The sequence below is a fragment of the Myotis myotis genome, unplaced genomic scaffold (genome assembly GCF_014108235.1).
Source record: "Myotis myotis isolate mMyoMyo1 unplaced genomic scaffold, mMyoMyo1.p scaffold_m19_p_1, whole genome shotgun sequence".
NCBI lineage: Eukaryota > Metazoa > Chordata > Mammalia > Chiroptera > Vespertilionidae > Myotis > Myotis myotis.
The window spans coordinates 47,710,338-47,829,712 of NW_023416313.1; the positions used below are offsets into that span (position 1 = coordinate 47,710,338).

The 119,375-nt window shown below is 39.2% G+C and overlaps 1 protein-coding gene across 4 annotated transcripts; it reads left to right on the plus strand.

Annotated features, from left to right (window-relative positions):
• The first annotated feature begins 7,632 nt into the window (after nt 1–7,632).
• On the plus strand, nt 7,633–116,321 carry MTHFD2L (methylenetetrahydrofolate dehydrogenase (NADP+ dependent) 2 like). 4 transcript variants are annotated; one of them, XM_036336263.1, is made up of 8 exons: nt 7,634–7,893; nt 22,212–22,396; nt 24,640–24,762; nt 36,994–37,146; nt 38,826–38,933; nt 58,808–58,900; nt 94,862–94,987; nt 114,990–116,321. In XM_036336263.1, the coding sequence occupies exons 1-8, from the start codon at nt 7,784–7,786 to the stop codon at nt 115,100–115,102; spliced, it is 1,011 nt and encodes a 336-aa protein (XP_036192156.1). In that variant the 5' UTR covers nt 7,634–7,783; the 3' UTR covers nt 115,103–116,321. The 4 variants fall into 4 exon arrangements, with proteins under 4 accessions (XP_036192183.1, XP_036192156.1, XP_036192175.1 ...); XM_036336290.1 differs by lacking the exons at nt 94,862–94,987; nt 114,990–116,321 and adding an exon at nt 84,617–85,023 and having other exon boundaries at nt 7,633–7,893; XM_036336282.1 differs by lacking the exon at nt 94,862–94,987.
• The last annotated feature ends 3,054 nt before the right edge of the window (nt 116,322–119,375 follow it).

A 119,375-nucleotide genomic window follows, 5' to 3' on the forward strand; every position in this document is an offset into this window, starting at 1 on the left:
TTCATATAAATATAATTAGGGTGCTTTTAATATTTTGTTTCTTTTGCTCTAATCACTATATCTCATTTCTTTTCCTTGTCTAATTCCATTGTCTAGTACTTCCCCAAACCTGTTATATAATAATAGTGGTTCTGGACATTCTGTCTCAGTTTTAGCTTTTTAAGCCCTTCCTTCTATTTTTCTACCATTAGACACCATGCTGACTTTGGGCTCCTGCTATTCATGTAGGTTTGTTAGTATTCTTATTTTTTAAGATTATATATATATATATATATATTATATATATATATATATATAATATATATATATTGATTTTTTACAGAGAGGAAGGGAGAGGGATAGAGTTAGAAACATCGATGAGAAACATCGATCAGCTGTCTCCTGCACCCCCTAATGAGGATGTGCCCACAACCAAGGTACATGCCCTTGACCGGAATCAAAGGTGGGACCCTTCAGTCTGCAGGGCAATGCTCTATCCACTGAGCCAAACCGGTTAGGGCAGTGTTGTTATTTTTAATAATTTATAAATATCTGTTGGAAGAATACTTTTCCACCACTCATCTTTCTTTTAAAATTGAACTGGTGAAATTAAATAACATTTCTAGTCTTTAATGATTGTCCTTTTAATGGTTCTGATCAGAGGAGAAATAACTTACCTTACTTGGGAAGAATGAATCAGGCATGCTCAATTCAGTACTTCCCTTTTCCCCTTTGGCACCAGGCTCTCCATGTGTGCGAGGCTCCTCTGGTTTAACATTTACCGTGACTTGCTGGCTGTCTGCTTATTTGTGGTATTTAGTGGCAGTCTATTTGACTCACATCTTAAGATATCTTCCAATGTTTATTTTTAGCAATATTAAATTCTGGGTTTAATTTCGTTTGCCACTCATCTGACCATTTTTTTCCTGTATTTGTTTTAGTGCTGAGATATTTTCTTGAGTTCTTTCGACATCCCAACAGTAAGTGTGTAGTCATATTTTATTAAGAGTTTTTAAATCTAGAATGGATGTTTAATGCAGTTAATCCATTACCAGTTTATTAATCTAGGCACATAGTATATGCTGAATAAATAGTTATTAAATTAAAAAATCTCTGTATTTGTAAATTTATAAGTAAATGCAAAACTGCCTTTACTGTTATGTGTTTCCAGGTATGATTCTCAAATTTATTCCTTTTTACACTATATCAGTTAAAAACTTCAGTAAAGCATATTATGGGGATGTTATTTATTCTTTTCTAGTTTTAGAGGCTAAGAAAGGATTTCATTTCCACTCAAATATAGTACCAGAAAGGTGTCTTATAAAACCAATCAATATAATATAATAATCTGTGCACATAAATGTTATAGTTACCAAAATATACTAGCCCCTACCATGGGTGGGCAAACTTTTTGACTCGAGGGCCACAATGGGTTCTTAAACTGGACCGGAGGGCCGGAACAAAAGCATGGATGGAGTGTTTGTGTGAACTAATATACATTCAAAGTAAACATCATTACATAAAAGGGTACGGTCTTTTTTTTTTTTAGTTTTATTCATTTCAAACAGCCGCATACGGCCCGCAGGCTGTAGTTTGCCCACGGCTGCCCTAGACAATGAAGGAAATAAAGTAATCATAAGCCAGCCACTCCCTACATTGTTATTTGATAAAGTAGTAGAATTAAACCAAGAATATCATCTTTGGTTTGGGTTAGAAATGAAATTGCCCTTTGAAGTTCTTTCCTGGGACTGAAGTAATTGTTTCTTTTAAGTTAATTCTTTAGGCTGAAGTTTCTTCAAATACAACATCATGAAGGTGATACATCTTAAAGTGAGATAAAAAGAAGTTCTGCTTTGAAAGGGTTTTACATACACGGAAGTTCCTGGAAATAGAGTATGTAGATTAAAGGTATGGCTGTGATAGCCAGATGGACTTATCTGTGAACCCTAACTTTGGCACATACTAACTGTGTGACTTTGGAAAAGTTATTTAACCTCTTTGAGCCTCAGATTCTATATCTGTAAAATGAGAGTAATTCCCCTTCATCCCTATAAAACTGTTGTAAGGATTAAATAAAGAAAAGGTAATAATGTAACACAATACCTATTCCAGGAATATAATAATGTTTTCCATAAATATTAATAAATACTTATTTAATATTTATTTTTAATATTGTTAATATGTATGTTAACTTTCTTCCCTTTATCCCCTCTATCAGTTAAAATGTACATTTGTGCCAAGTGGACTTTAATAAATGTACAGGTAACTTCCACAAACAAGGCTCAAAACTATTTACTCTTTATTAGCCATTTCATTGTCCTCTCTACTTAAACACGAATATGTTTTTGTTATGTGGCAAGGTACAACTGAGTTAAATGTGTGTAGTTTCTTTTTCCTTGGAAATATATCATAAGCCTAATATGTAAATAATGCAAAACTGTTTTTTTTGTCTGAGATTTTTTTCCTGGTCATAGATTACAATTTCTCCTCTAACAATTTAAGTGGAGATGATTTAGAATAAGAAGAAAAGATTCTGCCATCCACTGCCCACCCCTTTCTAGTTGTAATGACTCAATTAGATTTTCCTGCCTAAGAGTTAGTGCCACCAAAGAAATACAAACAATTTAATGTGGCTATTAAATATTAATAAGCTTTTAGTATAACTTTCTTAGGTGAGTGCTATTAAAAACACTTCAAAGAAGCATAGTTAATATAATTATGAATATTCCACATTATGAACAAATATTAATTTGTACTTTATTTTAGATACCAAATAGTGGTTAAATTCTATCATGGGTTCCCTCTAGTGGCCATGTTATATATGATTACAACCAAGTAAAATTAATGTGTAAATAAAAGCTCTGGGGGCAATACACCTAAATATTGACAGCATTCTTATTTGCGGACTGTGTATCTTATGACAGTGGCTTTTATAATTCTTCTCTTTCTTTTCTTTCATTCAGCTTTTCTACAACTTTCAAATTTTCTATAATGAACACGTATAACTTTTGTAACCAAAAGTATGTCCTTATTTAAAAAATACCCCAAGGTACCCTGGGTGGATAGTTCAGCAGTTGATTAGAGCATCATCTGGATACAGCAAGGCTGCAGGTTCAATCCCCAGTCAGAACACATATAAGAATCAACCAATGAATGCATAGATCAGTGGAACAACAAGTCCCCCCGCCCCCCTCACCTCTCTCTCTCTCTCTCTCTCTCTCTCTCATCAATAAAAATATTCCAAGATTATGTTTAAATGACTCACAACATTTAGATGAAAGTCAAGATTGGGTTCACTATTTCAATAAACTAATGAAAGGAGCTTCATCCCTTCCACAAGTAACACTTTTATTTTCTGTTATTAGGGCCAAAAAGAGTTTTATCAAATTTGTTACTAAATTCTTACAAATCTGTTAATGAAAATTTTCACATGTATTATTCTTTTCTGTGCATGTATATCCAGAGATGACATGATATTCAAATCATTGCAAAGCTTTTGGGTTTATGAAACATGGATTCCCTCTAGTGGCCAAATTAATTATGGGAAATAAAAGTGGTGTAAACACAAGAGGCTTCTGCCCAGAGTGGCTCAGTGGGCATCCATCTATGAACCAGGAAGTCACGGTTCAATTACTGGTCAGGGCACATGCCCGGGTTGCGCCCGCATTGTGGGCTTGATCCCCAGTGTGAGGTGTACAGGAGGTAGCTGATCAATGATACTCTTCATCATTGATGTTTCTAGCTCTCCCTCTTCCTTCCTCTCTGAACTCAATAAAAGTTATTTTTTTAAAAAATAGAAGAGGCTTCTTAGTGAGTGAGGGATGTGGATTACATATGAAGAAAATCAACAATGCTTAACTCTTGTGTTTTATCTATTTTAATTGAGGTATAATTTACATACAATAAAATGTTCTCATTTTAAATGTGTGATTTGATGAGTTTTGACAAATGCATAAATTATGTATCACACCATAATTAAAATCTAGAACATCTTATCACTCCAAAAGTTCTTTTGTACCCTTTTTTAGTCAGCCCCAGATGAACTGTACAATATAAAGTAGAAATGGTGAGAAAATACCATTGTTTTTAATCTTAGGGGTCTTTCACCATGAAGTATGAGTATTTGTGAGTATTCATAGGAGTCATTTTATCAGCTTGATGAATATTTATAGTTTTGTGAAAGTTTTTATTTTTTTTTATCATGGATAAATGTTGAATTCTGTCAAATACTTTTTCTACATCTACTGAGATCAACATTGTTTTTTCTTCTTTAATTTGTTGCTATTGAGAATTACATTAATTTTTGAAGGTTGAACCACATATGTTCCCACTTGTTAATGATATATTACCCTTATAATATATTGCTTTATATTATTTATTATTGTTTTGAAGATTTCTGTTATTATGTTGAGGAATATTGGTCTGTAGTTATTTTTTTCTTGTGATATTTTGATATCAGGACAATGGTGGCCTCATAAAGTGAGTTGGGAAGTGTTCCTTTCCTTCTATTTTCTGAGAAATTTGAATAGGATCCTTATTATTCTTCTCTTAATGTTTGAGAAAAATCACCAGTGAAGCCCACTATGTCTGGAAATCCTTTGTCAGAGATTATTAATTACTAATTCATTTTTTAAAATTTATATAGTTATAATATTTTAAATTTCTTCTTGGGTTAGTTTTTTATGATTTCTATTTTAAGTTTTTATTTTATTTATGTTGTCAAATATATTGCATTATTATCCTATTAACATGTAAGCTTTTTATAGTATCACTTTATCAACATTATAAGGCTTTTAGCATCTATAGTGATATCCCCTCTTTCATTCCTTTTAATTTGGGTCTTTATGATGGAGTTAATTTTGTCCTACTTACAATCTAATAAACTAGCCTTCCACAGTTTCATGAAGACTTACAGAAGACAAGAGACTCCTGGACAGAGACAAAGAAATTCATTACAGCAAAAGTAGTTGCAAAAAATGACCAATTGAGAAAGAATATGAAGAGAATAATTCCATTTACAATAGCATCAAAAAGTATAAAATACTTAGAAAGAAATCTAACCAAGGAGGATTTATACACTGAAAACTACAAAACATCGCTGAAGAAAGTTAAAGAAGACACAAATAAATGGAAAGACATCCTGTATTCATGGGTTGGGAGACTTAATATTGCTAAGATGTTAATGTGACCCAAAGCAATCTACAGATTTAATGAAATCCCTATCAAAGTCTAAATGGCATTTTTTTTTTGCAAAAATAGAAAAATCCATTCTAAAATTCATATAGAATTTCAAGGGACCCTGAGTAGCCAAAACCATCTTGAAAAAGTACAAAGTTGGAGGTCTCACACTTTCTGATTTCAAAACTTATTTCAAAGCCACAGTTATCAAAAGAGTATGGTTCTGGCATAAGGCAGACATATAGAACAATGAAATGAAAAAGAGAGCTCAGAAATAAGCCCTCACATACATGGTCAAATGATATGACCAAAAAAAACAAAAGAAGTAGTTGCCAGAGTATTAGCATCTTATTAGCATTACAGTTTCTTGAACCCCATGTATCACGGAGTGGTGTGGAGGACCAGATAAAGTCCGCATGTATAGTGGGTTGGGCAACAGAAGAGGAACTCTGAGTTTAAGGAATCCATCACTTTTATGGCAAGCAGTAAGGAAGCATTCATTCCCTTTGTACAGAAGGAATCATTACCTCACCTCTCATACAGAATCTCAAGGGACCCTGTCATCTCTCAGGCTTACCAACTTCATGAAGACTCCTGAGAAATGGTTCAGGTCAAAAGGGGTTAAGATAGTGCTAGGAGATGATGTCTTTGGTAAAGGTATTCACATGTCTGCACATTAGCAACATTAAAAACCTCTCCAAATAAAAAAAAAATCATTGAGCACCCTTTTAACCAGAGTTCTGAACTCTCTATCTGATAGAGTGTCCAGAAATCCCTTGTCTGAAGCTCTGTACCTTGCTTGGAAGTAAAGGCTGCTTCTTTGTGTCATCCAGACAAGAGTAGGATGTTTCATTCTTATTGATATGACTTTAAACAGCAAATTTTCTGGCAGTCTATGATTTTAGAGAAGAAGGGTCTAAGTCGGCGGTTCTCAACCTGTGGGTCGCGACCCCTTTGGCGGTCGAATGACCCTTTCACAGGGGTCGCCTAAGACCACCCTGCATATCAGATATTTACATTACGATTCATAACAGTAGCAACATTACAGTTATGAAGTAGCAACGAAAATAATTTTATGGTTGGGTCACAACATGAGGAACTGTATTTAAAGGGCCAGAAGGTTGAGAACCACTGGTCTAAGTAGAAAGCAGCGGTCAAAAGGATTGTGATGACACTTCATACCTACAGTCTGACCTTGGGAGAAATATTGTTTCCTTTAACTTTGCAGCTGGTTTTATCTGTGTCTGTTGTTATAAAACAAGACAACATACCCAAAATGGCTTATGCTAAGCCTCATGTCACCAAATGAAGACTTACTTACATTTCTGCTCTACCAGAATCAGACTCTTAAACCAGCCAATCAGGAATCGCTCAATCATCACTAGTTAGGTAATCTGCCCCACCATCCCCTTAGTAACTGCAATAACCATCCTGCTCTTTTTTTAAAAAAATAATTTGTTAAAAATTGATTTCAGACAGGGAGAGGAAGAGGTAGAAACATCAATGATGAGAGAGAATCATCAATCCGCTTGCCTCTTGCATGCCCCCTATTGGGGACTGAGCCCATAACCCAGGCATATGCCCTGACCAGATATTGAACCCTGACCTCCTGGGTTCATGAGTGGATGCTCAACCACTGAGTACAGCAGCTGGGCCCAACCTGCTTTTTGCCTGTATAATTTCCTAGTTCCTTCTCCCTTCTATATAAAAGACTTTTATTTTGTACAGCTCCTTTTTATCTGCTAGATTGAATGTTGCCTGATTCAAGCCAATTTGTGCTCAACTACACACTTAAAATTTTAAAAAAATATGGCTCAGTTTATCTTTTAACATATCCCAGCGTCATGAATGGGCAGTCTTGATTTTCCAAAGGGAGCTGATAGTTTGCTTTCTCAGTGCAAATGCACCATACACAACAGCGCGTTCCTAGGCTGTGTTAACTTGATCGTAGACTGGAAAACCATACACATTGTTCAGTTTTGTTTTGTTTTTCTCCCAAAAGTGCAAATGATAAGGTGGAGCCACAGAAACCCTAAAATTAAGGCCGTGTTCAGTCAGGTCCCCCTCTTCTCTCCACACACTCACACCTTTGTTTCTGCCTCCAGCTCCCAAGGTGTCCAAAGGTCGCACTACGGAAGTCAGAAACAAAAGAACCAGTGAGCCCCTCCCTGCTTTAAACCGAGTTCCTCGTGGCCTCTGCGAGGCTGTGGGTTGGAGCCCCGGCTTGGAGAGAGGGGGGTGCTGAGGAGCGGATTCGTGTCGCCGCCGTCCCTGTGTCTCCCCCCGCCCCCCCCCGCGGGAAGATCTGAGGCTTGCGGAGTAGGAGAGAAGCCACGTCGCCAAACCACAGGGCCATCCACCGGGCTTCCAGATGCAACCCCCCAGACCACGTCCAGCTCCAGCCTTGGGGCGCGACCCTGCCCCCTGACGCTGGGGAGATCCCTCAGCCCCGCCCCCCATCCCGGCCCGAGCCTGGCTCCTGGCCCCGCCCCTGCACTGCTCCCCGGAACCCGGTGGTGGTGGGAGCTGCTCCCCCGCCGGGCCCGGTGGGGGCGGACCCCATCCAGCAGCTGCGGGACCGGAGCGGCGGGGGTGAACTCCGTCCGGAAGCCGGGGGTTCGCGGTCATGGCTCAGTCCGCCTGCACCCTCTCGCTGCTCCGCGGTCTCCTGGGCCGAATGGGGGCGCCGGGAGCGGCCGGGCGCTCGTTCCGGGCCTTTCGGAGCAGTGGCGCGAGGTACAAGCTCGGCCGGACGCGTGGTGTCCCCGGTGCTGCGCGCTCCGGGTGGGAAGGCGCGGCCGGCGGGAGGGGCCGCTCGGTGCGGGCACTCGTGGCGGGCGGAGCTCCCGCGCTCCGGGCTCGGGGTTTCGGGTGGCAGCGCGGCGCAGTTTAAGGAATCCATCACTTTGATGGCAAGCAGTAGGTTTGCGGAATCCATCACTTTGATGGCAAGCAGTAGGTTTGCGGAATCCATCACTTTGATGGCAAGCAGTAGGTTTGCGGAATCCATCCCTTCAGGGCGGGGCGAGGCCTTTCTGGGCTCCGAACGTGGCCTAGGGACCGCGGGGCCTGTCCGGTTGGCCCGGAGTCGGGCGGCTTGGACGCGTTTGGCTCTGGGCTTCGGCCCCAGATTGTCCCTTCTTCGCAGCTGGCGCCGGCGAGTTATCTGTGCAGGCATTTGAGTCCCTCGGGAAAGCTGCCGTGAAAACGCGTGGTCTGCGCATTTCAAACGTTTCTTTTTGTTGGGGTGATTGTAATTTGTCAACAAAGGAGTGGGCGCTGTCCCACGTGGGTTGTTATGCGTGTTTGGATTTCTGAATTCCTTCGTTGGCAATACGGAGTTAGGTCTTTCCCAGCCCTAACATTCTTAATGACTTTCAAAATCAGACATTCATCTTGAATTCTCCGTCTTTTTCTGCGTGACACTTCCCAAGCCGCGACTGAAGTGATGAGTCCTCTGTTCGCTGCATCTCTTCGGACCTTGCGCTGACTAGTTTGGAAGCACAGAACAGCGGGGTTTTCACTCTGCGCCAGGGGCCGGCAGTCACTGTGGTGGTTGCAAACGCAGACCTCAGGGGTTTAAATTCTATTCTCCTCACCCCAAGCCAGTGAGTTGAGAAGAGATTCCGTTTCCAGGCTTGCAGGGCTTCCAGCGATGCGCCGCTGTCACTGCCGGTTCCGTGGCCAGAGATGGTGTCTCATTAGTCTTTTTGTATCTCCATTGTTCAGCACAATACCTGGGCGACAGCAGTGGTCAGTAATGTGGAAATATAGCTGCTGCTTATTTAGTGTAAGTCCCCATTGCATGCATTTGGACGTAAGTCTTGAGTAGCTGAAACGAAAATGATTTCCTGTAGGGTTTACTTGGGAAGGCAGTTCTCAGCGACAAGGTCTTCCACAAGAATACGTGAGAAAATAACGGGTTCAGAGTTCTGGTTGTGTAAGCCCTGGTAGTGTCTGGAAGAATTTGCCAGGTGTTTGGAATTACTAACTTTATTACCTAGGAAAAGGAGATTCTGGAGAATTCTATTTGCATTACAATATTGAAGGAATTATCTACTATAGTTATCTACTTATTTAGATTTCAAAAAATTTTAGTGTTTCAGGGCTTCTTTCCAGGATGAGGATAACTTTTTTCAAATTGTACAAGTTGATTAATTTCTCGTAGCCAGCTGGATGTAAACAACCCCATTCACCATATCCTCTCCGTGTGCATTTAATGGGAGTCACAACAGTTACAACCCAAGTATTTGGTTGTAGCCACTAGGTTTGTACAGATGCCCCCCCCCCCCCCACACGGATAATTTAGATATTTAAAATTTTTTATTTAATAGTCTCTTTATAATTGAAAACTAAAGGCCCGGTGCACAAGATTTGTGCACTGGGTGGTGGTGGGGGGGTGGTTCCCCTCAGCCTGGCCTGCATCCTCTCACAGTCTGGGAGCCCTGGGGAGGGGCGGGGGGTTATGTCCGACTGGCAGCTTAGGCCCGCTCCTGCAAGCCGTCAGTCAGACATCCTTAGCAGTGCGGCAGAGGAAGGAGAGGCTCCTGCCACGCCATCACCCCTGTGCTCGCCAGCCGTGATCCCAGTTTCTGACAGCACTCCCCCTGTGGGAGCACACTGACCAACAGGGGCAGCTCATGCATTGAGTGTCTGCCCCCTGGTGGTCAGTGCACACCATAGCGACCGGTTGTTCTGCCATTTGGTCGATTTGCATATTAGCCTTTTATAATATAGGATAGGATAATCTAGTGCAATAATTTTAGAAAGCTTTTCTTAATACAGATGAGAACTGTTATTTCAGCCCAGCTGCCTTTAGCCCCATTTGATGCAGATTATAACTGTATAAAAATAAACAATACTTTTGATAGTTTTTATTTTTTTAAGGCAGCGCTAATTAAGTTCGGATAGGGTGGTGTCTTTGATATTCTGTTGGCACTGAATACCACATATAAAGGTGAGGATGGCTGTAAGGTTGAGAAACACCTGTGGACTGGTGGGTCTCTGGTGGGGAGGAATTCGGACAGTGTGTTGATGCTTATTGGTGTCTCTTTTCTCTTCTAGGGCCAGCAGAGAGAAGAGATTCCATCTTCCAGAGGTCGCCACTGTCTGCCTCCCCACTTGTCCCCATCCTCAGTCATCATTTTTTAAATGTATAGTGACACATTAGTTGTCTAGTTCTTTATAGTGAATGTGGTCTAAATCTGACCCCATTCCCATTGACTTAAAATTTGAACTTTAATGTTATTCTTATTGAAAATTGTCTTTGAGTGTGATAAACTCTCCACTGAAAGATATTGACTGTTTGAAATGAACAGATTTTAGTATCAATTTCTGAGTTATATAGAGCCTTAAATGAAGGATGAAAATGTATTTTTTATTATTTTTTATATTTTTGAATAATTAGATACCTGCAATAATGGATATGTAAATACGGTTTTGGAGGGTTTTGTTTGTTTTTTTGACAAGTGAAATTTCAAGTGATATGTTTGACAGAATTTGAAAGTTACAAAATCTTGAAGTATCATTTAACATTTTTCTCTCAATGGTTTTTCCTTTAAGATTTGCAGGGTCCCCCCCCCCCCCCACACACACACCCCATTTATTTGTGAGAAATTACATCTTATTAGTTGGAAGAAAATATATTTAATGTCAAAGAAATAAATTAACTCTTCTATTTGTTGCAGCTTATTGTTTCTAAAATGAATTCCCTAAACAGCCCAAAAGTTAAAAAAAAAAATTGTTGGTGATTAGAGTTTTCCTACTTTGTCTTGCTGTATGAGGAGTTTACAAGTTAAAAATGTCTTTGGGTTGTGAACATCACATAAGTCTGTCTCGGTGCTTTTCAATATATGGAGCCGGGCAGGAACCGATCCCATTTGAGTGGGAGGTCACACACAGACCTTTCTAATTAAAGTCTTGCTCAAAGCAGATTTGCAGGTATCCTGCAACAGGGACTCCCACAAACCCTGCTGTAGATAATCCTACGTGAACTAAGTTCAGTAACTAAATGGATATCCCAAGTTGTTGTTTTGTGTTTATCCTGTTCTATTATTCCTAAAATCATTAATTTGGCAGATTTTTTTTCTTCCCCCTGCTATGATTCCTTTTAGCATTTAAAAAATGTGTGTATTGGCCTATAGCTCTTTATAGAAGCCTCACCTTTCTTTATGTCTCATTGCCAATGGCTTTATAATTTTTGCAGCTAGGCTAACATTAAAAAAAAACACCAAAACCCCTACTTTTTGGACTTAGTAAAAGATACTGGTTTATGTTATTTAAATATTAATGTCTTATAAAGTGGGTAGTTGAATTTAATAATTAAGAATCAAGTTTTATCATGAAGGCTGTTCATTTTTCTTCAGATTCTCCCCTCTGGACTTATTCAATATTTATATCTTTATAGAAGAATTACTTAATTAAAGATCTTTTTATCCTCATGTGAGGCTGAAAGGACGCAGACTTTAAGACCATTACATAAGTTGATTTTCCACAGACTGACTTCAGCCAAGATAGAGTTAGTTCCAATGACTAGCAAAGACAGTTTCTCAAAATCATATTTTGTTTTGGTGGCAAATATGATAGTGTGGTTTTCCCATCTGAATGCTTTACCTAGTCTAATCAAAGTGGGCTATGATAGCTATATGGCTACAGTTTCGATTTCTCAGCAGTTCTTATACCATTTTCAATTTAGAACTTAAATATTTCACCATTTAACATCTTATATCTTAGGTTTATGTCTGTCCCAGTTGTTTGGAGATAATATGTTATAATGTAATGAGTCCAAAATTAAGTTTTCTGATTAAAATGAATTAAATGCAAAACATAGACTAATATTAATCTCAGAATTTGTTGCTCATGGGTTTAATTTCTATTATGTTGTTAGTTCTAATTTAAAATCTCCAAATTGTGCCCTACAATACAAAGCAATTAAACTACCTTAGGACCTGAAGAGAAATTTGACTTGTTAATGATTATATTAGGCTTTTTCATAAAACAGTTCTCATAGAACAATTCCTGCTTTAAAAGCTGGTTTAAAGTGAGATTGAAACCTATGTGCTGAAGCAAGATGCTCAGTATTCAGATTGAAGACACTGTTAATCTTGGGTAGATTTTTGCATGGTGAAGGAATTTTTTATATACAAGAAAAGTCATGATTTTTTCTGTTTTCTATTTTGCTCTAGTTAATTGACACTTCATTTAGTTCTAATAACCAGAGACTAGAATAGTTACAGTTTATTTTCTGGGAAGTATCTACACTAATAAAAAAGAAAGATGCAAATTGACCATACCTTCATGGTGCCCACCAGCCAATTAAAAGTATTATGCAAATTAACCCAACAAAGATGGCAGGTTAATTTGCATATGCAGGCACCGAGCGGCCAGGGGTGGGGTGGGATGCTTGTGTCGTCACCATGGCGAAGAAGCAGGCGTTCAGCACTGCCCCAGCCGCTCCAGGCCTCTGGGCAGCATGGGAAGGCGGAAAAGGCGGCTCCACCTGAAGCGAAGGCGGTGCTGGCAGCCAGGGGAAGGAAGGCCCATTCTTGCACGAATCTTCGAGCATTGGGCCTCTAGTAGGTGAATAAACAAGCTCATAGAAACAATACTAAATGCTGATGGCTTTCTGGTCCCATATTATATTGCTACTGATTATCTGAATATGTCTCCATCTGTTACTTAACCAAGACTAGGAGAGAGAGAGCCATTTTTGCAAATCAGCCAATCATCTCTTAGCCAAATCTCTTTATGTAAGGTCAACAGAGAGCATTCCCATTATACAGTTGAGGAAATTGCATGCCTTTGAGTGCAGTTAAGTCACTTGTTCAAGCTCATAACTGCTCATTAGGGCTGAAACACAGGACTTCTGGCTTAGGGTGAGTAATTAGTACTGCACTGAGCTGTCCTATACTCCTCTCCCCCATCCCCATGATTTATTGCTTCCTAAGGAATCCACATTTAGTGCTAGCCCAGCAATGTGGGGAGAAAAAGGACTGAGAGAGCCCTTGTTCTGCTTTCTTTGTAGGTAACTTGCAATATTTCTGCCTTTTCAGGAAATGTCACCTGAGCAAGTAATGATAGGGCAGTGATGGCGAGCCTATGACACGCGTGTCAGAGGTGACACGCGAACTCATCTTTTTGGTTGATTTTTCTTTGTTAAATGGCATTTAAATATATAAAATAAATATCAAAAATATAAGTCTTTTTTTTACTATGGTTGCAAATATCAAAAAATTTCTATATGTGACACGACACCAGAATTAAGTTAGGGTTTTTCAAAATGCTGACACACCAAGCTCAAAAGGTTCGCCATCACTGTGTTAGGTAAATTGTGTGAAAGATACCTCAAAGGTCAACTTAACTTGATGTCTATTTAATGGCAACATATCTCAAAGGTCAACTTCACTTTTGATGTCTATTTAATGGCAATGTGACTATGACTTTCTGACCAAACCAGCTCATTTTTTTTTTAATACTAAAAAGAGATATCCAAGTAATGAAAATGACATTATTTAGAACTAGAGGCCCGGTGCATGAATTTGTGCACCGGGGAGTCCCCCGGCCTGGCCTGTGGGGATTGGGCAAAACCAGCTCTCCAAAATCCCCCAAGGGGTCCTGGATTGCAAGAGGGCACAGGCCAGGCTAAGGGACCCCACCAGTGCACAAATTTGTGTACTGGGCCTCTACTATGCATGTAAGATCTTTGGTTAATCTCTTCCCACCCCTTCTCCTCCCTTCTTCCCTCTGAGTTTCACCAGTCTCTTCCATGTTTCCATGCCTGTATATTGAGCATCTGCCCCCTGGTGGTCAGTGCACATCATAGCTACCAGTCGAACTGTTGAACAGTTGAATGGTTGCTTAGGCTTTTATCTATATAGATATTTATTTGACTAACAAATATATTAGTGGACCTATAAAAAAGTTCTATTCAAAACTATTTTCTAAATTAACATTTTAAAAGTAATTAATTTATATTCTTATACATTAAAACAATTTAAAATTTTAATCTTAATTTTATATTCATATTAATTTTTTGTTAAGAACTTTTTATTAAAAGTAACCATAAAATAAATCCAAAGGAAGCTACGCACTGGTCATATTTGATACACTGATATAAGATTGGTGTTCATAATATATAAATAATGACTACAGATTAGAATAATAATCTGTTAGAAAAATGGTCAAAAGAGATGAAAAGTTACTCCATGGAAGAGGAGCTCTGCATGGCCAATAAGCCTTTAAATTGTCCAACCACTAGTAATTAAGGAAATGCATGTTAAAACCACAATAAAATGGCATTTAATTAATTGGTTAAGTTAAAAACTTTGACAATATCAAGGAAGTAGAGCAATAAAAACTTATTATACACCACTGATGGACTTGTGAACTACTTTGGAAAACTACTTTGGAAAACAGGTTAGCATACATTGAACACACATATGTATCCTATAATCCAGCAATTCCATTGCTGGGTATATGCCTTAGAGAAATATTATTATGTATGTAGTATATAATGTATGCTACATCTTTAATGTTTAAAATAGAAACAGTAGATTGAATTATAAAGGAAAATAATGGAATTATTAATCAAAATTTCAGGATAGTGTTTAATTATTGGAGAATATAAGGTTATTTGATAGGGGAGAGTTACACAGATGATTTCAGTGATTATAATCTTTTTATTAAACTAAGAGGTAAGGTTAATTGTATTATTTTCCCTTTTCATATGTTTTATAAATATTTTGCATCTACTCATTTTTTTAAAATATATTTTATTGATTTTTTTTACAGAGAGGAAGGGAGAGGGATAGAGAGTTAGAAACATCGATCAGCTGCCTCCTGCACACCCCCTACTGGGGAATGTGCCCGCAACCAAGGTACATGCCCTTGACTGGAATCGAACCTGGGACCCTTCAGTCTGCAGGCCGATGCTCTATCCACTGAGCAAAACCAGTTAGGGCACGTCTACTCATTTTTAATATAATTCAGGAAGACCTATTTTGAAGACATTGAAAAATATTTTAAAATAGATAAATAGATAGGTAGGTCCAGAATACTACCTATCTCACCATTTTAGTTTGCATATTTCTTTTAAATCTTTAGCCAGATGCATGCATATTTTAAGAGTCATGATTATATACCTACAATTTTTCATTTCATACCTTCACTTTATACAATGGATATTTTCCCATTTTACTCTTTTTTATAATTATTTTCAGTGGCTACATAATTTTTAAAAATTATAATACAATAAACATTTTAACTCTGGTAACTTCACAAATATTTAATAAACACATATGATGTGCACATACTCTGCTAAGTGTTAAGGATATCCTAGTAAACATTCACTTGCTGCCCTACCCAGCAATTTTAATAAGGAATTACAATACTACAAAAGAGGGGGAGCTGGGTGCCGTGGGAGCTCATAGAGGTAGTTCCCCAGGGTAAAGGGTCAGAGAACATTTCCCAGAGTACCTAAGCTGAGACTTGAGGTGAAGGAGGAACAGATATGGTAGGGCGATTAGAAAAGTAAGGAAGCGAAGGAAAAGTGTTTCCGGTCAAGGGAACAGGGTATGTGAAGATCCAGAAATAAGAACCTGGCACAGCAGATACATTGAAATACAGCTGTGAGTAGTGTGGGACTTGGTGAGCTCTGTGTTCTTTAGCAGTGATGCTAAAGAAAGCTCATGCATGGGCTTGAAGGTACAGGAAATTTAGATTTTAGTTAACACTTCCTTTTCTCAGTTTTTCAGGTTAAAAATTTTGGCATGTAATCTGATTTTTTTTCTCACACGTAACACCCAATCTAAGTAAATCTCAGTGGCTCTATCCTCAAATTCAGAATCATACTGCTTAGCACCCCCATTGCTACCACCCTTGCCCAAGCCACTGTCATCTTTTGCCTGAGATGCCACCCTAGTGCCCCCACTCCCCTTGCTCCCAGAGACTGTCCTCCACCTTTTAACCAGTTATGATTGAATAATAAAAATTGGGTCATGGCACTCCTCGGAATCTCCAAATGGCTTCCTACCTCACTCACAGTGAAAACCAACATCCTTTCAAAGGCCTGAATGGTCTTATGTAATCAGACATCCCTCCTTGACTTCATGCTCTGTCGTGGTCCACGTATTCTTTCCATGGCAGCCACTGACCTTATTATTCATTGAACATGCCAGGGACGCTCTTGCCTAAAGTTCTTTGTACTTGCTGTACAGTTTCCTTGGCTTGGAATTCTCTTCTCCACACAACATTCCCTCATTTCCTTCATTTATGCTCAGATGTCACCTGGATAATCAGAGAAGTGACACTATCTCACCTATATAAAATGATAACCCTGTCCTCTCGATAGGTCCTTTCCCTCCATTTTTCACACATGATATATTCAATATTTGCTTTTTTCTTTTTTAAATTGCTGTTCTTTTTCAACTACAATATGGTTTCCATGAAATTGGAAAATTTTGTCCACTATTACTTATGTTCCTGGTGCATAGAATAGTGCCTTCTATATAAAAGGTCCTTAATGCATGTTTGTTAATTTAATAAACAGTGGGCATGTAGTGAAGAGTTTTACCAGGAAATCGACATGATTACATTTGGAAAATCACTAGCTGCAGTATAGAAAATGGATTGGCAGAGATCATTACTTTAACCAGGGAGTTAAATTCTTGCTGATATCAACAATGTGCATGTTGAAAAATTCATTTGTTTATGCACTAAGGATTATGTGAGTTAGATAATGTGTGTGTTTACCAGTTCTTTCAGTACATGGACTGATACAGGCATCCTCCCATTGGGTCTCTACTAATTCCAGGTTACTTGATATATTCTTACTAGAGGCCCCGTGCATGAAATTCGTGCATGGGTAGGGTCCCTAGACCTGGCAACGATCAGGGCCGATCTGTGGGGCGACTGGTGGGGCAATTGGGGGGCCCCTGCTGGCACCCGCCTTGGCTGGCCTAGGGCCTGCAGGCTGGGGCAGCTCCTGCGTTGAGCATCTGCCCCCCGGTGGTCAGTGTGTGTCATGGCAACTGGTCATTCCACCAGTTGTTCTGCCGTTCGGTCAATTTGCATATCACACTTTTATTATATAGGAGAGTGTGTCTCCCACAAAGCCAGGCTTATTGAGGCTCTTCAGTAACTGAGGAAATCAAGAGGATGGCTCAGGTGCTACTGAAAATGCTCAAAGTCTGTACTCATAATTGGGTGGCAGTCTTGTGGATATTTACCCATAAACACAAGCTAATTCAGGCTGTATCATCTATATATATATAAAAGCCTAAGTGACCGTTAGGACCAGTCAACCAACTGGCCGACTGGTTGCTATGACACGCACTGACCACAGGGGGAAGACAATGCAGGAGCTGCCCCCTGTGGTCAGTGTGCTCCCACAGCCAACCTCCCGTGGCTGGCCAACGTCCTACGGTCTCTCCCCCAGGGCAGTGGCCCCGATTGGCCCCAGTAGGGACTGGGCAAGATGGCCCCAATTGGCACTGATTGCGGGCCAGGCCGAGGGACCCCATCCTTGCACAAATTCATGCACCGGGCCTCTAATTTTAGCTATAATTAGCGAACTAACTTAGCATCTCAGTGCAATAAAGTAAAGTAGGCACTGTCACTCTCTCAGACCCCAACGTACAAACTGCAGTGAAGTTTAATCTGTATATTGTCTCTTCGGAAGCCAGGAATCAATTTATGCCAATGTTGACTCTGACATTCTCTTTGTAGTTTCTTGACTGTAATTATCCTGAATTATTTTCAGTGATTGTCTGTTTCACAGTAGCCTATGAACAAATTATTCTGTTGAACAGAGAATCAACTATAAGACATATCAACAGCAGCACTGCTATTCATATGCTATAAAATGCAACATGGAGTTTAGGTGGTTTTGTGTTTTAAAATATAAATGTATGTTCTTTACTATAAGAGTGAATTAAAGTTTATTAGCATATAAAACTGTTTCTGCAATCCAGTATTTTACCCTAACTGAATATTGCTGACACAATTTAATTTATGGAAAGTATTTATTGTTTAACTATCTTTTATAAATGAGCCATGCTGGAATTAGTTGCTGTATCTGAAACCTTAGTATTATTTACTAATATAGAGGTCTTTGTTCTCTTAGTATTAAAAGGCCACTAAATTAATTAATAAAAAATGAGCTCTAGAAATTCATAGTAAATGGTGAAAAAAGTTTGTTACTTAACCTTGAAAAATAAAATTTAAACTCAAAAGTAAGTGTATTTTATCTTAACTTGATTTAGTCTATCATTATAATTATGTACTAATTATTAGGATGTACAAAGACATAAACTATAAAAACTCAAGTAAAAATGAATACCCTGAATAGCACTGTATATTAAAAAGTTAAACTTATAGTTTTAAACCTCCCCATAAAGAAACCTCAAAGATCAGATATTTTCACAGGTGAATTCTACCAAATATTTAAGGAATAAATAATACCAATTTTGCAGAAACTCTGAAAGAGGATGGAGTACATCCTAACTCATTCTATGAGGGCATCAATACCCTAGTACAAAAACCATATAAAAACATTACAAGAAATGAAAACTACTGACAAATACCTCTCATGCACATAGATGCAAAACAAGTAACAAAATTTTAGATGGGATCCACAATATCTGGAAAGGATAGTTGCATTATGACCAAGTGAGGTTTATCCCAGGAATGCAGTGTTGGTTTGACATTTAAAAATCAGTCAATGTAATTCACCATATTAACACACTAAAACCAAAAGTCCATGGGATTATATATGATAATCTCAATAAATTCAGAAAAAAATTAGATAATATTCTGATATAAGCTCTCATCTAACTATGAATAGAGCTAAATCATAGAACTAAATGTATAACCTGAACCCATAAAACTTATAGAAGGGAACACTGGAGAAAACCTCTGTGACCCTGAGTGCGGCAAAGATTCATTATACCAATACCAAAGGCATGATCCATAAAAATAAAATTGATTGAAATACATAAAAATTTAGAACTGATATTCCAAAGACACAGTTAAGAGAATGAAAAGGTAAAGCACAGACTAGGAGAGGTTATTTTAAATCACAAACCTGATATAGGACTTGAATCTAGGATATTATGAATAACCCTCACAACTTCAATAATAAGGAAATAATCTATTAAACAATGGGCAAAACATTAAATTACACAGTTCAACAAAGGGGATAGGCAGATGGTAAATAAGCACATGAAAAGATGCTTAACATCAGTATTCACTATAGGGATGCAAATTAAAAGCACAAGGAGATACCAACACACAGTATAGGCACTAGTATGTCTACAATGTAAAAGACTGGCAATACCAAGTGATTGCCATTATGTCGAGCAACTGGAACTCTCATATACTGCTTGTGGAAATGTAAAATGCTACAACTACTTTGGAAAGCAGGTTGACAGTTTCTTAAAAATTTAAACATATACTTACCATATGTTTCAGCCATTCTGCTCAAATTTTGTGCAAGAGAAATGAAAGCATATGTGTATACAATGACTTAAAGATGAATGTTCCAGACAGCTTTATTTATCATGACCACAAACTGGAAACAATCCAAATACCCATCAACAATTGAAAGGATAAACAATTTTCTGTATATCCATACAATGGAAAACTACTCAGCAATAAAAAGAAATGAGCTATCGATACATGCAACAACATTAATGAATCTTAATTATGGTGAGTGAAAGTAGATAGATAAAAAGGAGAGTGTAGTGCATAATTTCATTTTTATAAAATTCATGATGATACAAACTAATATGGAGTGACAGAAAGCAAATTAGTGGTTGCCTGGTGATGGGGGCGCGGGGGGGGGGGGGGCGGCGGTGGAGGTACATGGCAGGGACATGTAGAATGGTGAGATTACAAATGGAGTACCAGGAAATTTTGGGGGGTGATGGCTATATTCATTTTCTTAATTGTAATTGTTTCCCAGGTACATACATATATTAAAACATCAAGTTGTATACTTTAAATGTGTGCAGTTTATTGTATTTCAATTATCCTATATAATCAAAGGCTAATATGCAAATTGTCCCTTTGACCAGGAGTTCAACCAGGGGACAGGGCCGGCCAGCCAACTGACCGTGGCCCCACTTCCTGGCTGGCCTCGCCCTATTGGCCCCGATGGGGCAGGCCTGCCAGACCCCACCCATGCATGAATTTGTGCACCGGGCCTCTAGTACTTCAATAAAACTGCTATAAATTTAGGACAGTGAGCAAATGTGTCACACTGAATTTTCCATGAACTTCCATGTCTTGAAAGCTATTAAATTTTTAGTGAAAAGTCAACAAAGTTAGAATCAAAAGTAGTTTACTTATAATTATAAGGTCTAGTTTTAATTGTATTGTCTAACCAGTTTATTCTCTCAGTCAATTATTTACCCAGGGTTATGATTATTATTAAAATGTACTTTTGTGTTGAACTGCAGAAGTGGCTTTCAAACACTGTCATGCAAAAGAACACTTGTGGGAACTTGTTAGACATGCGGATTCCTAGGCTTTACCCTCTAAGGACTGAATTGTGGATGTGGTCTTGGGGTCTGGGCATCTGCAAGTTTAGCAGGCTTCCCAGGCAATTTTAATGTATCTATTTATAGGCCACATTTTGGATTCACTTCTTCCCAGAACAATGTTTACATCAGAATTGTATGAACTTGGATGAGCACCATGGACCACTGGGGCCAGACTGAAATGGAGTATTCTTGATCTGGTTCTACCTGTATTTATACCACCTGTTAGAGAAGGCAGCTGACTTATTTGGAAGAGGCAGCAAGTTTGCACTTGTGTGTTGGCTGATATTCATTGTGCCCACATTTGTTAGAAAATAAAAAGTGTACAGATATTAGAAAGAATTAAGGTGCTATAAGATTTTTCTTTCCTCCTTTTCTTCTGCTTCCTCCTCTTCCTCTTCTTCACAATATTCATTGGCCTGCATTTGGCATTTTGTGTAATAATAATGGCAGCATGAAGAAGGAACCATCTTATACTTTACTAGAGGCCTGATGCATGAAATTCATGCAAGAGTAGGCCTTCCTTCCCCCAGCTGCTGGTGCTGGCTTCCCTCTGGAACCCGGGACCCAGGCTTCACTCGTAGCTCCGGCTTTATCCGGAAGGCTGTCCGGAAGGACGTCTGGTCTGATTAGCTTATTATGCTTTTATTATTATAGATCAGGTACCTTTAAGAAATAAACACACAGTAAGAGTAACAAGATTTATCACTCTTAAGTTTGGCATCATGGTGAGCTGGCAAGCCTTCCCATAATGCATTTCTTTGTGCCGTTCCAGAGATAGATTTATGCTACCTATCAAAGCATAGCATTTCTTACCTTTTAAAGTACTTATATAAACTGGCAGGAAGTAATGTTCTGTGCAATTTTTTTTTTTCATTAGAAATTATGCCATGATATGGGGAACAATTGGCCATTGTTACTGACCTGGTCCCCAAAGTAATCACTGACAAGCGTGACAAGACTGGCAGCTGTTGTCATGGAGCTGTCCTAAGGCTGTGGAATAAAGTTAAAAGAGTTGTGCAGTACAGAGCTCATGACTTCAGGTCCTGTATAGGGTACAGTAACTAACAGTGAACACACTAGCCTTAGGGTCGCAGTACTGTGGGGTCACATACTACATGGCACAAGGCTTTGAAAATGGGTGTCAGTTTTTAACTAAACTGTGCTGACCTGCTGCTTCTAAATATAATAGAGCTTTCAACAGAGCCAGTATTATAGTCCAGATCTGGAGTATGTGGTTTGATAATTTGAAAAATCCACATGGTAGTTATAAAGAAATGTATACTATAGATATAATGCAGATGTAAAACTAAAAAGCAGAGCTAGAATATTTCACAAAATTATAAATATATTTATGAACCTGAAGAATTGGGTGTCATATATACTTGGAAAATCAAATTTTGGATGCTCACTTGGAGAACCACGAATGTTTTAGTCGTTCTTGTATCTTAAACGTATGTTGTTGAATACGCCTTACTGTCGTCTTCAGTACTACATTTAATCTTTTATTCCCCATAGACACGATGCCATTATTATCTCAGGAACTGAAATGGCCAAACAAATCCAGAAAGAAATACAAGAGGGTGTGGAGTCCTGGATTTCCCTTGGGAATAGAAGACCACACCTCAGTATCATTTTAGTGGGAGATAACCCAGCAAGCCACACCTACGTCAGGAAGAAGATCCAAGCCGCCTCTGCTGTAGGTAGGGATGCTTTAATTGTGCTTGTTATTAAAGAATATTTCTGGTTTTACTTCAAAGTGTAATAATGAATGATCATTGTCAAATAAGTGTTATTTGAATAACATTTATTATTATGATAGATTTTTTTAGTTACCAATGTTTATGTTCATTTCTTACCCCTTTCTTTAAATTTCTTATTGAATCAATTCAATGTGATTTTAGATGCTATGGTGAGATGTGAGAGGAAGACTTTACATTTAAAAGGACCGTTTTTAATACATTTGCTTTAATGAGATAATAAATCTGGCCAGTTCACTCTGTCAAGTTTGACCTGTCAGTGGTGGTGATGCTATTAATGTTTTTACTGTATTCAAATTCACTAATAGTAGCTTATCACAAATAAGGGCAATTTCCACATAGGATCCTGGGCCAAAGAATGCATGTGAATCCTGTTTGAGAAATCTCTTCTGATGATGCTTAGAACACCATTTTTGTAGAAGGGCCTTTCCTTCCTGTGGGACAGGAGCAGAGAAAATCAGTTACACAAAGCATGTCAAACTTGCGGACTGCATGTGGCCCAGCCAATATAATGGTATCTAAGAAACATTTTAATAAAAATTTCATAACTTAACTTTTACAATATCCTGATATACATAATTATTAATAACTAGGGGCCCGGTGCACGAAATTCGTGCACTGGGGGGGGGGGGAGTGTCCCTCAGCCCAGCCTGCCCCCCCTCACATACTGGGAGCCCTCAGGCGTTGACCCCCATCACCCTCCAATCGCAGGATCGGCCCCTTGCCCAGGCATGATTCCTGGGCCAGAGGCCTCAGGCCTGGGCAGGGGACCCCCAGACCCCTCCGATTGCTGGCTCTGCCCCTTGCCCAGGCCTGATGCCTCAGCCAGAGGCGTAGACCCACATCACCCTCCGATCGCCTGATCGGCCCCTTGCCAGGCCTGACGTCTCCGCCAGAGGTGTCAGGCTTGGACAGGGGACCCCCATCTCCCCCCAATCACTGGCTCTGACCCCGGCCCAGGCCTGAGGCCTCTGGCCCAGGAATCATGCCTGGGCAGGGGACCCCCATCTCCCTCTGATCACTTGCTCTACCCCCCGCCCAAGCCTGACGCCTCTGACCCAGGCTTCAGGCCTGGGCAAGGGGACCATCATATCCCCCCAATCCCCGGCTCCGCCCCCCCAGCTCCCCGCGGTTGCAGGCTCCGCCCCTGCCCAGGCCTAACGCCTCTGGCCTGGGCGTCCGCCCGGGCAGCGGGGACCCGCAGCGGCCCCCGATCGTGGGCTTCGCTTTAGGCCCAGGCAAGGGACCCCTAGCTCCTGGGACTGCCAGCTTCCACCGTGCCCAGCTCCCATCGCTGGCTCCACCCCTACTTCCTGCTATCACTGGCCAGGGCGGAAAAGGCACCTGATTCTCCGATCATGGCTGGGGGGCAGGGCAAAGGCGGCCCCAGGAACGCCTTTGCCCTGCCCCCCAGCTCTTAGCTCCCCCCTGGGTTTCCGATCACTGTCAGTGGCAGGGGGCTTCTTCCTGCTTTCCCTTTCGCCTCCCTGCATTGTGCCTACATATGCAAATTAACCGCCATCTTGTTGGCAGTTAACTGCCAATCTTAGTTGGCAGTTAATTTGCATATAGCCCTGATTAGCCAATGAAAACGGTAGCGCTGTACGCCAATTACCATTTTTCTCTTTTATTAGTGTAGATGAACTACAGCGTTTACTAATGACTGATTACTATAATCATGTTGCATTCATTTCCCTTACACGCCTTATGTGCAGGCGCACCATTTCTCTCCACTAATACTAGCAGCGAATATTTTAGCAGCCCATTGCCACTCATTAGCCTTGGACTGACTTGTTTGGTGTGCGCAACAGGAAATATTTCATTTTCAAAGAACAAGAGAAATAGGTTTATTTGCATTACGCTTATTAATTTGTGCAGTTATTCAGTGTCTGGTAAGTTAATGTTCAAGAAAAAATATTAATTTTGATTAAAATGTTCTATTTTATATTAATAATTACTCGTTTATTTCAGCCCTTTGTATTCAGCATTTCTCTATCAAAATAAACCTACGTTTCAATGAAAATTGAAGCTTTTGTTTTTTTGTGGCCCACATAAACTTAAACCTTGTTTATTTGGTCCATGTTAGCCTTTGAGTTTGACATGCTTGAGTTACACATTGTGTAAGACACCACTAATGAAAAGCACACATTGTTGTTAGCCAGGTGACTGTGCTTGTTTTCTTCTAGGTATCTATAGTGAGATCATTCTAAAGCCTAAGGATGTTTCTCAAGAAGAGCTTTTGGATATAACTGATCAATTGAACATGGACCCGAGAGTCAGTGGCATATTAGTTCAGTTGCCACTGCCAGGTATTTAATGCTTTTCTGTATGTCTGCTTTGGTTAGGATAAAGGGCACCTTTCAGCATTATGTCATGATACTGCAAGTAATTTATATAATTTGTTCAGAAGGGATCAAGCTATTATACTATCATGTAATAGTGACAATTTCTGAATGACTTATGCTTACAGTGACTGAAAATTGTGAAAGAACAACTTAGACATTGACAATACATGCAGTCCTTGCTTTGCACGGTATTACAAGACCGTAAAATGACTGTGTAAGCTGAAATCAGGCAAAGTGATCTTAATAATCAAGGGTAAAAATGACAATTGTTCCATGACTCTAAAATGTTTTCTCAAACCATTATAAATTTACTTACTGTGGTTTATAAATGTATAGGGAAATGAAAAATAGTAAAACTAATATTTATTTAGTACACTGTAGTTTAAAACATTAAAACATTGAGAATGAAAGTATTTCATTTCTTTACAAAAAACTTGTCAAGAGTTTGAACAGAACTTACCATCTTCTCATTGTATGACTTACAATATGGAACAAGCATCTTTTCTAAGTCTTGGTGACTTGAACTTTCATATTTCTTTTTAAGTTTCAATCAGCTTTCATTTTTTTCTTTGTACTTTTAAAGTTGTAAATATTTCTGAGTTTCTTCAAAGTGAGGTTTTATGCCAGTGTCACTTCCTCTGGGACATTGTCATTCTTTTTGTCATAACTTTCCTCATTGATGTTGGTAAGTTCACCTTCTCTGAATTCCTGTCACTGCCTAGCTTAGTTGCTCCAAAGGGCGCAGTGTCAACATTCCAGTCACCTATTTCTTGTACAGTTATTTATATTCAATTAGCACCCTGTTGAAGCAACCTGAGCTTGTTTTTTAGGTTATAGGTCTTATGTTCACTTCATGAGGGCCTAGATTTTTCATGTCTTTGCTTGGCTGTCACCATTTTCAGATCTATTCAATCCACTTTCAGTTCTAGCAACATCACATTTTGACTCTGCTGTACTTTTCCTCTTCATAGGCTAATTCCCTCTGTTGATTACTCACTTTGGGGAAATGTCATGTGAATTGTGACATTACACTTGGAGTCAAGGAGGCAACATGCTTTGCTGTCTATGTTTGAACTGAATACAGATGTGCAGTGGGCAATCATCGATGGACTTTGAAAGAAGTGATATGTTGGTCACTGCTCCTGATGCTACATCTATTATTTAAATAGGGATTTACAGACCAAATAGCCAGCAACTCTGACATAATATAGTTAATATACCATGGTCACTGACATGTGAATTGTGTTATTGGAGGGCTGGTGTTATTTAATTAGTTGTGGCTCTAAAATTTGTGCATTTTCAATGAGCAAAGCAAGGACTGCTGATATAGTATAGGTTACATTAGTTTTGTGCAGTTTCGCACCTTCTGTAGGTTTGGACTTGCAGAAAATAAAGATGCATGATGCTTTGCTTCGCATCTTTATATGGTATTAATATTTTAATTTCTCCAACAATATAACCTAATGTCTTAGTATGTTATAACTTATGTGCTGCTCAAATTATACCAAAAATTTATATGTCTAATTACAACATGGCTGCATTTTAAAAAATAATAAAGTTGGAAAGGATCTTGGAAGTTGTCAAGTCATCAAGGTTTCCCTCTGAGAAAGTGCTTCTGATAGGTAATACTATGGATTCATCCTGTTAAAATTAGTATAGTAATCCATCACTTACTTTTAGAACTGGAAAGAAATTCAACATGTACAACACCTTCATTTCATATTATAAGAAACTGAGGTCTAGATATTATCAGGGGTTTGTAAGCATCATAAATCTGTCCAAAAATATTGGCAATGGGTTTAAACCCAATTGTTTGGCTCATGCAAAAAAAAAAAATAAAAAACTTTTTTGTACTGTATTTGCCAAGCAATCTATTTATAGTTTGCAGTTTATGAAATTTCTCTCATTTGCTTGTGTACTTCATCCAAATCCTACATAATAAAACCCTAATATGCAAATTGACAGAACAGCAGAACGACTGTTGCTATGATGCACACTGACCACCAGGGGGCAGACGCTCAATGCAGGAGCTGCCTCCTGGTGGTCAGTGTGCTCCCACAGGGGGAGTGCTGCTCAGCCAGAAGCTGGGCTCATGGCTGGCGAGCAAAGCAGTGGCAGGTGGGTGGACTGAGAGAGAGATGTCTGCCTGCCGGCTTAGGCCCAATTCCCAGGGGGATCGGGCCTAAGCCAGCAGGAAGACATGGGGATTGGGCCTAAGCTGGCAGGCAGACATCCCCCGAGGTGTCCCAGACTGTGAGAGGGCACAGGCCAGGCTGAGGGCCATTACCCCCCCCCCCCCCCCGCCCAGTGCATGAATCTTGTACACTGGGCCTCTAGTAGTTATATAAAATGTTACAAATTTCCAAATAACAACATTCAACTTAGTCTGTCTTAAAAATTAAATTTATATCTGTAGAAATTTTACCCTTTTTTGGGCAATATCACTCATTTGGTGAATTTGTTAGCAATACCACTAGATGGCACTGGTGATCTATCTGTATAGAAATAAATTGAGTCCTGTTTATTTTGGAGGGTGAGAAGCATGGAGCCAAAGGTGGTAACTAACATCTGGATACTCGCAGAAAGAGCAATTTTCAATTAGCTGAAAAGCCAGTAATATACAAAATAGTAGTGGCTAACATTTATTAGATTAAGCAGTTAATCTCAGTCACTACATTTATTAACTTATTGAAATCCTCACAATAATCTTGTGGGATTGGAGCTTTTATTATGCACATTTTACTGATGAGGAATTTGAGGCCCAAAGAAATTAAACTTTCCTTAAGGTTACAGAGCTGGTAAGTAATTGCACTGAGATGTGAATCCTCGTAGACTGGTCACTCATGGCATTACTTCCAGCGGTTCTCAACCTGTGGGTCGTGACCCCTGAAAATACATCCTGCACTTCAGATATTTACATTATGACTCATAACAGTAGCAAAATTACAGTTATGAAGTAACAACAAAAATAATTTTATGGTTGGGGGTCACCACAACATGAGGAACTATATTAAAAGGTCGCGGCATTAGGAAGGTTGAGAACCTTATGCTATCTGGTGAATAATCTGTGCTTACTATGTTGCAGACACTCTTTTATGCAGTTTATTTTATTTAATCTTTAAAACAGCCTTATGCCGAGGAGTTATCGTCTTCATTTCACAGATGAGGAAACAGAGGTTAAATGAATTGTCCAATGTTACTTGATAGTCAAAGGTAGAGCCAGGACCCAAATTCAGGCAGTCTGATTCCAGAGCCTGCTGTTTTCACCTTTATTGACCTACATATGCTGACTCTGAACATTGCAAGCATGTGTTTCAAACATTCACATTCAGGTTCCTAGTGCATGTAACTACCATCTCCTCTAGAATTACCTCAGTGATCTTCCGCCTGTTCTACTTGCTCTCCAGCCCTGTAACCTATATTGTTATGGCTTTATCCTGCTCAGTAATGATATTTCTATCATTATACATAATTTGTTTCTGGTAAGGGTAAAAAATGATAATAGCAAGAGTAAAAACTATAAATATAATTATAAAGACTATAAATATTAAATAGACTATTCATCCTGAAGTGGCCTATGTCTTATGTTAGTAATCGTATACTGAGTGGTATGTTGTTGCCAGCAGAAGATACCATTCAGCTTTGGATATTTGCAGTCTGAGTTTATAATCTGACCTTCTGATTGTTATTTAACTTATGACTCACTTTTTTTCTCTTTGTAAAAAGAGGATTGAAACTATATAACTCATTTAGATCATATACTTTGTTGGTTAATACAGAAAGTTGATTAAAAAGGAAAATCATAAAAACAATGCATATTTGGCTTGAACATTGTATTATAACATAAAACTTTTAAATAACTCATTTACTCATCAATTTTTTGGTGTGGTCCAAGACTCTTTGGAACCTACTGATTAGAATTTTGTATCATCTTATAGCATTAATAATACCTATGATTTATTGGCTATAATTTTCAGTTGGAGGTGAAGGTGAGAGAAATTTTGTCTAGATTTAGAAAATATCTCCCTAATTTCATAGTTGTCTTGTTTTTATCTAAATTATTACTAATTCTTTTTACTTCTTGAGTCTTTCCAGAACATTCAGCTTAATTTTCATAAATATAACTGTTTTCACAGTCCATTATTATTTGGTTATATCATTTTAAAATTAAATTACATAATTTACTGCAAAATAATTGGCAAAACCAGATTGAGGTAAATGCACAATTATTTCTTGATTATCATGAAATTCAACCGGTAGGAGCAGGAATAGTTTATTAACTACTCTCTGATATCCTTTTGGCAAGTCCTGGACATCAGCCTGCATGTTTTACAGAAGCTGTGGAATACATTAGTCATTTTGGTAGGGGGCTATGTGGAAGTGGGTTGAGATAGCCTCTCCTGTACAAGTCTGATAGGATTGTTATAATGAACCAATGAGTAAATGAACAAATGAAACAATTCTATTCAGTTACACCTCCAATCATTTGGTTAATAATCTGAATTCAAATTATTTCATGATTTAGAAATCTGAGATTAATTTTTACAATTGTGGAAATATATTAAGTAAAAAAAAATTCAAATTAGGATTATAATTCTGATGTTGGAAGACAAGTTTGCATAAGGATTAAACAATGTACAAGCAGTTTCCATGGACTCATTTGGATAGAAAGCAAAGAAATGAGGTAGATTTATAGCTACTAAGTCAACAAAGGAGATAGAATGGAATTATTAAAAACATTTAATTATTCTAAAGGGGGAAGAAAAAAAGGAAATGACAATAATGAAAGCATATAACAGTTGATAGATTTGGTTAAATAAAATAAAATGTTGTAAATAACTCAAATATCAGACTTTATCAGATTGAATAAAAAGCAAGACCCAACTATATGCTGCCTATAACACACACACTTCAAGTATAAAGACACAAAGAGGTTAAAAGCAAAATGATGGAAAATACATATTATGCTAACACTAATCAAAAGAAAGTGAAGTGATTATGTTAATACTGGATAAAGTATATTCCAGAGTGATGAATATTACCAGGGAGAAATAAGGTCACTTCAGAGTAATAACGGAATTGTTTATTAAAAAGAAATGGCAATTTAAATTATTTATATATCCAAGAAGAAAGCTTCAAAGTAAATTCAATAAAAATTAATAGAATTAAAAGGAAGACTAACTAAAAATTATAATAATAGATTTCAGTACTTCTCTCTCAATAATTGAAAGAACACGTGTACAAAAAATCAGTAAAGATAGAGATTTGAAGTACAGTTTCATCCAATTTGACCTAATTGACATTTATAGAACAGCCTTCTAATAAAGAACGAAGTACACACTTTTTCTAAGTTCACATAGAACCTTTATCAAGATATAGCATTTTCTAGGTCATAAAGCTTTACATTGTTTAAAAGGTTCATGGTACCTAAAGTATGTTTTCTCAACACAATGGAATTAAATGAAAAATATACAATACACTTTAAATAACCCACATGTTAATATACTATAGTCATGGATTGGAAGACTAAATATTGTTAAGGGGTCAGTTATCCTCAAATTGATTTGTAGATTCAAGAGAGTCCTAATTAAAATTCTAATATACTATTTTTGTAGAAATTGACAAATTATAAAATTTATATGGAAATGTAAAGTACTTAGAATAGTCAAAATAACTTTAAAAATGAGTGACATAGTTGGAATATTAATACTGCCTAATTTTAAGACTGATTATAAAGCTGCGTAATCAAGGCCATGTGGTATTCCAACCAAGTTAGAAAAACAGATCAATGCAACAAGATTGAAAGCCCAGAAATAGAACCACACTTATATCGACAACTGATTTTTGACAAAAGTAGAAAGATAAATAACATGCTTTCAACTTGTGGTGCTGGAACAATTGGATTTTATGTGGATATGAAAGGAAAACTTGATAAATTAGACTTCACTGAAATAGAAAACTATGCTCTTCAAAAGATACTATTAAAAGAATGAAAAGATAAGACACAGACTGGAGGAGTATATTTGCAAAGCATATTTTGATAACATGTACATACAGAATATACAAAGAGCTCTCAAAAATCAGTAATTTAGTGAAAATAAAAACAACCCAATTAAACAAAGACCACTCCTAGCCAGATTAACATAAATCCTCTTGTCCTAACAACAAAGAAAAGTCGATAAAATTAAGAATTAATTTTTTTTCTTGACCCATGAAAGAACTGAGGTTGCAGGGAAAACCACCACTCAAAAATATGGAGAGAGAGAATCAAATTCAGAGTCACAATCAATATCTACTTAGTTGAAAGAGAAATTATGGGAGCCATAGATAGATAAGAACACTTAGATGGTAAATTTGCTGAATTTCTGGAAAACAAATAAATGCAATAAAACTATATGAAAAGGAAGACATGGGAATGCTACACACAGGATTCAGGATACACTTTACATCAGGTTGGAGTAAGAAAGGAGATGGGTTAATGGGCGGATTGTATGGTTAGGTATAGATGACTGTTAAAGCCATAACTTTGTTTGGGGTGGTGGATTTGCATATGCCTACATTATGAAAAATAGCTATTTATATGTTTTGTAATTGGATTGTGCTTAGATCAAAATTGAGATTTTGTCTCAAGCCATAAATTATGATTCAACCATTTTATGCATTTGAAGTTTGTTCAAAGAAAAAGGCCAGATTTTGAAAAGAATATTTTATTCCAAATCCTTTCAGACAAAATTTGAGTATTCACATAGAAACAAAGCCATCCTCACAATACCATTCATTCAGTTAAAAAGAAATTCTTAGGTAACATTTTTATCAAAGAATGTATGGGCAAGGGGACAAAAATGCAAGGTGAATCTCCTGCATGTGGAATAGTTAACCACATGATGGCAATGTTGAGAAAGTAGTGATTTTAAAAAATGTTAATGGTTTATACTAGAAGCTGAGTAAATTACTGAGATATAATTGACATATTAGTGAGATTGGCAGGTCTCTGTACCCACTTATGTCTCTTTCCACTCAGACCCAGGTGAAATCCATCTCAAGAGTGTTTTTAGTCACTCAAATCTATATAATTACATCTTTCTGAGTACTTGCTATCACAAACAGGTTATCCTATATAATAAAAGGCTAATATGCAAATTGACCAAATGGCAGAACGACTGGTTGCTATGATGTGCACTGACCACCAGGTGACACTCAACACAGGAGCTGCCCCCTGGTGGTCAGTGTGTTCCCACAGTGGGAGCACTGCTCAGCCAGAAGCCCTGAGCTGGGCTCATAGCTGGGGAGCGCAGCAGCGGTGGCGGGAGACTCCTGCAGCGGCGGTGGCGGGAGAGCGGGCCTAAGCCATCAGTCGGACATTCGCCGAGGGCTCCAGGCTAGGCTGAGGGACCCCCTGAGTGCATGAATTTTGTGCACCAGGCCTCTAGTATCATAAAACTTGAGATGATATACTTCTCAAAGTATATTTAAAATTTGGAATTCTTGAACTACAGAGGTTACTTCTTTTCTTTTTCACCTTTTTTCTTTTATCATGATATTCTCATATTGTTTCTAGTGTATTCATCTTGGGTCAAGAATTTATCAAAATCAAAAGACCTTTAAACTTCTGGATTTTTTTTTTTTTTGGTAGAAAGTCTTTTAAAATATACATTTATATGATTTCTTTGTGACCCTCTTCATTCATTTACCAATTCAACAACTATTTACTTAGAGTTCAATCTATATACAACTCTGTGCTAAGCACTAGGGGAAAGTGGTAGTTGGAAAAAAATTTGGACTAGCTGTCCTCGAGATGTTTGCAAACAAGATCCCCCAAACACAGCATCTCTTCTTTTTCCTTGTGTGTAAAAGAAGCTCCTTAGAATAGACATACTCACCTACCTATGTGTTTTCTTCTATAGAATATGCACTGCTTCGAGTGCTGTACTATATATTTGATAGGAGTCACTTAGTGTAGTGCCTAGGAAACTGAGGACTTAACAAACCAAGGTGTCTTCAATACTCCTTCTGAAGAATAAGGCTATTTTTGGATCCCTGTGTACTTTTCAGGTCACTTAAGAGATACATGCAGGGCAGAGGTAGTAACTTTTGCATGATATGTAGGTTCCCACTCCATGAATCAGTTTTTATAGCCTGTGAAGTAAGCCTGCCTGGGATGTTGTTGCAGTTTCTATGGCCTTATACGAGAAAGAGGGTAAGGAAGGGTGGAGAGCCATACCTCCCACTCTGCCTCCAGGCTCTACTCTATTCTCGAATTTGGGGATGTAGAAGTACAGTGAGATGGCAGTCACTCCACATTCTTTTTTCATCCCCTCACTCCTTGATGATGAAACAACTCAAATTATATTGTGCAAGTGGTAAGCACCTGGTAAATATTTCCTGTCTTGAACCTTCATGTAGAACCTATAGGGTGTAACTTAAATATTATTTATTTATTATTATTTTTAAAAATATATTTTATTGATTTTTATAGAGAGGAAGGGAGAGGGATAGAGAGTTAGAAACATCGATGAGAGAGAAACATCGAACAGCTGCCTCCTGCACACCCCCTACTGGGGAGCCAGGCTGCAACCCAGGAATGTGTTCTATCAGAATCGAACCAGTGACCTCTTGGTTCATAGGTCAACACTCAAACCATGGGCTCTCCCAGCCGGGCTAGATATTATTCTTTGTGGTAGGAATACACCAGTGACAAAAAAGTTGAAAATGTCTTCCCTTGTGAAGTAGCAGGAGAGACAGCCAATAGAAAATAAACACAGCAAGTAATTATAGTTATTAAAAGTTGATATGCTGTGGGGGAAAAAAGAAATGGAGCATGGTAAAGAAGATCGAGATATTGGGGAACAGGTTGTATTTTTGTTTTCCCCTCAATATTTTATTATGACAAATTTCAAACATTCAGAAAAGTTAAAAGAATGGTACAGTGAACACCACATGCCCCCAACCTATATTCTAATTATTAACACATCACATTTATCCATCTATCAGTCCATCTTATTTTTGAAGCATTTAAAGATAAGAACACTGAATGTACCCCTAAACATAAGTGTGCATATTATTATTTACACTATTTACATTTACATGTGAAATTTACATGCACTAAAATGAATAAATCTTAAATGTACTTACCTGTAAATTTTGAAAAATACAAACTCTCATGTAACTAGATACTTTCAACTGAGAGACTTTCCTAATTTTTGAGATTGCTTTGGATATTTTTAGTTCTTTGCATAGCCATATAAATTTTAGAATCAGTTTGTCAGCTTCTACCAAAAAACCCTCATAGGATTATGATAGAGATTACATTGAATCTAAAGATCAATTTGGGAGAATTGACATCCTGTGATGTTTTGTAGTTTTCATTATAGAAGTTATCTTCCATACTTTAAAATTTACTTCTACATGTTTTATGATTTGAACACTATTATAAATAGAATTTTTAGAATTTAATTTTCTAGTAGTTGCTGTTTGTATAAAAAATACAATTGATTTATTTGTATGTTGACTTTGTATTCTGTGATCTTGTTAAATTCATTTTATTCTTTTATTTTTTATTTGTAAACTAGAGGCCCAGTGTACAAAATTTGTGCACTTGGGGGATCCCTCAGCTCAGCCTGTGCCCTGTTGCAAACTAGGAGCCCTCAGGGGATATTCAACTGATGGCTTAGGCCTGCTCTTCATGGGGAGAGGGCCTAAACCAGCAGTCAAACATTCTTACTGCTGCCGTGGAGGCAGGAGAGTCTCCCTCCATTGCCGCTGTGCTCACCAGCCGTGAGCCTGGCTTCTGGCTGAGTGGCACTTCCCCTGTGGGAGCGCACTGACCACCAGGGGGCAGCTCCTGTTTTGAGCATCTGCCCCCTGGTGGTCAGTGTGTGTCATAGTGACCAGTCATTCCACCGTTTGGTCGATTTGCATATTAGCCTTTCATTATATAGGATATTTAGGATATTGTGCATAAACAACCATGCCATCTGTGACTAGGGTTTTACTTCATTTCTGATCTTTAGGCCTTCCTCCGCCTCCTTATCTAATCACCACCTGGGATCTCCAATAAAACATTGAATAGAAATGGTGGGAGTGGGTACCCTTACTTACTTCCAATCTTAGGGAAGAGATTCAGTATTTTATTAAATATAATGTCCCTGTAAACTTTTTGTAAATGTCTATCATATTGGGGACTTCAAGCTTTTCTTTTCTTTTGGCGGGCCATAACTGCGGTCTGTTTAGTTCTCTTATTCTTAGGTGGGCTTCTTGCAGTTTGCCTCCCAGGCGTGTTGTCCAGGGGTCAGTCAGAGATTCGGGCAGAGTTTGTAGACAATTTGAATCTCTCCTGTGTCACTCTCTTCTTTCCTGGGTGATATCCCTTCAATTTCCAACTGACATAGTAGCCCCAAACTGTGTCCTTGGATTCCTTATGCAAGCAAGACTACACATTTCTATCCAAATTCCAGCTGATCTGGAAAAGCCTCCAAAATGGGAAACTCTTTCAGTACAGTTTTTTTCTTTCAGATGTCCACTCTCTTCCAAATCTGTCTACTTCTAGTGACTCTCCAGTGTTTTCAGATAGTTGCTTTTTAATATAATTTTTCTAATGTTTACAATTATTTCTTTGTGAGAAGTTTGGTCCAGTGTAAATGACTTCAACATTATCAAACATGGAACTTATGTTTTTAAATAATGTGGTCAGAATAGCTTTTATAAGGAATGTGGAATTTAAGCGAAGATTTGAAAGAAGTGAGAAATTAACCAAAGTGACAGTTTTTTATTGTTTTTTTTTAAAGGATTCAGGCAGACAGAGGAGAGCTAATCAAGACAGGAAAAACCTGATATGTTAGATCAGGGGTGGGGAACGTCCAACCTGCGGGCCACAGAAGGCCCTCGAAATCATTTGGTCTGACCCTGCCTAGGCATTGAGGATGAGTTAATTAAATGTTTAACCAAATATAACAGGCTAATTTTTAAGATGATAATTTTGTATGGCCTATGAATGATGTTATAAATATTCAAATGGCCCCTGGCAGAAAAAAGGTTTCCCATCCCTGTTAGAAGAACAGTAAAAAGGGCAGGGTTTTGAGGAGAGTGGTGTGAGCTGACATGCCTTTCAAAACTATAACGTCTGCTATTTTGTGAATAGATTGTATGGATGCAAGAATAGAAACAGGGAATTAATTAGGAGGCTGTTACTAGAATTCACAGGAGAGATAATGGCCTCTCAAACCAAAGCAGTATCAATGGACACAGTGAGAGCAGTGACATGCTCGGTATGTTACGAAGGAAGAGCCAACAGATTTTCCAGTTTATTGGATGTTGTATATGAAAGATAGGGAGGTGTTCAGAATGATGCCAGGTTTTTTCAGCAAGTTGTACAAAAGGTGGGAACTGTCATCAGCTGAGATGGAAAAGGCAATGGGTGGATCAGTTTAATATGACAAGGTTGTGCCCTAAAACACTCACACTCATGAGTGAGAGATACAAATAGCTAATGTGATCAACGAAATGAACTAATGTACTGAGAACTTTTTATAGCAGCTCTGTGGGAGAGCAGAGGAGAAAAACTATTTCCATTTGTGATGAGCGAATAGGTAGCAATATATCAATGAATCGAAGCATTAATTTGACCTCATATCTCATTTGATGAGTTCATCCATTACCCAAGTTATGTTCTTTTCCTTTCACATAGGAAACCATGATATTTTGGATTTCAGTGTGCTAGTGCTTCAGGGAAATGGCATGTGCATGTGTGTTTAATATTTTCTTTTTTATGTCATTTGGGATGAAGCTTGGCACTAATGACTATTTTTAACACTAACCAAGCCCTTTTAATTTGTAATGCTAGAAATATTTAATGAAAGCCTATTTGTGAAAATATAATAAAACATAAATTTAAATATGCAAGCTTATTGAGGCAAAGACTTATCATCTGGGTGTCCCCAGATCTCATTGGTATTGTTTTATTTTATAGACTTTTCCCGTACACCAGGCCAGCCACTTTGGCCCTGTACTTGTCTGTTCTCTTACAGCAGTTAAATGCAGCCATTGGTCAAGAGCATTTTGTCTTACTATTTTTGTGTTAAGAAAAAGAAAAGAATAATGATTTATAAGTGATCTGCTTGTAGGTCCTCACATTTCATGTTCCATACCTCCAAATAAAAAAACAATTGTAAAATTAGACCAATTTTATTTACTTTTCAGATCATGTAGATGAGCGAACAGTATGCAATGGAATTGCCCCTGAAAAAGATGTAGATGGATTTCATATTATCAATATTGGAAGACTGTGCCTTGATCAGCATTCTCTCATACCTGCCACTGCCAGTGCTGTTTGGGAAATAATCAAAAGAACAGGTTGGTAATTTGTGCTTCAGGACGTGGGTGCTAAGAGCCAAACCGAGAACTTGTGCATTGCCTTGATGGAACCCCTTCAATCCCACTGATTCTGTAGAAAGATATAAAGTTCTGTAAGGCAAGGAATAATCCAAAATAAGATATCCTGGGCTTACAGGTAACCGCTCTTGCATCTTGTAGGGAATTTTTTAATAGTAGGCTTGCCTCCCTACTTTTAATCTAAAAACAATGTATTTTGATGTACATTTTCTAAAATGTATTATATTTTTCCCTACCTTTAAAAACAGAATGTGCTGAATATATTTGAATCATCTGTAATGACCTAGGTTTTTATTACAAACATTTACCCTTGAATTGTGCTCTAAATGCCATTTGTAAATTGACCCCTACATCAGTGGTTCTCAACCTTCCTAATGCCGCGACCCTTTAATACAGTTCTTCATGTTGTGGTGACCCCCAACCATAAAATTATTTTCATTGCTACTTCTTAACTGTAATTTTGCTATTGTTATGAATCGTAATGTAAATATCTGATATGCAGGATGTATTTTCATTGTTACTAATTGAACATAATTAAAGCATAGTGATTAATCACAAAAGAAATATGTAATTATATATGTGTTTTTCGATGGTCTTAGGCGACCCCTGTGAAAGGGTCGTTTGACCCCCAAAGGCGTGGCGACTCACAGGTTGAGAACCGCTGCCCTACATTAACTGACCCCTAAGGCCATGGTCGGCAAACTGCGGCTTGCGAGCCACATGCGGCTCTTTGGCCCCTTGAGTGTGGCTCTTCCTAAGCCTTAGGAGTACCCTAATTAAGTTAATAGCAATGTACCTGCCTATATAGTTTAAGTTTAAAAAATTTGGCTCTCAAAAGAAATTTCAATCATTGTACTGTTGATATTTGGCTCTGTTGACTAATGAGCTTGCTGACCACTGCCCTAAGGCAATATGGTGTCAATCAGTGTAGAGGCAAATATCTCTGTACACCTGTGAGAGCTCTGCCACTGTCACTTCTATTTCTGACAGCATCTCCTTTCTAATCTACTGTTTTCCAAACGAAAGAGAAAATTTCCAAAGGAAAGCAAATCCTAGAATTATACTCTGATAATGTTAGTATTTGAGAAAAAACAACACCCTTAATTCTAACTTCTTCATTTTACTTATGAGAAACTATGCCCTAAAGTGGTAAACAGTGTTAAATCTGCAAGTTTTATCTTTCATACCTCTTAAGTCCCTAAGTTTAGTGCTGCTCTCCTGTGAAGTAAAGTGCGTGAGCTTTGTGGAAAATACCGCCCCCACTTTATTTTGTTCCAGTTGTGCTCAAAGTGTTATTGCCAATGAAACTTGACATTGTTGTACTTTACTTTGTAATTAGCAGTTAATATATTTAAGTCTCAGTTCTTCTAACTCTTCATGCAAACCTTAGTATTTAAATAGCAATTTAATGGCAACTTGAAAATATTTGTGATTTTTTTTCATGAGGACATTATCAGAGAGGAAGTGACAAATCCAAGAGGTATAAAATAAATATTTATAAATAATGAATGTGGACACATTATAGACAAGCCATACAATAATCCAAATTCAATTAGAAAATGTTAAAGAATGTTGCAGTTGGCTGTTCAAATGTGTATTTGCTTCTTGTTGATTATTTAAATCAAACTCTGTGTTTTAAGGAATTGAAACATTTGGGAAAAATGTGGTTGTGGCTGGAAGGTCCAAGAATGTAGGGATGCCCATTGCCATGCTTCTACACACTGATGGAGAACATGAACGACCAGGAGGTAGGTGGGACCTTGAGATTCCATACACCTTTACAACATTTTACTTCTTAAATTAATAAAAGCTAGATATTTGAAATTGTGACTTAGTGTATTGTAGGTTTTGCAAATGAAGGTGTCCTTTATTCCTCATCTAATGACATGAGCACATTGAAAGTGAGGAAAGGAATTACTGGAAATATGTGACCTCTTTGTTTCTATTTTTTCTTTTGGCTAGATATACTTTCTTCAGATCATTAACGATGTAGATAGTAAGAAAATTGGGAAGCCAGTAGTTACATAAAATCTCATGATGGACATCTGTATGCTCTCTTTCTCTCTCTCTCTCACACACACATACACACATGCACAACAGCAATGTATAGATATATAGATTTCTTATTATTAACCTTAGATAATTTCAGTTTCCTGATCTCAAATTTTCAAATACTTGTTTTAGGATCTGGTTTGACATAATGCATATGAAATAATTTTTTAAGATACAAAGCCCTATGAAAAAGTAAGCACAATGATAATACATTACTTATCAAAATTGATGAATGATAAAGATTTTAAAATATTGCTTTTTCTTCCTGGTTCTAAGGATTTAAATATTGCCACGAAACAAAATGTGTATGTGGATCACAGTAAATTAGAGCCTGAGAGTGACACCAGGTAACTTTAAAAAGCCTTAGTTTTGAAAAGCAGAAAGCTCTTCAATAAGAAAGGCCAAATCTTGTGGTATGAACAATTTTCATGATAATTGTCTACAAAGTTACATTTTAGTTTTGCTATTCACTTCTAACTTAATCTATTGGGGCTTATCTATCTTTTTCAGTATAATAAAATATTGATTCATAGTTGCCTTTATGTGATAGTTTCTACATTAAGCAAGGTAAAACAACCAGGAAAGTTCACCTAGGTATACTATTATTGTTGGAAAATCCTTCCCAAGAGCTAATAAGCAGTTTTTTCATTTTCAACATTTCATTTGACCTCATCAGTAACTTAACAATTACATAGCTAACATAGCTTAAACTTGCACAGAACCTTCTCATAAACTATCTTATTTAGTTCTCAACAATTCTGGCATCCTATCTAATAAAAGAGTAATATGCAAATTAACCATCACTCCCTCACTCTGGCGCAAAGATGGCGACAGCTACGGAGCTGGAGTGAGCAGAGGCTTGGGTTGCCCCCGGTGATGGAGGAAGCCAAGCTTCCCACCTGCCCTGGCCTGCCCTGAGCTCTGCTCAAGGTTACAGAGTTTCAATTATAGAAGATAAATAAATCCCAGATACCTATTCCAGCTGGTGGTGGCCCCTGCTCAAGGAGGGCCTTGGCAACCCAGGCTTTGAGCCAGACCAAGGCTACAAAGTTTCAATTAAAGAAGTTAAATAAATCCCAGATACTTGCTTCTAGCCCGCGGGCATGGCCAGCCTGAAAACAGCCATCAGCCCCTCACCCAGGCTGGCCAGGCACCCCAACAGGACCCTCCCACCCTGAAGGGGCTGTGGCCAGCCTGAAAATAGCCATCAGCCCCTCACCCAGGCTGGCCACACCACCATGGGGTGAGGGTCCCCACTGGGGGGCTTGACCAGCCTGCAAACAGCCATCAGCCCCTCACCCAGGCTGGCCAGACACCCCAGCAGGACCCCCACCCTGATCCGGGGCACCCTTCAGGGCAAACCAGCTGGCCCCCACCCATGCACCAGGCCTCTATCCTATATAATAAAATAGGATAATTTGCAAATTGACCCTAACAGCAAGAACAACTGGGAATGACTGGTCACTATGACACACACTGACCACCAGGGGGCAGATGCTCAATGCAGGAGATGCCCTCTGGTGGTCAGTGCGCTCCCACAGGGGGAGCTCTGCTCAGCCACAAGCCAGGCTGACTGCTGCCAGCATAGTGGTGGTGGTGGGAGCCTCTGCTGCCTCCTCAGCAGCACTAAGGATGTCTGACTGCAGCTTAGGCCTGCTCCCCGCTGGCAAGTGGACATCCCCCGAGGGCTCCCGGGCTGCCAGAGAGATGTCTGACTGCCAGCTTAGGCCCGATACCCTGGGAAGCGGGCCTAAGCCAGTGGGTGAACATCGCCCGAGGTGTCCCAGACTGTGAGAGGACACAGGCTGGGCTGAGGGACCCCCCCGAGTGCACAAATTTTTGTGCACTGGGTCTCTAGTATATTAATATAATTTGCATTTTGCAGCTACAGGAAATGAGCTTTAGAGACTTCAGGTGACTTACCCAAGGTCACTCTGGTAGGGGAGAGCTGGGAGCTGAGTACTGACTGTGTTTTGGAGGATAGACTTGGAGTCAGACCCTTCTCCTGCCAAGCCCTGTGTCCTTGGACAAGTCATTTAATCTGTGTAAGCCTCTACTTCCTCATCTGTAAAATGTGTATAATATTAATATATCCTTCACTGGATTATTGTGAAAATTAAATAAGATATGAAAGCAAAGCACTAATTACAGTACCTGACACAGTGAGTTAAATAAACCCTTGGTATAAATGAACTGTGGCTATTATGATTATGCCCATTATTATGCTCAGGTTAATAATCTGTGGCCATACTAATCATAAAATTTAGAGTAACATGATCCAAGGTTAATAATGTATTTTTCACCTTCATTTGAAAATGTTTTTTCTCTGTCAAGTTTTATGTTTGCTTTATTTTAGGTCAAATCTAGTCTTTGTTATAATAATTTCATAAATGTAGAATGGGAATTTATAAAGCATATAAAGTATTTTATTAGAAATATGACACGCCGAAACCGGTTTGGCTCAGTGGATAGAGCGTCGGCCTGCGGACTGAAGGGTCCCAGGTTCGATTTCGGTCAAGGGCATGTACCTGGGTTGTGGGCACATCCCCAGTGGGAGATGTGCAGGAGGCAGCTGATCGATGTTTCTCTCTCATCGATGTTTCTAACTCTCTATCTCTCTCCCTTTCTTGCCGGGAGCCGGTCCATGCTTGCTGTTTCAAGGGACCTGGCATATATGGCATACTGTTCTTAATATGTTTGCTCACCTTCTTGGCACTATGTGTTTTAACCAAGGTCTCTGAGAAAGGTTGTTTCCCCAGGTAGGGATTTTCCCCTGAAGTTAGGGAGGGAATAAAACCTCTTAACTAAGTGCCAGGCGGGTAATTAATCACTTTAACTATGAACAATGATGCTTAAGCTACATAATCTTTACTCCCTGGAATGGAGATAAGAAACGCCCTAACCTTTGTAATAGAGATTGGTAGGATTGAATCAACTGGTATAAATACAGATGTAGTAAGACAGCAAGACACAGAACTTAGAACACAGAACTCAGAAGACAGAACCTACACAGAACTAGAGACAGAAGAACTTCGCTGGAGAGAACATGGCAAAAGATCCTGGACTGAACCTGACTACAGAAATTGGCAAGAGAACCTAACTAGAACCTGGTGACTGAACCTGGCTGGAGAACCTGGACAGAACCTGGCTGGAGAACCTAGTGAGGGAACATGGCTACAGAACCTGGCTGGAGATCCAAAGCAGAACCTCTCTGGAGATCCAGACCAGAACTTGGCTGGAGAACCTAGCTGGAGAACCTAGCAAGAGAACATGGACACAGAACCTGGCTGGAGATCCTGGCTAGGCTGCTGATCAACTGAATGCTGCCTCCGTGTCATTCCTTCTTCGCCGACTCCGTCTACACCTTTGGGGACCCCTGGGCCTGCTGGGGTTGGACCCCAGCATATGGCGCCCGAACAGGGACCCCTAGGTAAGCCCCACTCTCGGGATGGATAGGACTCCACCGTAGGAAGAGGGTGGATAGTCTTCGCCGACTCAGTCCACACCTTTGGGAACCCCTGGAACAGGATTCCCCTAGGTAAGCCCCCCCCCCCCCCCCCCCCGTTGAGAACCCCCACACTCGGGACAGATAGGACTCCACCAGGGTACTACAGACCCCCCTATAGAGGATAAGTAGGGTAAGAAGGTGGATAGTACAGAACTTAGATTGAGAAGATGTGCCATACTGAGTCCAAAGAAAGAAGACTCTGATTGATCTTTTAACACATATGCTTGCTAGCAGAGGAATTAAGGTTACTCCCAGTCAGACAGAACGTTTTACACAAGAAGTATGTCCATGCTTTTCTGAGGAAGGAAAGGTAAATGTAAAGGCATGGGAGAAGGTAGGCCCAAGGAGCCTTATCCTTAACCCCACTGCAGCCTTTCCACCCCGGGAAAGTGCAGAATTGGCAAGCTCTCCCTGGGGTGATAGATCAGGACTCAGGTAATAGCGGAAAGCGCCAATCCTACTCTTAAAATGGATACAAGAGAGCATTTCGGGGTTTTCTTTTTAATGCCCGCTTTTAAAAAATAAAAAAGGGGGAATTTGCCGGGAGCCGGTCCATGCTTGCTGTTTCAAGGGACCTGGCATATATGGCATACTGTTCTTAATATGTTTGCTCACCTTCTTGGCACTATGTGTTTTAACCAAGGTCTCTGAGAAAGGTTGTTTCCCCAGGTAGGGATTTTCCCCTGAAGTTAGGGAGGGAATAAAACCTCTTAACTAAGTGCCAGGCGGGTAATTAATCACTTTAACTATGAACAATGATGCTTGAGCTACATAATCTTTACTCCCTGGAATGGAGATAAGAAACGCCCTAACCTTTGAAATAGAGATTGATAGGATTGGAATCAACTGGTATAAATACAGATGTAAGAAGACAGAACGGAGAGAGACGGAACCTAGGCACAGAACCTACACAGAACGTTCTCTAGAGACAGAAGAACTTCGCTGGAGAGAACTTGGCAAAAGATCTTGGACTGAACCTGACTACAGAAATTGGCAAGAGAACCTGACTAGAACCTGGTGACTGAACCTGGCTGGAGAACCTAGCGAGGGAACATGGCTACAGAACCTGGCTGGAGAACCTAGCAAGACAACATGGACACAGAACCTGGCTGGAGATCCGAAGCAGAACTTCGCTGGAGATCCAGACCAGAACTTGGCTGGAGATCCTGGCTGGAGATCCTGGCTAGGCTGCTGATCAACTGAACACTGTCTCCGTGTCCTTCCTTCTTCGCCGACTCCGTCCACACCTTTGGGGACCCCTGGACCTGCTGGGGTTGGACCCCGGCACTTTCTCTCTGTAAAAAATCAATAAAATATATTTTAAAAAAAAGAAATATGACATCATTATACTACAAACCATACTTTGTATACTTTTTCTTATAGATATCAATATATTGTATGCTAATTTCTTTATATATTTTAATTTTTAATTATTTGTCTAAGAAAATCAATTTACCTTTTATTCATTTAATTTTAAATCAGACATTCCTATGTCATAAAACATAGTAAGTTTATAAACATTTTATACTTTGTGTTATGAAATATTCTCACTTGAACGCCTGTTAAAAATTGAATTAAAGTGGAATTAGTTTATAATAGTGGTTACTTACAAACCAGTTGATTGAATTTGCATTTATTATAGTGGCACCTAGGTGCCGTTATAATTACAGTATCTAAAGGCTAATAAATTATATTAAAAATTATGTTGGACAATTTGTAACATGAGTGGTGTTTAAGCGCATGCATATTTGACAGGAGTGTGCTGACATACATGATTAATATACTGAATTTTTGAGAGCTGCTTACTGAAGATTTGGAATCTGTGGGAAAGTTAATATTTCAAATGCCCGTGTCTGTTAGAGCAGTAATTATATGTAATAACTACGTGTGCATTGTTGGCTAATAGCAATAATGCAGAATTAGCTTGGCCAATTCAGATCTATAGAACTTGTTCTCATGACACTCACGATGTTGAGCATTCAGCTCACACTGTACTTATTTGCCAGAAGAAATTCGGGACCCTAATGATTCATTGTATATTAAAGCCATAGATAATTGCACTAGAAAAATGGCCATACTGCAATTTAGCTTGATATAATATGTGTCTACTCGGGGCTAGTTTTTAGTTCTTGATTATTTAGGACATGGGTTCCTGCTGTTTTGTGAGAAATCGCTGCTTTTAATTTATCAAGGGCTTGAAATATTTAGAGGACTAAGCATGTGCTAAAATTGTGAAATAAATGGGTAGTGCTGGTACTCGATGCAGCAGGGTATTACAGGTGAATTCCTTCTGCTGAGCATACATCACCACAGAAGCCTTTGCAGATAATATGGCATTGGAGCCACTATGCAGTTTATAGAGAGTAGATGAGAAATAGTTCCTGTCCTCCAAGAGCTTATAGTCTTGAGGGTAGTGGTGGGCGTGTTATATAAGTATGGATGATTTAAAGTATATTCAGTGGCACAAAATGAAATTTGGCATCCATAAGCGAACATTCCAGTTGCTTAGGGAAGAGTCTGGTTAATTGGGGAACATAAAGAGACTGAGGATGGAGAGTTTCTTCTCATGAGCCCTGTTCCTTATTAGGATGTTTGAGTGCCATTGTGACCACGGTATATATATTCTTTTAACTTCTTTGTATGGAGTAACCTCCTTTCAGAATGAAAACAAAATACCATTGGCTTTAGCATAGTCTTTATTTTTAACTTTACTGTGAGGAAGTGAGAGAGTTCTGCAATTTCTCTAAAACAGTTTTTTTGCCCTTCAGATAACAAAGAGCCATAATGACCCAAACATTATGATTCTGTCACCAAATGGATGCAGAATATGATTTTATTTCAAATTCTTTTAGAGAATTAGCAAGTTTCTTCCTGCATATGTTTATGTTTTTATATAGGACATCTCATCTAAATAGATCCCTAAATGGCATGGCCACAACGAGGGTTATATGTGCGTCCTTTAACTAAAAGGTTGTGGTATCATTTGAGTGGCATTGATGCTGGGACTTTTTAAAGGAGCATTTTAAAAGGGCCAGCAACCAATTGCTGTTGCTTACAGTTCTATGGACCCAGGGGTGTTATTGGTTTCATTCAGGCAGCATGCACTTGGTGCTTATTCTCTGTGATGTTTCCTGGACTTGGTAGACAGCATTTTCAGGGTTCATCTTTGGACACTGTTTTTTCAGACACTGCTTCTGCATTGTTGTTCAGCTTTTGCACTCAAGCTGCCCTTCGGTTGCAACTTTCTGTATATCAGGTACTTTTTATTCAAGGAGCACCCTGTGCCAATGGAAAACCTCAAGATATTTTGCTAGTAGAATGCCTTTTCTTTTTGAAAATTGGCTCCAGATGGGAAAATGAACAGTTTTGCCAGCCAAGAGCATTATCTCCGACCTACAGGAGGTGCCTTCAGGTAGCAAGACAGGGGTGGATGTTCAAGGCAGTGCCACATGCTGTGTGTTGTAAGTGTGATTAAGGTCCGTTCAGTGCCAGGTGAGGCCGGGCACTCTAGGGTTTCAAAGAGAGGAGCCAAATAGGATCACCTAGAAATGCAGAGGTCACGCAGAGCGATCACTACTGAGACTCTTAGCCTTGGCAGTGGAGTGGGATGCTGCCTCTGTGGAATGAACCATTGTCAAACTGGGGCAGGGAGGTTGGCAGGCATTTTTCTCTGCTCCCCCCCATCCCATGATGCTAAGTTAGAAATTCTCATGATGAGAATCTAGGATATTATGTTTTGTGATGCTTCTATGTTGATTAGACTTTACTGAATTGTAGCTTTGAGTTTGCATAGTGGAAAGCAGTAGAAAAATACAAATACTTGTTCAAGTCTCCTTTTCTGAGCTGCACAGTAAGAGTACTGTCCCATTTCAACATCTCCGGAATTCAGCCAGATAGGATGTGAAAAACACGATACTTGGAAAAAATGTATTCTCACATCAAACAATGGAGACTATTACACTGTTGAAACTAGCATTAAACAGTATTTAAAATGTACAGTGAAGTCCAAATCTTTCTCTTTCCCTTTCATTTTCTTTTTTGCCATGGCCTCGGAGGCATTTATTATATTGCCAGCACAAACCATCCTTTTTCTAAAATCTGTATGCCTAATTGTTGGAGGCACCACTTATAAGGCTATTGTGGTCTGCTCCAGCCTACCTTTTCAGCCATTCCTCCTGTTATTTTCTCTCTGGTACCTTATGCAGAAGCCCCAAAGAACTACACATTGTTTCCCAAACACATTATCTCTTCCATGCCTCTTTGCTATCGCACACTCCATTGCATGCCAGTTCCCATTACGCACCAGCTTTCTTCTCACGTCTCACCATCTTTCAACATGTGGCCCAAATCTTCTAAGTTTTGCACATTGTCTATGCTGTAGACACAATACTAGACCTGTTGTATATTAGTTATTTATCTGTTCCCCTTTCTTACACACATGGGAAATGTGAAATTCTCAATTCTTTTTTTGTATCTCTGAAATTTAGCACAGGACTTGGTATGTAATAATATAATAACTAGTCAGTTAATAAAATTTTATTTAGTTCCTCCTATGTGCCAACTACTGTACCAGCATTATAGAAAATATGACCACAGGCAAGGGTTTTAAAATAAAATATTGTCATTTATTGAAAAAAATTCCTGTATAGAAGCAAGGAGGGAGAGAAGCTAGGTACTTACCACACACAAATTTCTTAATATTCTAAAATTATAGGCATTTATGTAGAAGTATTACTTAAAATTCCCTTTCCCCAAGAATCAGCTCACAGGGGCGGAGGGTGCCTCATCACCATCAGGAATGGGAGAGGAGATGTCAGGACACTGGGAAGGGAGGGCAAGTGGTTGCTGACGGCATTCATTGAAAGAGGTCACAGTGTTTTCCAGTAAAACATCTAGAGTCTATCATTTTGTTTATACTAACTTGTTTTTCCTCGAGCTGCTGACATATAATGCTGTATTCTTACAGATGGACTGATTTCTTGGTGACTAAGCACGGGGCATATTATGGTGACTAAGTCAAATATTGCCCTGTCCTCTTAGGCTTATAATCTATTAGGAAAGACAGCCATTAAACAAGTAGCTATGAATGATTAATCATTGTAATTGTGCAAAGTGCTGCAAAGGAGTAGAATCTATACTAATAAAAGGGTAATATGCTAATTAGGATGGACATCTTCTGGACATCCATCTGGACAAAGCCACAGTGGCTGTGAGGCCCGGGGCTCATGGAAGCCGTGGGCTCAGGAAGCTGTGGGCTCAGGCAGCTATGGGCTCAGGCAGCCGTGAGCCCCAGCGGCTGTGAGGCCCAGGGCTCAGGCCTAGCAGCCACTGCGGCCTGCAGTGGCAGCAGCAGTGGGGTGATGAAGGTGGCACCTTCCCCTGATCAGCCCAGTCACCTCCCACAGAGGAGTGGGCCTGAGCCATCAGTAGGACATCCCCTGAGGGCTCCTGGACTGTGAGAGGGGGCATGACGGGATGAGGGATTCCCCCCTCCAGTGCACAAATTTTCACGCACCAGGCCTCTAGTTTTCTATAATAAAAAGCTTAGTTGAAGGAAGGGATGAACAATTTCTAATTATAGTTATATATGAAGGTTAGCCCCCTTTTTTGTCTACCTTCTGTTACTGTTGTATTTTTATTATTTAACTTCTGTTACTAATTTTCATTACTTACCTCACAAGCAAAAATAAAAAATCTCCTACTTGAAGTTATTAAAAATATCTAAAATCTAGAAGAAAAATATGTACTCTCTACAAAAAAAATAACTCATGCCATAATTATAAATGATGATCTGATGACTTAAAATTTTTAGTTAATGCCAAACAGTGTTATTTTATGTTACTAAATGCTAAAAAAAAATAGTGTAGGCCCCATTTTCTTTGATAAGTAAATATCTCTGAAGTTTCTTCTGTTTTATTATTCTTATAGTTTGTTGCTCTTCTTTCACCTAAGGTCTTTTTCTGTTTCCCCGTGTAAATTTTTCTGTAGATTCTCAGGACTTCCCAGAATTGCTTTCATTTTCTCCTCCCCTCATCACAGTTCTGATTTAACCTCTTACCTACATCATCCTTCCGCATCCCAAATAATCATTGTTCCCTCCTACTCACCCATTATTTCTCAGCTCAGGTGGAACTTCCATTAGCAGGCTTCTCTGATCATCCCTCCCACCCCACCCACACACCACTATAGCCATACTGAAGAACTTTTCTTTACAACATTTATCAGTTTGTAATTGTCACTTATTTGTGTCATTATTTGATTAATGTTCACCACGCTCACTGGACAATTAATTACACAAGAGCGAAGACCAGATCTGTGTTTCTTCCCATTTTATCTTCAGCACCTAACTGTCTAAAAAGTCTGTGCAATAAATGAATGAGTAATTTACCTTAATTGTAGGCCAAGGATATCATAAAAGGTTTAATACAGCTATTTCTAAGTTGTATTATTAAGAACACTGACATACCACAAGATCTTAAATAGGTTTTAATTTTTAAAAAGAGGAGAGGAATTTGTCAAATTGGTTTGAGAAATCTGTATTAAACAGAACCAAACTTAACTTGGCTGTGGTCGTTCCCAGAGGCTTTGCTATGGTAATATAGGAAGGACTGCATCTCTGAGAGAATAATAATATTTAGTATTGGACCCTGGAAGTATTTGTTTTTTTTCCCCAAAGTTTTATATTTGCTGTGTTTGTACTAGTATGCCCCAGAGGAAGGATGACTGAGAGGGCAGTAACAGCAGAGAGTTCTTTAAGATGTCTGCATTTTCTCGCTCTCAAATGCAAGAGCCTTGGGAATGCTTAGTAGTATTTAGCTTTAGTCTATGACCTTATAAGCATGTTTACAGAATCAGACATTCTAGTAAGATTCCTGAGTTTATTTTCATCAGTTAATCTTGAAAAGCAGGAAATAAATGCAAGAATTAAATAAAACTTTAACAAACAGACCCCATACACACACCTTTTAGTCAGAACAACTAGAAAAGGAAGAGCAATACTTTGGCTCATGCTCTCACTTGCCCCCTGTCGCATGGCTGAGCTGGCTGGTTCATTTTGTCTAGGCTTCAGGGGGGTCGGATTGCTTTAAAATTTAGTTGATTTTTTTTTTTTTTGTAGCTAAAATCTGTTTCATAATCATGAGTACTGCCCTCAACCCTGACCTGGCAATTTGGTACCATGAGCATTTGGTCACCTGGGGAATTTATTCATTTGGATACCAATACATTTCATTCCTATTAATCGAAGAGAATGATCCTAAAAACATAAGACTTTAAAACTCCTACTTTCATGTATAACTGCCAAGTTGCTCACACCACAGTTGCAGTCCAGAGTGGTGAAGATTGGCGCCTGGGGCATGAAAGCCTGGTATGAAGGAGCACAAGTTCTCTGGTCACATTGCCAGAGGTCACATTCTGCTTCTGCATTTTCCTGTTTGATAAGGATATACGAGGGTCTTGGGAGAATTAAATGAGCTAATATCTTTAAAGATCTTAGTATTTACACATAGTAAGTACTCAATACATATTCGCTGCTATGGTGCACTTATTCTAAAAAGTATTTAAGGTGGGCCATAGTAATATCTAAAACACAATGCCAATGAGAAATAGGGAAGAAAAATTTAAAGGAAAGCTGGGACTGAAATGGAGCCAAGAATATGGCTACTGCTAAAACTGGACATATCATTAAATCTTCACAGGTATGTTCTTAGTGCAAATCACATTGCTTTTTATATACTGGTGCTGAATATATATTTAGCGAATTTATTTAATTAAATATAAATTATGCTTGCTATATGATTGGATCAGTAATTTTATCCCGAGAGCTTTTTAGCAGGAAAAAAAAAATAACTAGTTACTCAATAAAGTGTCTTTAAGATTAAATATAAACACATGCTCAGGATAAATAAAACATATTCTGATATTAAGACCGAAGAGTAATTTCTCCTGAGGGTCCTTTTAATCAGGAAACTATGTAATGGACTGAATAATATGTATAACATGCTTTAAAATTTAATTAAATGGCAAAATTTTATAGAGCTATTTTTTTTTTATTAAAAAAGCTAACAGATTAAAGCTAACTCTGGCATGAATTCCTCTTATTTCACTAGACATTTCTTCTCATTCTCTGTGTCTGGGTCATTTTTCTTTTCCCAACTTCTAAACCAGTGTTTCTCAGCTCCTGCTCCCTACTGGGATCATCTGGGGGCTTTTAAAAAAAATATAGCTCCCTGAACCCGACACAGAACAGTTAAATCATAATATTTACAAGTTGGACTTGAACATTAGTATTTTTTAAAAAACAGAAGATTCTAATGCTCTCAAGGTTGATGATGAGTGCTCAGAAGATTGGAATGAGCCCAGAGCTTCCTGTTTCATTCCAGAGCCCTTCCATGATCAAATCTGGGCTTCATCTTCTTCCTCATTTCCTACCACTCTCACCCTCCATCTCTGACCCGCAGCCAGTACTGCCTTTTGCATTTCTAGAATATGTCATACCTGCTTGTGTGTCAATGTGTTTGCACTTGGTTTTCCTTCTACCTGGATGCTCTTTTTTAAGTTATTTACATAGTTTGTTTGCTCACTTCTTTTGAATTTCTGTTCAAATGTCCCTGAACACTTTATTAAAATATCATCCATGTTATTACTCTATTCACTTACTCTGCATTCTTTTCTTCTTTGCACTTATTACTATGTACAATTTTATTATCTACATACTAGAGGCCCAGTGCACAAAAATTTGTGCACTGGGTGGGGGGGGGGGAGGTCCTCAGCACGGCCTGCGCCCATTTGCAGTCCAGGACCCCTTGGGGGATGTCCAACTGTCGACTTAGGCCCACTCCCCGGGGGATCAGGCCTAAGCTTGCAGTCAGATATCCTTCTGGCAGCCAGGGAGCCCTTGGGGGATGTCCGACTAAAGGCTTAGGCCCCCAAGGGATTGGGTCTAAACCGTTAGTTGGACATTCTTTGTGCTGCCACAGAGGTGGGAGAGACTCCTGCCACCACCACTGCACTAGCCAGCCATGAGCCAGCTTCTGGCTGAGTGGCACTCCCCATATGGAAGTGCACTGACCACCAGGGGGCAGCTCCTGCATTGAGCATCTGCCCCATGGTGGCCAGTGCACATCATAGCAACCAGTCATTCTGCTGTTCAGTCAATGTGCATATTAGCCTTTTATTGTTATTACTAGAGTCCAAACCACAAAAATTTGTGCACTCGGGAGGGGGGGGGGTTCCTCAGCCCAGCCTGCGCCCATTCACAGTCCAGGACCCCTTGGGGGATGTCCACCTGTTGACTTCGGCCCACTCCGCAGGGGATCAGGCCTAAGCTTGCAGTCAGACATCCTTCTAGCAGCCAGGGAGCCCTCGGGGATGTCCGCCTAAAGGCTTAGGCCCCCAAGGGATCAGGTCTAAACAGTTAGTTGGACATTCTTAGTGCTGCCACGGAGGTGGGAGAGGCTCCTGCCACCACCACTGTGCTGGCCAGCCATGAGCCAGCTTCCAGCTGAGTGGAACTCCCTATATGGAAGTGCACTGACCACCAGGGGGCAGCTCCTGCATTGAGCATCTGCCCCCTGGTGGCCAGTACGCATCATAGCAACTGGTCATTCTGCCATTCAGTCAATGTGCATATTAGCCTTTTATTATTATTATTATTATTATTATTATTATTATTATTATATAGGATGTCCCTATTTCCCCCCTTTTGCCCCCTCTACCCAGTTCTTGCCCCCCACTTCTGTCTGGCCATCACCATCCTGTTGTCTGTGTCCATGGGTTGTGCATATATTTTCTTTGGCTAATCCCTTCTTTAAATTCACTTCTTTAAATTTGTATTTTCAGATAAGTGCTTATAACTGCACTATTATATATTTTCTATTATATCATTTAGAATTAAGATATTTTTTAATTGAACCCTTGTATATTTTAGCGCAATTTAATAAATTATGCTAGAAGCAATTAGGAGATTTTTCATGTAATGCAGATACATTTCAATTAATATTTTATTAATTTTTAATTTTTAAATATTTTAATTTGAAATAATCTCATACATGTAAAAAAACTATAGAATACTACAGCAGGGGTCCTCAAACTATGGCCCGCGGGCCACATGCAATACAAATATTGTATTGGTTCCCGTTTTGTTTTTTTACTTCAAAATAAGATATGTGCAGTGTGCATAGGAATTTGTTCATAGTTTTTTTTAAAACTATAGTCCAGCCCTCCAACGGTCTGAGGGACAGTGAACTGGCCCCCTGTTTAAAAAGTTTGAGGACCCCTGTTGTACTACAGCATATTATATGTACCCTTCACCCAATTTCTTAGGTGTTAATAATTTAAACATAACCATTATACAACTAACAAAATTTGGAATATATTTTTCTTTTAATCTCTTTAATGTTACTTAATCCATTTACTTTGTTTTTGTTAATCTTCATCCAAGGATATTTTTCCATTGAATTTTAGAGAGAGTGAAGGGAAAGCGAGAGACACATTGATTGGTTGCCTCCTGCACATGCTCTGATAGGGACTGGGGATCAAGCCAGCAACTGAGGTACATGCCCTTGACTGGAATCGAACCTGGGACCCTTCAGTCCACGGGCTAATGCTCTATCCACTGAGCAAAACAGACTGAAGCTTAATTCATTTACTTTTAATCTATATGTGTCTTTATATTTAAAGTGGGTTTTGTTTTTGATTCACCCTCATAATCTGTCCTTTAATTGGTGCATTTATGCCACTGACTTTCAGAGTGCTTACTGATAGAGTTACTACCATATCAGGCGGCTTCTGGGTCTTCTGGGTCCCGCCCTGCCTTGCCTTTTTTTTTTCTTTTTTTCTAAGACATTTCACTTTATTTAAAAGAAGCCAATATACAGGATATAAAGGGTATGATATTTACAACAGTACAGGAAATAGGTTGGTTTCCTGGTAGGATCAGTAGTCTTTCAGTGAGTATAAGCCCCCTTCCCCTTGATGCTCGACCCAGCCAGCAAAAAAACAGCAACAGTGGGGTGGCATGGGACTGCAGGATAGAAAGTCTCCCTGAAGGGATTAAAATTCACATAGATGCTAAAATGTCCACAAAGGGGTCTTGGGGGTGAGGGGTGCCTCTGCCTCATTCCTTTGAGGGCTTGGCAGCAGGAATGCTGAGGGATTTGCCCCAAACTAACACACGGCCCACCCTGAGCCTGTAAATCTTCCACCCATGGAATATTCCCTTCCTGAGAGAATCAGCCCTAATCCCTCAACCAGGGCCTGGAGGAGAAGCCCAGGCTATGGGCACAGCCAGGACTATGGATATTTCATGGCCGTACCACTCCCACTCCAGCTGCCTAACAACTCTGCACTGCTCCGCTCGCCCACCTCCCCTGTCACCCCATCAGGACGCTGTGCACAGGAAGGGACACTGGTTTTCCCATGCCCATTGGGAACTGGCTGTTTCTGTTTTCTGGAGTAAAAAGGTTCCTGTGGGTCGGGTAAGGTCTCTGCTTGGCAGGAAGTTCTGAAATAGAGCCACTGACCACACCCACCTCCTCTGGGCATGGAGCAGCTTGGGCCCTCGAAGCTCATCTTTCCGGCAGAACTGAAGAGAAGACCCATGTGTACCCTTCTGTCCCTCACCCTTCACATGCCCAGAACCATCAGTGTCACACTTCCTAATTCCTATCACTGTATTTCATTAGTTTCATACTGTTTTACTAATCCTGAATCTAAACAGATTGGTTCAAAAGGAGATCGTTCTATTTTTAAAGTAGCTGGGGTTTCTGGGGACGGGCCTTGCCTTGCCATCCTGGACCTGCGGCGGCGGGTCCCGGGCCGCAAGGCAAGGCCGGCTGCTGGGGCTTCTGTGGCCGGCCTGCCCTGGATGGGGGCGCGCCGGCGGCTCGCGCTGTCCCGCCCTGCCTGCAGTATGCAAATTAGCCGCCATCTTTGTTGGTGGTTAATTTGCCTATTGTGCTGATTGGCCAGTGGGAGGCATAGAGAAGGTACGGTCAATTACCATGTTTGTCTATTATTAGATAGGATTATTAGATAGGCTATAAAAGCCTAAGTGACGGGATGACTGGCTGGTAGCTATGATGTGCACTGACCACCAGGGGGCAGACTCTCAATGCAGCAGCTCCCACAGCGGGAGTGCTGCTCAGCTGACAGATGGGCTCCAGACACTGGGCTCACGGCTGGTGAGTAGCTGCAGTGGTGTGAGCCTCTCCTGTGGACACTCCCTTTGTATGCCTGAGTAGTGGCAGCTGCGGCAGGTGCAGCGGGGCCAGGATGAGCAGGAGCGGCACAGCGTCCAGCCCAGACTCAGGCTCCTCCCCAGTCACCTTCTGCTTCACACACTACTTTGTGCTGTGTGGGATCGATGTGGACAGCAGGCTGGAGCCCGATGAGCTGGTAAGGCTGGGCTGTGGCAATGTGGAGGTCCACTCATCCCTGCAGGCCAGGCCGAGGGACCCCACGTGTACCGGGCCTCTAGTGTGTGTGTGTGTGTGTGTGTGTGTGTGTGTATATATATATATATATATATATATATATATATGCTCATTTGTATATTTTCTTTGTTGAATAAATGCATCCACAATTTCAATTCAATAATTTTTGGCCAAAACTGGGGCAGATTTTAAAATATCTACAGACACTGATGGTCAGGATTCAGTCAGTTGTCCATAAAACTCTTTCTCTCCAAGGAACAATAGGTGTTCAAAAGGACTGAGCTTGAAACTGTATTTGACTAGTTAAAAGTGAAACAATTGGCCAAAGTGTTTGGAAAACAACTGGAAGACTGCTAAACAGCAAGTCAAACCAGCCAGGTCTTGACCAGATAAAGACAGTAAAGCCTACCCCATTTAAAACTCGGACAGAAGGCTTAGACCTGAGTGTTCTGCAACAATATCTAAAATTTAAACAGTTTAATCCAGAAAAAGCAGCTGAAGATGAGATAGAAAGCATGCAGTAACTGGAATTCAGAGTCAAGAGAGTGCAGTATTATTTTAAGACTCATTGAGTGCTGTTCTGTTGATGGGTACTGAGTTTTCCTCAATGATTTTTTTTCCCTTTAAACCAGACCATAGAGTGAGTTAATGTGTTGGGAATGACTTAGTTTTTCCTTATCTAGAGAAAGTGACAAAAGAAACCCTACACATGAGATTCCAGCCCTTACTGGGTTTGCCATTTTGCTGTATTTGCTGATGCAGGCACAGTAGGTATTTGAAGTTTTCTAGGCTACCATGATCTCTATAACTTATGCAAAACTGCAGAAACAAATAAGTTGCTTAAGACTCTGCTTATAAATTTTTACCTGGGTCTGTGGAATGCTTAGAAATATTAGGTTCTTGCCAAGGCTATTATCATCTGAGCAATAGGACATGAAACTGAGTGAGGGGGAAAAAGTCATCAGAGGGTCAGAGATACACACCATTCTAAGGAGTAACTGTTGCAACTTGCTAGTACTGGTTACCTATGGAAAAAGCTGAGGAGATAGAATGGATTAGGTGCAGCAAGCCAGAGGATTTGTTGAAGAAAAGTAGTGGGATACCAGGACTGGAAATAGGAATGACAAGAGTTTTCACTATGTCAATTAAGACAGGTTAAATGAGAATATAGTTAGCAGGCATCAAAAGTTCAGACAAAACATAATCAGTCACTGAAGTAGTAATCAGTAAAAGTTTATTGTTTATACACCAAATAGATAGTTTGCAAACTAGGAGCCCTCAAACCAAAATATGGATGAGGCTCAGGAGTACTGTATATTGTTCTAAGACAGCTTATATTAGCGAGAAAGCAGGGACTATTTATTCTTCACAGTGATTGGTTATAGGATTAGAATTTTTTTAAATGATAGGGAATTGGTCAATGGTTATCTCATATGAACCTTGGGAAACAGTTCAAATTTTGTTTATGATTTTCAGAGGCATAAGCAAGAAATGATCCAGGTCAAATTAACCTTGTTAAATAAGTTAAGTTAAACTTTGCTTATATGACTAAACTGGTTTTGCCTGCTCAGAGAAATTTCAAGGTTAGTCTCCATTTTTATTTATTATTATTTTTTATTTTATTTTAACACTGGATAGCTAGCTCTCATGACCAGGAACACGTGTTATTTGGTTTCCCATACCCCACTCCCTCAGTCTGTTCCATGCATCCATGCTTCCGGACCTATTTTGTTTGTGAGTTTATTTTGTTCATTAGGTATCACATATAAATGAGGTCATGTGATATTTGTCTTTCTCTGACTGGCTTATTACATTTAGCATATTAATCTCCAGGTCCCTCCATGCTGTTGCAAAGGGTAAAACAGCCTTATTTTTTATTGCTGCATAGTAGTCCATGGTGTAAATGTACCATAGCTTTTTTATCCAATCATGTACTGGTGGGCATTTGGGCTGTTTCCAGATCTTAGCTATTGTAAAAAATACTGCTATGAACATAGGGGTGCATATATTCTTTCTGATTGGATTTATTTATTTTGCTTTTTTTCTTGGGCCTGCCACTTTTATTTTATTTTTTTAATTTCCTTATTGATTAAGTTATTACATATGTGTCCTTATCCCCATATTAACCCCCATTCCCTCCACTCATGCCCTCACCCCCCTGTTGTCTGTGTCCATTGGTTAGGCCTATATAGGGCCTGCCACTTTTAAAATTTATCCTTTTATTTACTTAAGAAAACTGCATATAGTAAAATTCACTCTTTTAGGTATACAGTTCCACGAGTTTAGACAAATGCATATAGTCATATAACTACCAATAGAACCTTGAACAGTTCTGTCACCATTCAAATTCCCCTGGGCTGATCTTTATATGATATGCGTTCAATGCTTTGTCAAATGCTTTTGTAAATTACTTATTGAAGAGGTGGATGTCTTGGATCTGCTATTTGCAGGATACTTCTGCTAGTAGTTGTAAAGGAGGTACTGGGCAGCCTTCAGATTCCTCCTTCACTTCACAGAATTCAACTACTTCCTTCCTGTTGAAATCCTTCCCTGTGTAAGTCTTTGTGTTCCTTACTGTTGAACTATACTGGGTCTCAGAAGACTTCTCCAGTCTTTCTTCCTATTTTATCTGCTACAAATATTTGCATTTTCATGTGAACTCTTCACCTTCAGGAAGTATATTTTTGCAGTCATTCTCAGAGATCTGTTGTTGCCGAACGTCTTGTTATTCTGCCCATTTCTTTGCTGTCTTTCTCCCTGTGGTATGTCTTCTAGTTTTCCTAAAAATAGAGACTATGCCATTTTTGTTGTATGTTATGCAGAAAGGGAAAAGAGAGAATACTGTCTCACACAGCCATGTTCATATCGGGAGTCGTTCCTTTGACCCATCATCACTGCCTCTTACTCCTCTTCAATGGCTCTCACTTTAAGCACTGAAATCCCGCAGTCTGCTAACCTCTCTTATTCATACATCACTTTGTTAAAGCATGTATGAATACTTTCCCTTATAGCCTAGACTTCTTCATCACTTCTTAAACACATAATTTCAAAGTTGGTTCATTTTTCCTTACCATTCTTTTGCCTTGGAATTCCTTTTTTCCCCCTTCCCTGATTGGTGTACTACTACTCATGCTTTAAGAACTAACAAAGTCTATTACCTCTTTTAGGAACCCTTTTTTGACACCTCCTCAAGATGAATGTGGTACCTGCCAAATGAGGCAGAATTAATCTCTAACCTGTCCTGCTACAAGATGTTGCCCCATTTTTAGTGCACTTGTCTTGCTGTTTTCAGTATTTATAAATTTTATTATCAAGCCAATGAGTGACTGTGTATTAACTTGTCAATTCAGAACTTTCAAGTGCTAGGTTTCTAGGATCCTACTTATAGCTGTCCTATATGATCAGCACATACCCTCATTTGGGCTATTCGATTTTCCGCTGGTCAGTTGAAGGGTACAGTGATATGGGTCATCTATATTTTCATATCTAGCTTTTGTTTTTAAAGTGATTTAATTATTTCAAAGCAATTTTTCACACTTAGGATGTAATTGAAACTCCTCTAGAATTGGAGCACTCATAAATTATGAATAAGTTAAGTAATCATTAATGGAATTCTTCTGCATTCCAGGTGATGCAACAGTGACAATAGCTCACAGATATACCCCCAAAGAACAACTGAAGATCCATACTCAGCTGGCAGATATTATCATAGTCGCTGCAGGTAAGCCTTTAGTGGGTGTTACTTGGTGGAGTATCATCAGCAGAGTAATTCCTGCCCTAATTGCCAGCATGTCAGTAAGAACCACTTCTTCAGAGAATTAAGATATGTATGATTAACTTCCGACAACTGGATTCTGTCTCTTGGCAATCATCATATTGGTCATACTGGTCCACTGTGCCTGTGTTAGCATTTGTCACTTCATTATAGAAAACCTGAATAACCTTTGGAATGAAATATTAAGCACAAGAACAGATGTACACTTTGCCAATTCTTTTGACAATATGATTGCTTCTAAACATGAATGAATTATGGGGAGACTGGTAGGAAATGCTGTTGAAGGGATAGCCATGGCTGGTACATGTCGGAATTTGTAGGCCATGGTAAAAACTTTCATATAAGCTATGATGGCTGAGATCAGGAGATTGACATGGTCTGGCATACATTTTTAAAAGATTACTTACACTGGGTCAAGATTTGACTTTAGAGAGACAATAATAGAAACAGAGAGAACAGTTATTATACTTTCATTTAATGGGTCTAGCTTTTCCTAATTTGTTTTACATTTGAACATACCAAATAATTCTACCCTTTACTTCTGCCTTTACCCTTTACTCTTGCCACATAGTATTTCTACGGTGTAGACACTGTGACTGTTCTTTATCCAAGGCTGGAATGAGAGCCCTTTTAATTTTATCAATTAGATATTATTGATAATTTCTACACTTTACAGTTGAATTGCTGAGTATTTACAAATTATGAAGGGAGAGTAAACGTTTCATAATAAATTGCGTTTAATGGAAAATAATGATAATTTAAATTAGCTTTAACAGAATTTAATTCAGTTTCTTATTCTATAGGCCCTTTATAGGAACTCAAAATATATATGTGATAACTTTAGATGGAGTAATTTGCCTCTTCATAGAATATAAATAGAAATAGTCACATTTTAGAATCAACAATAACCTTCTAACTACAGTTCCTATTTTTCTAAAAAATTATATTCAGGGGGTATACCAAACGTAAGAGTTTGAGCTCAATTGACAGAAGTAAGATGGATGTTTAGAAAGGCAATGCACTTTGTCAGACCACAGACATTAGGTGAAATACTGCTGCAGCACCTGATAGATTCATGCAAGATAACTATTACATTGACTTTTTCTTAGAAACACTTGTAGTCACGCACAAGACCCAGAATTTGGTGAGGAGAGAGGAATTTGAGTGGTCGTTATTGCTAATCTCTAATTTTAGACAAAAAGAAATGTTCATTATCATTAAAATTTGATTTGATTCTGATGTTAACAATATATAAAGAATATTTCACAGTTGATCTTAGTTCTCATTTATCAATTATAATATCGAATGCATGTTTTCTTTATTGAATGCATATTTGGAGCAAAATCCCTCAGTATGCATTCATACTCATGTTTTTCGTATTATGAGAAATGACAAATGGGTAATTACCATCCTCTTTCAAGAACCACTGATATTCTGTTGTGACTAAATCAAACTTTATGTCACAAGTCATTATGCCAACACTGTCATCATCCTTGAGTTTCTCATATAGACTCACTGTATTGGCACTGTGATAAAGGAGTTAAAAAATAAGAAAGGAAGGGGAAAATAAAGGGAAAAGGGACCAATTCTACATAAAGTTAACAAAATAGGAGTCTGGAGGTACCCAGGTCTTTAGGTGATGAAGCAGTATTGAGGCTCTATATCTCAGACATTCTACTCAGGGTATCCTCTTACCACCAGAGGGCGCCAGTCCCGTATGCAGGCTATTTTAGACAGCCAGTTGGCCAGGCACAGTCTTAATCCTGGAAGGAAGACAATTTTGAGTGAAGGCAGTGCAAACAGGTATTGTTCCTTGCTTTGTATTCCAGCTCTAGTGCCTCAAACTAGATACACATGTATGCTGAATTCTGGAATACAGCTCTGTATGTAGTCCTGCAATCATCCTTAGGAAATAAACATCTGTGTAATGGGAAATTTCAGGGAAGAAAATTGAGAATTTGTAAGAAATAACTAAAGATTACTACATTTTTACTTCCTTAATAATCACCTGGAGAATTTGAGGATAAAATATGTAGATATTGGTAAATTATAGTGGAATTTTAGGGAAGGCATAAAAAACAACAACAACCCACTAATAATTAATAACCACATCATGCATTCTGTGTGGGAAACAAACACATGCGATTAGCAGTGGGTATTACAAAAGGATATAATGACCTCATGGCAGAGGTATTGATTATTGTCATAACTAGAATGTCAGCATATATGGAAGCAGTACCATCTCAAAGTTAGGAGTAGAGGAGGAGTAGTGGGTGATGTATCAGGCACATTGATAATGTCTGAAATGACAATAAAGAATGTGGTGAAGAAACCTTGGAATGGGTTTACAGAAGAAAAGTATAAGAGGAAATGGCATGTGATGATTCTGGTGCCTGACTAAAATTAGCTTATGTTCATATTAATCTCACTTCTCCAGTTTCTCAAACTTTCATAGGTTTAACTATATAGGACTTACCTTTAAAGCATCTCACCAAAATTTGAAAAGTAGACTAATATAGAAGTTCAAATTTGAAAACCAAATCCTGTCAAACTGTGCTGTTAGAAATAAAAGGCTCTAGGCTCCTACTTAAAGCTATACCCCTCTGCATTCCCAGAGAGAAATAATCTGTTTCTAGGAACTTTGCTGTACCATGGTTATAACACATAGCAATATATATATAAGCAATATATAAGCCATATATATATATATATATATATATATATATATATATATATGCCTAAGCAACCGTTATGACCGGCTGACCGGCCGGTAGCTATGGTGCACACTGACCACCAGGGGGCAGGTGCTCAATGCTCAATGCAGGAGCTGCCCCCTGGTGGTCAGTGCACTCCCATAGCCAACCTCCTGCAGTCCCTCCCCCCAGCTGGCCCTGATCAACAGCCAGGCCAAAGGACCCCACCCATGCAAAAATTTGTGCACCAGGCCTCTAGTTCAGTGGTTCTCAACCTTCCTAATGCCACGACCCTTTAATACAGTTCCTCATGTTGTGGTGACCCCCAATTTCATTGTTACAAATTGAACATAATTAAAGCATAGTGATTAATCACAAAAACAATATGTAATTATATATGTGTTTTCCGATGGTCTTAGGCGACCCCTATGAAAGGGTCGTTCGACCCCCAAAGGGGTTGCGACCCACAGGGTGGGAACCGCTGCTCTAGTTGTTTAAAGTTGTCTATACCCTTCTCTTTACAATTGCAGAGACAGAATTTTTTTTTACTGGTGCTCAAAACAGTACCTGATGCATTGTGGGTACTCAATAAATGTATGCTGCATTGATTTTGAGATGACAACTGGAACAAATACTTCTTCAAATTATTACAAATTCAGCTGGTAATTTTTTTTTAAAAAAATTAAATTTATTTAAGGATGGGGGTTGGAGTATCCAAAGGAAGGGCTGCATAGCACCAAGCCAAGGGGTCATTGGGTCAATGATGACAGCACCCAGAAGCCAGAGTTTCATCCTTATATGCAGTCACTGGCAGGAAACTTGTCATCAGTGGGTTTGGGGGCTGAGCTGGTGGGCTTGGAATGTGGATGGAATGCAGGTGTGCAATCAGTAGCCTTCAGAACAGTTTCCTTTCCTTGTATGGTCTGACTCCTGCTGTCTAGTGAGTTTTTCTTGGTCTTTTGTTCTCCTGTGGTGGGAAGCTTACAGATGGCTGCTAAGGATTGTATTGTCCTATAGGCCTAATGCTTCCCTCCTCTTTCTGTTTGTTAATAATTATTCTTAATAAACAGTTATGCCACATATCAGAAACCAATCACCTAGCACCTTAGTGTGACCATTATTATAAGGGAGGGTGAAATTATCAGATACCCAAGGAAACCAGCTGAATGACTTGAGAGGTAAAAGCTGGTCCTGAGGCAGCCACAGCACCACGTGTCTGGTTTTGCTGCTTCTCTGGGCCGGAAGCTGAAATACAACTGAGGCCTAGATGTTAATCTTTAGGGAGGAAAAGGTCAGGGGGTATAAATGGCCTGATTAGAGATATGAAAGATCTGGAGTCCAAATCACATGACCAGTGATATGCTAGGGGAAGATAGATTACCCTGGGGGCGAGGTTCTTGTTTTCCCAGTTTTGCCCCTTGCTAGGCATCTAGGTCTTTCTGCCCTAGTGAGTTTCTGTACCTAGTCCATCATTCTTGCTCTGGGTTCTGTCTAACATTCCCCCTCTCCCCCCTCAAGTATCTTGGCACTGAATTCTTTCAGAGAAAAGAGGGTGTAAGGTCTCTTCTATAGCTGCTTCCTGCTGAAAGGGGCAACATTTTTCTTCAGAGCCAAAACTCCTTGCTCTCTGTTAGGGACAATGAGGCCTGGCCACAAAAGGAGATTGTGATGGTGTTGAGGAGTGGTATTTCCTGAGTACAAGCAGGGCTTATTACCGGATGGAGACAAACTGTGCTACAAATCTTACTATTATTGGGACAAAAGCTAGAACAGCAAGAATTATGACAAATGATCTGATGGAAGGAAAGAAAGAATAGTTTGGAGGGTTGTAGCCAAATATTTAAGATTAATTTAGTATCCAATTCAAATCATAAATGAAAAATAAAGCTGTGAGTCTAATATTCATAACTGTGTACTATAAAGTCTATGTAAACATAATTCCCCCTCCCTAAAATCACCCTCATTTTTATTAAAGAGCCAAATTAAGACCAATATATTTACTGTATCATGTTAAGTTTCTATTTGGTCTGATTGTTTGCATGAACACAATAAGAATAACAATAGATTCTATAGGCTTTTAAAACCTTGCTTTGCTGATAAATTTTTAAGAATATAATTTTATAAAGATGAATTTGTTTAACATGTTAAGCACCCAGCCTGTTTTGTCTTCCGGACGGAAAGTATAGTGTCAGTCACCGGTGACTGACTGGGCATTTAATGTGTTAAAATTTATTGGTCATTGTAAAGTAATTGATAAAGCCATCTAAGTGAATTATTTTTTTGAAATAAAAGAATAGTTTCTATCATTAAGTAGAGGAGTAGACTGATCTGAGTATAAATGTTAAATTAAGAAATTAGCCTGGCCAGTGTGGCTCAGTGGTTGAGCATCGAATCAGGAGGTTCCTGGTCAGGGCACATGTCCAGATTGCAAGCTTGATCCACAGTGTGGTGCGTGCAGGAGGCAACCTATCAGTGTTTCTCCATCATCATTGATGTTTCTATTTCTCCCTCTCCCTTCCTCTCTGAAATCAATAAAAATATATTTTAAAAAAAGAAACTATGAGAAGAGTGAAGAAAGAGACTACTATAGACAGTTAAAATTGAGGGTATTAAACAGTTGAATAAAGGAGTTGCCACCCCTTGTCTGTGGGGATATATTCTAGGACCCCCAGTGGATGCCTGATACCATAGGTCAGTGGTTCTCAACCTTCTGGCCCTTTAAATACAGTTCCTCATGTTGTGACCCAACCATAAAATTATTTTTGTTGTTACTTCATAACTGTAATGTTGCTACTGTTATGAATCATAATGTAAATATCTGATATGCAGGATGGTCTTAGGCGACCCCTGTGAAAGGGTCGTTCGACAGTCAAAGGGGTCGCTATCCACAGGTTGAGAACCGCTGCCATAGGTAGTACTGAGCCCTATGTCTTTCTTATACATACATATTTATGATAAACATTAATTTATAAGTTAGTCACAGTAAGATATTAACAAAATAATTAATAATAAACTAAAGCTTATGTGACTGTGTGCTCTCGCATTCCTTCCCTGTCTCTCTTTCAATATTTTATTGTATTTTATAGCTTCTCTTTAGCATATTCAAATTTCCAGCATGATTACTCTGGTGCTTTGAGACATTATGAAGTAAAAGCTTGAGCACAAACGTTACATTACTGTGACAGGTGATAACTAACATGACTGCTAAGTGACTAAGGGCAGGGAGGGTATACAGAGTGGACACACTGGACAAAGGAATGATTCACATCCCAGGCTGAATAGAGCAGGGCGACACACGGTTTTATCCCATTACTCAGAACAGTGCACAATTTAAAAGTTATGAATTATATATTTATGATTTTTTTATTAACATTTTGGATCTAGGTTGACCACAGGTAACTGAAACCACAGAAGGTGAAGAAACTGAGGATAAAAGGAGACTACTCTAGTTTTGGGGAGGACTAAATTGGCTTGTGTAAGGCTACTGATAAAGAAGGTACTGCTGGCCAGAAGAGAGCACAGATTCTAAGATTGTATTAGAAAGTCCTTTGGTTCTTCCATATCTCATGCTGGGGAAATACTACATTTGTAAAGGGTCTAGGAATTTTCATTATCCAGGCAAGATTGGCAATTTTTTTCCAGACATTGTCTAAAGAACCCTCCACCCATCTGAGTAAACTTTTTGGAACTAGCTTCATTCAGAAGATGAGCTGCTGAATCAATGCCACTTGCCTATTATTATTAACCTCTGGATATAGTGTCATAGTTGGGGAAAGCTGACATTTAGTCCACTAAGCCATCCCTTCCAGCATGATGAATGAACCTTCACAGTCATAACTCAAGCATCCTACTGCAACACTTTTAAAGACAGACACTGTAATAGGAAACAGGATAAATGGGCAGTTCAGTAGAGTAATTGGGAATATTTATACTTACTCTTCATAAAATACAAGGTGACCAACCAACTACTTCTCACCACTTCTTCCATCATATTTTCAAGTTTTAGAAACACACCCATCAGACATCATCCTAGGTTCTCAGTACAGTATTTCCTCTTCCTTTGAGCAGGATTAGTAATTTTCAGGATGCCAGGACACTAAGAAGTTCCAAGGGATGGGGCATGAAAATAGTCCATGTCACCATTTAGAGCTCATAGCACTTGGGTGTGGAACTTATTCCTTTACAGCTCTGGGTGCTTCCTGAGCCAATGCCATCACACCTTATGGTTTCACTAATGCTATTGTTTTCCCCATATTCTTCTCATTCTCCATCTTGTCCCCGTTAGTCTCTGCTTCTCCACTAGAATTCCTTCTGCCTTCCTAAATTTGCCATTTATCTTAATTTTGTCAATTATTGTCAATGGTATGGAGTGGTGTAAATACACAGACCTTGCTAGAGTAAGTATTTCAGAATTTAAATCCCATCCCTGCCAATTGTTAATTGTGCACCCTTGGTCAAGTATCCCATCTCTCTGAGCCTCAGTCTCTTCAGTGTGAAGAATTATAATAACCTCTAACATAGGGTTGCTAAGCCAGCCAGTCCATGTAAAGAGCATAGCACAGTCCCAAGCATATTGTAAATACTCCAGTAAGTGATATGCTAATATATGTTAGTCCTTCTTAGGCCACGACATGAATATTTAAACAATAATTTAGAAATAACAAATCAGTTGATTATTAAGCTGCAACTTTGATATAACTAAAGGAATATATTTTGGTTACTTTGATACAGATATAGTATCAAAGTTAACTGATTATCATAAACATAAATAAATTAATCTAAGAAATGAACACTTCATACAAGCTTAGTTTTTATTTAAGGTTTGTAGCTTCTCAGGATGATAACAGCCTTTGCTAACAGCTTTGTATTCAATTGTCCCCAGACAAGTCTCTTGTTGCCTCTCCTTTTAAAAAAAAACTTTAATGAATAGACTTATTTTGAGAATGGTTTTAGGTTCCCAGAAAAAATGAGGGGAAGATAGAGATTTCCCATGTACCCCCTGCCTCACACATACACAGTCTCACTCACTCTCAATATCCCCACCAGAGTGGGACATTTGAATGAACTCCCATTTTTACATCATTATCATCCAAGTCCATTGTGTGCATTAGGGTTCATTCTTGGTGCTGTATATTTTATCAGCTTGGACAATGTATAGTGACATGTATCCACCATTACAATATCCTACAGAGGAGTTTCACTGCCCTAAACACCGCCTGTGCTCCGCCTGTTTATCCTGTCCTCCCCAAACCCGGGCAACCACTGATCTTTTTATTGTCTCTGTAGTTTTGCTCTTTCAAGAATGTCAAATAGTTGCAAACACACAGAATGTAGCCTGTTCAGATTGGCTTCTCTCACTTAGTAATATGCATTTGAGGTTCCTCTCTGTCTTTTCATGGCTTGATAGCTTATTTATTGTATCACAGAATAATATTTCATTGCCTGATGTACCACAATTTATCTATCCATTCAGTTCCTGAAGGATATGTTGGTTGTTTCCAGGTTTTGGTGAGTCTGAATACTACTATAAGCATCCATTTATAGGTTTTTGTGTGGATATAAGTTTTTAATTCATTTGGGTAAACACCTACGAAGTACAATCGCTGATTGAAAAAGTATTTTTACCATATTGGATTTTTAAAAGTACATGATTAAAATTACTTTTTCTTATTTTTTTCTTGTTTTAAAATATGACTACTAGAAGATTTAAACTCACATCTGTGCATCGCTTATACTTCTACCTGAGAGCACTGGTCTGATGCCAGGGAACCCCTTAGGGCAGTGATGGCGAACCTATGACACACGTGTCAGAGGTGACACGCGAACTCATTTTTTTGGTTGATTTTTCTTTGTTAAATGGAATTTAAATATATAAAATAAATATCAAAAATATAAATCTTTGTTTTACTATGGTTGCAAATATCAAAAAATTTCTATATGTGTCACGGCACTAGAGTTAAGTTAGGGTTTTTCAAAATGCTAACACACCGAGATCAAAAGGTTCGCCATCACTGCCTTAGGGTAAGGTGATGGTGACTGAGACCTGGTACTCACAGGACCCACAACAGGCAGACAAACTGACAGCCCCACTGGCTCCCAACAGCCCATCTCCTCCAAACCAAAGCAACCTCCACAAGCTTCTGACAGATCATTCTTGAACTGTGTACATATTCTGGAGATGAAGGGGAATCCAGAGAGGACTGCGGTTTAAGGTTTTCCCTACTGGTAGGTTGGGCGTTTGAAATAAAAAGGAATTAGATAAAATAAAACACGATCTTGCTATTTCTTGTGTATCTGAGCTGTCAAGGAAGATAGATACTAAACACATTCGGGCCTGGGCAAGTCAGGATCAGGTACTTTCCTTCTGCCTCACTCCAAGCTGGTTCCCTGTGCGCCTTTATGAGGGAGCACGTTTATAGGAGCACATGATGCATGACCTTGGCACCAACCGATATGTGAATTTATGGTGGACAAGAATGCTGCCATTTTTTTCACCTGCAGTTGTCAGAGCAGGGGCACAATCCATGCTGTTCCACTGGACGTTTTGTTGTGCCTTGTCCAGAAGTGTCCTTCCTATGAAAGGCAGGGCTGTTTAGAACTTGCTGTTGAGCTGTGCTGGTGGGATGCGGGTTGGGAAATCTACAGAGAGACCATTGCAGGAGCACCGGGGCAAAGTTGAAGTTCCACAACTTGGAGAACTGCTTAGGATGTCCAGTGAGTGTTTCAGTGGTGCCATTTCCAATGGACAAGACATCTGACCCAGGGAAGGGACCCAGGAGAGGGGCAGCTGCTGCCCGGCAGAGAAGAGAGTATAGACAGGCCGCAGGTAGATGGGGGCACTTCACAACTCTTCAGCCAAGCTGGCCATTGTTTCACCAGGTTCCTATTGTGAACAGACCTCCGTGTACAGTGTGTGTGGACTGAGATGTGATACCTCTGGGTGGGCTATTTAGTAAAAGCTATATAGAGTTGGATGTTTATTGTTGTGGTTACCAGTGTTCAATCTAGGGACACACCTCCTGGGTCCAAACCTTTACACTGCGATTTAACACCTGTATGGCCTTGTTCAAGTCACATGGTGTTGTTTCCTGCCTCAGTTTCCTCTTCTGTAATGGAATAATAATGGTCCCTAGTATGTAGGGTTGTCGTAAGGCAGGGGTCCTCAAACTTTTTAAACAGGGGGCCAGTTCACTGTCCCTCAGACCGTTGGAGGGCCGGACTATAGTTTAAAAAAAAACTATGAACAAATTCTTATGCACACTGCACATATCTTATTTTGAAGTAAAAAAACAAAACGGGAACAAATACAATATTTGTATTTGCATGTGGCCCGCGGGCCGTAGTTTGAGGACCCCTGTCGTAAGGCCTGGTTATCCTGTGGAGAGAAGTGAGCACACCTCTGGCATATGGTAGGTGCTGTGTAAGCAGTAGCTAAGCTGTCCACTTTTGTTATCTTGATAAAATCTGATTGACTGGAGCCCATCAAGGCAGAGGGCACACATACGTGTAGTTAAGAACCAGATGCCCACGGGGGGCATTTTCATGGAGCAGCCACCGAATGAGGCTTGTGTGTTGTTGCTCGCCCTGCAGAGTGTAATCTTTAGCAGCATTTTTCTTTGGGAGTCTCCTATTTCCAGTGATCATCGACATCCCTAATAGAGTACAAAATAGGCTTTTTTCAGCTCTTTTGCAGGGATTAGTAGGATGTGAGCAAATGAGAGCAACAAAACCTTTTAAGCTGAAAAGGCTTGTTGGACATGATGTGCCTGAGACCTGTGAATACTAACCGAATTTCTCGCTTTTGGGCAGATATTTTAAGGTTATGCAGTTAGAGGCAGAATGAAAAGAGCTGAGGATCTGTAGTTTGCTTTGCATGCAATGTAGATGCAGGACGGTCATCATCATTGGGGCTAAACAATGTTCTTGATTTCTGCATTAGGAGTCTAAGTTTCTTAATGGTCCTATAGTCCTGACTTGCTTTGCACTTCTGTCCACCCCCTTTTGTGGCTTTAGGCTCCGGGACACATTTAAGATATAAAAAACAATGCCTTTGATATAATTACTAGGAGCAGAACATGCAATTCTTTGGCAAAAAGAGAAGAGCTCCCTGTTCCGAGGGCTTGAAAGTGCTTTCATGGACCAACACAAAACTCAGCATGAATCTCTCCTCATTGTCACAAGGCTGGGCTCCTCAACTAGCTTGCTAACCCAAGGGGCCTGAGGAACCTCACTTTGCTGTGAACAGTGGGCTTGTATAGATGCTTGACCTTTTCCTTCCCTTTGGGTTAGAGAGTACAGTTAAAACTTTAAAAAGCCTTAGGAGAGAGAGATTACTGGTGAGAGCTTGATCCAGGGCATAGTGGCACTTCCAAATTAGTGAGTGTTGACACGTTGACAGAAGAGTGCAGACAATGAACAAAATAAAAATGTACACAGTCCACCTCTCTTTCTTTTGGAACAATCTGACTTTGTGAAAGGGTAGGGGAGGTAGAGGCACTTAGGTGAAGGGGTTTGTTCTCTCAGACTTTTACCCAATTGCCTCTCTATACTTCCACTCTCCTCCCCATTCCAGCCCCCACAACCCATCCTCCGAGCCTAAGTTACCAAGTAGGCAAAGACTCCCTGACCCACAACAAACAAGGTTTATCAATGTACAAGAGAACACTTAACTATAGGTTTTTTTTTCTGATATTAGTAATATATCCTTACTGTAAAAATATAGAAAAAGTGGACAATATGAGGGAAATAATTCATATTCCCAGCCAAAGCCAAACAAAGTTAATTTTATGTTTGGTCTTCAACTATTTTATATTTACTATATGTAAACCCAAATATCATGCACCTTGTTCATTCGTACGTAGTATTCATATTTTATAGCTCCACACCATGTACATTTCCTCATAAAATGTGTTCTTCTAAAGCACAACATCTACTGACTCCATAGTACTTATTCTGTGCTGTAGATATACTACAATTTATTTAATCAATTTTTGATTATTGGACAGTTAGATTGTTCTTTTTTTTTACTATTATGAATAATGCAATGAAAAACTGTGAACATTACTATAAACACCTAAGATTATTTACACAAGGTCCCTTTAATAATTATTTTATTTGTATTAAGTTCTTTATTAGCTTATGAATGGTTACTTATAGTCTCAAACATAAAATTAACCTGTATAAATTTAAGCTTTATTAATAAATGTTTCTCACAACCTGTATTTTCTGTTCATACTTACATTTCTGCTCTGTTTGTGTTGGATTTGTCATGACCATTTGATGCTTTTATCATCAAATGCATTTTATTTCCATTATATGACTTTTCCAGGTAACCCAGTTGACCTGCTTTTTCCGCCTTAATTCTCACAGCCTATTATATCTTTGTAGTGGGTTTTTTTCTACCATAGAAAGCCTGGTTTCAGTAACCATATATTTCTCATGCCTATTTTTTATTTTTAGTGCTTTACAAAACAAGAAGAAATTGTTTTCTCAGCCTTTTATGATCTGATTATTTGGTTTCTGAGCCTGGGTTGCCTAGTTTTTGCTTGAAACATTGGCTTATTCATTCTTATTCTTTAAAAAGTAGGACCTAAAAACAAAAGTGTTACATGCTTTGGATGTGCTCGGTAGTTTTTCCTGGCCATCTAGTCTGTTTTTCTGGTAACCCCATCTATTTTTTTCTTTTTATTCTTCCACTCCTGTGCTGTCTGTTCATCTCTCTTGAGGCTTTGATCAAGGCATAGATGGCCATGAGATTCAGGGTCAACATGCTAGTAGGGATTAAAAGTCCACTCTTTCTCTGTTAGCAAATGAGTTTACCTACATTAAAAATAGGATAGGATTGCCTAGCCGGTTTGGCTCAGTGGATAGAGCATTGGCCTGCAAACTGAAGCATCCTATGTTCAATTCCCGTCCAGTGCACATGCCCGGGTTGTGGGCTTGATCCCCAGTAGGGGTGTGCAGGAGGCAGCCAATCGATTCTCTCTTATCATTAATATTTCTATCTCTCCCCCTTCCTTCCTCTCTGAAATCAATAAAAATATATTTAAAAAATAGGATGGGATCTAAGATAGCTAATCTATCCTAATATATATAAAGAGCTAGGTGCTGTCTTGACCAAACAGGTGACCAGTCACCATGAAGTGCATGGAGCACCTTTCGGTCCCCGTTCCCCCCCCCCCCCCCCCCCACCGGTCCCCGGAGCGGAGCCACTCACCATGAGGGGGACTGGCGGCGGGGTGGGACTGGGGACTGTTGAGCGACTGTGGTGGGCTGGCCATGAGCTTAGTGGAGCAGTCACCCGGGTGGCAGCAAGTTTCACAAAACAGACAAAACAGTCGTAGGGCAGGGGAGTTTCAGGGGGCAGTTACAGAGTGGGGGGAGGGGGAGTTTCGCAGAGTGTCCAGTGGTGAGCTTCCTGGGGCGGCAGCAAGCTTCGCAGAGTGTTCTGGGGCGGGGGAAGCCTCGCGGAGCAGTCGTGGGGTTCTCAGAGCATCCGGAGGAGGGGAGCTTCGCGTAGTGTTGCAGGGTGGCAGAGGCCAGGCGACAGAGGCCAGGCTAGGGACCCTAACCGTGCACGATTTCGTGTGCACTGGGCCTCTAGTATCTAATAAAGAGTGTTTCCTACAGCCATTATTTTTTCCTGGTATATTAGTAGATGATTTAAAATCAAGTGTAAGGCTCTGAGCTCTTTTAAAATACGTATTTTGAATAGTATTACTCATTTCAACTAGTGACTCCAATAAATGTTATCTGGTCTACACTGGAGAGGAGGTTTAAAGCATTGTTTTCTATTATATCTTCACTGGGTTTATACCTTTATAGTTTATTAATTTTTAATAGACCTTTCTTTATATGAGGCTTATCAAGTGATAACTTATAGTTGTACAAAATATCTCCCTAGCCCTAGCCAATTTGGTTCAGTGGACAGAGTGTCGGCCTGCAGACCAAAGGGTTCCGGGTTTGATTCTAGTCAAGACACATGCCTCCTTTACAGGCTCCTCTCTGGCCTGGGCCCTGGTCAGCACGTGGGCATGAGGCAACCAATCTATGTGTTTTCTCTCACTTCGATGTTTCTCTCTGTCTTTCCCTCTCTCTTCCACTCTCTCTAAAAATGAATGGGAAAATATCCTTAGGTGAGGATTAAAAAAACAAAATATCTGCTTAACAACACCCATGCAAGTCATAAAATATGCTTTAATATTATGTGAAATTTGGCTACATCACACTAACGGGATGGCATTGGGTGCCTTTATTTAAAGTAGAACAGTCCCCTTTTAAGCATCACATTGCTAATTCTGAAATGTAACAAAATAAAAGGGAGGAGAATGGAAATACAGAGGACCTAGGTGAGATATGAGATGAGTCTATAAAGAACAGCAAGAATTATGGTGGGTCAGTATGAAAGGTGACCACGTGGAGAGGACGGCATTGAAGTGATTCCGAAGGTATTGTGACCTCCAGTACCTAGGACCAGGTTTTATTTATTTTTAAATATCTAGTGAAGAATCTTGTACTGGGGATTAGAAAACTCATTGCTGAATGAATATACTTCCTTGTTTAGAATTCAGGTGTTTATCTTTGTTTAAGCTTTTTTCCGAGAAGTTGAGGGGGCCTTTATAAGGGTAGATGATATCTCTAGGATCCATTCAACCTTAATACCTTGTTTGGGCTGTTCCACTTCACGAAGCTTAATATGGCATTGCATCAGCACCCTTGACTCAGCGCTTGCACCTGCAGAGTTCAGAGGTAAGGTAGGGAGGAGGCAGAGAAACAGCTGAGAAATGATGACCATCTTCAATGAAAGAATAAGAAAATACTTTGCTCTACTGTCTAGTGTAGGTAGGAACATGAGCCCTTCTTTGGTGAAGTCATTCCTCTGGTGTATTCTGAGTGTGTGGTATTGCTGAATGTCTCTTCCAAACATGTGTTGACTGGAAGAAAGTGAAATGATTCCATTATCTATAGTCAGTTATTGTTAGTTGTGGTTTTACAGTAACATTCACACATCTAATTAAAATACAGGAAAATTGAAACTTTAAAAAAATCAGGGATCAAAATATCACACATCAACACTTGCATAATCCATGTAGAGATAGTGTTTGAAATGGGCTCTGGAGAATCTGACTGCGCACCTGGCCGCCTGCTTCAGGTGTGGTTTTGGTTCTGAAGGACAGTGATGAGAAGAAAGGGATCACTGGTGCCAGCATATATCTCATCAGACAGCTTTGTATGAAAGCCCTTACTTTTTGCCTGTATGCATAGTCACGGGAAGGTTTCTGTCTCTGTCCCTTCAAATTTCACCTGAGTGCATATCCTCCAAATTTATTTCTGATTTGGTTAATTAATAATTGCCTATTTTATATTTATTTATTTATTTATTTTACATATATTTTTATTGATTTCAGAGCGGAAGGTAGAGGGAGAGAGAGATAGAAACATCAATCATGAAAGAGAATCATTGATCGGCTGCCTCCTGCACGCCCCCTACTGGGGCTTGAGCCTGCAACCCAGGCATGTGCCCTTGACCAGAATCAAACCCAGGACCCTTCAGTTTATAGGCCGACACTCTAGCCACTGTGCCCTTTAAATCAAGATGGTAATCTATATCAGGGATCAACTATTACATTGCAGAAAAGGCAGGTACATTTCCATAATGTTCTTATTATGTTTCCCCATAATTCATAGTTACACTGACTTTAAAGATAACCAGGAATTTACTCTTTGTAAAACACACACACACACACACACACACACACACACACACCACATTATGATATACATTCACCCTAGTATAGTTGGTCTGAATGGATATTCTTAAAAATAATGTGGCACACCATATCACAGTGAATGAAATTCCCTTTGTTTTTACTAAGAGTAACAAATTCTTTTAGGTTACTAAGCTATCACCCCAAATTTACTTTTTGGGGGGATTAAAAAACTATTTGAAGGGGTTTTCTCCTTACTTTATAAGTTTTCTGACTTTTTACTGGAAACTCTGCAAAGGAATACTGAATGGCTTGGAAATAACTCAGGACATGGTGTTAGTTTACCTAGGGCACTAGATGAGATAGTAACTTGACTACATTTCTTCAAATAAAAATACATAGATTTAAAAACTTGGATATATGCCGTGAACACACATTATCTCAGTTCCCAAAATACTACATCCAGGAATTTATCCCATTGAGAACTGTAATGAGCTTACAGAGATAACATTCAAGGATATCCACTGCATATTTATTTATGATAGCAAAGAGTTGGAAACAGTCTAAGCACCCAACAACATGGGAACATTTAAGGAATGATGGCGTATCTACACAAAGGGATGCTTACAGCCAATTATATTCTGAAGAATACTTGCATTAAATTACATGTGGTAGAAATCCAAATATGTGTTTAGCTTTGCAGAGCTTGCAGATTGTGAATACAATTCTCTGTCTGCCAATAAGTAGTGTTTCACATTCATCTATTTTAACAGTAAAAGACTTGGCATTTTCTTAGCTGAGTAGAGTATTACTACATTTTTATTCTAGTTCTGCTTTTACAAAACACAGCCTGCCATATGTGTCCCTTTCATAATGTGCGGCAGTTTTAAAGAGCATACCCTCACAGAGTGATGCTTTAGGAATTAATAATTTATGAAAGGGCCCAAAAAATATTCATTTCCATTCCTTTTTGTCATAGACCCATATTTGTTTCTGCAAAATATGTAGTCCAACTGGAAAAACATAAACTTCTGGGACATTTTTTATATGATTTTGATGGCCAAGGAATTTGTAAATCAAATTAAAACCCCTTTCTACCTGTTACATATTTATTAAATTTATTAAATATTCTTGCATAATAAGTTATTTTTTCATCACCAAATGCACTTTAGGGATTCTGGCCTATAAACTCTAAGTGGCAGCTAGTTAATCCTAGAATAATTAATCCTATTAATCCTTTTACACCATTAATCCTAGAATAATTATGTAAAGAAAAGACTCCTCTCTCCCCCTACTACCAAAAGACAAAAATAATCACTCACTAGTGACATTATTTTCCTGGAATCAGCTGGAGATCATAGTCACATAACAATAGTGGCTAACACAGGTAAAATCAGGGCATTTTTAGCTCATTTATGCATGACCTTTTAAGCTATCTATTTTTTTTAATATACTAGAAGCCCAGTGCACAAAATTCGTGGATGAGGCAGGGGCGTCCCTCAACCCGGCCTTCACCCTCTTCAATCTGGGACATCCCTCTCACAATCTGGGACTGCTGGCTCCTAACTGCTCACCTGCCAGCCTGTCTGCCTGATTGCCCCTAACCACTTTTGCCTGCCAGCCTGATTGACCCCTAACCACTCCTTTGCTGGCCTGATCGCCCCCAACTGCCTCCCCTGGCTGCCTGATCACCCCCAACTTCCCTCCCTTGCCAGCCTGATCGCTCCCAACTGCTCTCCCCTACCAGCCTGATTGCCCACAACTGCCTTCCCTACCAGCCTAATCGCCCACAACTTCCCTCCCCTGCTGCAACCCATCTCCTACGCCGGGACTGGCCTCCTCCACACCCCACAGAGCCACGGGACCCCCAGGCCTCATGGCATGGAGTGGCCACCGGGCCCCGCCTCTGCTGTGAACGTGGCCATTTTGTGATGACTTCACGCGAGGGCGTGAAGCCACCTAGGCTTTTATTATATAGGATTTTTATTGATTTCAGGGAGAGGGAGAGAGAGAAACATCAGTGATGAGAGAGAATCATCAATCAGCTGCCTCCTGTACACCCTTTACTGAGAATTGAGCCCACAACCTAGGCATGTACCCTGACTGGGGATCAAACCATGACTCCTTGGTTCAGGGCTCAATGCTCAACCACTGAGCAATACTGGCCAAGCAAGCCATCTTTGTATTTTGTTCTAAAGAAATAATGGGATATTTGCAAAATAAATTGAGTTGCTAAAATTACCCAAAGGTGATTAATGGTGGAATTTTATTTATACTTTGATTTTTTTTTTTTGAAAAAAGAAGTTTGAAGCAACTTATTTAAAAAAAGAGACATTTTGTTACATAGAAAGGCCACTTAAAGTAACTTAATACCACAAAACTGTATATAACACAATATTCATATTGTATTTGACATTTCAATTAGAAAACTAAGAAGCCAAAGGCAATTGTCATTAATTGAATGCTACTGTTTGCCAAGCACCATGCTCTGTGTTTCCATCTACTTAGCATTATTTTTACAGCAAACCGAGGGCAAGGGGTGGGGAGTGTTACTGTGTTTACTTTTATAAATGTGAAATATAGTCTTACCATTAGTATAAGATCACATGAAGCCCAAGTTCTCTCCGTGACTCAGACTGCACGCCTGTGCAGACCTAATGGCAAACCTTATTGCCTACTGGGTGTCTGCTAGTTCTCCACGTAGAGCTGTCAGTGTCATCTGTCTTCCCACATGAAGAATTCCTCAGACCATGCTTTGTCCTATTATGCTACATGGAACAGAATGACTGCTGTATGTCCACATTCCTCTGGAATCTGTGATTTGGACATTTCTGGAATTTCTGCTCACCTCTCTTTCCCCTCCTGCCAATTCTTGCTACTACTGCCAGGTAAGACACTCCCAAGACTTGCAGAGACACAGCTGTTTCACCTTCTGGTTTTTCTAAACAGCCCTGCAGTGCCAGCCAAGCTAATTAAATTATAAGGCACAAATGAGCGAAACTACTCAAATAATGTTCTGTCTCTTCTTAGAAGCTCTTTCCTCCTCACTAGCGTGGGGTTAGGGGACGGGGGAGAGTATGTCACAAGGAAAACTTTGAATTTCTTAGTCAGAATTCTGAGGATTTATTTGTTACCTTAAAATGTCTAACAGGTGCTTACTGAACTGTATTCAATTGCTTTCTCACATGAACACATTTCCAACTTAAAGTATATAGAACAAGAGCCTTGGTGACTCTCTTGTTTTCATATGGGATGCTTCCTTTGGTCTTTCTCCCCGTTAGACTAACGTGCCACTTTCCCACGACTGGCCTATTAAGCTAGTCTAAAGCTACGCTCTCCCTCCCTCTCTTCATTTCCTCAACACATTTACTGAGCACCAAGTAGTGCCAGACAGTGGGTTCAGTGCTGGGTGTCCCACAAAACTGACTTAGTTACTGCCCTCATGGAGCTTGTAGTCTACTTTAAACAGGCATTAGTCAAATAGCAGCATGCAAACAGAATGCAAAAATTAAAAAAAACTTGTGAGAAAGGAAAGTGCAGGAACTGTGGGTGCATATATAGAGGGGCACTTGGTCTCCTATTGGGTTTGACGTCACCACAGAAGGCATCTCAGAGGAGTTGAATGGCTGGCATATGCTTTTCAAGGGTTCATTACTAATAGACAAGAAAGACCTTTGCAGTTTCCTTTCCTTTTACCAGTTTTCACTGGGCACCTTGTGTCCATCTGGTGTGATTTTATTGCAGTGTGTTTCAGTTGCACCAGTCATCTTCCACACAGTAGGGACATTCAAGTTCACCAGGACAGGGCTCTGTCAGCTACCTTCCCACTCCCAATGCCAGCCTACTGTGTTTACACTCCCGTTAGGCTACATGGGAAGGGCGAGTTATGGTCGGAGAAGAACTCTACCACAAAGTCTGAAGCTTTCCAATCCACTTTGGTGAATTTTGTTCGTTTTTAAACACAAGTTTTAGCCTTTTATGGTAGCTTTATTGTTTTGTTTTATTTATTTGCTTTTAATAGTCATTTTCTTAATTTCACACAATGTATTCCCTTGATTTCCTTGCTTTTATCGCAGGTCTGTTTAGAGTCCCATGGGTTATTTCAGTGTTTCCAAATGAATATGAATGTGTTGCCCTTATTTTTTGTTTGGTTCTTGTATCACCAAACATGTAATAAGGAACTAGTAATTCTCACAAAACAAAGCTTGTAGGCAAGGTAACAGAGCCAACCATTAAATCCCTGAGAGAACAGAGAGCTTTTCTCATTCTCTCAAAGTGCCCGTTCTTTCCCGACTTTGGCTCATACACTGACCTCATTTATGACAGTGAACTCTGTGAGATTTGGTACCGAAAAATGTTTAATAATATTGTTTTGAATGTTCTACAGAGAACCAAAATTAAAAGTAACACTGCTCATTTTGTTGGTAGGTGTTACTATTTGTTTTAACTGTTGTTACATGATTATTACAGTTCAAGGTTGCGCCACTCCCTGTTTGTGGGGGTGGGGTCTCAAGTGAGAGTGAGATTATTCATTATATTTGTCACCACAGTCTCTCCAATCTGCTGGGAAGTGGTATGATCCTCAGACCAAAAAGGTGGGGTGTGGGGAGGTCTTTGCTTGGTGGTAGAGACAGATCCTTTTATTGGCTTTGAAGGAAAGGGTCAGAGTGCCCAATGAACTGCTTTTGTCAGTGGGAAGGAAGATATGAAAACAAAGACTGGTAGTGGCTACAAAAGACATCCAGGTGAGTTGTGGTGAACTTGTACTAGCACAATGGACTAGACTATAGTTTGATTCAACTGATCTTAAAATTCTGCAAAAGCAGTGATCCCACTGTGAGCTTGACAGCTTCCCAATACGTTCTCCCCCTGAGATCGATGGTGATATTAACAACTATGATTTTTAAGTATTGTATAATGATGTGTGACAACATTGGGAAGATGTGTACAACTCAGTGAAGTGATATTTTTCAAATAAGAAATGCATGATATCACTATATCCCACTCAAAATGTAAGGTAGACCAGTATTGGGTTTTAATACTATAGACTGTGGAAAGCTCATTGAAATGGCTTCAAATTACACATTGCAACTACCCTGTAGAAACAGTTTCTTGTCTAGTTTTGACGTAGATTCAAAGAAAGATGACCACAATTATCTTAGAAGTCTTTTAGAACACTTCTCCCTTTTCCAACTACATGTGAGTATGATGCTGGATGCAAAGGCAGATTGAGAATCTAGCTTCTTCTATTACCTGGACATTAAAAGATTATCCAAATTGTAAACCAGTCCCTCTCTTCTCACAACATTTTGTTGTCATTTTGGGATATGTGGTTATTTTAATTAAAATCTATAATTTTAACATGTAATGGGATTATTATTGTCTTTTTTATTTTTATTTATTTTTTATTTTTTTAAAATATATTTTATTGATTTTTTACAGAGAGGAAGGGAGAGAGATAGAGAGTTAGAAACATCGATGAGAGAGAAAAATCGATCAGCTGCCTCCTGCACATCTCCTACTGGGGATGTGCCCGCAACCCAGGTACATGCCCTTGACCAGAATCGAACCTGGGACCTTTCAGTCCGCAAGCCAAGGCTCTATCCACTGAGCCAAACCGGTTTCGGCTATTATTGTCTTTTTTAAAAGAATTAAATAAATATTTAAGCAGTTTGTCAGTTTTGATTGCTTATATGATAAAGTCAATGGACATAAGCCACATAAAAAAAGTTCTTTTGGGTCTTCAATAATTTTTAAGACTGTAAAGTAGGCCTGAAACCAAAAAATTTGAAACCCACTAATTTGCATAATGACACTGTTTTCATTCATGTCTGTTCAAATGAACATATGAGAGGCCTATCTAAAAATAGCAGGGTTTTATTTTGTTTTCTGGCACTTATCATTGCCAGACACTGTGTGTGGTATTTATTTATTTATTTATTTATTTATTTATTTATTTATTAGCTACCTTCCCTATGAAAAAGTTGACTCCATAAGGAAGAGATTATTGTCTATCTTGTTCATTGTCTTATCCCTTTCACTTTCTCTGATACCTGGCACATAATAGCTATTCTGCAAATATCTGTTGAAATAATGAGAATATTTCCCATCTGGATATTTTCCTTATAGTGCTAAAATTTTAGAGATTCTCTGTATAATTCTTTTTAATTATGCCTCACACCTTTGCTGTTATTTTTACATCTCTCATGGATGTTTATACTCCCTAACAAGTCCAGTCAGTTTTCACATAGTGTTCTCTTCTGCTTTAACCCCTCATCACCGTTTCTTCACAACATACACTCATATAGAGATGAGTTTTATTTTTCCTGCCAACAACGCTGACCACTGTGGCCAGATACAGTCTCTTAGCTGCACAGTCCATCCTAGGTGTGCTGGAGCCCTCAAGGTAAGAATGAAGTTCTGTTGCAAAATGGGAAAGAATGCCTCTCCGTCATGGTAGTCTCTCTTAGATTGGCGCAAAACATAATACAGAATTTTTAAGAGCTGCCAATTCTTTATTTATTGGGGTCTCCCTCTCTACATTCCTAAATGGATTCATGGGAGCCTGGAGTAAAGCCCGATCTGAGCTATACGTACTGAGATCTACCTAGACTCACCTCTCCCATATCAATAAATATGATGCTGCCTTCAGTCCATCACATACACCTGGTCCCCTCTTTCTTTAGGGCAGGATCTCAACCTTGGTCACACATTTCAATTAATTGAGGAACTTTAAAAATGCTGATGCGTGAGTCCCACACAGAGAAATTCTGATTTAGTTGATTTGGGATGCAGTCTGGTCATCGAAAGTATTCAGAGTTCCCCTGTGCAGACCGTGGTGAGATGTCCCTTGGAGGCTCCTCAGCCCGCCCCATGGGGACTTCTGTGATGCCCATTCCTCCAGCTCATTCTGAATACACCCAGCCGTGGTGTTTTCAATAACTGAATGCAATGTAAAACTGGCTATTTCTAACATTTTCAACGGAGAAACTATGTCTTTAGTAAATTCAGGATACACATGAACTGGAATGTGATCCATCGAAAGTGAATCAGTCTTTCTCTGAAGTGCTTAGTGGGAATTGAGACTCCAGCTTTATCTCCAGCCACTGCCCTAGGCATGCATCCTAGACTCTAACCATCTCAAATTCCTTTCGGTTTCCTTAAACCTACAAAGTTCATTGGAAGTTTCTATTTTTGTTCTTGATGTTTATATACTCTGGTTTCTCTGTTTAGAACAGTCTTTCTGACCTTTTTCATCTACTTTTCAAGGCATCTCTCAGAATCAACACAGTCCTTTGGAAAACAAGACCTCTCTGCCACAGGCTAAGTTAGCACCCCCTCCCTAACTCATCTTCCTCTACATCCTGGACATTTCTGCATCACAGTGCCATAATGTAGTATAATTGTCTGGCTTTCTTGTTTGACCATGGATTTTAAAAAGTACACTATGTTTTTTAAAAATATATAGCTTTATTGATTTCAGAGAGAAAGGGAGAGGGAGATAGAAACATCAATGATGAGAGAGAATCATTGATCGGCTGCCTCCTGCACACCCCCCACTTTGGATTGAGCCTACAACCTGGGCATGTGTCCTGACTGTGAATTGAACCGTGACCTTTTGGTTCATAGGTCAAGGCTCAACCACTGAGCTGCAATAGCCTATGTTTTGTTGTTGTTGTTGTTAATCCTCACCCAAGGATATTTTTCCATTGATTTTTAGAGAGAGTGGAAGGGAGGAAAGAAGGAGAGCAGAGAGGGAGAGAGAGAAAAACAGATATGAGAGAGACACACTGATTGGTTGCCTCCCATATGTGCTTCCACCGGGTCCAGGGATGAACCTGCAACCCAAATACCTGTCCTTGACCAGGAATCAAACCTGCAATCCTTCAGTACACGGGCCAATGCTCTAAGTGGTTCTCAACCTTCCTAATGCTGCGACCCTTTAATACAGTTCCTCATGTTGTGGTGACCCCCAACCATAAAATTATTTTCGTTGCTACTTCTTAACTGTAATTTTGCTGCTGTTATGAATCGTAATGTAAAAATCTGATATGTAGGATGTATTTTCATTGTTCATGACCCACAGGTTGAGAACCGCTGAACCTGCCAGGGGTACTATGTATTTTTTTAAATTTATGGATTATCAGTTATCTAGAGAGAGCCAAATATACAATTGAACAATAAACAAATGAAGGATGACTTGATGTCACTAATAATCAGACAAACATAAACTCAAAATTAGATAATTTTTCATACATTAAATTAGCAAAAAATAAAAAATCTGATGAAATCAAATGTTGGCAGGGTGAGTAAAAGTGTAGGACAGATACATATGTGTATGATATAACACATACAAAAGAATACTTTAGTATATGTCTTGCTCTTTGATTTATGCCATGCTACATCATCATGTTGTGCTATTTCTTTGAAACAAATGCTGATTGCCACTGGATTATTTTATGACCCAGTAATGTATCACAACTAACAGTTTGAAAAATGTCAAATTATAGCACAACATACGCGTGCACAGAAATTTTCTTTTCTTCTAAATGTTTTGTCCAGGCTAATATGTAAATAACTTTGCTATATTGTAAGCATATATAGGGTAATTTTTATGTGCCAGGCAACGTGCTAAGCACTTTAGCACAATATCTTATCTAATAAAAGAATAATATGTAAATTAACTGTCACTCTGCAACAAATAGGGAGCCTCCCATAGTGGCCAGGGCGGGATGCTGGCAGCGGCGCCCCGTTAACATGAGCCCAGCATCCGCGCCCCAGCCACTCGGAGGGAGGGGGGGCCTCTGGCCGGAGGCCAGGGTGAAGGACGCTAGTCTGGATGCTTTTCTAGAAATAAATTAGAGATTTATTTAAGGGTCTTAGAGTTGCAAACTGAGAACACAGGCAAATACACAGAAGTATTTCAAAGAAGAAAGATTTAAAGTTCTTATAGTATAAATGACATTCTTGAGAATTATTCATCCTGTATTCTTACCCCTAGGATTAGTCTAAGGATATCAGCAGGTGTCAGGCAGTCTGGCTAATGGATGTCAGGTAGATGTATATGTGAGTCCTTCAGAGGGTAATCAGGTGGCCTGGATACAGGAGTTTGTCAGTGGGTAATTAGAGGGTTAAATGGAAGTCCAGATGTGTATCTAGGCATTTATACAGGATGTGGAAAGTTCAAAAAACCTTAAGTTTCCAGGATAGTTAGAAGGGGAATGAAGTCTTTCCTCATGCCCCAAGCTTCATAATGTTAATAATTTTAACAGGTTAGTTAAAATGACTTCATTTCATATATTCCCTATTTTCCTCTCTCTTTAGTCTCTATGGATAGAAAATCATTCCCTTCTTCCCATCTAGGTTCTTTGACTGATCTGATAAGCAAATTGACATAAGACGTAAACAGGAGAAAAACAAAAGTTTAATAACATGTAACATCCTGTGTACATGGGACAGAACCAGGAAAACTGGGTAACTCCTTAAAATGGCCAAAGCCATCACCTTAAATACTATTGTTACCAGAGAAATGAGTGGGCCAAATTTACCCATCATTCGTGGGAGTCGAATTCTTGGGGCACCACTGAAATAAGCATTTTCAGAGGAAAATGAGATATAGTAAAATACTTTATTTGCATGGAGTTACATTCCTGGGGTCCAAGATTCCATGTTCCTTAGTCCAGTCTTAAAAACCAGCAAAACCAGAAGCAGGGCCAATGTCCAGAGTCTCCATTCCATGTTGCAGCCGGGTCCAATTCAGCATCAGACTAAAGTCCATCAGTTTATTGTATGGAGTCCACATGGCCAAGGGCCACATGGACAAATGCTGGAGAGTGTTCCCCCTGCAACAACAGGAATCCCAAGACAGCTAGCAGGGCAAGATCTAAATGTCAAGAGCATTCCTTTGTCCAGGAGTTTAAATATTCCGGTTTCGTGCCCTTGTAGTGGCCATGCCTGTTCTGGCCACTGACTTGTTCCCAGGTGTGACTGACCAAAAAGCACCTTCCCACGTCACCCAGACCTTACTGGGCATGTTTCTATTGTCCAATCCCTTCCCCAACAGTATGAGGGGAGAATGTTAATTGCAACTTCTTGGCAAAGCTGTATAAATGGCATTCTTATATTATCTAGTCTTCCCTTTACACCTTTCCTGTTAAATAACCAGATTATTATAACCATATAAATTCAATTTGAGTCTTATACTCTATATACAGTATAGCATGGTGGTTGGTAATATAGATTCTTGCTTATTGCCCCCACAGGCGACCTCCACCCATGCCTCAAATGCACCATTGCCCATTTGAAGGGAGCAAGGTTTAGTTGATGGGAGGAAGAAAAAAGCAGCACACATCTTGCCCTCACATGTCCACTGGACTTTACAGAGAAAAGATTCCAGGTAGAAGCTGATGGAAATATTCAAGAGTGATCTCATAACTTTCTGAGAACAAAGGAACCTAGTACTATTCTGGCACCTGATGGATTAGAAGCTTTGGAAGCATCCAGAAATTGTCCTTGGTGTGGATATTATTCTCATGAGAAACATCATAAACCAAACAGGTATCAGATGGGAACTGAAAAGCCAGGGAAAGAGAGAAAAGGGGATATGCCCTGTGGTCATTGCCACTCACTCACTGGTTTATAAGCACTTCCAGAAGATGTTTAGAAATAGCAGGAAGACCCTTGGGGGAAGACACTTACTACTACTGTAGGTTGTGTTTAGCTAGGTTGCATATAGCTGTTATCTAACTGCTTCCAGAGCAATAATGCTGAAGGAAAAACTTCTAATCTAGAAAGAAACGTGTGCATTAATACAAATTCCATTGCAATTACTCTTGTAATTTATGTAGTCGGACAGCTTCCAGCTGGAGGAACCAGCCACCTGAATAAGCATTTTCATGGTGTTACTTTTACATCCAAACAGGAGTTCTGGTTTTGTTCCCAGTCTCACCTCTGACTCATCATTGTGAAACTAAGAAATCACTTAGCCTCTCAGCACCTCAAAATCTCTCTTCTGTGAATGAGGATAATGGGTCAACCTTCTCTTGCTTCACTGAATTGTTGTGAAGTTTAATTAGATAATGTTTCCATAGCTCTTTGAACTATACTAATTAAATTTATGTGTAAATATGGAACTTCCTTTTATCAGGATGCCTTGACTGGGCTATTTCATAAAGACTTTAAGATGACTATGATAGGAGGATTCATTGGGAAAGGATTAATGTTTTTATAATTCATGTGAACTTAATTCAGACATTGTCAAATAGGCATATGAATATTGGGTTCTAAATGGTAAGAATAAAGATATAGCCTGACACTTACTCAAGGGGTAATGGTTATACCTTCCTATCAGTAAATTTAGGTCTTAGGGTGTAGAATCATGTTTGGTGTGTACTTTAGGTATTGGTATTGTTTTTTAAAACATTATATTTATTTAGTTTATTTTGCTAAGATACCACTGGTGATTAATTTCTTATTTCTCATATAGGAATTATAAAGTAACAGATTTGCAATCACTGAACAAAAAAGTCATAACTTTTGAAATAGTGTAATTCTGTGTAGATCATCCATTGATTAGGCTTCTTATCAACCAAAGTAATTTTCACCCACAGCAGATAAATCTTAACTGAATCAGAAATCTATTTTACTAAATTTCCTGTTAAGAATAGTTCACCCTGAAATAGTTATTTTTGAAAATATGCATTCATAATGGGCTTTTTCTACTGCCAGAAATAAAATCATAAATGGATTGTCTTGAAGAAAAAAACACCATAATTCCATAAAATTATGTTGGACTTTAGTGTATAATTATATTTATAAGCTAGAATTTGTTAATGTTGATATTATAAGTGTGTAACAACTAAATTTTATATATTATTGGATATCCCTAATTCCTCTGCAAAATTTATTTTTCTAACCTTTGCAAAATGTTCAATGTGGCTTTTGGCTTAGAACAAAGACTAAATCTTAAAACCTAAGAGGTTTTCTCTACTCCAGGGGTAATTTAACTTTCTGAGGTAATTGCGCTTGGAGGTTTGGGGCCAGCCAGGAGGGAAAAGGAACGAGTCAGAAGGAAATGGAGAAACATAGCTGGGGGGGAAGAGGAATAATAAGATAAAGACTATTAGATCTGTGCTAAGATTTGAAAGGAGCTAGATGAGAGAACATTTTTAGTTTATCTCTCTCTCTCTCTCTTTTGCCTTGGCCAAGACATCTTTTAAAGGAATAATTTTGGAATCTGAATACCTTCGGATATGCCCTCAAAATCATTTAATAATGCAGACCATTGAATGTTGGGAATTTTATTCCTTTACTAGTGGCCCAGTGCACGAAATTCATGCATGGGGGAGGGGGTTGTTCCTCAGCCCAGCCTGCACCCTCTCCAATCTAGGACCCCTCAAAGGCTGTCCTACTTCCAGTTTAGAGGGATCGGGCCTAAACCGGCAGACAGACATCCCTCTCGCAATCCAGGACTGCTGGCTCTTAACCGCTCACCTGCCTGCCTGCCTGCTTGATTGCCCCTAACCACTCTGCCTGCTGGCCTGCTTGCCCCCAACTGGCCCCCCCTGCTGGTCTGCTTACCCCCAACAGCCCCGCCCCCCACCAGCCTGATCACCCACAACTTGGCCTCTAACGCCCTCCCCTCTTGGCCTCTAACCGCCTCTACCTCAGTCCCGCCACCATGGCTTTGTCCAGAAGAACATCTGGAAGGTCTCCTGGAAGGTCTCCCAGTCTAATTAGCATATTACCCTTTTATTAGTATAGATAGAGGCCTGGTGCACGGGTGGGGGCCAGCTGGTTTGACCTGAAGGGTGTCCCGGATCAGGGTGGGGGTTCCCTTGGGATGTGGGGCAGCCTAGGCGAGGGGCCCATGGTGGTTAGCAGGCCAGCCACTCCCCGATGGGATGAGGGTCCCCACTGTGGGGGTATGACCAGCCTGGGTGAGGGGCTAAGGGCTGTTTTCAATCTAGCCACACCCCCTTCAGGATGGGGGTCCCTGCTGGGGAGTCTGGCCAACCTGGGTTAGGGGCTGATGGCTGTTTGCAGGCTGGCCAAGCCCCCCAGCGGGGACCCTCACCCCATGAGGGTGTGGCCAGCCTTGGTGAGGAGCGGAGGGCTATTTTCAGGCTGGCCACACTCCCTTCAGGGTGCTTGGCCAGCCTGGGTGAGGGACTGATGGCTGTTTGCAGGCTAGCCACAACCCCGGGCAACCCAGGCTCCCAGACCCTCCTTGAGTGGAGGCCAGAGTGGCTGAAAGCAGGTATCTGGGATTTATCTTCTATAATTGATACTTCTATAATTGACACTTTGTAGCCTTGAGCGGAGCCTAGGTCTGGCCAGGGTAGGCGGGAAGCTTGGCTTCCTCTATCTCCGGGGGCAACCCAAGCCTCCTGTTTGCTCCAGCTCCATGACCGCCGGCATCTTGGTTGGGTTTATTTGCATACTCGCTCCTGATTGGCTGGTGGGCATGGCTTGTGAGCATAGTGGTGGTACAGTCAATTTGAATATTTCTCTTTTATTAGAGAAGATGTTCTAAAGGACCTCTCAAATGAACACTTTTGTGTACATTAAAAGTTCATCAGAATGGCTACTATAGTTCTAAATTATCCTTGGTAAAATGATGCCATTTAGAAGGTAAGTATAAGAATTTGGGATATGGTCTAAAAATACATGTAAGATGCAGTAATCTACCTCAGAGGGGCACAGTCTTAAGTTTAGACTGAGGTAAGGGGAGTCTAGGACTGGTCAATTGAAAGTGCTGCTTGTGTTCCTTGTGCCTCAGCCCTCCCCCGCCACCACACACATACAACCACCTAATTTCTAGCCCATCTCCAGCTGCCAACCGACTCTACTGATTTGCAGTTCCCAGCAGATAGAAAGGACTGGAGAGATTTCACAGAAAATAAAAGCAAGACAAGACTGAAGAAAGTTCTCATGAAATCTTGCTAAGGGACCTGAGGCAAAATTTTTCTATAGGATTTTCCAAAGTTGAAAAGACACTGAATTCTTTGGTCCTTGGGGTCATTTTGAAGAGTAGATTCATTCAGTTTACCTCCAGCCCCTTTCTGTGAAAATGTCCCTTATAGATATGGAATAAAAAATTAGAGCAACAAAACCACATTGTGTTGTAAGTAATAACACCCATCTCTATCAAGGATAAACATTTTTTAACTGTGTAATTAAAGGATTCCTAAAAGGGACTTCTTATTCAGAGAAACAAAATAAATTCAGCATTTGGGGAGCTGTAATGAAAATAGGTCAGTTCAGATTCAATGCAAGACTCATCTTCCCAATCAGAGAGACCAACAGCTCCCTGTCCCAGCAAGAGGGTCAAGGGGCCACAGAGGGCATCTATGCTTTCCAAGTTGAGGTCTTGGATCATGGACAAGAGAAGTTCTTAATTAGATCTTTGTGGATGCCCAATATTGTTGAATACTGGCTCTTCCCAAATATCACCCAAACAATCCATTGGTAAGACAGATCTAGTTTATGGTTACTGAAGTATGAAGGAGCACCTTAGGAGCCACGGTGTGCTGAGCTACCTCCGATCAGCTCAGAAGCTGCATCCTGAGCATTTCTTTCCAATTCCCTGTTCAGTGATGTCACCTTGATAACTTGAAGTTAGCCAATATAGGAATATTTCTACCAAATAAATCATTAAAGTCCACAAATCAGGGATATATTTTTATCTTCAGGGTTCCAGATTGCTTTAGTAGCATCTTAAGTTATAGAAGCAAAGTTGGGATATTTAGGAAATGTTGAAGTTTGCATTAAGGCAAGTCTTTTAATGCAGAGGCTTGATTAAGATTGGGTAAGGATCATAATATACTGTAAAAGTTTAGGATTGGTAGACAAAGAGACGGTTTTGAAGCAAGGCTTTCTAACAATCTTGGAGCATAGTCATTTGATGCTATCTACTGAAAAGTCAGACAGTTTGATGTTAATTAAAATGAATTTTTCTCTAAGTTCCTGATATAAAATTACTTGCAACTTCTATCTTCTGAGTGAGTTTCCTGGAATACTAGTAATAAAGTCATGTTGGTGAAGACAGTGGAATAGTAAAGTCAAGTTAATGTACACAGTAAGCTAATGGGTGTGGATGGTTTCGGTTCTCACATATAATACTTGAGCTTCAAATTATATAAGAATTAAGGAGAGGCTTCAATGGAATTATCATACATAAAAAAACATAAAGCTCATAGGAAATATTCTCTTGAAATAATTTTCAACTTTATAAAAAGAAAGAAAAATCTGACTCCACATCCTAATGATATGTATGTCTTTTCTTTACCAAACATTTAAATAGGTTTTAATGCCCTTTCACTATTATCAAGTGATAAAGATTTAAATATATTGCACTTATATACTTTGGGAACTAACTACACCAATCATTTGCTTCTACAAGACAATAATGTAAGTGGATGACTTAGGATATTTAACATAAAAATCTCTATTTTTATGTCTGTCATCCTTTCAATCATTAAGTGAATTTTTAATATCTTTCTTTTCTTAGTTGGGCCTTTTATTTGGTCAGAAGTCTACAAGCATTCAGAAATGAATTAATTGTGAGAAGAAACTTTTTTTTTCCAGTATGACTAGACAAAAGAGAATGTTTAAATCATAGAGTTGGAAGGAATCACTTACCTTCCCAATTCTATCCCATTTTTACCCTATTGTAAATATTTGTAATGAAGGATAAACACAATATAAAGTTTCTCTTTGTAGCATATTTTATTATTCTTAAGACATGCTGATCTCTGTGTTGATCTAAAATCTATTACCTTCCTTTGTTCCCTCCTTTCTTAATTCTTCCATCTGAAAACATACGGAATAAATATATTTTCTGTTCAGTTTAACATATTGAAGACACTGCCACAATTATTGAGTTTTGAACTTGGTTGCATTTTTTTCTTGAGATAGTCAGCCTGAGTTTATTGAACTGTTCCTCTATTTCAGACGTAGTTAATGTGTGGACTAGGACTGGCCCATGATTATCTCTCACTCTTTGAGAACTATATGTTATAGGTCCTCAAGGAGCTGTGCCAGAATATAAATCAACATCCTCTTGCCTTCATTGAAAAAGTCTTGCTATGGAAAAATAAAGCTAGCTGAATTAAATAGTGCTAAACAGTGTGGTTAATGATATAGTTGCTTTACGTTGTGGCACAAGCTTTTTTATATTGTTGCAGATAAGCAGTTGAGCTAACTCATTTGACAGCATTTGTTCTTATAACATAAGTTCCAGATCCTTTCTAATTATTCTTCTCTAGATTACAGCCAATGCTTCCAGAGAGAGAGTATGCTAAAAATATAATGGAAAACATTACTTCCTTGTATCTGGACACTATTTTTCTTAGCATCATAGCCTAATAGTTTTTAATGAGTTTTAATCAAGTACAACACCTCAGAATTATATATTTATTTATTTTCAAATTCATGCTACTTATAGTTCACTAGAGGCCCAGTGCACAAAAATTTGTGCACTCAGGTGGGGGGGGGGGGGGGGCCCTCAGCCCAGCCTGTGCCCTCTTACAGCCTGGGACGCCCTCGGGGGATGACCACCTGCTGGCTTAGGCCTGCTCCCTGGGGGATTGGGCCTAAGCTGGCAATCAGACATCCCTCTGGCAGCCTGGCAGCCCTTGGGGGATGTCCACTTGCCAGTGGGGAGCAGACCTAAGTTGCAGTCAAACATCCTTAGTGCTGCTGAGGAGGCAGGAGAGGCTCCCACCATCACCGCTGTACTGGCAGCTGTCAGCCTGGCTTGTGGCTGAGCAGAGCTCCCCCATGTGGGAGCACACTGATCACCAGAGGGCATCTCCTGCATTGAATGTCTGCCCCCTGGTGGTCAGTGTGTGTCATAGTGACCAGTCATTCCCAGTCTTTCTGTTGTGAGGGTCAGTTTGCATATTACCCTTCTACTATATAGGATAGAGGCCTGGTGCATGGGAGGGAGCTGGCTGGTTTGCCCTTAAGGGTGTCCTAGATCAGGGTGGGAGTCCCGCTTGGGTGCCTGGCCAGCCTGGGTGAGGGGCTGATGGCTGTTTGCAGCTGGTCACACCCCTTTAAGGGTGGGGGTCCCCACTGGGGTGCCTGGCCAGCCTGGATGAGGGGCTGATGGCTGTTTTCAGGCTTGTCAGCAACTGAAGCTCCCAGCCTCTCCTTTTTTTCTTTTTTTTTTTTAATTCTGGGATTTATTTACCTTCTGTAATTAAAACGTTGTTGCCATCCTGCTTGCTCCAGCTCTGAGGCCACGGCCTGCTGAAACCAGGTATCTGGGGTTTGTTTAGCTTCTATAATTGAAACTTTGTTGCTCTCGGAGCTGTTGCTTTCGGAGCTCAGAGCCAGGCCGTGGCAGGTGGGGAACCTTGGCTTCCTCCATCACTGGAGCAAGCAAGCCTACTGCTTGCTTCAGCTGTGTGGCTGCCAGCCACCATCTTGGTTGGCAGTTAATTTGCTAATCACCCTGATTAGCCAATGGGAAGCGTAGCGAAGGTACGGTCAATCACCTTTTTGTCTTTTATTAGATAGGATTATTTCAAAGTGGCTACCTACAAATTATTCTATCCAATTTTGTATTTGTAAATGTAGGGTATGCAGTTATTGTCCTGTAAAACAAAAAAACAAAAAAAACCCCACCAACTCAGTCACTTTAAACAATAACATTTAAAAGGAAATTCTCATGAGGCTCTGTTTCAGCAGGTCAGTTGTGGTGACTTTGGCTTGTTCCTCTGATCTTGACTGGGCTCTCAAGCATTGGCTGGGGGCTGACTGGTCTAGGACGGTCTCTGCTGAAACAACTCAGCTCTCCTCCACAGGATTTGTATCCTCCAGTAGACCAGCTGGAGCCTGTTCTCATGGCAGTGACAGGGTCCCAAGAGTGGTAGGAAGCACACAAGACCTATGTAGGGATCAGCCTCAGCTCTGCATAGAGTAGATCAGAGAAGGGTAGACAATGGACCTGGAGGTGGACAAGGAGAGAATAACTATCACCATGCCAATGTGTTCTTCAAAGTTCTTTATAAAAAATTTGAAAATGTCACTGACAAATATTTTCCATGGAATACCTAATGGACCTTACGGATGCATTGATCAACAGTTTAGAATATTTTATTTAAACAGCTATGACTGTACCAATAAGAGTTTTCATCCAATCCATGTTTTTCCATGCTGTTAATAAGGGTTCAAATTTGACGCTTCAATTAAGAAATCATCTGTAGTTTCCTGAACATAGGAATGATCATCACTGCATTATTTATAACAACAAAATACTGGAACAAATGCAGGGCTGAATAATTTAATATGGTAATCCACATTATAAGTTATTCCATGTGGTTTTTAAATTTTAAATAATTGATGAAATGAGAAAATGCTCACAATTTAATTTTAATGACAAAGTGTTAAGATACATAGTGAAGCACAATATATACAAAATTACAGACATCATATTTTATACCCAATATAGAAATATTTTGAAATCATAGAAAGAAATGCAATAAAAATATACTTATTATCTTTGGATGGCAAGATTATATTGATTTTTATTTTTATCTTAACATTTTTAGATATTTTCCAGATTTTCTACAATAAACATACATAACATCATATCAGAAAAAAATAAACATACATTTAATATTTTTGTATTTTGTAATTTTCCTGGGAATTAAAATAAAGCTCACATTTCCCTCTACTTTGAAAATTGTGCATTTGTCCATTGCCAATCTGATATTTTCTGAAAATTGTTATGAACAGTTATAATTGGAAAGGAGAGTATAGTAGCTAGAATTTAATAAGCATTTCAAAAGCATAGTAGCAGATTTTAATAAGTATTTCAAAAGCATAATAGTTAGATTTTAATAAGTATTTCATCAACATTTTCATCTTAAAAATATTTCCTGCAGTCACACGAATGCATGTTTTCTTTTTCTATTGAATGCCAAAAAGAAACAGGACTTTATTATTATCTTGGAGCAATATTAAATTTCTATTCTAGAACCAGTAAAAAGGAAGAGGTCTGTGGGACAGAATGGGAAAGCAGGAGGAAAATATCTCCATTGATGCTTCATTGGTTATATCATTATGTGACTGAGGGACCTATGAGATAACTATATTTATTTTGACACCGATTATTTCTTTATAGCCTTTAAATTCTTATTAACACTGAAAGTCATATGTCATGAGGTTACATTTAAGCCATTTGGAATACTTAAATGAATGCATTCAGATGCTAGAATAAAGCCTCTGAAAACACAACAGGTAACTCTTTTTCTGCAAAGGATGTAGAATGTGAAGGTGAGTAAATCACCGACCAGACACAATGTCTACCAGAGGCATTGTGGTAAAGTTGGCCACATATTCTCTGATTCTCCTCCCACTGAGAAGTGGAGTCTCTACCCCTCCTCGTAAATGTAAGTGGATTCTGTAGGGTAGAATATAGCAGAAGTGACACTGCGCCAGTTTCCAGGTTTCAGCCTTAAGTGACTGGCAGCTTCTAATTCCTGATTCTTGGAAAACTCATTCCAGGAAGCCACCTGCCAGGCTGTGAGAAGCCTAAGCCACCTGGAGTATTCATACCTGTAGGCCCCAGCTGACAGCCCCAGCTGAGCTCAGCCAACTGTGAGCATCAATGCAGACATGTGAGTGAGCCTTTTTGGAAATCGGCCAGTCACATCTTCAGGTGACCCCAGCCTCAGCCACTATGACTCCAATTATATGAAAGACCCCCAGGAAGATTCATGCAGCTGAGCTCAGACAACCCCCAGAACTAAGAAACATAATAAATTGCTGTTTTAAGACACTAAGTTTTAATGGTTTGTTGATTACTAACCAAAAAACTAGAACATTAGCCATTTGCTGGTATAGTACTTGAAATAAAATGTGAAAATACAGAAAATAGATGGTGACATAAGATCTCTGTAAAACTATCTTTCAGGCTGGAATGGAGACATATACTCTGTAATTAATCAGAGAAACCAAGAACAAATAAAAGGAAAGCTCAAGATAGCATTTCACATTTGGAGTATGTTTATGGCACTTTACAGTTTACCATAACCTTGAGGAATATGAATTATTATCATCATTTTTTATACTTTTCCTCCCTCCCTCCCTTTCTTCCCTTTGTCTACCTCCCATTTCCAAGTTGTTTTCACTCCACTAAACCTCAGAAGGAGCCTCATTCATCTTCATATTCTCCCCATGCCATTTATAGTACATGAAATACTAAAGAATGCTGCTCAAACAGGTACCCATTTGGAGAAGTCTGGTAGGCAATCTTAAAGGTGGAAGGATAAACCCTAGCAGGGTGTTATCCACAGAAGCCCACATTTTTTCTGCTTGATCAGAAATGATCAATACAGTGAGGAACAGTTTTTGTTGTTGTTTTAGAAACAGTTTTTATTATGTATTCTTTTAAAGCCGTGACAACAAAAATATTAGATGTGTAAACCTTTTTTATACTCATCACCAATTTTAAGACTTTTCTAGAGTGTTTTACAACTCTGTTTTGCTTCTAGGTATTCCAAAGTTGATCACATCTGATATGATTAAAGAAGGTGCTGCTGTAATTGATGTGGGTATCAACTATGTCCACGACCCAGTAACAGAAAAGATAAAATTAGTTGGAGATGTGGACTTTGAAGGTAATAAATTATATCATTCTTGATAAGTAAAGGTAAAGGAAGATTGTATTCTTCATGTTTTGATAGTAGAAAGAGAAAGTTTCTATTTGATGGCGGCAATACTATTAATCAGTGTGACTCTTTCCTCTGAGGGCAGCATGGTGAATTAGAGCGAAGTGCAGTTGGAGCTTATCAAACCGCACACTGTTGCTCTCCTAGGCTGTCATAGGCTCCCTGCATGGATGGAGCTCCCAGTCCAGTAAGCTGGCTCTCCAAGGGAACATGTGTGTCTGTCTGTGTATGTGTGTGTTATGTGTACCTGTTGATCTCTTGAGGAAATGACCTCATTTCTTTATTTCACTTTTCATGCTCAGTCACTAATGTCAGATAGCAATAATTTATTTGAATGTCTCAACTTGAAAGAATGAGAATATATTTCAAGTCTTGACCCTATTTCCTATTTTTCTTACACTGTCATTCTGCTTCTTGATAACATTACAGTTACCCTGTGTTGATTGTAAAAATCACCACACACTTATGATGCACCAGATGGCATAGACAGCACATGATAACCAGCTTGAGGCAAGAAAAGCTGGGATGTTTTCAGTTCATAACCTTGACTGTGCTTGTGGGATAAACTTACCCAGCAGTTCACCACATCCTATAAGACCCTTCTCTTATATGATAATGTGTTGGTCTCACATCATTTCCATGCATTCTTATGATTAGCTAAGAATATTTTTTTTGCTCATGAGGATATTCTGAAAATATTTTAAAATGAGCATTGGGGGTGAGTGCATATGCTTAGTGCACTTCAGCTGGCAAACTACTCCACTTGGTAGAACCTATTAAATTCAATTGCAGTTGCGTATCAAAGTATATAACGAGATAAAAAAAAGAAATTACAATGAGAAACAAGCCATGAAATGGACAAGAAAGAGCATTTGTCTGGGACTCTGAAGAGGTGCTTTTAGACCTGGTATTCTAACCCACTAACTTTGCAACCTCTCTGGGCATCGGTGTTATTATCAGTTAAATGATAGAATGGCTCCTTCTAGTCCTAATGCTTGGTATATATTGTACATTCAACTGAGTGCTACCAAATGATTGTGTAAAACCCCATACACGTTTGTAAGGTCAGATTTTTCTGATCCTAATATAAAATACACCCATCTGATTGAAAAATCTCACTCTTGCTACATTGCTGGTTCATGGAGCTAGAGGCCTAAAGAAGACCTATACTTAGTAAAGAAGACCTTGCCATGTAGGCCATGACTCAGCCACCCAGAGGAGCAGGCAAGTGGTAGGTTTTGACATGTCGTTCTTCATGTTGTTCTTCAGGACTTAACCTGAGGTGAGGGCTGATCCCTTGGCTGAGAAGGAGGAACTTTTAACTTGGGTTGTGACACAAAACTTGTAAGGTAGCATTTGGCTGCTAATTGCCACAGGGAAAGTGTGGCTGCCTTGTGAGTATTGGTGAAAGTTTCACTAGAACTATAGCCAAGATCAACAAAACGGATGTAGATAAAATCAAGTGCTGAAGGAAATTGTCCTTGCTGAAATCTTTGGCTTACTAATAAAGGAAACAGGACAACTGACGTCAAGTAGATTACTTTGATGGGAATAATTTTTTAAAGAAAATTTCATCAATGACCTATTAGAGGAATATTAAAAGTATATAAATAATTGCAAATTTAATGATTTATAAAACCAGGAATCATTTTATCTATTTTATTTCTAAGAAAATTCAGATGCCTATTTGTAATCATCATTATTAGATGTGTTGGCCTCAATTTTGAATCACTCTCTCAAAAGAGTGATATTTTATAAAGCTTGTATTAACTATAGTTCTTGACAAAAGGGAACATAAAAATACCCTTTTTTCTTTTTTACTGTAATGTCAGGTTTGTGTTTTGGTGTATTATTTTCTCTAGAGCACATCTTTCTTCATCTACATAGGTTTCCTGTTCTCAGTTTTCCTCTGCTTCATTCTCTTCTTCCTTCTTTTATTTTTCTCCTCCTTCTGAGCCCAGAATAGAATAGAATAACCGTTTTTAGGGTAATGGCATTGTATAGTGTTCAGGATTAAAGGTGACATTGAGTGAAACAATTTTCCATCTCTCCACTACTGCTCCAACAATTCCCTACCACCTCAGTCAGAGATTTGCCAATATTCTTGAAGAGGTGACAGGAAAATCTAGAAGAAAATTATATTGAGGGAAAATAAAATATGAGAGGCTTTTCTACAAATGACCTGAGAAGATGGGGGCACCATCTTCTCAGGTCATTTGTATTGTTCTTCATTTAGTAATAACAGGAGCTGGTGTTCGAGATTCTTTCAATGTGCTAGGTACTGTTCTCATCCTCTTACATTAATTATTATTTTTTTATGAACCCCATAAGGTAGGTGTTATCACTATCCCCAGTTTATAGAGGCACACAGACCCTGAGCATCTTGCCTGAGATGGCATAGTCATGTAGCACCATTTGTTCACAGCCAGACTCTTGCAATTTCTACCCTCTATTGCAGGAGAGGGGAAACTTTTTTCTGTCAAGGGCCATTGGGATATTTATAACATCATTCGAAGGCTATACAAAATTATCAGCTTAAAAATTAGCCTGCTATACTGGTATTTGGTCAAACATTAAATTAACTCACCCCTAATGCCTTGGCAGGGCCAGGCCAAATGATTTCACGGCCCTTATATGGCCCACGGGCCGGACATTCCCCACCCCTGCTACATCTCCACTATTTTGTACTTTACATGGTTAATGCATAAAGTCACTTTTTAATTTAACCCTAGGATATGTATATATCAAGTTTCAAATGTGCTTGGACAGTGCTTTGGTGTATAGCAGTCCTCAGTTTGCTTGGTTCTTGTGTGCAGAGATTTCAGTTACCATGATTTAGCTACATAACACCAGTCTCCCAACAAAGAAGTTTGAATTTTAGTGGTATCCTATCTAATAAAGAGGAAATATGCTAATTGACCCTCACACCATCACAAAGATGGTGGCACCCACAGCCAATAAGGAGGGAATATGCTAATTGACTGCCCTTCCTTCAAAGATGGCGGTGCCCACAGCCACAAGATGGCCGGCAGGAGAGGGCAGTTGTGAGCGATCAGGCCAGCAGGAGAGGGCAGTTAGGGGCAACCAGGCCTGCAGGGGAGGGAAGTTGGGGGGGGACCAGGCCTGCAGGGGAGGGCAGTTGGGGGAGACCGGGCCATCAGGGGAAGCCAGTTGGGGGCAATCCGGCTGGCAGAGGAGGGCAGTTGGGGGCAATCAAGCTGTCAGGGGAGCAGTTAGGTGTCAATCAGGCTGGCAGGGGAGTGGTTAGGGGGTGATCAGGCTGGCAGGCAGAAGCAGTTAGGGGCAATCAGGCAGACAGGCAGGTGAGCGGTTGGGAGCCAGCAGTCCTGGATTGTTAGAGGGATGTCTGACTGCCAGTTTAGGCCTAACTGACAACCGGACATCCCCCGAGGGGTCCCAGATTGGAGAGGGTGCAGACTGGGCTGAGGGACACCCCCCCCCAGGTGTACAAATTTCATGCACCGGGCCTCTAGTGTTAACTTTAATTGCATAAAGTGCAAACTTCACTGCTAGGTCCTCAGTCCAAAAAGTATTATGTAAATATCAAATGTGGGTTGTGACCAATCATGTCATAAGTTTCTAAGTGTGTTGGTGATTGGCTGTGGCACATTCAGTTCAGATAATAAAGTGCACAGTTCTGTTGACTCCTTGTTCCCCAGTGATAGACCTCATGACATTTTACAAACATAGATCATGGAAAGAGGGAATTACTAGGAAATAAATGAACAATGATGATACTGAAGGGGAAATTTGAAATAGCTGATCAGGAGATATTGACAATGTTCTGCATTTGCCATTTAAAAGACTCTAAATATACAGCTAGAGAGGTTTACTGAAGGCAAACTTATGGACATGTATAGAATGTCCCAGGACAGGTTAGGGGTGAGGCTGGGATGCCAGACAGATGGGGTAGCAGCAGAGGGCAGGCCAACCACAGCTGAATTGGGCCATACTAGTTGATAGGTGGGCCACAGAGTGGGAGTCTGCTTTGAATCCAGGACCCCTGGCCTTGGGAGATTGGGCTATTGCCACTGCCATAGTCCACAAAGTCCCAGTAGTTGGGGCAATGGTACACTAAGACAGCCCAAGGCAAGAAGACCTGAGTCATATTTTCAGGAACCGGGGACAAATCTACAAAAAATGCCTTAGTTTCTATTCCAGAGCCCAGGGTTGCTCCCAAGACTTTGCATATTTCCTGATTCAATACTAAGGTTCTTGTGCATATGCCTCCCTGAGTGGGGCAAGTTACCTGCTGTTAGAATACAGCCCATGGATATACCCAGAGTGGGACTGCTGGATTAAATGGTAGTCGTATTTTTAATTTTTTGTGGGACTCCATACTGTTTTTCATAGTGGCTATACCAATTTGCAATACCTCAGACAGTGCACAAGAGTTCTCTTTTCTTTACATCTTGGCCAACATTTATCCTTTGTCTTTTTGGTAGTGGGCATTCTAACAGGTGTGAGGTAATATCGCATTGTGGTTTTGATTTGCATTTTCCTGATGATTGATGATGTTGAGCATCTTTTTATGTTCCTGTTGGCCATTTGGATGCTTTTTTTGGAAAATTCTATTTGGCTTCTTGGCCCATTTTTTAATTGGATTGTTTGGTATTTTGTTATTGACTTGTGTGAGATTTTTATATATTTTGGATATTAACTCCTTATCCATATATGGTTTACAAACCATATTCTCCTATTCTATCAGTTGCTTTTTAATTTTGTTGTTTATTTTTGCTGTGCAGGAACTCTTTAGTTTAATGTAATCCCACTTGTTGTTTTTTTGCTTTTGTTACTTATGTTTTTGGTGACATATTCAAGAAATCATTGCCAAGACCAATGTCAATGAGCTTTTTTCCTATGTTTTCTTCTAGGAGTTTTATGGTATCTTATGTTTAAATCTTTAATCTACTTTGAGTTAATTTTTGTGAGTGGTGTGAGATGGAGTCCAGTTTCATTTTTCTATGTGGGGTTATCCACTTTTCCCAGCACCATTTATTGAAGAGGCTGTCCTTTTCCTATTGCATATTCTTGGCTCTCTTGTCAAATATTAATTGTCCCTTTATGAAGGGGTTTATTTCTGGGCTTTCTATTCTGCTCCATTGGTCCATGTGTCTGTTTTTATGCCAGTACTATACTGTTTTAATTCCTGTAGCTTTGTAGTTTGAAATCAGGAAGTGTGATGTATCCAGCATTGTTCTTTGTCTTCAGGATTGCTCTGGCTACTTTGGGTCTTTTATGGTTCCATTCAAACTTTAGGATTGTTTTTTTCAATTTTTGTGGAAAATACCATTGGAATTTTTTATAGGGATTGCATTAAATCTATAGATGGCTTTGGGCAGTATGGACATTTTAACAGTACCACTTCTACCAATCCATGAGCATGAGCTATCTTTCCATTATTTATGTCTTCGATTTCTTTCATTAAAGTCATGTAGTTTTCACTGTGTAGATCTTTCATTTTCTTGGTTAAATTTATTTCTAAGTATTTTATTGTATTTCATACCATTGTAAATGGGATAGTTTTCTTTATTTCATTTTCATATATTTCATTGTTATTTTACAGAAACACAACATATTCCTATATGTTGAGTGTATGATCCAGCTTTCCTATTTCTTGATTAAATGGTAGTTGTATATCCTATATCCAAAGGAAATGAAAATAGGATATAGGAAAAAATATCTGCACTACCATGTTTATTGCAGCCTTGTTCACAATAGCCAAGATATGGAAACACTCTAAGTGTCCTTTGATGGATGAATGAAATAACGAAGATATAAGATAGATAATAGATAGATAGGGAGATAGAGATAGATAAAATGGAATATTATTCAGCAATGAGAAAGAAGGAAATCCTGCCATTTGTGACAACATGGATGGACCCTGAGGGCATTATGCTTAGTGAGAGTAGCCAGAGAAAGATTAATACTGCATGGTCTTACTTATATGTGAAATCTAAAAAAGCTGAAATCATAGAAACAGAATAGAGTGGTGGTTACTAGGGCCTGGAGGTAGGTGGATTTGGGAGATGTTAAATGGTATGAACCTGCAACTAGAAGATAAGTTTTAGAGATATAAAACACAGCATAATGATTGTAGTCAACAATACTATATTATAAACTTCAAATTTGCTGAAAGACTAGATCTCAATTGTTCTCATGATAATTATGTGCCATGATATAATTGCAATATGTAAATGTATCAAATCAATGGGTTATACACCTTAAACTTACACAGTGTTCTATCTTAATTTTAAAAACCGACACTGCACAGGATTTTAGCTTCATGCTGGGAAAGTGGGGGCAGGGATAGGGACAGAGTCTGTCTCTCCTGGTTCTCTGCTTTTCAATGCCCTGTGTGCCCTGTGGGTCCTCCTGTGAGGCTCTGTGTGCCGCTACTTGCAGGGCACCCTTTCATGGACAGTGCCCTCTGGAGCTGGTTCGCCTCACCCTTTAGGCCTCAGGGGATAGAAGGATGCAGGACCAGGACCAGCTCAACTGAACAACTGGGAAGATCAGTTTTCATGATGGAGTCTGCTTGAACTTGGAGAGGGATGTGTAGATAAAAAGGGGTGGTCCTAGAGAGGGAGGAAAAGAGGGTCCTTAGCCCACTTCCCTGGAAAATGAGGGGAAAAGAGAAGGCACAGACCTTGAGCTAGTCTGCCTGTCTACTCGCCGTCCTACAACTCGCTCTTTTCTGAAACTACCAGAAATGAGACACCCCAAGCCTTGGAGGGGACACATAGCTGAGCCCACTCCTATTAGCAACTTCTTCCTGAACCATAGTTCCCAGCTCAGTAGAGGCCCAGGGGCTTCTCTGACCTCTCACAACACTCTTTTGCAAATAGAGTTGAGGAAGACAGTGGGAAGAGGAGGGGTTGCCCAAGGCCCTCTCAGGAATCCCTAGAGGCCAGAGCAGGGCTTGTGACTGGGATACTGGAAGGGGTGGGAAGATGCTATGTGTCAGACATTGTTTTAGGCACTTGGGACACAATAGTGACCTAAATAGGCAAATCCTTACCCACGGGTAGCTTACCTTCTAATAGGAGGAGACAAATAATAAATACATACATATTAATATAATATCTTAGGCAATGTTTAGTGTTACAAAAATTAAACAAAATGAGGGGGGTTAGAAAATTGTGGAGTGAGGTTGTTTAGAAAGGGTAGCTCACTGCTGACCTGAACAAAATGAGGGAGAGAGACGTGTGGATATGTGGGAGAGGAGCATGCCAGGCATCTGGAACAGCAAGAGTGAAGACCTCGCGGAGCAGCATGCCTGGTGGAGCTCAAGAGGTAGCAGCAGGGGTGCCATATCATGTGGGGCCTGTGGACCATGGAAAAGAATTTGGGTTTTCTAAGTGCAATAGAAAGCCACTAGAGGATTTTTTGGGGAAAAAATAACAGTGGACTTGTGTTTTAGCAGGATCACTGGCTACTGAATAGCAAATAGATGGTAGAGAAGTAAGGGTATAGATAGGGTACCTATTAGGAGGCTATTGTAATTATCCAAATAAGAAATTATCCAAAAAGAGGAACAAATGTAATAATCTGAACAATAAAGATGTAATTTAAAAAAAAAGAAATTATCCAAATTGAGCTTGGTAATGGATGCCTGTGTTAAGACGTGGTTAGATGGTATTACAATTTAAAAGGAGAGTTAGAATGATTGGGTAACTGATTAGATAAAAAAGAAAGAGAAGAATCAAGTATGACTCTTAAGAATTTTCAAATACACAAGAGGGAAGGTGGCAATTCTAGAATCCTTTTGAGATGAGTCTGAAAGGATCAGTGAATTTCACCTAAGTATGTGTAATTACATAAAGAATTGGCAGAGGGAAAAGAGACTCTTTTCAGGTAGAGGGAACAGCAGATCAAAGGCAAGGAAGAAAAAATTACAAAAAGTCTTTCATACTCAATAGTAGGCCCAGCATTGCATGTTAAATGAGTAAAGTATGATATTGTAACAATTGTGGCCAGAATAGCTGGAGCCTTACCTTGCATCCTTCCAAAGGATCTCCACTGGACAGGAAACCTCTCCTACAGCAAAAGGGACCCTATAATTTGGGACTCCATTTGGTCAGATTTATTCCTCAAATTTGAAACCCAATAGTAGAAACATGAGGACAGAAGAGGATCTAAAATTATGTGGAAGCCTAGTACTATGTTTCTGAGAAAGTACTAGAAATGGAACTAAAACACCTGGAGTGCTCTTAAAGCAGTTTTCATCTATATTTTCTCTTATTACAGTTGCTTCTAGATGTCTTGTATATGCACAGTGCTCCACATTTGAAGCCTAAGCGTTACCTTTCACTCCATGCTTTTTTATATTATGTCCAACCTTTCATAAAAGATTATGGAGTCAGGCTGACTGAGGTTTCAAGCTTAGCTCTGTTGCTTAAAACAATTAGGCAAATCACTTCACCTCTCTGAGACTTGATTTTATCATCTGAAAACTGAGGTAATAATACCTATCTTAAAAAGTTGTTGTGAAGATTAAATGAAATAATCACCTCACATGAGCTGATGTATGCAACTTGCTAAGCATATGGCTGGTAGAAAATAGTTTGTGTGTGTTTATGTATGTACACACTACTCACCTTTTCTCTCCATCCCCACTATAGTACTAATCTAGAAATATATAACTTCACATTTCAGTTACCACCCTGCTCTTCTTTACTTTTCTGGCCTCAGCTCTCTTCTGTGTAATTACATCAAGTCTGTTCTTTACCCAGAAGTCATATGAATCAACTTAAGAGACTCATACTTATCCCCATCTTCTCCTAACTCCTAAGCAGATCTCATCTAACTTACTCATTTTTCTCTTAACCCTTTACTCCCTTGAACTTTTACTTAGTTCTTCCCTACTATATGTTATGCCTCTGTAAGGCAAACTTCTTGCCCTGCATTTCTTTTGTATCTCCATCCCACATCAGTTCTCAGTCATCTTAGTCAGATCATTGGTCATTTGTATGACCATCCTCTGCACTTATAAATGTCAAGTATTACTCTTACAGAGATAATTCTTTAAAGTTGCCTTAATGGCAACAAAACTCCTACTCAAGGTAACATTAAACAAAGTATTAATCTATAGCAACCCAGATCTAATAATGATACATACATTGAGTCATTGTTGATTGACTCAACACATATTTCTCACCCAACACACCTTCAAGGTACCAGGCATAGTCCCTGCCTCACAGAATTTATGCTCTCTAGATTACATGTTAAAACAAGCTGATTTTGAAGTATTTTCAGCACTATTTACTCCCAAGTGTGTGTTGTACAAGATGGAAAACTAAGAGCCTATTACCAAAATCTAAGGACATAGGACTATTTTTTAACTATATCACTTTTACAGAACTATTAATTTGTGATATTGTAAAAACAAAAACAAAAAACAACCAAAAAAAACAAAACAAAAAAACAACCCCAAAATTAAACTTACTCCCTACCAACTCAGTTTTCAGTGTTAATCATTTTATTTGTTGACTAGAGGCCTGGTGCAGATTCGTGCATTGGTGGGGTCTCTCGGCCTGGCCTGCGCCCTCTCGCAATCTGGGACCCCTTGGAGGATGTCAGAGAGAAGGTTTCAGCCCAATCCCCACAGGCCAGGCTGAGGGACCCCACCGGTGCATGAATCCATGCACTGGGCCTCTAGTATGCATGTAAGATTTTTGGTTAATCTCTTCCCACCCTCCCCCCTTCCCTCTGAGATTCATCAGTCTGTTCCATGTTTTCATGCCTGTGCATTGAGCATCTGCCCCCTTGTGGTCATTGTGCATCATAAATACTGGCTGGACAGCCGGTCAGCTGGTTGGCCGGTTGCTTAGGCTTTTATATATAGATATATGTCTTAGTCAGTTTGGCCTGATATAGTAAATTACCATAGCCTGAGCAGCATAAACAACAGGTTTTTATTTCTTATAGTTGGGGATGTTGGAAGTCCAAGATCAGGGTGCTACCATAGTCAGGTGGTGGTGAGGAGCCACAACTGGGTTACAGATAGCTAACTTCTCATTCTATCCCCACATGGCACAAAGAGTGAGAGAGCTCCCTAGGGTCTTTAAAAAAGAAAAGCATTAATCCTTTTCATGAGGGCTCCACCCTCATGGCCTAATCACCACCCAAGTCCCCACCTCCTAATACCATCACATTGGAGATTAGGATTGCAACATATGAATTTTGGAGGGACACAGACATTCAGTTCATAATAATACAATTGATCGGTTTGACTCAAAATATCAACAATTTATGGTAGATGATTACAAGGTAGCCCAAAAGTCCAGCTTTGGTATAAGGGAAGACCTAACACTTAAACCCAGAAGTGATCTTGTCCAATCATTTTGAAAAAGTTGATGGAAATTTGCAAATACCTCTGTTAGAGACGCTGTTACTAACACTGTGGTCATAGTACCCATACAGGTCATTTCACAAAACAGGTAGAGCCACTGATAGTCACTACAAGACCCCTGTCATCAGTGAGCAAACTATCTCCATTGTTGCTCATTATGGACAAGATGCTCATTATGAAGTCTAGGTTTTTGATTTTTTTTTTAAGAATAATTTATTGATTTTTAGAAAGAGAGGGAGAGGAAAAGAGAGAAACATCAATGTGAGAGTGTAACATCATCTGGCTGCCTCTTGCATGCCCCCTACTGGGGATTGAGCCTGCAACCTGGGTATGTACCTTGAGCTGGAATCAAACCAGCAATCTTTTGGTGCATGGGACAACACCCAACCAGCCGAGCTTCACCTTCCAGAGCAGTATAATATATTTAACATTGATTGATATACTCTTACAGTGAAGAGTTAAAATTGGAGCACAAAAAGGGCATCCACAAGAACAAGAGAAGTGCCTGATGCCCCTGCAGGTCCTTTTATTCTTATACTTTATGATGAGATTTTTTTTGCAGTTGTTTCTCAGGGCCTCATATTAAAATACAAAGATCTATGAGAGGGAAATTTTATGTTGTAGTATCTTGGGTTATGATAACTATTGAGATCAAGGCTCTGCCAGGGGATTTTGAGGATACTCCAAACAGACTATGTAGCTTACAGATTTTCTACCATAGAATAGGAATATTCATTGGCTTGAAGGAAATGGATTAGAGAGAATGATAGGAGTAAATGATGATTTTGTTTTTTTAAGAAAGTAATGAAAGAAAGATATTTTCAGTCATTTTGATAGAGTACTAGAAATATCATAGCAGTGATCACTGCTCCTGATTTCCAAAATAGAAACTGGCAATGATACCCAGCAGCCTCCGTGGTCAGAGAGGAGGTTCCACTAGTGGATCATAGAGTTCATGAAAAGAAATTTCGAACTTCCATGACGTTACTGATTTGTTATTTGGCTCCACTGAAAACCTTCTATGTGGTGTGAGCAGTATTTGTATGTATTCACATCTGTGAAGCAGGTAACTAGAGATATATATCTATTTGATTTACTATAAAGAGAAAAGTAACTAAAGCAAAAAAAAAAATTGCTTAGCCACCCTACACATACAGATAGCATGGGAACTAGGGGAAGAAACTATTTGTAAGTACAGATCACCAGCCTAATGAGGCCAAAACAATCTATATATATAAAAGCCTAAATGACCATTCGACCATTCAACCGGTAGCAATATGCACATTGACCTTCAGGGGGTAGATTTTCAATGCACAGGCATGGAAACATGGAACAGACTGATGAATCTCAGAGGGAAGGAGAGGGGAGAGGGCAGGAAGAGATTAACCAAAGATTGTATATGCATACTAGAGGCCCAGTGCCTGAGCACCGGTGGGGTCCCTCGCCCTGGCCTGTGGGGATCAGGCCTAAACCAGCTCTCCAACATTCCCCAAGGGGTCCCAGATTGCAAGAGGGCACAGGCCAGGCCGAGGGACCCCACTGGTGCACGAGTCTGTGCACTGGGCCTCTAGTTGGTATATAAATGTGGATCCCAATGTCATACTCTTGTACCCCATTAGGGCATTAATCCTGCCAGTCCCATTACTGCACCACAGGGGGCCGTGATAATGAATGTCTTAATATATGTGGAAATCTTACAGAAACCCCAGGAATCAGGCAATCAGATAAATGCAAGAGAAAGCATAGTAAATTGCCTCTAGGGCACCTGATTCTTATTGCCTTGCAAGAGTTCAGTGGTGAGACATCCACTTGTCCAGGAGCTCTTTCCTCCCTCTGGCTTATCATGCTCTTAAGTGTCATTTTTATATCAACCACATGAGAAAGTGGAGTGGTTTCCATATTACCTCCTGAGTCATACTATTTCTGTAGACCTATGCCAGACAGGTTTTTCTGGTTGTTATTCATGCACTTCATTCTCCTGAAGCTTGTCTCCCCTTCACTGTGCTGGATATGTTTAAGAGGTCATGCCTTAAATGGCCTGCGTTTTAGAAGCATGGGAAAATTCTCCAAGCATTTAATTTAGACAATTACACATATATACTAGGAGGCGGAAATTTACATGAGAGGAACAATAAACTTTTCTTCTGCTGCCTTGCCATAGGTAAGGAATCATCCCTTTTCCTTTTGGGGAAGGGAGTTGGTTTTCAAAGGGAGTTGCAGCATTGTTGGAAATCTGACATGGGCCATAGAGAACTTCCTTCAAAGTGACAGAGAGCTGGGCAGAATACAAAGGGAAATGAAATGTTCCTATAGAAACTTGAGACATCACTTCCTCCTCCTCCACCCAGAAATAGATGTATGAAGCACAAATATATTCTTTGACTTTGCCAGAATATACAAGTTGTAAATTGTATTAGCAAAATTAATTCTGTTTAGATACACCTGGAAATTCCATTATTTGGGACCTCTGGGTACATACTGTGCTGATGCAGAAATGCACTATCTGTCTGAGAATCAGTGAGTTTTCTTAACAAAGAAAGCACTTTGGTGAGAGTTTGCACTATTAAGCCCAGGCCCTGGGAACTTGGGAACATAAAGTTTCCAGAGAAAATAATGACATGGAACACACAAGCCAGAGACACCTGTCATGAAGCATGGGTTGTCAGGGCCAAAGGTTCATGATCACATACTTCGTCCTTTTTCTTATCAAAACTGTGAAAGGGCGTTTTAATATCCCTTATATTTCTGTTAGTGAGTGTTCTTTATGAGTAATATTTCTAAACCTTGTAACCATGTGTCATCCCTGGATTTTGGAGGCACAGATGAACACTGAACAACTAGTTTCTTCCATCATCCTTGCCATCACCTAAAATTAATAGCTTCTGCTCCTAAACTATAGTTCTTATCCTGATATTGAATAGTGCCTGTCATCACGTAAGAATAATAAAATGATGTCAAGCTAATTCTTTCTTAATTTTTTCCTTTAGAAATCTGAAGTCAATAACATGAAAAAGAATAGCTGTCCACATAGTGGATAAAAGGGAACACAAAGATTAGATATATATTCCAGGCTGAAAAATTATTTCTTGAATAAAAATTTAATAACATACAAGAACCTGAAACTTTATAAAAATGCAGCATGAGTTCTTCTTTATTTTCATTTTCTTCTGAAAGTTGTTTAGTATTCATTTTTCTATTCAATTTCTCATCTTGCAAAACTTGCTATTATTAAATACTAGAGGCCTGATGCACAGGTTTGTGCACTGGTTGGGTCCCTTGGCCTGGCCTGCAGGTATTGGGCTGAAACCAGCTCTCCCTGAGGGGTCCTAAATTGCAAGAAGGTGCAGGTCAGGTGGAGGGACCCCATTGGGGTACGATCAGGGCCGAGAAGGGGCCACGGGAGGGCTCCAGGTCGTGTCTGGCCCATCTCTATCAGTCCTGATCTGTTGGACCCCAGCAGCAAGCTAACCTACCAGTCGGAGCATTGGCCACCTGGTGGTTAGTGCACGTCATAGTGACTGGTCAAATGGTCGAACAAACAGTTGAACTAATGGTTGGACACTTAGCATATTAGGCTTTTATTAGATAGGATATAAATGACCAAATTCATTCACAGAAGACTTTCTTAAAAATGTATTTACCTTGAACACAGTAATACAGCTGTAGTAACTCCAGAGCCCTCACTTCGGTGTCATGCAGCCATGACCTCATCTCAGCTCCATCTCTTTCTACTCTCTCTTTTCACCGTATTCTTTGGTCATAATGAACTTATTTCAGCTCTTCTATTGCATAAGATTCATTGTTATGTCCAAACCTCCTTCTCTTTTACTATTCACTGTGTCTGCATTGCATTCGCTTCTTTCTTACTCCCTCTGGCATCCATGAGATCTTGAAACTTTTCTGTCACTTTACAAATATTTCTCTGACCCATATATCTGATTTCTGTTCCTCTTTGAAGTGCTCATACAAGTGCCAGAACTTATTTCAATCTGAGCACATTTCACTTTATGTTGTGTTCCTCATTCCCTCTACCCCAGATGATAATCTAACTTCATTAGAGAAAGATGCAAAAACAGAACAGGAGTTTAGTTTGATCTTATCCTGCCTTAGAATATTTATAAATATGTAAATACTGTAACCAGTGCTCTTAATATCCAAAATGTTCAACATTATCTGCTAGGCTCTACATGAACTGGCCTTTCCTTGTCATCTCTTGCAACTCTTCCCCTTCGCTCCTATGTGTCAATCACACTGGCCTTCTTGCGGTGTTTCCAGGAGTTCATGCTACCTTCCACCTGCAAGAAGCTTCTTTCCACCTTCATCGCTAACATTGTTCCCTGACCAGAAGCACAGTCTACTCCTCCTCATGTCTCCATTTCACTGGGAAAAGTTTGATTCATCAGATTTCTGAACTTGACATAGATAAACCCCACATGTATATACAAAGCTCAGGCTCAGTTAGGTCTTCTAACATTTACAATTCAGTGAACATTTCGTTTGTAGCACATTTCATAGCCTAGATCAACTGTTATTTAATCCGTTGTATTTGTAATATGCATCTCCCAACTAGACTATAAGTTCTAAGGGACAGTGACTATGGCTGTTCTCAAGGAACCTTTGCTATAAATCTATCTGGGCTGGTTTGTAGCATGTGTGGGAACAGAGAGTAATTGAGTTAGGAAAATATGCAAGGGTTAGGAAATAATGCAAAACAGGATGCAGGGCCAGGCTATTAAAGATCTTACTTACCATGACAGAGAATTTATACTTTATTCTAGAGACAGTGAAGATTCATCCAATGTATATAAACTGAAATGATCTAATCTGTGTTTTAAAGACTAAATCTGGCTGCAGGTTATATGTCTAATACGGTAGAGACTGGAAACCAAGAGACTATTATAATAGATTATAAAAAATGACTGCACATATCTCCAATCTCTACATGAACATCCCATTGGCATTGTGACTTTACTGTTCTTTCTATTCCAAGTCTTCAAATTTGAGTTTGACCATGTGCAATCTATAGAATTTACTTTGCAGGGTCTAAAGTTCACAGAGAGGTCATTCAAATTGTCAAGATAATTGTTGCCTTTCCTCAAAATAATCTTGTTTTTTTTTTTTCTTCTTCTTTTTTTTTTTTTTTTTTTTTTTTTTTAGGAACCTGCTTTAAACATGGCCACGTCATTTCCATCTAAGTCTCATTCCTTAGAGCAAGTTCCATGCAGATAATAGGATTTGATGATTGTTTTATTTGCTTAAGAGTTTTAGTGACTTTAAAATTATGTTGACTTTATGAATTTAACCCTGGTTTTTATAATACTGTTCATGAGTCTCTTATAAAAGTGCTGATATCAATCAAGGTCTAACACCTGATTCACTTATAAACAGAACTTTGGGCATTTTCCTTAAAACACACATATACTCCCTCACACCTAGACACACTCACAGGAAGTCTCTGAAGGAAATTACTACCTTAAAATGCTTCTGTATTTCTTTCCAATGGAGCATATAGAACACTTTTGCCCACACATTATAGGATTAATCTTTAAAAGCATCAACTTCTATAAGCAGGTACAAACCCTTGTCTGCCCTCAGGGAGAGACCGGCCAATAAAAGGTTATTCTGGAGAAGTAATGCTTGTTAACTTACTCTCTTGCACATACAATTGGGGAAGATGCTTTTTAGAGTATCAAACATGTATTGAATTTAACTCCTTCTCACATGACTAATTTTAGTCATAAACCACCTCTGATACTTTATAAACTCATCACTTAAGACAGCTATGAAATAGTTATGCAAAATCATTAGACTAGAGAATTTTTTTAAGCATTGGCATCTGTACCTACTGGCATTTGCCCATGATAATCCCCTATCTTTCCTAAGAAATCACTTCCATATCCTACTCCTTATATAAATAGACAAAGAATGCAGTAAGACTAGCCAGCAGCACATCAATTTAAGCAGAGGTGGACAAAACTAGGTTTATAGCTGTGAGTATGCAAAACACCAAGTTTATTATTGCATTATTATTTATTAATTATATTATTTTCCATATGAACAACTGTGAACCTATTTTTGCCCATCTCTGTATTTCCTTCTCAGACATAGATTCCCATGAAAATCAAATCCAAAGGAATGAAGACCTTGTATATATTATACTAGAGACCCAGTGCATGAATTCATGCACAGGTGAGGTCTGGCCAATTGGGCCAGAGAGGGGAAGGGGCTGTGGGGAGTTGGCCAGCCAGCCCCGCCCCCTGGTCGAACTCCTAGTCAAACTCCCAGTCAAGGAGATTATTTGCATATTAGCCTTTTATTATATAGGATATGTTTTTAATCAAATTCATTACTGTCTGCCTTTCAGGACTATGTACAAATTTCATTTTCATATCTATTCACTTTATTTTAAAGATAAAATATATCTGAAACAAGTATTTGAATAACCAGGGGTATTCACAGTGATAAAAACTTCTGCCTCATTAATAATCTACAAGGCTCTGTTGTTGCTAAATGCTTATGGATGTCCAGGGAAGCCCTATTCTGGTTCAGGTGAAAACTCATTACCCATCACATAGTCTAATTCTATGAAGTGATAGGTAGGACAGAATAAATGTGTGTTAGTTCCTACCAGTAAATTGTGGGAAAATGCAAAAACCAAGCTACACATTTTGGGCAGGTATTATTTCAGAAAACAGCTCATGTCCATTCCCTCTTCCTTCCCCACAAAGATCACTTTTTGAGCACAAGAATGCGATAGTAACCATGTTATGAAAAATGTAATTTGGTAAAGAAGGGTCATGACACCTAAGCAAACCAGTGCTTTATCTGTCTTGACATCCAGGAAGAAAGCAACGCAGACCGCTGAGCCTGCTGTATAACTTGAAGTTTTAGATAAAAGCCAAAGATGATAAGCTATGAGCATCTATAGTAAAAATGCAGGAAAACTACTAGATTAGAATTTTTTCCTCTTATTTCTATTTTCAGAATGTCCTCCTAACCCTTTAAGAAAGCAGTTCATTTTTGGCACATGAGCCTTTCTTGGGACTTTTCCATTTGTTCAGGTCATGGTAATACAATTGTACTGGGAAGGGGTGGAATGATGCAATCATAGAACTTTTCAAACCTGGCTTTGAACAGTGTCTCTACAAGAGAGTAGTAAGTCAGTGACTTCAGTGAACACATTTTCCTCATCTATTAAAATCAAATAATATTTAAATATTATTAAAATAATGTATAGAAAGTTATTGGCAAGTAGTAGGGGCTCAACTGATAGTAGCTATGGTTATTTATTTTTTCAACATATACATAATTTCAAGCCACTTTACTTTTCGAAGTTGAAAATTAAATTATATAAAAATGATTTCATACCCACAATAGATTCCCTGAGATAATCAATTGTATCTACCTTTTTAAAAAATTATTGATTTCAGAGATGAAGGGAGAGGGAGAGAAAGATAGAAACATCAATGATGAGAGAGAATCATTGATCGGCTGCCTCCTGCATTCCCCACACTGGGAATTGAGCCCACAACTCGGGCATATGCCCTGACTGGGAATCAAACTGTGACCTCCTAGTTCATAGATTGACACTCAACCATGCCAACCTTGCTTTTATTTACCTTTCAATTGTGAAATAAATCATTTTGTTATCTATTGAAGATTTAATTTGTATTTGATTATTAATTTACCATATTATTCAGTATTTTATTTTCATCTATTAATATTTCAAAGTTAGTGTTTTACAAATCAATGATTTTATACACTTTCAGTGTAAATAGTAGTAGTAGTCTATATAGTACTTTTTTTGCTACAGACCTGCTAAAATATTTGAAGGCATTGCTTCTTCAATCATATAGAAAGGTCTTGGGTGGCATTATTCATGTCATCACATCAGTTTATTGGAAAATGAAAAATGCAGTTTGTCACCCTCAGGAAAAATGAGTAGTTTGAATTTTCCAGGAAATTAGTTTGAGCTAAATTATTTTGATATTGCTTGCATCCAATCAACAGCACTGACATATTCCTGCAAATTGATTTTAGATTTTAAATTTCAAGGGCTACTTAGTTCATTTTATCAAAATGTAATGAATACCTAACATATGCATGAAGTTTGAAGATTGAAAATGACAACCTCCACCACCACAAAGACTTGGTTCTGCCTTCTAAGTCCTGGTGTCTAGTGAAGGGAGCGACAGCAAAGTGTGAATTCCATGATGTGGGTAGCTGTAAAGTTCCTGCAAACGTACATAGTGGAGCTCCATGGTGGAGGGGTGAATTTTTGAGAAAAATTAGAACCATGTGACATTTTATTGGCTTTTAAAGACTAATAAAGTGTCTCTTAGTTGGATATGGTAGAAGACTATTCCAGATAGAAGGAATAGTGAGAACAAAGGACTCATAATTCATAGCTGTTTATAGAATGGTTCTGGACCTAGTGTAGGGCTTTTACTAGTACAGCATAGGGTGGGATGGAAGTATGGCAAGGGCAGGCTTCATGTAGAGAGTCATTTTGGAAAACTAAAATATTACCTTCCGTATCACAGTATTCTTATCTTTACTTCGTTACTTATCATAAGAAGATTTATAATACACACTAGTTGGATTTTTTTTTTGTGTGTGATGTCTTTAAACTTATTTGGACTTTTCTTCAAGTAATATTATTCCTTTGCTTTTCCTATGATTTTAAAGAATTATTGCCATCTGATACTATATTTCAAATAAGGTAAATATAAATTTTATAAGCCATATTTCAAGAAGGCAATATAAATTGTACAAAAATAATACTTAAGATCTAGAAAACATCTGCTGATTTTGATTCATGTAGAAGCATAGATGAGCCAACTTGTGAAAGGCTATACATCTAAATAGCATGTGTTTAATAATATCAGGTTATGCATTAAAGAAGTATTCTTTCCACATTAGATATCATACACAGGAGTGTTTGTCTAAGTGTGTGTGTGTATTATAGCCTACTTTATTATAAAAATAATTTGAAGTTGTTTTGTTTAATTTATATGTGTAAAGCAGAAAAACCTACAGTATTCTGTTAAGTTAATTAAATAAGAAGGCCAGTAGACTGAGGTGGCTCTAATGCCATGGCAGCCTGTGGAAGCAAACACAAATCTAAGCCTATCAATGAACTCAAGTTATGAAGTACAAACCTAAAAACCTCTAATCATAAAAATCCAGCTAGACTCAAAGTTCTATCCATCAATAACTTGCTAAATTTGCTTCCCCCTTTCTCTATGAAGGTCTCTGCCCAATCACTTCATAAGTTATATGAATGTCTAATTACTTTGTGGTATACCTGAAACTAACATAATATTACATGTCTACTGTAATTGAAAAGTCAAACACAATTTTTTAAACAAACAAAAAGCCTCTCCCGAGTTCCTGTCAGTGGCGCTTCCTAACCACTTCCGGTTTGGCGCTGCCCAATTGCAATCGATAAATGCTCAAATAAACTTAAATTTTTTTTTAGTGCCTCAGTTGATCTTTTTAACAGTTCAGTATGTTTAAAAATATAAACTCCCAGAAAATGTAAGAGTAAAGAGTACTTTCTGTTTCCTCCATTAGCTGTGAAGAAGAAGGCTGGCTTCATCACTCCAGTTCCAGGAGGTGTGGGACCCATGACGGTGGCCATGCTTCTGAAGAACACACTCCTGGCAGCTAAAAAAGTCATTTACTAGGTCGCATGAAAGAACGAAGCAAGCTGAAATCATGCTATTTATTTACTCGACAAGGGGGAAAATCCTTTCTATTTTACTACAAAGCTATTTATTTCTACATTGTATTTATTTTTTCATGGATGGAATCACTGTGGATCAGAGGATTCACACAACTTTATGCATTTCCTGCTAACAGATTTTGAGTTTTAGGGAAAAAACAAACAAAACAATTCCAGTGGAAATATTGGTAACATTTATTTTATGAATAATATTTGTTCATAATGTTAAAACAATAAAGGGCTCATAATAAATAATATATTTTGACACAATTAAATATCAAATGCCATATGTTTCAACAAATATTTTGTCAGCCAAATGGACACCCATGTAAAATGTAATTCAGGTTTTGCCATAAGCTTGATCAATTTTTAAATATTTTAGTTCTATATCATATGCTAAAAAAGAACTAAGTTGCTAAAAGAAAGATAAAAAATAAAATATTGATCTTATATATCTCCTAAATGCATCCCATGAGGCATCCTAGTAATAAATAATGTTTAATCAAGGAAAGAGAAATATACAAGGAAAACAAAAAAGGCAGTGCTGCTTGAGAAGGTAATGATTATGTGAAATGATAAATGACTACTTGTTATAGTAAAAATGTAATAAGAATGTATTGGGTTTACATGTAATTTCTTTGTTGTTCTAGAAAAATATGTGGGCAGTGCCTTCTTTGAGGAATAATAGAAAATCCAAAAGCAAACAAATGCATAAAACAAAACTAAAGTGGTCTTTCCCCACAAAGATCAGGAAAATATGACATACTATGAGTGAGGCCTTCATTAAAGAACAAATTATGTTTTTTCACAAATGCAGAAATCTACTGGTAAAACACGCAGTGTGCCAATGTTAAAATTAGAATATGACTAAAAATCTACTGTTTTCTTTCCCACAGTTCTATCCTCTTCTCTTATAGCATTTCGTTCTCAAAGTAGATGCCATGCTTCTAACACAATTTAAATTTAGGAAATACATGTGACTCTCAGTTGAAGGTATCTTGAGACTGCTCTAGCCACATAATTGTATTGTTTTCATACTCAACTCCCAGTACATTTATGTACCAATAATAATTCTTACCCAATGCATGTTTTTAATGATGTGTATACTTATTATTTATGTGAGAATAGACTAGATGTTTATGATTAATAGTATTTTAACTGTATAATAAAAGCAATTTGAATAAGAATACCTGTCTTTTTTTTCTTTCTTAAGATATCTATACGTTTCTTTGTTCATAAATTTGTTATCTATTTCTTTACAGCATGCTGAGGAATGTACAAGTTTTTTAAGCAGGAAAGTAAAGGTTCTATGGCCCATTCCACAATCAGCCTAGATCATCTTTGTCTGATAACCCTGACAGAAGTTTAAATTCAAAGCTCTCACACAAACATTTCAGAAATGGGCCTTTTTTAATTTTTAAGGCTGCAAATTCTCAAAACAAAATGACCGAAAATACATGTACACTGAAAAGGTGAAGTATGTCATGTTGAGCCCATCCTGCTTTCCCCAAAGTGCAGGAGGGGTTATTTTTTAAAGGTTTTTGCCCCTTTGGCTAGGCTAAAATTCAGGAGTGAGCCTTTCCAGAAACTGATTAAAATACTGTAAAAGAACGATTATTCTGATCTTTGTTAAAAATGTTAAGAAATATTTAAGACTATAGCAATAGAGGAGAGTGAACTCAACTCCCAATACAGCGACAACAGCTAGGGATTTATAGCCAATGAGCAGAAGGAGGGGATCAGTGGATAGAAAATTATTAAGAGGAACTTGATTGGTGTCAAGGGTTGGGGGACTCTTGCTAAACTAGCTTACTACCATTCTTGCTAAAAGACAGGCCAATGACTTATGATATTAAGAATTGGGGGATGAGCCCTAACCGGTTTGGCTCAGTGGAGAGCGTCAGCCTGCGGACTCAAGGTTCCCAGGTTCGATTCCAGTCAAGGGCATGTACCTTGGTTGCGGGCACATCCCCAGTAGGGAGTATGCAGGAGGCAGCTGATCAATGTTTCTCTCTCATTGATGTTTCTAACTTTCTATCCCTCTCCTTTCCTCTCTGTAAAAAAATCAATAAAATATATTTTTTTAAAAAAGAATTGGGGGATGAGGAACTTGGTCAGATATGGGGGTGGTCCATATACTGACTTAGCAAGATTCTTTTCTAAAACTGGGCCAAGCATGCCAAGTCAAGACCTAGTCAAGAAGAGAACCCACAGGAGACTGATTAAAATGTGGTCAAGGAGGCAACCTTTGTCAACACATAAAGGAGATAAAATTGGTTTGTTGTCATCATGACTTTATTTTTAAATATTTGGAGTCCACAAAAGATAGACATATGATGACTTTGTACAGAAGCTTTGGAAAAGTAAATTGCCTTCTCCAAAAAGTATCTGTAAAAATGACCATACCGAATTAATTGGGATTGAACAATAATACAAAAATATGGAGGCAAGAATGAGCTTAGCATATATATATATATATGATACAGTCATACTAAAAATGAAAAGTGTGTGTTGGAGAGTTGTGGAAATACAGCTGGATAAGTATGCAGAAATAGATTAGGGAAAACTTCAATTGAAACTTATCCATGGAAACTTCTGGGAGAGTTTAAGTCCTACCCCTGAGCTCTCATAGTCAATGTAGATGTTCATAGCAGTTATCAGTTCCTACCCTTACAGCACCCATGTATGTATTTTCCTTGTCTCCCTTTAGTTCCTTGAGGTCAGAATCCACACATGATTTGTCTATTTGTCCTGCATACATCATAACATCCAGCCCAGTGCCATGAATGATGCAGACACTCGATATTTCATGAATGAATAAATGAGCGAATGACAACTGAATCCATAAGAATACCATTTCCTGCCAATATCTGGCATCAAATTTTGGTTGAGTTAGTGAAAGAGCAAGAAAAAAAGAAAGGGAAGGAAATAAGAGAAGAAGAGAGAAAAAGGAAGGGGAAAGAAAAGGAAGGGAAATGGAAGGGGAGTGAAGACACTTGCAGAGATGCTTATAACTAGAGGAACAAGATGAATAAATTTAAAAAGGCACAAAGTGGTAGGAGGGGAAAATGGTAGTGGAGTGTTGCAGCTCTTAGCTTTCTCCTTTCTCCCTCCAACCTGCTCTAATGTGTATCAAGAATGAATAGATATCAATGAAGCCACCTTACAATACCCATCTCACCCATTTTTCAGGATTGGAGAAAGGACTTGCTGAAGAGAGGATTGAAGAAGTGAAGATTGGAGTCTCTCCTACAGAGAGTGTAAGTGGGATCCAGCAGGATCCAGAGGAAAAGAAGCATGTGGATGGCTCAGAGCTATGTTCTGATATAAACCTGAAGCTGAAGTGGCAGATGAGTTTCTAAATATTATGTGGCCCAACTCACCAGAACAGGGAAACATCTGGAGAGACACTGATCCATTTCTCTAAGCCCAAATGTGTGTGAAAGCCACAGTTAATATTTAGATTCCAATGATAAAGGTAATTATGTAAAGCTTGATTTTAGGAGATAATTAAGAGAATTCCTCTGAGAGCAGTATACCCACTCCTACCAGAGGGCACAGCTGGGGAAATGGAAAGTGCATATGTCTGGAATCAGAGCACAGATTCAAGTCTTAACTCTGGGGCATGGCCTTTGGCAAGTCACTTAATTCTTTTGAGCCTTCATTTCTTATTTGTAATATGAGAGTAAAAACAAAACCTGTTGTTAATTTCTTTATTCACTTAAGACAGATTAAGTATATAATGGATACTGGAATTGTTAGGGCCGGGATTACTAAACAAAGAATTGAAATGTGTGCAAAAAGCTTTAGTAAAATGTAAAGCACTACGGAAGCAGCGGTTAATAGTTATTACAAAGATGGTTGGTTGTACTTCCATGCCCCAATCTTAAAAATAAAAATATCTGACATTAATCCTAGCTTCTTCCTCTAAAAACTGCAATAGGTTGTGACAGTTCACTGAATCTTTTGTAAATGATTCCTTCTTAAATTCTCACCAGTGGTTCACAAGATGACAATTTGACTTATAATTCAAATAATATTTTCCTGGGAGAAATATTACCCAAAAATTATCTTAATAAATAGTTGAAAAAAACTCTGCAGAACTAGAAAAAAAAATGTAGGCACATCTAAAGTGAGCCAGGGACTATATATTCTTTTAACTTTAAATGATGACGCCTGTGGTAAGTGATTGCCCAAGTTATAATGAGTTCAACAAGCTCATTCTTGTGTGCTTT

Coding starts and splice junctions, on each gene's coding strand:
- MTHFD2L (XM_036336263.1), top strand. CDS start 7,784: ATGGCTCAGTCCGCCTGCACCCTCTCGCTGCTCCGCGGTCTCCTGGGC. Junction 7,894..22,211: donor TTTCGGAGCAGTGGCGCGAG/GTACAAGCTCGG, acceptor TATTCCCCATAG/ACACGATGCCATTATTATCT. Junction 37,147..38,825: donor GGAAATAATCAAAAGAACAG/GTTGGTAATTTG, acceptor CTGTGTTTTAAG/GAATTGAAACATTTGGGAAA.